The 142,368-nt window shown below is 43.9% G+C and overlaps 10 protein-coding genes and 1 pseudogene across 13 annotated transcripts; 4 read left to right on the forward strand and 7 right to left on the reverse strand.

Moving 5' to 3' along the window:
• Positions 1–1,432: 1,432 nt before the first annotated feature.
• On the reverse strand, positions 1,433–9,583 carry LOC133893564 (protein ESSENTIAL FOR POTEXVIRUS ACCUMULATION 1-like). Of its 2 annotated transcripts, none has more exons than XM_062334618.1 (10): positions 9,396–9,583; positions 8,350–8,417; positions 7,251–8,177; positions 7,046–7,166; positions 6,889–6,954; positions 5,738–6,364; positions 2,993–5,618; positions 2,283–2,446; positions 2,155–2,214; positions 1,433–2,059 (listed from the first exon to the last, which is right to left on the reverse strand). In XM_062334618.1, exons 1-10 carry the CDS (start codon positions 9,478–9,480, stop codon positions 1,689–1,691), a joined length of 5,115 nt encoding a protein of 1,704 aa, XP_062190602.1. In that variant the 5' UTR covers positions 9,481–9,583; the 3' UTR covers positions 1,433–1,688. The 2 variants fall into 2 exon arrangements, with proteins under 2 accessions (XP_062190602.1, XP_062190603.1); XM_062334619.1 differs by lacking the exon at positions 9,396–9,583 and adding an exon at positions 9,112–9,316.
• Positions 9,584–10,990: 1,407 nt separating this feature from the next.
• LOC133892280 (proline-rich receptor-like protein kinase PERK4) lies at positions 10,991–12,133 on the forward strand. The gene is made up of 4 exons (XM_062332965.1): positions 10,991–11,402; positions 11,473–11,787; positions 11,905–11,991; positions 12,099–12,133. The coding sequence occupies exons 1-4, from the start codon at positions 10,991–10,993 to the stop codon at positions 12,131–12,133; spliced, it is 849 nt and encodes a 282-aa protein (XP_062188949.1).
• A 12,270-nt stretch (positions 12,134–24,403) lies between these two features.
• Positions 24,404–25,944, reverse strand: LOC133893316 (uncharacterized). 2 transcript variants are annotated; one of them, XM_062334314.1, is made up of 3 exons: positions 25,777–25,944; positions 24,790–24,852; positions 24,404–24,654 (listed from the first exon to the last, which is right to left on the reverse strand). In XM_062334314.1, the coding sequence occupies exons 1-3, from the start codon at positions 25,882–25,884 to the stop codon at positions 24,550–24,552; spliced, it is 276 nt and encodes a 91-aa protein (XP_062190298.1). In that variant the 5' UTR covers positions 25,885–25,944; the 3' UTR covers positions 24,404–24,549. The 2 variants fall into 2 exon arrangements, with proteins under 2 accessions (XP_062190298.1, XP_062190297.1); XM_062334313.1 differs by having other exon boundaries at positions 24,740–24,852.
• Positions 25,945–27,027: 1,083 nt separating this feature from the next.
• LOC133892281 (uncharacterized) lies at positions 27,028–31,012 on the reverse strand (annotated as a pseudogene).
• A 5,421-nt stretch (positions 31,013–36,433) lies between these two features.
• LOC133892665 (succinate dehydrogenase [ubiquinone] flavoprotein subunit, mitochondrial) lies at positions 36,434–41,475 on the forward strand. Its single transcript, XM_062333561.1, has 16 exons — positions 36,434–36,639; positions 36,899–37,054; positions 37,728–37,815; positions 37,999–38,145; positions 38,222–38,362; positions 38,808–38,893; positions 38,976–39,068; positions 39,155–39,218; positions 39,374–39,517; positions 39,603–39,790; positions 39,872–40,046; positions 40,131–40,301; positions 40,474–40,543; positions 40,633–40,753; positions 40,843–40,880; positions 41,160–41,475. The coding sequence occupies exons 1-16, from the start codon at positions 36,565–36,567 to the stop codon at positions 41,260–41,262; spliced, it is 1,860 nt and encodes a 619-aa protein (XP_062189545.1). The 5' UTR covers positions 36,434–36,564; the 3' UTR covers positions 41,263–41,475.
• Positions 41,476–42,224: 749 nt separating this feature from the next.
• Positions 42,225–42,954, forward strand: LOC133892618 (protein PELPK1-like). The gene has a single exon (XM_062333499.1). It carries the CDS (start codon positions 42,299–42,301, stop codon positions 42,791–42,793), a length of 495 nt encoding a protein of 164 aa, XP_062189483.1. The 5' UTR covers positions 42,225–42,298; the 3' UTR covers positions 42,794–42,954.
• A 41-nt stretch (positions 42,955–42,995) lies between these two features.
• LOC133892617 (transcription termination factor MTERF2, chloroplastic) lies at positions 42,996–47,604 on the reverse strand. Its single transcript, XM_062333498.1, has 6 exons — positions 46,965–47,604; positions 46,284–46,689; positions 45,614–45,829; positions 45,241–45,348; positions 43,549–43,823; positions 42,996–43,440 (listed from the first exon to the last, which is right to left on the reverse strand). Exons 1-6 carry the CDS (start codon positions 47,522–47,524, stop codon positions 43,200–43,202), a joined length of 1,806 nt encoding a protein of 601 aa, XP_062189482.1. The 5' UTR covers positions 47,525–47,604; the 3' UTR covers positions 42,996–43,199.
• A 9,927-nt stretch (positions 47,605–57,531) lies between these two features.
• LOC133892282 (uncharacterized) lies at positions 57,532–64,597 on the reverse strand. The gene is made up of 5 exons (XM_062332967.1): positions 64,090–64,597; positions 62,885–63,444; positions 61,424–61,770; positions 58,345–58,943; positions 57,532–58,212 (listed from the first exon to the last, which is right to left on the reverse strand). The coding sequence occupies exons 1-5, from the start codon at positions 64,474–64,476 to the stop codon at positions 57,532–57,534; spliced, it is 2,574 nt and encodes an 857-aa protein (XP_062188951.1). The 5' UTR covers positions 64,477–64,597.
• LOC133892311 (uncharacterized) lies at positions 62,754–64,078 on the reverse strand. The gene has a single exon (XM_062332995.1). It carries the CDS (start codon positions 63,451–63,453, stop codon positions 62,845–62,847), a length of 609 nt encoding a protein of 202 aa, XP_062188979.1. The 5' UTR covers positions 63,454–64,078; the 3' UTR covers positions 62,754–62,844.
• A 13,059-nt stretch (positions 64,598–77,656) lies between the features above and the next one.
• On the reverse strand, positions 77,657–82,088 carry LOC133892573 (probable LRR receptor-like serine/threonine-protein kinase At2g16250). 2 transcript variants are annotated; one of them, XM_062333427.1, is made up of 4 exons: positions 80,384–82,088; positions 79,259–79,387; positions 78,507–78,529; positions 77,657–78,411 (listed from the first exon to the last, which is right to left on the reverse strand). In XM_062333427.1, exons 1-4 carry the CDS (start codon positions 81,940–81,942, stop codon positions 77,831–77,833), a joined length of 2,292 nt encoding a protein of 763 aa, XP_062189411.1. In that variant the 5' UTR covers positions 81,943–82,088; the 3' UTR covers positions 77,657–77,830. The 2 variants fall into 2 exon arrangements, with proteins under 2 accessions (XP_062189411.1, XP_062189412.1); XM_062333428.1 differs by lacking the exon at positions 78,507–78,529 and having other exon boundaries at positions 78,001–78,411.
• A 29,008-nt stretch (positions 82,089–111,096) lies between these two features.
• On the forward strand, positions 111,097–114,973 carry LOC133893512 (leucine-rich repeat receptor-like serine/threonine-protein kinase BAM1). Its single transcript, XM_062334539.1, has 2 exons — positions 111,097–113,801; positions 114,138–114,973. The coding sequence occupies exons 1-2, from the start codon at positions 111,215–111,217 to the stop codon at positions 114,617–114,619; spliced, it is 3,069 nt and encodes a 1,022-aa protein (XP_062190523.1). The 5' UTR covers positions 111,097–111,214; the 3' UTR covers positions 114,620–114,973.
• The last annotated feature ends 27,395 nt before the right edge of the window (positions 114,974–142,368 follow it).

The following is a 142,368-nucleotide window of genomic DNA, read 5'->3' on the forward strand; positions in this document are numbered from 1 at the left end:
TATATAATTTAAGACTGTAAATAATTTTAAAATTTTTACACATGCTTTTTAGGTGAATCTAATTTTTCACCATATAATCTAAGGCTGCAAATAATTTTAGAAATTTTACACAATCTTTTTAGGTGAATCTAATTATAAAAATACATATGTATTATGAAACACGTAAAAAAATTCAAGGATTTTTGAGCTAAAAAAATTACTGTTTTGTACAGAGAATATGGGATGAAAAACTGACATATGAACAGTACTCGGCGCAGGTACTGTTCATCCGAGCGGTAACTGCTCTCAGAGTAGGCGGTAAGAGCTTATCAGAGGTCGTGCTACGGAACGACACGGGACAGAGGGGACGGTAAGTGTCTAACTACCTTTAGAATGCGGTAGGTATCTATTTATATAAATATTTTTATCAACAGTCTATTTATTTAAATGTTAATGTTAAAAATATAAAAAAAACTCTCATTGGCTGTGCGCTGGCATCCGCTGTTGGGAGTTAGGCTGGGCACTTTGGCTAGGCCACCAAAGAAGAGGATATATAGAAAAAAAATTGTATAAAATTTTGAATGTACATTTATACTCTTATGACTCTTATTGGGCCCACTCCTGAATGAAGGGAGGATAAGTTTTCTAGTAGCACATAGAGAAGCACTCTGATATTTGATGGCAAATAAAAAAATTCTCTAGATAGGAGAGCCAACACACCGCCGCCGTCCAAACTTGAAAGTTGAAACCTGCCCGCCGCCGTCGCCTCCCCACAGCCTTCTTCTTTCTTCTCCCTTCCAGCCGTCTTCTCCATCCCAAAAATCTCACATGATCCCTAGGAGCAACTCAAGTTGTAGAGAGACCTGTGGATTTAGTAGTGCGGCGGGCGGGGCGCGACCGGCAGCGGCCGAGCTCGCGGGTCCCATTCCGCCCCAACGCTCCGCCGTCGTCGCCTACCGCCGGTGCTTCCTAGCTGCGTGGAAGGAGGTGCTATATACCACCGGCCATTGGGGCCGCCACCTGTGTCGTACGTGCCTTCCCTGTAAGCGCATGGGTTGGCTCCAGCATCCCATGCAACGCAACTCATCGGCTACTTTTCAACTCGTCTACTGAGATCCCAATCGGCAATGAGAAAAAGGCAAAAATTCTTGCAACAAAATTGCCTTGTGGTATGCTCAAGATTTTGTGTATGATATATAAGAACGCTGGTCATATCGTGCACTGCAATGTTTCTGCCCCATATTTCATCCAAGGATAAGGTACATCGTTTGTTCGAAGGTCATAGTCTTACAGCCATATATTATGCTTCAATGCCGTAAGTATAACCATGTAAACACACAACTACGCCAACCAAAGATCATTACATGAAAATACCACAACTCCGTATTTAGTATGAGCAGTTAATTCTAAATTAGTATGAACGAACTACTACAGCAACAAACAGGCCCATCTCTGTTCTTGTCAGGTAAATTTCTCTATTGAGAACAAAATCTTCTGTCTGTTACAGGAACCACATGAACGCGCATGTGAGCTCAGCTCTCAGCAAAAACAGGCCAAACAACGGCTCCATTGAGAGCACTACCTGTGGGAGACGCCAATGTCCCATGAGAGCAAAACTCTATCAAGGCCTATGTACGTACGTGAGTCAGGAGGTGATGGATGTCGCGGGGAAAAAAAAAAGAGGTATGTACACGGTGCCATCACCAGTCCTAATTGTCAACGTTCTGGATCTCACCCATCATTATACGGTTGCTCACTACGTTGAATCCCAAAACTGCTGCGCTCACCTTCTTCCCCTTCTTCCCCTTCTTCTTCCCTCCACCATCTAGCTCCATCTCCGCGCTCGTGCCTCCTTTGGCTGCAGCAGCAGGGTTTGTGCGCGCTGCACAATCACCCCGTGTACCACGCGTACTGGGAGCTTGGAATGCCATCTCAATCACCTCTGCTGACAGAAAGGCCTTGTGATTGAGGAACTTGTCAATGAACTGATGGTTGCAGTCAAGAGAACCAATGTTCTCCTGAAGGAGCATTTCTGCTTCAACAGTCGATTGCTTTATGCAGAACTCAAGGAAACTTATATCTGAAAGGGGAAAGTAAACCAGAATTAACAATAGTACATCATGAAAACAGAAGATTGACGAGTTTTAACTCAAAGAGCTAAAGACAATTCAATACCAGTTGTTCCAGTTAGCTTGACCCACTCACTCTCACACCAATCCCGGAAGTCCATTGCCTCTGCAGATTACAGTTTTTAGAATGCAAAGATAGACTTTGGAAAGGTGAGTAAAAATCCGCAACAATACCTGTCTGCTTGTTTGCAGCCTCTGCTTTCCCTTTCCCGGACTGATTGGCAGGAGGAGCAGAAGAAAGTGGTAATCTGCCTGCCTGGGACTTTTGACGATTCAATGGAGATTGATCCTTCATCATGGAACTTCGGCTCTGACTTGAAATAGTTGGAAACTCTGACCTGGTTAAGATATTGAGATAAACATAAACATCTTGAGAGAATTCTTCAGTAGAACAGAAAAATAGTTATGCAGAAAAGCTCACAAAACATAAAGGCATGATTTCTGGTCATTAACAGTCAAGCAAAGTACAAGTCGTTTACACTATACCTGATACAAAAATTATAATTCTGTAAAATTAGTCAAGTAAAATATCAGTTCTAGAATCCAATTATATGGCATTGGAGCGAAGGGGAAGAACAATAGCAAAATAAATTCCTTAACTTGAAACATATGCAAACTCTCTATTATCCAAATCCATGTATTTGCCTTTTGTCAGAAGATTGATTGAGAAATAAGAAACTCCAACAAAAATAGCTACTGGAAGGATCTTAAACATACAAGATAAGTGAGTCGACCTTTATTTTTAATTTTCATAGAGATTAGTTCAAAGTTTACTAATGTAGTGTAGAATCTTAGAATTCCATAATAAAGGGTATAATAATATCTTTTAACCAACACAAAAAAAATAATCAATTTAATTGTAAATGGCACTGCAAAGAACATACTTCTGCTTATCTCGTTTCGAGTTCTCAGAAGGGCCCCAAAACAAATCATCTTCAGCACTTGACTTCGAACGACTGGGAGTATTGGAACCAATTTGGACAGGGGCAACTGTCTTTGATGGAGATGATCCAGAAGCTTGCCAGGAAGAAGCATTCCCATGATTCTTTTGGTTGATGGACACCTTTGTTGGAGTTGGCAAGGGTGCTTGTTGCTGAACAGTACCGGCTCTCCTTTCTTGCTCTCTCTGAATATCTCTCAAAGATAAAGGTTTCTGCACCTTTGCAGAGTCATTATACCATGCTGGAGCAGGCACAGAGTTAGCCTGATCGCTCTTCCAAGGAACAAAATCTCCAAACGATGGACCACTTGGCGGAGCCGGCAATATTTCTAACTCCTGTTGTGCTTGCTTAGCTGACTTCCCCTTTTCAGTAGGCATAGAAATAGCTGATGGATCAAAGGAACCAACAGGTGATGGGGCTTTCACAGTAGAACCTTTTGTTTTTGTTGCCTTCTTTTTGCTCTTCTTGTCCTTAGCCTCAATGAAATCATTATCATCAAGAGCAGGAGCATCAGGCTGAGCAACAGCAGGTGACAGAGGAGGAAAAAATGCATCATTGGCATTACCTATGTTCTCATTATCTGCAATGCTTGACCTCACCAAAACTTCTTCTGCCAGCAAATCATGCAACCGGCTTCTCTTATCCCTTTCACCAGCACTTTCCATGCATCCCAATGATTTACTTGCACCCCCGAACTGTTGCTCAGAAGATGTTCCCATGCCACTCCAAGGAATTGAAGGTACTGAAGCTGCTGGCTTAGCATTTTCCATAGCTAATCCTCTTTGTGCACGCCGTTGTTCCTCAGCTTGAATTTCCAGCAGTGATTTAGGCCTGAGTCCCTGGGTAGGTTGTTTCCATGCACGCTGGCTTGCTGCGGTATGAGGATCAGATGATAGAGAATTAAGTTCCGATTCAGCTTTGTTAGTGTCATATTCCTCAGGTAGACCTTTGGGAGGTAAAATCTCATTTTGCACTCTGATAGGAGAACCCCAAAACAGTTCATTTGCATCATCTGGTAAATCATGCTTATTTCCACTGAGATGAGAATTATCAACCTCAGTTTCCTGCCTTGGCTGTTGGGCAGAAATTGTCTTCGACGCTCCTTTGCCACCATCTGCAGCAGCCTGTTTCTTCTTTTGCTTCTTTTTCTTTTCTGCTTTCTTTGTCTCCTGTGTATCAGTAACTTTTACTTCAGTTGCCACAGTTGTCTCAGTGTCAGCAGGGGTATTTTCCGAAGAAAGTTTCATTTCCTGGACCTGTTTAGAAATATTAGATAATACATTTTCTGACTTTGGATCCAGTGGTGGTTCATGTAAATCCTTAGCTTCATTAAAAGCACCGCCTGGGACCTTGGGAGATCCAGAATCCAAAATCTTTTCAGGCATTTCGGTTTTCACTGCTCCAGTGTCCATTTCACAAGATTTAACCTCCTCATTCCAATCTGCAAGTTTTGTCAGCATCGGGTTTACCATAGTTGCTTTCAATTGTGCATCGTCATTGGCAAAGTCATCCAGCATCTGTGGATGAGAATACTGTTCTTTTGAAAGTCCACCCACAGCAGTTTCATGGGGCACCGGCAATGTAGTAACAGAGCTTTGAGATGAACCTGCGCCATCTGTATCTCTCATATTCTTAATTGACTGACTAGGTTGTTGCCCCACCTGCATACCAAGGGAAGGCAACTTCCGATCAACTTCAATAGCCTCTTGCATTCTTTGAAGACCAAGATTCATAGAATCACCAGATGGCACAGAAATATGCTTCGATCCATAAGAATAATCAGGCTGCTGATTGGGATGTCCGTGAGGTACCAAGTGAGAAAGTGGGTGTTGTTGCTGCAACAATAGCTTCTGTTGCTGTTCAAGCTGCAGGTGCTGCTGCAGTTGTTGTTGTTGTTGTTGCTGCTGCTGCTTGAGCAATAACATCTTGTCCAACATAGAGAGTTGAGGCTGAGGTGTCAAAGGTGATTGTGATTGCAACTGTAGTTGTGACAGCAGATACTGCTGCTGAAGCATATGTAAGAGCTGTGGATCTTGAGATATCTCAGTAACTAGCTTCTCAGGTGGCAAATGAGCCAAAGCTGGTCGGTTTTGTGGTATGAAGCTGTGTGGAACACCAATACCAATGTTCTGGGAGTTCTGCAGACCTTGATGCACGTTAAGTGCCCCTTGAGTGAGGTCTACACCATGCATGTTAGCATTAAGATTTCTTGCTTCAGGGTAGTTGGACCATAGCGGTAATCCAGAATTACCAGTAGGTACTTGAGGCTTCTCCTTAGAATGCAGCATGGCAAGCAAATCAACATTCTGAGATTGCAAAGATTGGCGAGATGGATCAGCCATGGGAAGGAGCAATTTAGAATGTAGGATAGATGCTTCTGGGGCCATATCCTTGTTATGTGCTTGTGCTGATGGAATAGCATCTCCTGACCAATAGGGAACAGGGTTTTGCAAAGAATTTTGCCTCTCCAACAGACCTTTCTGCGCCAAAAGATAATTCATGCTGTTCCCACTCTCGCTTCCTTCCAAAGCAATGTTGCCAAAGCTACTACTGCCAAGTTCATTCATACCTGATTCCAAAGAAAACAGTGTCAGGCAAGGAAGTATGCATGACAGGTAGCAAAGAAGGTTAAGACAAATAAAACATGAATTGAAACAAGCACAAATAGAACTCTTGCTAATAGCAAACCTCCAGTTATAGAGATAGTGTCTGCAGAAGGATCGCGCACATTATTAGACATAAGCGACTCCAGAAAACGATTTTGAGCCTCAACTGCAGTATCTTTCCTACTTGGCCCACTGTCAAATATTCCAACACCAGCTGATCCTGCATGCATGCTACTGGAGCTGACAAACTTCCCTGTAGGTGGAGTCTCCGGAACTAGCATATCACTGGGTTTTGCAGTGGCAAACCCTGGTGGTGGCCTTGCCTTTGCTCGTAGGTGAGGCATAACATCCCCAAGCATTAAGAAAGGAGTATCAGGGGGTGCATTCACAACACGAACTAGCAAATCAATACCAAAATAACCAGCCTCAAACCAGCCAATGATGTCGGCACCAGAAAAAGGGCCTTGAACTTGACCTTGTGGATCTTTGTAGTATAAAGAGAGGCTTTCTGGATTTGGATGAGGCTGCACAGGACTGGCAACAGTTTTAGTTTCGTGATTTAGGAAGTTGGGCATTTGCTGACCAAATTCAGCAGATGGTCCAAGCCTATGTTCTCCAATAAATTGAGATCTTTGTGGAACAACATAAGCAGATGTCCCAGGCTGCAATGACTCCCCTCTGGCCGGCAAATCAGTATTCCCAGGAACACCTATTAAAGAACAATATAAGCAGCTTTTAAGGAGGGAACAACAATTTGCAAACTTCAAATTACGTCAAAACTTTGCTACAGGAAACAAAACAAAGGAGACCAGTACTGAATATATCGAAGACAAGTTTCAGCATATCTCCAAATGAATTTACAAACCATTGCATATCGTTTTGAATTATGTTTTCCTATTACATGGCATTCTCGTTTTCCTTTTATATGGAAAGGCCTTACATGTGACTCAAGCTTCTCCTAAAAACAGGAAAAATAAATTGTTTCTAAAATTTCTATAAAAATAACTACTTTGAGGTAACTGATTGTAAACCCAGACAAAGAATAGCACAGAGCCAAATATCAAATTATTGTATTTGAAAGACATGCTCAAGACATGAAGGATTCTCAAGATTATGAAAGGCTGTGTTTGACAAACAATAAACATGCGTATGGATGCAATCCTCTCTATATGATCACATAAGTATGATCAACCATGTAAGATGGAATAAACAACAGAATTGAGTAAAAGGTACCCCTGAGACTTCCAAACGTTTCTCCCTTATAATCTTCCATGCCCCCTGGCTGATCTTCTCTACCAGCTGGAGAAAGTTAGAAGAGCATTCAGTGAGAAACTATATAATATATTTAGATGTTAGTGCGTCGGAACAAAGTAAATAAACTGCTCCTAACCTAAATTTGGTTGTTTTGATGGTACCACATCAGGATTGCTTTTTCCAACAGAACCATCTTTGGAAGCCTGATGGACACCACTGTTTATGATATCTCCTTTGTCAATTGCTTTTAAGATTGCCTACAAATTCAATTCAACAGTGAGATAAGGATTTTGTAGTACCATGAAAATAAGATCCTTCTGAGAAAATAATAGCATGATTACCGCTTCTTCAGCAATAGGAGCAGATAGTGCTAAAGGTTCCAAAGCGTCTTCTTGCATGAACACAGAGACTTCCTCAAAGCAATCAACAGGAATATTAAAGTCAGTGACATCACAACTTCTGTATAAGTCAAGCAGTTTCATCCTACTATATCTGAATGCCGAGCGATCTCCTGATGCACCACCAGGTCTGTCAGAAAGTAGACCAAGATGGAATGGTCGTGAAGATCCACTACTGATCGCACTTGTACCAGATGTGAACTTTACAGGAGAGCTTGAAAAATTTGTACTTCCATTGTCTGGCTTCCCTCTACCATATCCATAAGTAGCAGATGATTTCTGTGGAGCCTGAGAGGGATAATGAGATGAATCTCCCCACCCACGGCCCATAGGATAACTAGATTTGCATGAACGAGAAATATTGTCATCCCTTTCAGTATCCTTTTCATAATTGTTTCCCTCCTTTCCATGTGCTGCATAGCGAGGGAAACCTTTGTCACGGGAAGCATCGCCCTCTTTGCCTGAATCTCCCCACCTATCACGCCAATTTTCAGACTCCTTATCGTTGGAACCCCAACGTGTACTCCACTTGTTCTCACGACGTTGGTCATAGTTGCCTTCCTTATTATTGGAATCACCCCAGCGCTCCTGTGGAGCACGACGACCATCCACAGAATACTTGGAAGAGTCATCTGACCATCTTTCCACTTTGCGTGTATCACCATGTTCCTTGTCCATCTCCCTCCAGCGGCTCCACCGATGGGTTGAATTTGGTTCCCTTTCGTCATCACGCCAGCGGTCACGACGCCCAGTTTTACCATCAAGCACAGAAGCCTTGAAAACATCTTCTTTCTTCACACTGTAGCCCAGGTCTTCACCATTCCCTGATGTCTTCAAAACATCTGAGCGGGTACCCTGTGAAATGGGATCCTGCAACAAACAAATAATCATATAAATCACCACAGCACCATAAACAAGCAAATAACTAAGACAAATATACACCTCACAAAAGCCCTATTACTGCAATCACCATGTATGATATTAATAGTACAACTTCCAGCCGCAAAAGCGTAGCTACTGTACTAGCTCCTTAAGTACTAACCTTGTTTTCTCCCACCTTCATAAGCCACTGAGGAGAAAGGGGTATTTCAGTATCCAGGCCTTGCTTCTCTGCAATAACCAAAAGCTATCGTCAATATGACAGGAAACATGATATACTATCAAAAAATGCATAAGGCTCATAACGCATTATAAACAACTTACTATTACTGAGGTAAGCTTCATCTATTCTAACTGATAGTTGCAATTTATTAAAGAAAAAAATTCTCAATAGTCAGACAAGAGAAACATGCAGGTAATCTTGAAGTATAAATCAGATGAAAGTAACTGGATCAGAGGTTTTTGCAGTGCATTATAAAGTTAAGTGTTTTTTTGCCATGATAATACCATAGATTGCTAATGTAATTCAAATAAGCTTCCAGAGCAACCTATGTAATTTCTGTGCACAAATCAAACAAATGATCAATAAAAGAATCTTCCATAGATGTAGTACCCCCACATAAAACTACATAGAATGCAACATTTCTTAAACCAACAGGGATGGGCGATTTGTTGTCAGCTACATTTTGCAGCCTAAGAATATTAACATGCACATAGCCATTGCCACAATCAGAACTTATGCATGGAGATGGCCATTCATGTGGGCACCCACAACAACAAATCAACACAAAGCAAAGATCGACACACAACAAAAATATTCCTTGCAAGTATTAACAACAAAAATCAAAATTCTATAACTGACTGTAAAGAATCCAGCAAGTCAAATCAGCCGCCCCCAAAATGAAAAACAAAAAAAAAGCCTTACCATTGCATCCAATCCACCCAAATCGAAACCGAACTCACTTAACTACCCAAGCACCACCCTTGACACATCTAAATACCAGGCGCCACCAAGCATCAGTGGTCCAAGCACAAACTGTACACCGGCGACAACAGCACGACAACCCACGGGGGCAACATCATTCAACACCGGCCCAACCTCCCCCCCCCCCCCAAACCCTAGAACCTACGGACCAACCCGAGCAGCGGGGCGGAGCTAGGGTTTCGTGCGGATCGAGAGGGGGGAGGAGGCGGGGGACGAGCGGGGACCTTTGGCGATCTGGGGCGGGGGAGGGGTGTCGACGGCGAGGCGGCGGCGGAGGTCGGCATTGGCGCGGTCAGGGGCGGCGGCCATGTGCGGCGGCGGCGAAAACCCTAGAACTGCTGGTTGGAGGTTTGGGAGCGGAGACGGGAGAGCGAGCGAGAGAGAGGATGGAAGGTGCAGCTTCCGGCCGGATAAAAATCCAGGCGTCCCTGAGGAGGCGGGTGTTTTTCGCCCAAGCCCCTCCTTCTTGTGTAAATTTCTTTTAACTAGCTAAGTGATTGTAGGTGTTGTAACAAAAACACAATCATTTACCACGATAACATCAACTACAAACTTAAAGTATGACAATATATATGTGTCATGAGAGTGACATCGAACGAATACGTCAGGAACGATGTCGTAGTTTAATTTTTGATAGGATCTGAAAAAAGAAGATTATTAGATAATTTCTCTTTTAATTTTTTTTATTTATTTTCACTAGTAAAACCGTCTTATATCCGTAGCCGGTAACGAAGTGGAAGGCTAGATGATAAGGATAAATAGTAAAAGTAAATAAATTATTTAAATTTTAAGAGATTTTATTATACGAGAAGAGAGTAAAAGAAAAGGTAACGTGTGAACGACTCATTTTTATATAATAGAGGTTTAATAGGTTAAAAAATTTCATCCTTAGTAGTAATGTTTTTTTGAGTGCGCTGATATGTTTCCATGTGTTATTTAGTTATGGGCGTCGCTAACCAATTTGTATATGTTGGAAGGTGATATTACAAATTTCTTGTACTCATTTATGGTTGAGATCATGATACATGTGAAGTGACGGTGTATATATAGGATTCTAACAATGTCCATAAAGCCACGTCCGACCAAATAGAAGTTTTTTTAATTCGATCTCCTTACCCAGTCTTCTTTGGAGGCTTTTACAGGGAATATGATCATCTTGCCTGACCAATCACGACCGGTTTTTTAGGTTACAGTAGGAAAACCCCTACTGTATTAGGAAAATCTTTATTAGGAAAAACGAGTCGCACGAGCGACGAATGCACTGTCCAAGCCAACGGCAGGGCGCTCAACCGAGGAAAGAAGAAGATGAAGAAGCCACGCCGTTGACGACGCCGATCTCCGCACGCTCGCCTTCTTCCTCCTCCTAAGGGAGGGGCGAGATCTAGCGCTGCAGCGTTAATTTGCCTTTGTTGCCCAGCTCTTACCGTGGATGCACAAGAAGGCGAGTTGCTTCTCTTCCCCCCGCATCAACTGTTTTTGTTGCTCGATCTTCTCTGAATTCCTACGACCATGCATGGAATTCGTATCTACCATTCTCCGCCGTGCGCCATGGACATAAAAATGCATTGCAAGTTTCTGGATTTGATATGCTTTCCTATTGCAACTCTTTTCTTCTTTTCTCTGATCATTTGATTCTTCAGGCAGATTTCTTACAGCAGCAAAGCAAGCGAAACCACAAGGCAAGTCGTATAGAGCAAGAAGATATTCTGATCTTCCGATCCAACACTTGTCTTCCGGTTCCTTGGCCTCGCCGACCACCACCTCGCTGCCACCGATTCCTTCATCTGCTCTTCCGCGGCCGTCCACGTCACCGGCGACTATGTCCCATGTCTCCTTGCCGTCGCCAACATCGCACGCCACAAGACGACTGTCGACGCCGACCACGCACGGTGGCAGCCATAGACCCCCTCCTCCGCACGAGCAGGGAACAGGAGGCCTCAACGTGACGCCAGTGATCGTTGCCGCTGCCATCGTGGCGGCGCTGCTCCTTGTCGTCCTCGTCGCCGCCTGCACCTGCTGCTGCAGGAGCAAGAAGAGGAAGAAGACGACGCAACAGCAGCCTCACCATGGCATGATGTTCTGCGCGGACTCCTCCGGGTTTGACAATGGCAATGGCATGCCCGCAGGGAACAGCTCGGCGTACTACTACACCAGCGGAGCGAGGCCGCAATGGCAGAACCAGGTGAGCCCGTCGTCGTCGATCAAATGGCACGCCGCGGCGGCGACGCCGGGCATGAAGGCCGCTCTCCACCGGCCCGCACAGCGGGTTACCGCCGCCCCCGCCCCCGCCGATGCCTACAGGGATCGACACGACCGTGTTCAGCTACGAGGAGCTAGCGGCGGCGACAGGCAACTTCTCGGAGGCGAACTTGCTGGGGCAGTGCGGTTTCGGGTACGTGCACCGCGGCGTGCTCCTTGGCGGGACGGAGGTGGCAGTGAAGCAGCTCAAGGCCGGGAGCGGGCAGGGCGAGCGCGAGTTCCAGGCGGAGGTGGACACCATCAGCCGCGTGCACCATTGCCACCTCGTCTCCCTCGTCGGCTACTGCATCGCCGGCGCACGGCGGCTTCTCGTCTACGAGTCCGTGCACAACCAGACCCTCGAGCACCACCTCCACGGTACGTATGCCGTCAGTGCCAACAACTCCGCGCGTGCATTCATCGAGTCACCCACCGCCAAGAACTCGACCACCATGTCAGTGCAAGACTGCTAACGGGGCTGCACCTGCATCGCAGGGAAAGGGTTGCCGGCGATGGAGTGGACGACGCGGTTGCGCATCGCGCTCGGCGCCGCTGAGGGGCTCGCCTACCTGCACGAGGACTGTAAGAGTTACCGATTCCGATGTCCATTTCAGTGACAATTCAGGAGCTGCGCCTGCGCGTGATTGTTCAGAGCTTGTCATGTGAAACTTTTTGTGTGCAATGTGAAGGCGATCCTCGGATCATCCACCGCGACATCAAGTAGGCGAACATTCTCCTGGACAACAACTTCGAGGCAATGGTAAAGCGATCTGATCGGAGCATGCACTTGGAAATTGGTGGAGGAGCTCTGTGTGTTTAGTCCTGAAAGTCGCAACGAAAATAAGCAGCTGATGAACTCTGAAACGCAGGTACTTGGCCCCAAAGTACGCGTCGAGCGGGAAGTTGACGGCAGTGGCGGATAAAAAAAATTTAAAAGGTTGTGTCTGTTATAACATGACATATAACATATCATGTGCGCTATATCACAAGTTCAATAAAATTAATATTCAAATTAAGCAAAATACAATACAATTATTTAGTTTTTTTTTGTGCTTTCGGTTTCCTAAAGAATGACAAAATATCCGTTTGAATCATTTTCCTCTTTATATTTTAGACCTACAAATCAAACTATCGGACTATAAAATGCTTTCAAAATCATGTCAATTTTCATAAAGCACCTATTCAGTAATTCAGTATGACTAACCCTTCTTTTCTATGAGGTAACGACAAACTACTGATAACAGTAGAGAGTAGAAACAACTTGTTCTGAATTTAGATTAATCTTCAATATGACTTACGAACCAAGCTGTCAGCTATTGTTGAACCACCGATCTTGCGAATTTATTGAAGTAGGGGATATTTTGGGTAGACTAATCACAAGAGAATATAAATGGGTTTTTATATAGGTTCAGACCTTCTTGAGAAAAATAATCCTACAACATGTTTTTTTATTGATTTAAGTATGTTACAAGGGTGTGTGGCTAGCCTAGATAGATCTAAACCTGGTCGGTGACTTCCTTGCTCAACTTCCGGTGTCTAAAGCCTTGTGTGACTTCCTATGGCTCTTTCCATCCTGTCCTCCGCAGGGGCCTAGGCTCCGTATATATAGGGAACGTCATACGTGCTCTGGGGTCTTCATTCTCGTTCTTGGAGATAAACTTTCCTGTTTATAGAATGTCCAGGGTACCTACAAGTAGTTTTCTTTTATCTAGGGATCCCTTTCCTAGAGATAAAGATATACTCCGAGAATTACGAAAAACCCTATAGTGTCCGGATATGGTAATTATTCAGTAGTCATTGTCAAGCCATCGCATCAGTACATAAAATGAGGCTTCGACGGATCAAGTACAAGGTCAGCAAAGGTAAGCTTTTTGTCTAATCGTGTCATCGAGTAAGACTTGGGTTCCCGATTAGGATGATACATCTATCTGGATTCTCTAATCATTTATTCGGGATTCCGAATGCCTTCAAGTTCTCAGCCTAGTCCTCAAGAAGGTGTTCCATCTGAGTAGGTTTTCTAATCGGCCCAAAAATATCACCCCGTCCTTGCAAAAGTACAAGGGAGATAAGACTCATCGTTGGCTAGGCTCGAAAATTGAACCATCGCAGCGGAATTTTTGTGTAGTGGTGAAGAGATTCTCTACCACGAGCACGACAGAGTTACCGTTCTGTCTTTTCAACTGCTCCACGTGCTCTGGAAAACCCAGCGGATAAACGGCGCGTCAATTGATTGCCTCTTTGTCCGCGCAAACCAGACGAAAAGACGCAGCCTGGACGAGCGGGTGTCGCTTGAGCGTCCGCGTTTCATAATGTGGTCGCGCCTGAAATTAATGCTCAAGAGACGAAGCGACATCATCTCTTGACTTGTTGGCCTATATAAACCCCCGGGTGCCAAAGCTCGGCTGCATCAAACCTGAGTCCGATCATGGAATTCCTCCTTTACCTGAATACACACCTTCTTCTCATGACTATTCTCCTTCTTCCCTCCCCCCCCCACCCCGAGTACTCACCCCTCACTCCACCGTCATCTCCCACCGAATTTGGTTTGGTGGTGGAGGTTATCGACATCTCCTCCGACAAGGAAGCTGAAGAGAAGGTGGCAACTCACGGCGTCCTTGTTAAAGATGGCAAGCCCCTGGCATCCCCAGTCCAAGACGAAGTGGACTGGGACCTCTTGGAGGCGGAAATAGAGGAAGAAGATGCGGTGGTTGAGGTGGAGGAAGAGGAGGCGTCTGACAGCGTCACCGTTAAAGACGGCAAGACGCTGGCCACTTCATCCTTTCCGTCCTCGTGTTATTTCGGCGAGGACAGTCAGAGAGAGTAGTCAAAGCAACGACACCAACGATGACAGTGGGGAGCCAATGCCTCTCTCAAACCTATCGTTGTCGGATATGTCGATAATCGAGTAGCATCACTGGCGAGTTTAGCAAGGGGCCAGAGCGTCGATGACCCCATCCCCTTCGTTGGCATCAATGGCTAGAGAGAGTTAGGGAAGTCTCTCCTTCCTCTTGCCATGTCGGCAAAGTCTCTCTCGCACCGAGTAGATCTTTAGTACTTCTTGTAATCCTCTTTCCCTTAGCTTATCTATAAAAGAGCTCAAATGTTTGTTAAATAAAAAATTCCTATTTCTATTACAATGCATGTGTATGACTGTGAATCCCCTCGTAAATACAAGAAAAGTTTAAACAAGTGTTCGGCCTTTGTTGCTTCCGAGTAGCTTTGGGAGTTTCAAGATATCTTATCGGGATGTTCATCGCAATTACCTTAGGTCATATTTCGAGCAGAAAATGTTTCAGCTTTCAGGCACTCGAGGACACGATAAGGTTCTCCGCGGTCCCTAAAAGATATTTCCTCCCTCCTCGTTGGACAAATGGGGTGTGCAACAAGTTTTGTGATCCTACTATACATGAAGCCCCCGATTGGTTATCAGGGATGGATTCCCAGATGAGCAGTCTAGAATCCTGAGTACACGTGTGGGCATAAAATCCCGAATAGCGGCTTATCTTAGTTTTTGAAGGCATTGGATCGAAATAGATAAAAGACATATATTGATAATACGACAACTAGTATTACAAAATATATTATAAATACTTACACATAAAGCTTACGAAGCTGGTCGATATTCCAAAAAAATTTAAGGACTTGACCATCCTCCATAGCTAACCTATACGACCCTGGTCGGTTAGACTCAACCATACTATAAGAACCTTCCCACTTTGGAGATAGCTTGTTGCTGTTCTTCAGACTCTATACGAGTCGTAAAACCAGATCTTCAGATTCGAAGGGTCTTTTACGGATGTTCTGGTCATGGTAACGCTGAAGAGCTTGCTGGCCCCGCGCTGATCTTATCAACATTTGTGTCCTTTTTTCTTTGAGAACATTGAGGTCAACATGTCTTCTCGGGATTTCATCCTTGTCGGCGTATAGTTTGACTCGTGGAGATTTGGTCTTTAGTTCACAGGGCATCATTGCATCGACCCTATAGACTAGGAAGAAAGGTGTTTCACCCGTTGCCCTGCTAGATGTCGTTTGAAGTGCCCAGAGCACATTAGGAAATTTGGAAGCCTAGGATTTAGCGTAGGCGGATAAGCGACTGAAGACGCGGGTCTTGATCACTTGAAGTATCATACCATTTGCCCGCTTGACTTATCCATTACTTTGTGGGTGAGCCACGGACACAAAGTAGATTATAGTGCCTAGTTATTCGCAATAATCAATGAACATCGCGCTGGAAAACTGAGTGACATTATCGGTGATGATCCTACTCAGGACGCTAAACTTTGTCATGACTCTCTTCATGATGAACCTCTTGGCGGCCGCCGAAGTGATTTTACCGATCGACTTAGCTTCAATCCATTTGGTGAAGGTGTCAATTACGACGAAAAGGAAGTTGAAGCCCCCAGGCACTACAGGGAAAGACCCTAGAATATCCAGCCCCAAGTCGTGAATGGCCATGACAAGGGGATCATCTATATGGCTGGAGCGTGTCGATGTACATGTCTGCTGTGAAGTTGACAGTTAGTACACTTTTTTACCAACTCGCTCGCATCATGGAGAGTCGTAGGCCACTAAAAACCTTGTCTAAATGCCTTTTTGACCAGTGTTCGGAAGGAAACGTGTGCTCCACACACCCCTCCATGGATTTCCTCAAGTAGTTCTCTACCATGCTTCTGAGAGATGCATTTCATGAGTACTCTATGAACGTCTCTTCGATAGAGAACGCCATCCACCAAGGTATATATCTTGGATCGACAGGAAATTTGCTCGGTTAGTGCATTGTCCTCAGACACAACTCGATCTTGAAGGTACTTGCGGATTGGGTCCATCCACGAAACTTCGCTTTTGAGCTAAGCCAGTAGTTCCCCCACCATGTGGTCAGGTTTCTCACATAGCTGGTAAATGGCTCTGCCACTGGAATTGTTGGCTTGCCTATCATGTCCGTCTTGGGTGCGACCGCGTCCACGCCCTCGGCGACCACCATGTCCTCTGCTGCGAGTGGCAGAATTCACTGAGGAGTTGATTGAGGTGCCGAAGTTATGTTCCAGTCTCATCTCAAACATGAGAAGGTGTGCGTAGATGTCGTCGAGGGAGAGAGGATCAGATTGAGTTGTGAGGGAAGTCACAATTGGATCGTAGTCGGTGTTGAGTCCGGTGAAGAGGTAGGACATCGTCTCATCGTCGCACAGTGGCTGACCGGCAGCAGCTAAGGCGTCCACGAGTCCTTGTACTTTGTGAAAGTAATTAGACATCATGAGCTCCATCTTCTGGATTGATGCAAGCTAGCGACAGATTTGCATGATCTTCGCTCGAGACTAATTGGCGAACATGCGCTCCAGGGCAGTCCACACCTCATGAGATGTGGAGAGGAAAAGGACTTGTGAAAGTATCTCAGGAGATAAAGATGATAACAATGCGCTGAGTACAGCTTGACCTTGAAGAACCCAGGCATGGTAGGCTGGATTTGGCTTGAGCGCGGTTCTGGCATTTTCGCCCGCGCCTTCAGTTATAGAGATCAGCCTCAAAGGGATGCTGTCAAAGCCGTTAACGAGACTAAGCAACTGCTGGCTTCTGAGGAATGGCAAGATTTGTGCCTTCCATAGCAGGTGGTTGTCGCGATTTATCTTGACAGTCACTAGATGGTCGAATGACGGAGTTGGGAGGATTCCAGTTGAAGCAGAAATGGCAGTGGAGGTTCTGAAATTGGAGTTGTCAGTGGACATGACTCAATCAAGGATAACGAGGCTCTAGTACCATGAGAGAGATCTAATATGATCCGAGAGGAGTTCAGAGTGGTAGAGAAATAATCCGCACACTCAATTGAGCGGCAGGCTCAATTCTTATATAGAAAGTTCAGTACAGAGTTTGTTTTGTCAGCTGCGCTACAGTTCCGTGTTAGTTAACAGACCCGACGATATTCCAGGCATGACTACATGATCTATTGAGCTACAATTCAGCTAGTCAAATGAATGTGTGCCCATTCTAACCGCGAATGGATAGAGTAGACTAGTATTGGTCATACTTTAACAAGAGGTGCCGCTGGAGGACCTCAACGATGGTGTGCGGCGGGGCACAACGCCTTGTTCAGCTCCAGCTCGGGGTCATGGTCAGATTACGAGTCCGGGTCGAACACGGCGCAGATGGAGCGGATCCGAAGGGCGACGCTGCCCAGCCCGGAGTACAGCACCGAGTACCCTGGTTCCATTCCAGAGTTCGGCCACCCGTCACCGGCCAGCAGCGCCGACTCCGGAGACCAGGATGATCGGCGTCGTCAAGGTCGCCGCTGAGTATGTATGATGCATGCTATAGCTGTGCTATGTGCTCGCGCGAGTGCATACAACAACGGGGTGTGTTTTCTTCTGTCGATCCCTTTTTCCGCGTGTCTCTCAAAAGTGATGACTTCCTTCTGTGTCGGCTGGCTGAATTATCAACTTTTGTTGTTACTTCAATGTATCGATAAAACAGTAGCCATTAGCACATTAGGATTCTTGCATAAACAACACGAAAATTCTACTAGGGAATTCAAACGTATGGCTTATTTGGAACGCACATTTGTATTAAGATTCGTGTTGGAAGGATAGGTGAAAAAAATTCATGAAGTAAGTGAGAGAATCAATGGATGGATGAATATCAGATAAGAGGAATGGACATCGAGATAGACCATACGTGCACAAGGACATACGGAGTTGTATTTCCCGGGCAGAAAAGCTGGTTTACATTTTCGTGCTTGTTTACGTGGTTCTATGATGAACTACAGCAACGAAGCTTACGTCTCTATAACTGAAAACTTTCCTCCTCGCAGACCAATAACTATGCTCTAACAAATCATGAGGTATCTTTCTTAACTTTGGAATTCAGATAGAACAATTCTGAGAGCTAAGTAATGTCTACGCATTCAAATAAACATGTTGAGTAACAATTGCGCAAGGTTAGGTGCCTGCAGATCTTACCATATCAAATTCAGAAGTTAAATCCCAGAAGATTTGAGATGCCCTTCTTTCCTAAAGCCAGTATAATGTGAGATGAAGCATTAGAAATTCCATAAACAACTGCCGTATTGCTCTTTGAAATAAACATCTGAGGCTTACCTTCACAATTTTTGGTGGCATTCTCCCAGACAAGAAATCTTTACGCGCTCCCTCTACAATCCAGTACGATATCTCATCCACTCCTTGAGCACCGCGCAAGGTTAGGTGCCTGCAGATCTTACCATATCAAATTCAGAAGTTAAATCCCAGAAGATTTGAGATGCCCTTCTTTCCTAAAGCCAGTATAATGTGAGATGAAGCATTAGAAATTCCATAAACAACTGCCGTATTGCTCTTTGAAATAAACATCTGAGGCTTACCTTCACAATTTTTGGTGGCATTCTCCCAGACAAGAAATCTTTACGCGCTCCCTCTACAATCCAGTACGATATCTCATCCACTCCTTGAGCACCGCTGGTCGTTCGCTTCTCAATATAACTGCAGGAAAAAAAAAGTGAATCAATTGCTTTTTTAGCTAAGATTGATTGAGTCGACTTCAATCAGAATTAAGTCAACTACTACAGTAAAATATATCCAATTACCACATTATTGCAGGGCTGAATGAATTCTTTTTAAGTAATATAGATTTAAAGTAGTAAAGAAGCACAAATAAAAGAAAAATTACCTGATTTTTATCAAGACCTTCGTCGTTTATTACAAGGATGCTGAGGCCTCTAAGAAGTACACCTGACAACAACAATGATAAGGTCAGACCCGGAATAAATAGTCACACATATGGGATCATTCAAGTTAAGATGGTGGCATGATGCCTACCCTCCTTCCATCCGAGATTCACCTCTGACTTTGCCTCGTATTTTTTCGTCCTTCGGATCACGAATGGACGGTCAGATTTCTAGTGATACAATACTCACTACAATACTGCTACAGTACTATATTCGGCAATCCGTGTGTCAAAATACGCTTTTGCGTCATGTCGCGTCGCGTCGCGCTTTACTTTTTCTTTTTCTTTTCACTTTGCCTTTTTACTTTCCCTTTTGCTTTTCGCTTTTTCATGTCTCCCCCATGGTTTGCCGGCTTGTCGAATATGCGGGCAGCCAGGCTATAAATGGCAGCGCAGCTGCTGCGTTTGGAGCTGCGAGCAGAGCAGAGCAGCAGATTAGCGCGAACGCGAGCAGTCGAGCACGAGGAGCTGCGATGCAGTAGGACAACCTTCCTTAGTAGTAAGAACTTATATTTATTAAATTGATAAAATATAGTAGGTATAATATTTGCATATTTTATTATATCGTAACAGAATCAGCTAGTTATTTGGATCATAGATTATGTATTTATATTTAGATTAGAAAATATAATTATAGCATGTAGATATTAAGTTGCTAAAATAGAGTAGGTGTAATATTTGCATATTATATGATCTCGTAATAGACGGTACTATAGTGTAATAGTAATCGTAATATTTAGATTAGAAAATGTAATTAGAGCCAGTAGAGTATTTATTTCGTTCGAATACATTGGATAAATGATATTAAGTTGATAAAATAGAGTAGGTATAATATTTGCATATTCTATGATCTCACAACAGAAGCAACTATAGTGTAACATTAATCGTAATACTTAGATTAAAAAATGTAATTATAGCAAGTATAGTATTTATTCTGTTCGAATACATTGGATAAATGATATTAAGTTGGAAAAACAGAGTAGGTACAATATTTGCATATTGTATGATCGCGCAACAAAAGCAACTATAGTATAATATTAATCGTAATATTTAGATTAGAAAATATAATTATAGCAAGTATAGTATTTATTCCGTGCTAATATATTGGCTAAAATAGAGTAGGTCTGTAACATACATCTAATTAGTTATTTGGCCATTTATGTTTGTTTAGCAGAGACGCTACGACTATCCATATTTATTATGGAGAACGTTCCGCTGTTTTGCATGGGAGACTCGTGTCCATTCAGAACTGCCAGCACGTAGAGAGTACGGTTGAGCTACCAATTGATCTAGAAGGCTTACAAACACATGTTATGAGCCTTTTGCGTCTAAACCAGCAGTCCTACAATATTATCCTGGAGGGTGTCAAGCCACGGCCTGTACCAAACAGCTCACTCATTGTCCATACGTTGTTCGATTTGAGAAGGAACAATGTATGGGTCTTGTACTCACGCAAGGCATTAGAGGAGAACTTTGAAATGGGAGTGTACGTAAATATAGTATCACGACCGGTACATGGTGAAGAGGTGGCTACCGTGGAAGGATCAGACCATAATGTGATGCATGATGAGGCGGGAGGGAATGTCAGGGAGGGCACTTCGGGTACGGATGGACCCGAAGTGGACCATGGTGAGGTAGATGTACGATGCATGGATGATGAAGCCGGTGGTAGTGGCGACGAAGAAGGTGCTGACAACGATGACCTACTCAGGCTACACAGACAACTCCACCAGGATTATCAACTCACCACGAGGACGTCATTGACTGCACAGAGCAGACGCCCACCTGGAGTGGCACTCAAGATTTTGAATGGGCTGCTGCATTGCAAGCGAGCAGCTTCACCGAGCTACTGAGCAGCCAATACCCCCAATATCCCGATGCACCAGGGGGGTTCACACTGGTACCAGGAAGCTAAAACTTCATCATTTCGGACTCCCACCGAGCACGTACTACCGGCAGGCACACTCCCGCATGACGATCCTATAGCGTGGTATATGCAGGGCCGAGTTAGCGGTTCTGGATACACATTCGGTGGAGTTCGAACACAACATGACGACGAAGATGAGGACCGAGGGCACACGTGGCAGAGGCCAGCTCAGGCAGCTGGGATGAGGGCCACATACTCGCCAGACGCTTACACTCCTGGGGATTGCTTGCGGCGTCGGTGTCGTTAATGAGCTAGTGCAATATATTGTGTACTCATCTATTTTGTGTACTCATATGTACTAAGTGGTATTCACTATATTATGTACTCATTTGTACTATGTCATACACTTTAGTGTTCAAGTAATTACATTTAATTTACATAATCTTTTTCAACTAATTAGGACACATAACTTATTTATCAGTAACTTATTAAGCATTTGTATATATCATTTTCGATATTTCATACATGTTTAATATTTATTAAATAACCAGCGATTTGTGCTTTGGTGCAGAGAAAAAAGTTGCAGGGAAATCTCAATACCTATATGACGAGAAATTCTAGTATTAGCTTGCCATGGACATATACAACGATTGATATAGCATTAACTGCCTGCTTGCAGGTTGTGCGTGGAGGGAAGGATGATCCCTTCAAAGAGAGCAACCTAATTCAAACTATGTCTAAATTGAATACAAGACCGCCATGTTCCGCGTTCACCATTCCACTTCTACATGTAACAACCGACGACCTTAGGGCCCTATTACATGAGCACCGCCGAATATACCTCAGGGTTTGCGAATTAGCCAACCATCCTTCTTTACTGGGTTTCTGTATGAGGCAACGAAGGATGGCGATGTTGCCCGACCAGTATTATCCCACATACAGGTTCGTCATTTTCTATTTGATCACCATAGTTATCTTATTGTTATTGATTCGAATACCCCTCTTCTGCTTTAGGCGTTCCCAGAAGACGCAGAGTTAATCAACAAAGAAATACCACACCTCTTGGCAATGCAAATGCTCTTCGACGGGGGTGTGCTGCCTGGTTCGCGTCGAAGACGACGAAGATCAGCGAACCCAAGGGGTACAAGAGTTGATGACAATTTGATGCCACTAATGCCTCGGCGTTCCACCAGCCACACAGGAGAAGGTTCAACTCACACTACAAGAGCACGTCCTAGTACCATGATACCTGAAGACGACGACGATGACGACGATTTCATGCCACCAATACCTCGGCGTTCCACCAGCCACACAGGAGAAGGTTCAACGAACAATACAAGAGCACGTGCTCGAATCGTGATACCTCAAGACGACGACGACGATTTTATGCCAACAATGCCTCGGCGTTCCACCAGCCATACAGGAGAAGGTTCAACGAACAATACAAGAGCACGTGCTCGAATCGTGATACCTCCGGACGACGATGACGACGATTTCATGCCACCTATGCCTCGACGTTCCACCAGCCACAGCCACACAGTACAAGGTTCAACGAACAATACAAGAGCACGTGCTCGAACCGTGATACCTCTAGACGATGACGACGACGATTTCATGGCACCAATGCCTCGACGATTTCGCTAATCTACATCATCACTTTCCATCACCATTTTAAGATGATCACTGATACAAGGGTTAATGTGGCGCATATTCGAATATACCTTGTTAAGACTGTCGGTCGCCTTAAAGACTGCTTTTTTACTCATGCATTTTGAAATGTACAGTTACATTAGCAACAAATTTTTAATTTGGTTACATAAAATACACAGCCAAATCACATGAAATGCAGAGCGAAGCTGGCACGAAGAAAACACGTATTTCGGCACATGACTTTTTCGGTGCACCGTACTCCGAAAATTCGTTTTCGGCACACCGTGCGCCGAATACATGTGCTAAATTCGTAAATACAGAAAATAGTTATCCATTTCAATAAATACGGTCACATATATTATACAAAATTGTATTTTTGCCAGGTGACCCTTGATGTTGTGGTATCATGAGCCATTTCCCCAGGAAAACAGGAACTCTCCACAGAATGGAGGTGCTACCTGGGAGGACGAGACACTTCGAAGTGGTAGACTGGGGCAGGCCGTGCAAGCTACATGACCTATATACAAGCTTTTGTATACTCCAGCGTTAGCAACAACAGCACCATACCATTGAACCGCATGGAATTACACAGGCAGGGCATTGCACGCCTTCACTGCCTAGTTCCTCATCAACCAGTAAGTAGGCAGAAGCTTACACCGAAGAAAGGTGTTAATAGGACGAGTTACACATGCCACATACAGAGTGCCTCTAGAAACCGCAGCATAGTATGACACTAACCAGTATAAATAGGCTACGAAGACAAACCGTTACAAGACGAGTTATTTCGTTTTTACATACCATAAACAGAGTGTTCAGACAGTGCACAATACATGACATGCTATATGTTTCTGCATTCTTCCTCCTGCTACTTCCCGTAACTTAGTGTTATTCCTGTGATGCAGGAGTTACATGACGTCCCATTGTTTTAAAGTCTCCATAAGACATCTGAGAGTATTAAATGTACTTCACCATTTGCAGTCTTGTTCCTGTCTCTTGTTCTCAACGCCGGCTACCGTATCTCTAGCACACATGCGAACCCATTAGGATAGTGTGTCTCCATCTGAAGGTTTTGTATTGTCTATCTCCATGTTGAAGAAACCATAAAACAAATGCAGCAAGCATTAGGAACTGTCCGCAGAATGGAGGTGCTACCTGGGAGGACGAGACACTTCGAAGTGGTAGAATGGGGCAGGGTGGAATTTTTATATTTTGACTATTTCTAATAACATATTTTACAAATAGACTTACAAGAAAATAATTTCTAAAAATAGATCATTTTATACAGTGCTATAACATTTTGCATTGTGATTGAATAGCGTGACACCGTGCTAACTACTACATATAATACTCTGCGTTGGACTTGTAAGATCATATATGATAGTTATCATAATACCAACTATCACGACACCGTGTTATATAAGAAGGGCGCCAATAGTCATGACGTTGTAAAAATGATATATTTTTGGACATTATTTTATCATGGATTCAAGTGTAGAAAAAGATTTTGAAAAGGGCCAAATTCTAAAAATTCCAGGCCGTGCAAGCTACATGACATATAGACAAGCTTTTGTATACTCCAGCGTTAGCAACAACAGCACCATACCATTAAATCGCATGGAATTGCACAGGCAGAGCGTTGCACGCCTTCACTGCCTAGATCCTCACCAACCAGCTGCATAGATATATCATGTATTAAGTAGGCAGAAGCTTACACGGAAGAAAGGTGTTAACAGGCCACATACAGAGTGCCTCTGGAAACCGCAGCATAGCACGACACTAACCAGCATAAATAGGCTACGAAGACAAGCCGTTACAAGACGAGTTATTTGGTTTTACATACCATAAACAGAGTGCACTTGCATTATCACATAACAGCAAACCACAAGCTACTGAACTAAATAATTCTTCTCACTTTCCTATCCGAAGTAGTGAACAGTGCGAAGGCCACAGCAGCGGCACCAGACCCCACCATCACACGCCTGCCGAACCTCTGATCTCTTATTGCCTTCCTGATGGTCTCTCTATCAAAAAGACAAGGCGAATGCGTGAAACTTTGGATCAATTCATTCGAGTTATATCAAAGAAGGATAACCGCAGTGCCTTTACATGTTGGCTTTAAATTCAGCTTCAAGTCTAGCTAAGTCTTCATCTATCACCTTTCCTGCATCTTTTACTGGCTTCCTAGTACCACCAACTCCAGCTCCATTGCTGTGTCCACCCTAAGATTAAGAAAATGCAGCTGAGATCGCAATGCATAAGTAAAACTAGATATTCAAGGATTGCTAATGAAGACATAATGGATGCTGATGAGAACATGGCTGCAATTGGCTAATAATGTATGGATATGACAGAATTACCCACCAGTTATATCCTGTATTTTCAGAACTGAACTTGCGGTCAGGTTTAGTTACTCTTTTACCAAATAAATGGCCATACCATGGAACTCTTTGTCATATGCACGTATTACTTTGAAGCAGAAACATTCTAAGCATACGATTGTTGACTAGAATGATCTAAACATTCGTCACACTTGTTGAAAAAGAGATGAAAACTTCCCCACAACAGCGTGTGGGCAACCATAGTAGTTATCCCAGTACCCGGGTTAAATTGAAGACCCATCTAACCAGGATCTGGACTATCTAATTGCAACAAATCAAAAGCTCCTAAACATCAAATATGTGCATAGTCAGGTCGTATTAGTTTTGCCGCACCAAAGACGGAAGCGACTCTCCTAGACCGCAAATGGAAACCAGTTTGGCATGCATATTGTTCCTAAGGAGAAGCCAAAAAGCTCATGCGAAGTGAATGTAATAGATCAGGATTGCCATTAATGACTCTGATACTTGTTCTTGAAACAATTTGAGTTGTTGATTCAGGCCAGTACGCGAACAACAATTCGTCCCTTTGCCCTCCCTGGTTGATAACTACCGCGTAAGGCTCTCGTTGTGGTCGATAATTTGATTTTGCAGCAAATGATCAGTATGTGAAATTCGCATGCAACGGAAAAACAGGGCGCCACTCATACGGAAAAGGATAGATCTGCAGCTGGTAGATTGACCGAGTGTAACCGTGCAGGTTGATGATTCGACGACAAGCATTAATCGACCGATCGATCGATCCAGAGCGGAAGACGGGGTGCTGACCTGAGAGGTGCTGGGGGTGAGGGGTCGAGATCTGCCCGACACGTGGGGGCCCGAAGCCCGCCGAAGAGCGGGGATGCCGGCCCTCCTGGCCAGGTAGCGCAGCGCCATGGCACCGATGGGTGGGATCCGGAGGAGGACGCGCGGCTAGGGTTTGGTTGGCTCGGGATTTGTTCTACGTCTCTGCCCCGCCCCGGGGATTTTCTTCTCCTTTTTATATAAAGGGGAGGCCAAGGACCAACCGAGCCGCAGCCGTCTCGGTCTGTTCTCCTCTCCTGACTCGTACAACCGTGGGCCGTCCAGCTCGGAAGAAAATTGTATAAGGGTGGGTCTTCCGCATAGACCCGTCGCTGTTTGACACGTGTCCCCGTGCGCAGCCCGTGTGAGCCCCGGCTCACGCGTGCGCTGTCCGATCGCGGCATGAAGGACGCGGATGGGGTCTCGCGCGGGTTACGTGGGAGCGGGTCTTATACAATTTCCTTCTGTTCAGCTTAGGGAAAAAAAATTCGTTAATAAAATTTATCGGAGGTCACCGATAAACATGATATATCGGAAATATCAAAAATATCGGATCAAATTCAAACGAATTTAATTTTTTAAAAAAAAATTGGCATGATTTTGCTTGAAGCTGTCCCTAATCCATCAAACATCACAATTGCATATAACAACAAATAAATGAGACAATATATCACAAGTTTATAGCACACATTAGATAGGTTCATTACGCCGAACGTAAAAATATCATACTAAATGCATGATCCCAAATATTACAAGTCCATTGGATAGCAAAATAAGAAACAACCCAAATATTACATGTTTGAAACACATATCACCAATATAGGTACCAAATGAACATCAATTCCATTGCAAAATATAGGAGTAGTGCACTTAAGAACCAACAAAATATTCAGATAAGCACAGTAAAGAGCGCCACATCCACATCTTCTCCTCGGAGGCTTGCATCACTACAAATATTTACATGTGAAATGTTTAAAATCTGATCATGAAATCAAATCAAATCACAATGCAATGCTTACATATAAACTAGTAGTAAAGGAGAGGTTCATCTAACATTTTAGAGTTGGTAGACACTCTTGAGAGTTGGTTTCTTCTTCCTAATTGATCTTGGACGGATAGGGGTTGGTTCTCTAAGCCTAGCACCTGAACCACTGCCTGCACCACCACAGGCTCCACTACCACCAGCTCCGTCACCACCTTTGCAACACATTAGATTTTCAAGAAAAAAAATACATGTTATTGACAATACATCACAATTGCTGAAACTGATTGAAACTCACCATCATCTTCATCATCAGAGCTGTTGTCCCCTGACTCGGCATAAACTGGACTACCAAGTGAAGAATCTGATTCATAGTCATCTGCAAAACCTTCTTCCTCTTCCTCTGATCGCACCTTCCCTTTCTTCTTACCACCCTTTCTGCCAAAACAAAGCTTCCTCTTAAATACAACCACCTCATGTGCCTCCATTTGTAACTCATCAATGAGAAAGTTGCTAGGTGTGCTCCAATCAAGATCATCATCATATTCGTCAAGAGTCGGTGTAGACTCACTCATGGAGTTGCACAACCACTTCATAATTGGGTTGCCTTTATCATATAAAGCAACATCCATCATCATGCTGCATGGATCAGGGCCCTCCTTTTCTTGAAGGCTTTGAAAATCAACTTCAAACTGTTGGATGCACAGCTTCAAATTATAATGCACATAAACCAACTTGTGCAGCTTCTCATAACCTAACCGATTTCTTAATTTGGTATGAACCAAAGCAAATGTACTCCAATTTCTCTCACACCCACTAAATGACATGCATTGTGAAACAATACGCTTTGCAAACTTTTGTAGTTCTTTGTACTGTCCTCCATATGAAGTCCACCAATCAGCTGCAATAAATTAAAAAATATAAGCAACAGTATTAGATGTATTAATTATATTACGCCATGGGTAAAAGTTCGATTGATTCTTTTATATAGCGTGTGATACTATATTGAAAAGTAAATAAGACACCACTTAGTAGTTCTACCAAGTTCGAAAATGAAAAGGCACATGAGAATATACACTCGGCAACTTATATCTAGAAACAGCCACCATATGCATCTAGTTGATGAACCAACAACAACCATGTCACCAACCAAACCAAAATCTAAAAGAGAAAACAGAAAGCACATAACCCTTTCTGCACTCATTTTGCCAAGTAATTACCAAAATCTAAAAGAGAAAACTGATTTGGCCAAGAAAAGTATAGTACCTGCACTCGTTTTGCCATGAAGTGCCGAGCACCGAGCCTCCGGTGATCCAAATAACCCTTTCTGTGTGCTGAAGAATGAAACAAATTGGTCAATTGCAATTGATGCCTCCGAAGGTGAGCTTGCAAGCTTCTTGAGTGCGAATGTTACAGCCAACATAGAACTTGGTTTTTGTGCAAATTTTGACATGTATAGTGCTTCAGGATCAAGTGCAGCAGCTAGAAAGGCAAAGAAATTCAGAAATATTAGAAAATTAGAATGCATGAAAAAAGAACACAAATTGAACAAATTTTCAGTTCAATCCTTAGTTTTTACCTGCAAGCATGAGTGTTTCATTGAGAAGATATCGAGTTCTCCTATTAATTACTTCATCTAACTTCTCTAAGAGATCTCATTTAGCACGCTCATCGTGCTTTAATTTACCACGTATTTCATCTTACGCACGTAACATCCTTGGAAGAAATCCAGATATAGTTCCATTCTTTTGCTGATCAGCAAAGCGAAGTACAGAGTAGATTGGTGTGACAGCTTTCAACACCAACTCCACTTTATCCCACCAGAGCCTATTTATCAAGCAATCATATGTGAATTTATGGTCCTCCTCATTTCTCTATTCACTATTTTTCCACTCACTAGATATCATCCATGACTGAAACTTATCCTGCCTGTCCCAAAAACTCTGTAAGAACATGAAAATTATGCCAAAGCTAGTAGCATTCCATCGAATCAACTCTCCGCCTATCTTCTCTCTCATCATAGCATGGAGCCTGAAAAGATAGGAAGAGATGAGTGCATATGTGGAATTGTATCGAGCGTCACATCTACAATTGTAAAAGATAAGAGAGTTACCTGTTATGGTTGTAGAAGAATCTACATATCCACTTTGCACTGTCCACTACTTCCACAACCTCATTAAAACGTGCTATGTCCTCCAACATCAAATTGATAGTATGAGCTGCACATGGCTGCCAAGTAATGTGTGAATACTCAGCAGTGAGTTGCATGCATGCTTTCTTGTAGTTGGAACCATTATCTGTCACAATCTGAACGACAAATTTCCCCCCAATCTCTTCAACAATCACCTCTCTAATACAATCATAAACAAATTCTGCATTTTGGACGCGACCAGTTGCATTCACAGACTTATGGAAGAACATACGTCCATTGCAAAATATCATGAAATTAATCATAAATAATAATACTATCCATTCTAGTTTGACTAGTTGAGCAACTTCCACTGCCACTTGCCCTACCAAAAGGCAGGGAACTGCCACTTGCCCTACTGAAAGGCGAAGAGCTACCACGTTCCAAGCCAATATCCCTCAACGATTCTCTTATTGCCATCTCAACCTGCCCCTCTTCATCAGGAGGAATATTAGCCCTTCTAGCCTTCCCATAAGCTTCCTCCATAATTACCTTTTCAACAAAGAGACGGTGCTTATTAGTATCCATCTTCTTTTGTCTCCCAGATGCCGCCACCTTCAACATTATCTCCCTAACATTACGTGGCACATTTGGGCATGGTACCACGTCCCCTTGCAATCCAGCCAGATGATTCCTTAAACGGGTTACACCTCCACTGTCCCTTGCAACAGGACAATAACCACACTTGAATCCATTAGTTTTCCACTTCTGCCCATGGTTCCATGGTTTCTCAATGGATCCTTGTAGTTCTATCCGAGTCCCTGCAATTCAAAAGAAAGAAATGAAAAATGTGTGCAAAAGAGTATATATTTGCATGTAAACAATCACTGTAAATGAAGTAAAAGAGTATAACTAAAGTACTGAAAATTCTAGCACAGGACAAGAAACGTACCACACATAGATGGATGTTTAACATAAAGAACAGGACATGAAGTTAATAATGTAATCTAAGCAAATTTCACACTGAAATCTGAACTACACATATGGATCAATGTTTGGTTTAAATTTTAATTGCATGTCATATATATTTGGATACTACCTGACACTGAACAGTAGTGAAAAGAAGAAGAAAAATAGAGGGCAGATTATTGAGTACACACATTGGGGACAAAAACATACCACATTAACACTAATCAACATACAAAAATCTGAATTTGTTGGGCAGTGTATCAATGAACACTCTGTACAAAGGGTTTACTTTTTCAACATACAAAAATCAGTATCAAGTAAGGTAATTGTGTCTGCCAGGTGCTTGGTTGATGTATAACCATTAGAATTTGAGTACTCAGTTGGTATAGCATTTATTTTCTACTGAAATGAAATCGACATGCTTGTGTCAACAAAAGCTATACCAAACTGCTGTTGTGAAGGTTGAAAAGAAAACAGCTGATGTATAAGAAATAGAACAGTTGGATTTATCGCTAAAGGTACATGATTCTGAATCAACATTAGACAGGAGTACCCGCACCTAAAAGTTTACAACCATAAGCCCAGTTTAGTTCAGAAACATGTGTGGCTACCACTTATATACTTATCCCCCCAGGCACCATCAAGGTTACAACTGCTCTTCTATATAACTTGGACAACAAATTTCAATTGAATTGATGAGGCAGAATAACTGAATAAGTTGCTGTTTCCAGTTCCAACTCTCTGTTTAGAGGGCAAACTAATGAAGCCTAGGAAACATAATTCTAGTTGCAACTTGTAAGTAAAGTCAACTCTAGCTCAAATGGATTCAATTTTCGTAGGGGATAATCACACTTACCCCCACATATCAGCTTCATTTAACCTTACTGACAAATAAAGAAAACAAGCACAAACCACAAGCTGAATGTAACCAACCATTATCGTGGCTCGCATTAATGCTCACCTGATTTAGTGACCACAATTGTAGTAGACGTCGTGGTCCTACCGCCGGCACCGCTGGACGATCCGCCGACAGCTAGCTCCTTCTCCTTCCCCTTGCCCCTGCCTTGGCGCTCCCTCTCACCCTGCGTCGCAGCCCCTCTGCCTCCAGGACCCACCGCCTCTCCCTCACTTTCCATCGCCATGGCTCAGGCCACAGGGCACTCAACCACAGGTCCACAGCCACGCGGGCGCTCGAGGTCGAGGAGGTGGCCGGCCGACCCGATGGAGATCGAGGAGGGGGCCTAGGTGATGGAGACTGGAGAGAAGGTTTGGGAGAAGGGAATGGAGGTGGGAGAGTAGCTAGAGGGCAGGGCCAGGCCGGCGGCCGCCTCTCTGATGATGACGCAGGTGTGCCACCCGACGTCCAGCGGCAGAGGCCTGCACAGCAGCACCCTCAACCGCGGCACCGCGCCATGGCGGCGGAGGTGGGCGCGCCGCGAGCCGATCTTGCGGAAGAGGTCCTCGTCATCGTCTGCGTTGGCGGGGGTGCAGGTTGGAGACGGCGGTGGCGCGAGAGCTGGGTCAGCGAAGCAGCGCTGCGGCGGCGTGTCTGCGCGAGGGGGGCCAGCCGGGCAGGTGGGAAAAAATGTGGCGATTTAGGGTAAGGGAGGGTGGGGGTGGCGATTTTTGGACGAGTCAAGGCGGTCACGCGCGGGACAGCGAATTTAGCTGAAATTTTTTAGCCGGTACACTTTTTTACCAGACCCCACCGATAAAAGCGAAATTTTGGATTTTTCGCCAAAATTTTGCCGAAATTTTTTTCCTTGGTCCAGCTTACTAGGCACTATTTTCTTCATCTCCAATGATCTATTTGTAACAGGGGATAGTCTGCTGAATCCGAGAGAATTGAATCCTAAATCACCTTTTAGTCAAATTTTGTTTGTATTAATAGTTAAAGTTTTTAAAGTTTGACTGCATATTTTCTAAAATGACATCTATTTGAGAACGAAAGTAGTATTATCAATTTATCGATGATTTATGAACCATTGATCTTACGAATACGTGAATGAAGTAGGGGATACTCCATGTAGCTGAACCGTACATCAAAACACATAGATTTATATAGGTTTAGGTCTTCCAAAGGATAATAGCCCTACGTTTTGTAGTCTTGTATTGATCTTCGAGACAGATTATAAGGAGGGAGTCTTTGCTAGTGTAGATGGGATCTAAATCTAGTCAATGGCTCCTTGCATATAGTCTCAACAAACTATCGATGTAGATCATCTACATTAACAGATTACAATGAGGGAGTCTTGGCTAGCCTAGATGAGATTTAAATCTAGTCGATGGCTCCTTGCATATAGTCTCAACAAACTGTCGATGTAGATCGCATTTACAGAAGGCCCAGGGCTTTCTGTGCACTTGAGGCTTCTGTAGGTTTGTGCCATAGGCTTGTGTCTTATCCTCCGCAGGGTCTCATGGCTCTGTATATATACGAGAGTTGCCGTGTAGTCTCTGGACTTCTCTCCAAGTAAGATTTTGTTATCCTTAAAGATAAACTTCTATGTTTATGAGATACCCTGATACTCGTGGGTAGTTTTCATACATCTAAGGATTACTTTCACAAACACAGACGTATGATATGATAATACAGGAAACCCTATGGGATCTGGATACGTATAAGATACTCATATACGGTAGTTTTATACTACCCATCGTCAAGCCCCATCAGTATGTGAAATGAGGTTTCAACGGATCAAAAACTTAGTCCAGCAAAGAGAAACATTTTGACAGATTATTTCTTCGAGTGGTAACTCAGATCCCGGATAGGATTATTCGTCTAACAGCCCTCAGGTTATCTAGTTGAGATTTTGAACACCTCTATGTACTCGCGTGAGCCCCATAGTAGATATTCCATCCTAGTAAGAATTCTGAGTCATCCGAGAAATATCATCCTAACCTTTTGAAAGGACAGGGAGAAAAGATTCTTCGCTGGCCGAGTTTGAAATTTGAACCATCGCAACGAAAATTTTGCGTAGTGGTGAAAATAATCTTTCCCTGGCAAAAGATCATGATGACGTTTGAAAACTATGCGCGTCTGGCGGGGTAGTGCACCGGTTTCCCTAGGGATCTGTTCCAACTGCTTCCGCATGCGTCAAAAGAGATTATGGGTATTTAATGTGATGAGATGTTGGCGCAGAAAATTGTGGCCCCGAGTTGCAATCGGAATTGTTATTATGCTAGTCGGAGAACTGTCAAGCACCTCTGTCCCTGTATAAAATGGAAATGAGGCAGCTCATGCGACGTATCCATCCTCTGTCATTGTCTTCCTCAAACCATCTCCTTTTTCATCTCCAGCCTTGTGGCTGCAACCATCGCCAAAACCCTAGCCATTCTCCCCCACCTTTCGGGCATCAAGGGCCGCAAGAAAGTAGAGAAACTGGAGACCTCCACTTCCGCCACCACCAAGTCTGCGATATTGGCATGGGTGGCATCAGACGTCTTAGAGGAGGTTTTGGTCCTGGATAGACTGTTTTCTTTGAGTGGTAACTCAGATCCCGGATAGGATTATTCGTCTAACCGAGTATCTGGAGCCCTCGGGTTATCTAGTTGAGATTTCGAACACCTCCAGGTACTCACGTGAACCCTAGAGTAGATATTCCATCATAGTAAGAATTTCGAGTCACCCGAGAAATATCATCCCAACCTTTTGAAAGGACGGGGAGAAAAGACTCTTCCCTGACCCTCATTGGCATCCTAGAGTCCTCCGCAATGCCTCCCCTCGAAATCACGAGAACTAGCACCGCCCGAGAGCCTCTACGCCAAGCTCAAGCCGCCGCCGCGCTCCCTCACTGTTGACAGGCTGCTTCGCCGCACCCCGACGTCGACACATGTCGCAAATGAGTTCGCCGTCGCCTTCGCGTCGTTTTCCGCCACTCGCCGGAGCTCCTCAGCCACCGTGACGATGTCTCTGCCTCTCTTCGGCCGTGCGTCGCCACCCTGACCTCGCCGTCGTCGCCTGAGTCACGGGCCGCCGTGTTAGCGTGCCACACAAGCAGATTTGTCCTATGTGGCAGCCTCGTTAGCAAACCCGAGCCCAGTCAGCGCTACATCAGCTTTTCCTTTTCCTTTTTCTTTTAATTCCCTCTGTTGTTGTCAACTGACAACATGATCTCCTTTTTCTTAGAGAAAATAATTCATAAAATCTGATAAATATGAAAGTAGGGTTTTATTAATAATAAAAATTAGGAAAAATCTTTAATAATTATGTTAATTAATTATATAGGTTTTTCCTTAATAAAATAAATGTTTTAGTATTAAAAATAATAAATAAAATTCCAAATAATGTTTTAATAATTTAGAATAATTATTTAATGTTTAAATAAAGTTTCTTTAATGTTTTGGTAAATAATTATGATAAATCATAAAATAGGGTTTTCTTTAGTAAAATAATTTTGAATAATCTATTTTAACAGGGGATCCTGTGCTAAATCCTAGAGGATTGAATCCCAAATCACCTTTTAGTCAAATTTTGTTTGTATTAATGGCCAAAGTTTCTGAAGTTTAATTGCACATATTCTAAAATGATATCTATTTGAGAACGAAGGTAGTATTATCAATTGCTACGAAACCAATATCTTATTAAAAGATATGCGAAATATGAATATATTGATACATCTTTTGTACACTAAATATGTACATAATTTGACTAATTATTGGTAAAAAAACCACAGAGTTTGACTTTTTAGAATCCTAATACGCCTATATTTTGAAATGGAGGGAGTCCATGCATGCATTTTTTGCGTTTTGGATGTTCACCAGCCCATTCATATATTGTTCAGACAGTGCACAACACATGTCACGTTATATGTTTCTGCATTCTTCCTCTGGTTACTTCCCTTAACTTAGTGGTATTCCTGTGATGCAGGCGGTAAATGGCGTCCCATTGTTTTCAGTCTCCATAAGATGTCTGCGGGTATTAACTGCACTTCACCATTCGCAGTTGTCTTCCGGTCTGTCACCATATCTCTAGCCCCCTTGGAGTATCATTCTGTGGCATCGTGCACCGCTGGAATTTTATAATTTGACCACTTTTCAAATGTATTCTACAAATAGACCTATACTAAAACTTCTCTTAAAAAATCACCATATTGTATGGTGCCATGATAATTGAAGTTATGGTTGCATAGCACGGTGCCATGCTAATTGAAGACATGCCAACTGCCACGTACAAATATGGCAGCCTACGGCGTTGAATACCATGGCACCATGGTAACAATGGTGTTAACGTCACAACGCCATCTAAATGGTCCAGTTTTAGAAGAAAATATCGCTAATAGTTCATTTATAGGAAAATGTACTAAGAAAAGGGTTAAATTTAGAAAAACAATTCACTCATACATTGCTGGGTAAATCTCGCTATATCCATTTTCTTTACAGTAATCTAGTGAATGCATGTCTAATGTTCAAGGCTTCACTTACTTTAGGTCCACTAGCGAAAGTCCAGACATCTCGAGCGTGATGATAATGTAGAAGCTAGAAGATGATCTTGGGTCTCCGTTGAGGCAGAGAAGGGGCATTCTGCATTTGCCGAGATGTTCTTGTGGTGGAGGTGACGAGTAGGAAGGTGTTGTCGATGTCGGAGGCAGAGGAAATTTGAGGATACTAATTGTTCGGTATACTGATTGTTCGGATTTAAATTTGTGGGTACTGCTTGTTCCGTGTACACTTTTTGGAGTGGATATATGCAATTTCATCCATTGAATTTAATGAAATATCATGAAATGAATCTTGGTTGTTAGATGTATTGTTAGTTGATAGATCGTGTTAGAAGGTGCCGGTTTGGCCATGAAAGGGGGACATATTTCAGCCAATGGAGTGGACACATAGTGTCTGTTGTTGCGATGGTGACGGCAGTTCCCATATGCAACTCCGTGTTGTGGCGACAATGATGGCAGTTGCCACATGCATGCTTTGTTTTGCTTGGGAGATGCCGTGTATCTGTCTATGAAGCCATCCATCCACATTCCAAAGTGTCAAGGAACCCAGCCGCCCACCTTTATCAACTTACGCATTTACTCTTCTCTTTTTGCTCAAGATGATTCCTTACTACTATTATATGCCCGCGATTTTTTTTAAGATTCCTGTATAGGATCTGCGTTCCGTTCACTGCGAAGCCTGAAGGCAAAACATAAGCTTTTTCGCTAGTAGTTACTTTTGATCTAGATCGCTATCTCTGGTCTATTTGATAGAGTTTTTTTTATCTATTTTTTTAGAAAATAATTTTTTAAGTAAATTTTATAAAGTAAGTAATTATATAGAGGAAGTAAATTAAAAGAAGTTGGTATTTTCAGTTACAACATCCAATTTATTTTAGAAAATCATTTTAAAATTAAAAACTACAGACTGTTATTTATAGATCTAAACTAATTTTATTCTTAGAAGCTGATTCGAGAGCTCTATTAAGCATACCCCTCGTTTAAGGATAGGTAGATCAGGTTCACACGTAAAGGAAATAAATGGCGAATAAAAGTAAATCCCAAAGGGAAAAAATAAACAAAGAATATAGAATTATCCAGTGGCACTACCGTAAAAGGTCCAGCAAATGCAAGGGCAAAACGGTCCCATCCAAAGCCCTACCGCCCAAGAAGAAACGACCTTCCCCCTCCGTCGTCTACTCCACCGCCGCTCTCCTCTCCTCTCCGCCCCCATCCTCCCCGTCCCCTCTTCGCACCTGCCCTGAGATCTGCTCGCGATGTGGCGCAGCTGCGTCTCGCGCGGCCTCTCCAGGGCCAAGGACTCCGCCTCCAGGCTCCTCTCCACGGCATCGGTACTCTTCGATCCCCGTCCTCGTCTCCACTCCGTTTGGTCGATTCAGTTCCTTTTTTCTTTCTTTCTATTTTTCGAGCATTTTTTGGCCGGTGATCGTGGAATCGGCGATTGGCCGTGGTCCAGATGGATTCCCCCCCCCCCCCCCCCAAGAGATTCACCTATCTTTCGAGTAATCTCGTTTGGAGTGGGATGGGATGGTTTAGTTACGAGTATGCGGTGATTGATTTCGTTTGTTTATGGAATGTGCGCGTTCTCAGTCGTCCTATACGGTGGTCGACCACACGTATGACGCGGTGGTGGTGGGGGCTGGCGGCGCGGGGCTCCGGGCGGCGATCGGGCTCTCCGAGCACGGGTTCAACACAGCATGCATCACCAAGCTCTTCCCCACGCGCTCGCACACCGTCGCGGCACAGGTAACGCTACGCCTTCTGCATAACCTACTCTGGCTGGTAGTTCAGTGAAAAATGAAATCAGAGTTGCGGTAATTGCTTTTAATTGGTTTAATTTGGAATGAAACTGATGCAATTATTCTTTGGTTGATCTTCCTCCATGATTTCTGTGAAATACCGTTCTAATTGAATGGTTAAACAAGTAAAATGTGGTTAACTGGTGCTTAACTGCTAGCTTGAGTACTAGGCTGCATCCATTTTGTTGCAAAGAGGCATGGGGCATCTGCTCTCAATTCAGCACGTCCTGAAGGAGGAAGTGTGATGTTGGGGTTTTATAATTGACAGTCAGTTAGGGGTGTAAAATATGAAGCATGAAACTTGTATAGGATAATCAAATTTGTTGTCAATATACTGTCCAGGTGTGACTACTGCTCGTATTAGTTTGCCATTGAGTTATTCTTATATTGTCTTACCTCTTGTTTGTAGTTAAGATTTTTCTTCGTCCCACTCCCCTACTTTGTATAACCCTAGTTAACATGAGCATGCAGCAGCTGCAGTTTTATTTTTCTTGGTAGGTCCAAGATGGCATGTAAGTTTATCAGCATTTAGGCATGATATATTTTTCTCTATTACTGTGCAGTATGCACTGCCATTTTATGAGCTTCATTTGTGCACTAATTTGCGATAATACATGCAGGGAGGCATAAATGCTGCTCTTGGAAACATGTCCGAAGATGATTGGAGGTGGCATATGTATGACACTGTTAAGGGAAGCGATTGGCTCGGTAAGTTACTTTATCATGAGTTTTTACCCGCATTTTTTTTATGTTTTAGTGGAAAGCACCTACAGCTTTAGCTTATAAGAGGTTTTTCTCCCTAGGAGTTAACATGGAATGACATATTCAAGCAACTATCCAAGTGTCCTATGTTTTGACCTTTTTTCAATTCTCATTCTCATCCATTTCCAGGTGACCAGGATTCTATTCAATATATGTGCAGGGAAGCACCAAAAGCTGTTATAGAGCTTGAGAACTATGGATTACCATTTTCACGAACTGAGGATGGAAAGATATACCAACGTGCCTTTGGAGGACAAAGCTTAGATTTTGGGAAAGGTCATAATTTAGTAACTTATGAAAAGCACCCTTCACTTGTCTTATTCTGCTTTCTCTAACTATGTACTATCATCAGGTGGACAGGCCTACCGATGTGCCTGTGCTGCTGACAGAACAGGACATGCTATGCTGCACACACTATATGGTCAAGCAATGAAGCACAATACTCAGTTTTTTGTGGAATATTTTGCATTAGACCTTCTCATGGACAGTGAAGGTAAGATTACCTGGCTTTTTTTTTTTGTTTACATTGTCAACTTCCTTTGTACCTTGTAGTTTTTGTAGTTTACACTGCAAGACTTAAAGGGTGAATCAGAGAAGAATGTCTTGTTACCATGAGTTTCTCTACTCCCTTTTTCCAAGCTTGGGTGCTCTTTGTTGGGCTAACAGGATTGTAGCACTTATATGTCTTAACACAGTATTGTTATGTTGGTCTCTTTTAGTCACTATGGTGTTTAATGAACTTAGGCTTGCTTATAATAATTTCTTGTGGTGGTTGAAAGCATGTAGTTAGAACTACCTGGTTACTCCTTTGTAATTGCACTTCTGTTGATAATGTAATTCACATGCCCGCATTTTCTTGCTACCTTTTGTATTGGATGACATGTGAATAAGCAGCCCATGGTTACAGTTGTGTTAATTAACTTGCAACGAAATTCCAGGCAATTGTCAGGGAGTCATTGCCTTAAACATGGAGGATGGCACCCTTCACCGTTTCCGATCTACTAATACAATTCTAGCCACAGGAGTAAGATATCCTACACATTTTTAATATATTTTTTTGTTTACGTCGACGGTAATGATGAGTTCGCTTTGCTTTATGGACACAGGGTTATGGCAGAACCTATTTCTCAGCAACCTCAGCACACACTTGTACTGGAGATGGCAATGCTATGGTCGCACGTGCTGGTTTACCTCTTCAAGTCAGTCTTCTTATGTGGTTCTGCTTTATTAGTTACTCGTCCATGTTCCTGTCCTGATTTTGCTTTCCTGATCTATGCAACTACAGGATCTTGAGTTTGTGCAGTTCCATCCTACAGGCATTTATGGTGCTGGATGCCTGATTACTGAAGGTTGTATACATTCAACCCTATCTTCCTGTGCTTACCTTAGGGAATTCATTCAATTAGAAACAAGTAGTCTATGAATGGTGTATTGGTGTTTTTCTGATCTTGGTGATGACTTTTCTTTTCCTGACAATTTCTGTGTTTTCTCATTTTCTCATCAGGTTCCCGTGGTGAAGGTGGTATCCTTAGAAACAGTGAAGGCGAGCGTTTCATGGAACGATACGCCCCTACTGCAAAAGATCTTGCTTCTCGTGATGTTGTTTCAAGGTCTATGACAATGGAAATTAGAGAGGGCCGTGGTGTTGGTATGTTCTACATCACTCGTTTCGTGTTAGGTGCCAGAACCGTGTTTTATAGTGTGGAAATTAACTTTTGGTTCGGTTACTTCAGGGCCATTGAAGGACCACATTTATTTGCATCTGAACCATCTTCCTCCTGAAGTTCTTAAGGAAAGGCTTCCTGGTATTTCTGAAACTGCTGCTATTTTTTCTGGTGTTGATGTCACCAAGGAGCCCATTCCAGTTTTGCCTACTGTACACTACAATATGGGTGGTATCCCAACAAATTATCATGGGGAGGTTTGTATTGAATTTGCTGTAAGCATGATTAGATTGTACTAGCTAATATTTTAACAGAAGTTCTATTGTTCTGCTTATTAGGTACTGCATATCAAGGGTGATAATCCAGATACTGTTGTTCCTGGCCTAATGGCGGCTGGAGAAGCAGCCTGTGCATCTGTCCATGGTGCAAATCGACTTGGTGCAAATTCACTTCTTGACATAGTTGTTTTTGGCAGAGCTTGTGCGAACAGGGTAGCTGAGATTTCTAAACCAGGCAAGTTCCTTTCTTGTATTACTAGGTAATCCATGCCTTTTTTCTTCCTGATGCACCTAATGTGCATGTTTCACTGTGTTATAGGTGAGAAGCAGAAACCTCTTGACAAAAGTGCTGGAGAACAGACCATAGCCTGGTTGGACAAGCTGAGAAATGCAAATGGGTCATTGCCAACTTCCAAGATTCGTCTCAACATGCAGCGTGTTATGCAAAATAATGCTGCTGTGTTCCGTACACAAGAAACACTTGAAGAAGGTATTGGCCGTATCCTTGCTGTGCTACAGAAATATCTGCTGGCTTCTGTCACCTGTATCCATAAATTACCAGCATGACAGAAAAAGTAAAGATAACCACTACTGGGAGCTACTATTCATGAAAATTGTTTGTCAATGTATTCTCAGTTTCTCACCGACCTTATATTTATTAGGTTGTCAGCTGATTAGCAAAGCATGGGAAAGTTTTCATGATGTGAAGCTCAGTGATCGGAGTCTCATATGGTATGTTCTTCCTCATAGGAAAGCATCAACTTATTTGGTACTCTTTCATTTATTAACCATTTTTCATCTTTTGTAATTTGTTTCCACAGGAATTCAGACTTGATAGAGACCATAGAGCTGGAGAACCTGTTGATAAATGCATGCATAACTATGTATTCAGCGGAGGCTCGGAAGGAAAGCAGAGGGGCTCATGCTCGTGAAGATTTCACGGTTTGCTGCTTCTCTTTCTTTTCCTTTTCTTCGGTTCACCACATGCTTCAATGGTATAACAGCCATCGATTTTTCCTACTTGCTTACAGACAAGAGACGATGAGCATTGGATGAAGCACTCACTGGGGTAACTATCTTACTAACATTATTCTTCTCCTGTTGGTGTGTGGTGCACTCTTTGACATGTCAGTTGTCTCAGCGATGTAGAAGCCAATGTTTACTTTAGTCAATTATAAATTGCGTTTACCTGAATGTAAAACCTTGTTGCCAACCACTGGCAACATATGGCAAAACAGCTTGGAATGTAAATTTAGCAGCTATATCTATGGTGGTATAAATGTATTATCTGTATTATACTGCTGTTCGGTAATGTTGTCCTGATTTACTAACGTTGTTCCTTATACAGGTACTGGGAGAATGAGAAGGTTCGATTGGCATACAGGCCAGTGCACATGAACACGTTGGATGATGAAGTCGAGTCATTCCCACCAAAAGCGCGTGTCTATTGATTCAGGCTTCACACATAAAAAGATCCTTTTAAGGGTGTTAATAAAGCAGGAGCTGGGCATTCCTAGCTGAGAGCGTGGCTTGAATTCCATCCTCTTTTTTCTTTAAACTATGTACTTTGTGTAATTTGCTAGAAATAAAAGGGAAACGAAACTCATGCTAATGCCTAACTGATGTTTGTGTAAATGAAATTTTGTATGCTGAACTTGATATTTTGACTTCGTGCACGTCAGATGGATTGATGGTGCAACATTGGTTTACAACGTAGCTTTGATCGGCTGATCCTTGGTTATGATCTTGTTTGTTAGGGCTTTAGCTTCAAGATCTATATAGTATTTGGAGTTTGTAGGATAAATAAAGTGATTTGAATATATGTTTCTAGTCTAAAATAAGAACAAGATGCTTATTAAAGGCTCAATTTGTTCATAGCTTTAGCTAAAAAGGATGACCAGCTTCAAGAATTTTTAGAGCTAGGGTTTTACCAAAAAGGCCCTGAAGAACTGGAACCAGTCTTCTACTCCAGTTTAGTACTGCTTTCATGGAACAGAACTTCCCAGACTTTGATACAGTTCCAGATTAGTACAGGGAGATGCCAAACAACTTTACGATGCACAATCTTTGCCTGTTTCTTGTTTCTTACCATTCGAATTCCAACTGCTGGGATTTCAGTTTATGCAGTGACATAATATTCGTCCTAAAATGTGAAAAGCTGACGATTAGGTAGATAGGACTAGTCCATAGAATAATCAGATGTCTGGCTTGCATCATGCAAAATAAGCTTAGGCAAGAGGGTGAGCTAACCGTAGAAGAAGCATGCAACAAAGCAAGCCATCTCCCATCTCACCGAACAACCATCTTGAGCTGCTTCGGAGGGTCAACAACCAATGTCAGATGGTCAGCTGATCTCTATTCGCCAATCGTGAGCTATAAATTTGCAAACCATCGTTCGTGTCTCAGCATCGCAAAGACGCAAACCAATCAATACTGCAAGTGCAAGTGCTCTCGACTCTCGAGCGTAGCTAGTAGCCGAGCTCGCCAATGGCTTCCAGCCCGAGCCTCCCCGCAGTGGCCCTTGTTGTGGCCCTCATGCTAGTCCTCGGAAGCGGCACTTGCCATGCGGCTCGCCGGCTTGCCGACGGCACGACGGCGCCGGCCGCCGCACCAGCTGCCGTCCCGGGCATCCCGGCCCAGCCGAAACCGACGTTGCCGGCGATCCCCACGCTGCCATCAATACCTGCCGTGCCCGCGGTAACCGTGCCGCCGATGCCTGCCGTGCCCGCGGTGACTCTGCCACCGATGCCTGCGGTGACCGTGCCGCTGATGCCTACCGTGCCAACGGTGCCCGCGGTGCCTACCGTGCCGAGCACCACCGCGCTGCCGCCCGTTCCGGCCGTCGTCGTGCCGGCCGTGCCCAAGGTGACGCTGCCACCAATGCCGTCGGTTCCTGGCATCCCGAAGGTGACGCTGCCGCCGATGCCTTCCATCCCCGGCGTGCCAGCAATGCCCTTCCTCGCGCCACCTCCAAAGGCCTAAGCAAGCCATGTCATGCACGTATGCATGTCTGCTTGTGTGTTCATTGTTTTGTTGTCCACGCAGATGTTGTGTTTAGTTGTGCACTGTTGTTTTTCTTTTGATGGCTGCTCCCATACTTTTGTGTAATATTTTGCGAGTTGATTTTGTCATTCTGTATGTATGCACGTAGTCACGTATATACCTATATATTGCTTTTGGTGAATGTCTATAATGTAATGTTTGTTAATCCTTGATCGATCAGAAACATAGCATCCTTAACCACGGTACAATCTAGAATACCTGTACCTTTTTCTTCTTCTCCTTCAGGACATGTACATGGCAAGGACACATGCTATGCTTGTTTTTGCAGAAATGCTACACACAAGTTTACCCGGCTTTCATCTATCTAATCAACCTCCCTGATGTTTTAACATGCTGCTGCTGCTTCTGTAACTCCTGCTTCCTTGGATGTCTCCGGAGCATCTGATGTTTCCAGAACAGCTTTTCCAGCTTCAAATCTCGCTCTCCTCTCGACAGCCTCTCGCACCCTCTGTGCAAACTCTTCGTCGGGTCCAGTCAGCATGTAGCGCAGCTTCATGTTGATCCTGTTCGCCACCAAAGTTTGGTGCCGAGGCTCTATTCTGTGCTCCAGGGAGTAACTGAAGAACCTGGGAACCATGCAGAAGCAAGGCACAAGAGTGAGCGTTGCAAGAATGACAAGCATCGACTAGGTCACCAAACTTTGTTTTAGAAGCAAACATGAGCTCCTAACTCACCGTGGAAACTCGATTAGATCTTTCAGTGGCCGCACCATAACACGCCTCAAGTACTGGTATTTTGGCCTTAGGATATCCACGTTGTATCTGAGAAGCGTTGGGAAGTCGGCAACCATTTGACCAAGCACGAAATGGTAGATGCCCAGTGACCTGAAGTACTTGACACTAACTTCTAGCTTGCGTGAAATACTACAGCCCAAGAGCTGTGGATCCAAGGCAATAACTTTTCCAATGTCCTCCTGCTTTACTCCAGCTTTCGTCAGCAGGAATATGACCTACACACGTAGTACATATGGTTGCAGAAGAAAGCACGCAATTATGCGAAATTAACAATATGAAAACAAACATCCCGCTTGAATTAACTGCGTCCCTTGTCTCTTGTTATCCACCATGACACCAGTGTTTCCAAACAAGGCACTGATGGTGAGTCGGAATGTTTAATTTCAAGTAATGCATCCTTGCTGCAAGTTGCATGTTAGGATCAAACTTTTGTATTTAACTGTAAATTGACTGCCTATATTTAGTCATCATTGTGAACTAATATTGAGAACTACTTAAGTAACTACATGCTGTATGGCCAATCATTGCGGCGACTTAAGCTCTATAACTCAAACATGGAGTTGAAAACATAATGTTGGATGATTTGGTTGTACAAGCTTCCGGTTATACAAAGTTTTAGCATTTTTTACAGAGTGGGGTTTGTGAGATTTGACTAACCATACTACTTAATAATTATTACAATGTACGTATATAGGGGTGGAAACGAGCCGAGCCGAGTCAGGCTCGGTTAGGTTAGCAAGCTAAAATAATGGCTCGACTCGGCTCGGGCTCGTTGCCGGCTCAAGCTAGCTCGGCTTAGCTCGCGAGCCAAGGTTGCAGAAAGCTAGAAGCGCGGGGCCGTGAGTCCGCTGGCAAGTGGCAGTGAGCAGAGAAGCAGCAGGATGCCAGGATGCAAGCGGAGAGGAGGCAGCGGAATGCTGAGATGCGGGCAGAGAGGCGGCGGAGAGGAGGTGGCGGGATACCGAAATGCGGCCAGAGAGGTGGCAGCGGGATGCTAAGATGCGGGGGGAGAGGCGGTCGTGGATGGAGAGGACGTGGCAGGGTGCCGGGATGCGGATGGAGAGGCGGCGGGCGAAGAGCTCTCCATAGGTTGCCGAGATGTAGACGAAGAGGCGGCAACGGGGGGAGAGGGCATGTCTGGGGACTAGGGGTTGGGGGCTAGGGCCGTCCGACCGTGCCGCCGTGGGACGTCAGGCGTGTTTGGGCTGGGTGGTGGCCAGCGGGTGAAGAGTTAAGTTTGGGGAGAGAGGACTGTGGGGCGCCAGGCGTGTCTGGGCTAGACGGTGGCTGACATGTGACTGGGCTGAGCCAGCGACCGAGACAACGAGACGCTTACGAGCTAGATCGGGCTTGGCTCATTTGGCCACCGAGCTGGGGAGGCGGCTCGGGTTCAACTCGTTTGGCCACCAAGCTGAGTCGAGCCTTTGCGAGCCCGAGCTAGCTCGCGAGCCTCGAGTTTTATTTCCAGACCCATACGTATATAGTCCCAACTGCTAGTTAATAAAGGTCCACACTTTCTGTATGCTACTTTTCTACTGAAAGTACTACGAGGAAGATATGAAACCAAACCAAAAGACTGAACTAACATTTACTGAGAACCGAAGAAAATAATAGTAAGTTATGAGAACAAACCACTGGACGTATTTTCTTGTATAGGCTATAAGTTAATACAGGAGGGAACTTCACAAGCACATTGCCGACTGCATCACTCCTCACACCAATATCCTGAAGAAATTGCACCTGAAAAAAATGATTGAAAGAGGTGAGAAGAGTCAAAAGTTCAGATTTCAGAACATTATGAGCTATAAATCCCACCTGTACATTTTGCACAAAGAAATACGTAATTATTAACTATTCCTATCTGAGCATTAAAGAAAATGTATAACAAATCATAGCATCTTCAATGAGCAGCTAAAAAAATCGCAATAACACACAAGAAAAAGAGTGTCCAAATGGTGTGAAAACATTTTTAAAAAATGCAATTGCAAAGCGACCAAGAGATTACCTTCGGTGCAATCACTGTCTCCAAATCAAGGCAGAAGATTGTAGGTTGAACCAACAACATTCGCTTCATACCATCCCGGGAAATGTTTAGGTGATACAAGTACTTCACGAGAGGCTTCCACCTTTCTTCAATACCGCAGGCCATGAGTTGTGGCTTGAAAGCCAGCAACCTCCCAAGTTCTTCAGTGCTCAAACCAAACTCTTTCAGATATTGAACCTGTGACCCAGAAGAATGCTTTGTCATCATCAACTAAAAAAATAGAAGTCAAGAACTGAAAACAATATATGAAGTAACTCAGTAACTTCATCAGAAACCTTCTGGAAGTACAAGGAAGGTTGTTCTGTTCCTCATCAGGTCACAGTAGATGGGTTATTTTTATATGGCACTCTACACCTAAGACCCATGCTTACTAGTCAGCATATTGATGCATGATATCAGAAGGGGAAAGGTACACTGTGAACTCAGTTTTGTTCACCCTCTTTCTCATAATGAACGGATGCAAATAGGTCTTAAAGTATTCTGAAGATCGAATTAACTCTTTCTCATAATGAACAGATACAAATAGGTCTTCAACTATTCTGAAGAAACAAAAAAAATGCAAAATAATCCCGCCAATGGGCAACATGCAGCAAAAAATAGCACAGAACCGAACTAAATGCACAGCAAACACCTTAATGTTCATCTCTTCCAGGCTCAAAAACCCAAGAGCTCTTGGGTAATCATAGACCATCGTGCCAAAGTCCTTCTCATCCATTCCCATATCCGTATAAAACCTCACTCGTGTCTCCAACTCATCCATGGACAGATTCAGCAGCTGTGGGCACCTGCTGACCACATACCCAATCCAATCTTTCCTCACACCGCAGCTTTCTAGATAGCCAACAACCTCTTCCAATTCTTCAAAGCTTCGGTTCAAAAAGGACTCTCCGTTTGCAAGGACACGCCCCAAAAATTCTCCTTTTACATAAATTGATCTCAGCCATTTTATCATCCTCCTCACTTTTTCCAGATCACCAGAACATGCACAAACTACTTTTGCGATTTGGGGATATGTCATCGAATTGTGCTTGAACCACCTGAAGTACGCAATATTAGTGTTTCAATGCTATTTGGTGAACTAAATAAGGCATAATGCAATACATTGTGCAGGAATATCTGCAGTTACTAACTATCATGTGATCATGTCAGTTGAATCAAATGTTTTTTAATATGCGCAGAGCAGTGTTAAAATACAAATTGGCGTTCGTATGATTTGTCATGCTCCTTGTAGTTGCATTACAGCAGTTCTTGTGCATAGTGAACAGAAATATAGCGAAGCACTAAACGAGAGAGGCAAAGCTGCAATCTTTACTTGACTAGCTCGACAAGGCCGGACTCCTGGATGTACATCCGCGCCCGCGCGTTGAAGGATTGATGTGCGAGCTCGGGGCGGTCGCGCCGCATCGCGGCGGCCTCGACGACGACGCGGTCCACGAACCGGCCCATCCGCGCCGTGAGTTTCTTGATGTATGTCAGGCCGCCGACATTGCCCCCGCTTAGCGCGGCCACGAGCACCTCGGCGGCCACCGCGCGGCGCACCTCGAGGGCGCGCCGCAGGACGGCGTCCTCCGCCTCAGCGAGGCTGCCGGCGGCAGGGTCGGCAGGCCTTGGGGAGGCGACGGAGCCCGGGAAGCGGTGCTCGCGGCGCGGCGCGAGGGAAGCCCCCTCGGCGGCGAGGAGGGCGGCGGAAGGGGGTGGAGCGGGGGGCGGGAGGACAGGGTGGGTCGCGGTGGTGGGGTTCTGGAGGCGCGAGACGGCGGTGAGGGGAGACGGGGGGCGAAGGCGGCGGCGGCGAGAGGAGGAGGGGTCTGGGGTGTGGAGCGGCGGGAGGAAGTGCAGGCGGAGGTGGGAGTGCGGGAGAGCGGCGGCCATTGGAGTGGAGTGGGAGGTGGAGCGGGGTTTAGCTCTATCCTCTTCCGCCTGCTCTACCCACGGCGAGTCAATTGTTTTTTTTTTTTTGCCACCAACCGAAAATGGTTTCGTTTATTTGTGATTCTAATTTACAATAATTAATTCATATGATTTTATATTTTATTAATATAAATGACATCATAATTAAAATATCTACCTTTTAAAACACTATATTTAGTGTCACGACACACATTGAATATGGCTGACATGAGGGAATGAATTTTTTTTAAGGAAGCGTAGAAACGAACTAGTACCTATAAATTTTTGACATTTCAAATAGCTTTTGAATCTTGATAATATATTTCAAATGGCTTCGTCTCACGATCCAGTACAAATTCACCGTCTTGCCCAAGGACAGCTAGCAGTCTAGATTACCTATCCGTCGCGATATGTGTCCGAAGGCATTCGAGGCTCTGTTGCATTACTTATGCATCGACTCGTTATTTGAAAGATCCGAAGCCAGTGACTGATCGAGAACAAGACGTGCAACCATCGGTGTAAGCACTGTGTTGGCGCTGCACTAGTAGAGCAGCATCGCTACTGCAAGCTTAAGAAAATGTGCCCACGTAAATCATTCTGTCTCAATCTCACACATTCGCCATCGCCACGTCTCACTTGGCAACCCTGCCTTAGTCATTGGGGAAAGCTAACTTCACATTAGGGTATAGATACACAGACTATCTTGATCATCGATCTCTTTTAATTGATACTCATCTATCCATTAATTCTCTTATATATTATATAATTTTTTCTGCCTATCTTTCTAACACAAATCTCAACGCAAATAAACGGTTCTGATAAGTCATACGTTTGCATGGTCTAGTGGATTTTTCTCTTCCTTGCCATTTGCTACGAGTTCTAGGTTTGGGAATATCTATCCATTAATTCTCTTATATATTATATAATTTTTTCTGCCTATCTTTCTAACACAAATCTCAACGCAAATAAACGGTTCTGATAAGTCATACGTTTGCATGGTCTAGTGGATTTTTCTCTTCCTTGCCATTTGCTACGAGTTCTAGGTTTGGGAATATTTCCTCCTCACATCATTGTTTCGATTGTGCCATACATCACTTGATTGCTTCGGTTGTGAATTGCTAGGAGGAAAGGTATTTCGTTGTTGGTGAGGGAGGATAACTGAAGAAGACGACGGCAACGATGCCATCGTCGTGGGAGGAGCTCCCGTCGGACTGGCTACAGTGAGAGGATTTCGCTGTTGCCCTTTATTTGTTTGATCCGGACTTCTATACCAGTCATGTTCTGAGGCAATGAGGCGATGACTAGGTGCTTTGCGTGGGCGTTGGTGATCCATGCTGCCTGCCAACATCAGGCGTTGGCTACGGTTATGATCGCTCCCGATAAGGATGCTGAAAACGTTGAGAGGCTTAGTCGAGCGCGTGAGGGTTTGGATCGCTTGCACTCAGAGATTTCCTTGATGATGAGTAAACCTCTGAGTACGCGTGTGGTGAAAAATTAGTTGGAGCTGGTGCCGACGGATGAGACTGCTCGGAGAAAGATACGTTCTTCTGTATGTTCTACAGGTACGACGACACCGGCAAACAATATTTCACAGGAAGATGTTGATCAGGGCGACATCAAGGGTGGCGGCCTCCATGCGGCCATGTGGGACCTTTGCCTCAACCGAGGATCTCACCAATGCACACCTTGGGCGACTGATGCTGATGCTTCCGTTGTAGGGAGTTCGTCAGAGTCCTGCAGCCTGCTCCGGCCAACTTCCAGTGCATGCAGAACTGCAATACTAGAAAATTCGAATTTCAAACGATGACACCAATTTTCCACATGGGCTGCCAATTACAGATGGGTTGTCTAGGACCACAGATTGGGCTCGACGAAACCCAGGGCTTTCTTTGATCCGATCTTGACTGTTCTGGCAGCCAAAACCTAATATGTTGGGTACCTATGCTGGCGATCGATGATCTTATGCATAGGCGCTCAGCGTGGGTGTTATGGTTGACGGTAGTGGATTTTGTGGTGGCTTCGGGAATCGGTCGTGTGGTGGCGTTGGTGGCGGTGCTACGGCTGGCAGCATTGGTGCGTGTGGCGGTGGTCCTTCTGGTAGAGGTGTTTCAGGAGATGAAGGTGGTGGTGCTGGCAACTTTCGAGGATGTGACGCAGGTCATGACAGGGGGGGGGGGAGACAGATCAAGGCCTCCCCGCTCCTTCCCCCGAGCGCGTGGACGCCATGTCGGTGGTGGCTGGACTGATATCAGAAGTGGTGGTGGTGGACGTGGAGGGGGCTATGATCAGGGTAATCAAGCTTCGCCTAAAAAACGAGCGGGGAACCAGCACCCCAATCAAGCCACTACTGCATATCAATCACATGCTCACATAGCTGCCAATCAAGGAAAGAAGCATTTCATGGAGAAGGGTGAAGGCTCGGGAGCTGACAAGGGTAAGAAGAAGATGGTGATCTGCTGCATGATTTGTGAGGAGGAGCACTTTACTCCTCAATGCATGTTGCTCTGTGCACAGAAGCCAGTGGTGATGTTATGTGGTTTTGCTAATTTGGTTTCTTTCAAATCCCGTATGATGGTTCTGCTAAACCACAAAAGAAAGAGGCGGTGTCTGCTTTCATCTGAATCAAGCAGGGTAATGTGCCTACAGAACTTGTCAAGGCAGAGTTGTCCTGTCTCATTTTGGTGAAATGGTCGTGGATGGTTCAAGAGCATGGTAAGGGTGCATATATCGTTCATTTCCCATGTCATGTTGAGTTACATCGTATGGTAGCAATAAAGGAGATCAAGACCTGTAATGGAAGTGGTGATGATTTTTGAAGAATGGGACCAGATGATTGAACCGTGTCAATATCTGCAGCATGTCTGGGTCAATGTGTTGACGTCCCTTATCAAATTAGGTCTTTCATGCTGTTATGGGCTATGGGCAACATTCTTGGTGCCACTGAAAAGCTGAACATGGGCTACCTAAAAAAGACCGGGGTTGTGAGGACGTGTGTGGCTGTGGCTAATGCTAATTAGATCCCGGAAGCTACTGATAACGTTGTAGATGATGTGATTTGTGAGATTTTCTTTAAGGTGGAGGAGGTGCTACCACTCAATAAGTCGGGAGATGATGTTGGAAATGAAGAGGGCGATAACGATGACCTTGATCATGACCACGAGACTGACAAAAAATAAGGAGATGACAATGAGTCGCAAGATCGTGACAATAAGCAAGCAAAAGGTCATGCTGATTAAGGGAGCACCTCAATTACTGCTGGGGTTGCCAATGACGGTGATGCTATGTAGGAAGCTGTGCAGAATAATTTACACCTTGCCGGTGTGGGTTTGGAGTGCAAGAATGTTGTGTCATCTCGAGAGGAAGCTTATAAGGATGCATTGATACTATCTGGTGCTGATTTGGTTTTGCAGGAGATAGATGCTTTAAACGAATTTGCCCCTGTTTAGTCGCCTCATATGGGCGCTTCCTTGGAGGATTGTACTTTCTCCTATCCACCAGCTAAGTATGGAGATGTCACTGAGCACAAGGGACATTCAGGTCATTCTTTGGGCTGTGAACACCATCATGAAGTGGTGTAACATGCCATAGATTTGGCAGTTGAGCGGTTGTTGTTCGAAGTTGTTGATAAGGTAGCAAGAGAGGAGGACGATGTCCTAGACGTCGCTGAACAGATGGACGAGAAGGATGCTGTTGCTTTGTCTATGCACTTGCCTGCTCAAGAGGCTGATGGATGGGGTTAGGCACAACTCGCGTTTTGCCAAAAGGATCTCCAGTTGGTTTGATATCAACCTTGCAGTGTCATTCTTTCCCAGGGAGGTGTGCCTCGCCGTTAGGCGTTGGACGGGTCCGAGCTATTGCTTTGGGTGTGGAGGGTGTGCTTTTATCATAGCTCTCCCAAGTGGTGCTAGTGCGTTTGGTCCTTGCAACTTTGTTGTGCAGGCCTCAGAAACTTATGTTCTCGTGTTCCAGAAAGTTTCTATCTGTCTCATCGAGTTCAAGCGGATCGTCGAGTTCTGGTTGACGGATCATCCGCTTGTATTCTCACCGGGTGACTCGCTAATAGCTCAGTGGCTTGTGTGGTCAAACGTTCGCGTGACTGGTTGAGTGTGGACTGGTCGTGCGGGTGATCCTGAGGGCTGCCAAGACCCAACACCAGAAAGCTCATTGTCTACCTAAGTTCGCTCGTACTTTAGACTAGATGTAGGGAGGCGTGTGTGGTTGCTGAACCCACCAGATTTTATCGACCGTTTTGTAATTGTAACAAGAAAAAATATCAGAAGGGCACGGTATAACATCCAACCAGTACGGAGCCTTTGATACTATATCAGAGTACCAGACATGCGAGAATGACATACATATAATTCAACCTCGAGCACCTGTTGGAGATATGACAAAAACGTGGTGTTCCGCGGATTCGAAACTTCTCGCGTTTCGAATTGTATTTGAAACCGTGTATGTAATATTGCGGACGTGCCAGTATACAGAGTATACAAGAGACAGGAGAATGTAATAATCGAAACATGTAACTTTATTCATTCATGTCGAAATCATAAAGTACAGCTTCTCTCATATACATTTTTACTCCATAACGCACACGCTATCTGACTATCTTCACGATCTGGCGATTGCTTTGTCTTGGTTCCTGTGGCCTCGTGAGGCTCTCCGGTTAATTATACCCGTCTTCGGGCTACCTCCGATTAAGTGCGCTGGCAGTCATCATACCGAGATCGTCTTCGAGTCTGCAAGGCTGTAGTCACACGCAACAAAGACCAAGCAAAGTAAGTGTTAGAAATCAAAAGCAGTAAAGAATGGGACCACAGTCTAGCATGAGCTTTTTGGACCGTTTATATATCCCGGGTCATCATCGGCCACATAGGCCTCAGAATTGTGTTTTTATGAAGAGGTGGGCTAGGAGCGCGGTACGACACGTAGCTTCGACCGAAAGCAGCAGCATGGCCACAACCGGGAGCTCCAATGCCGTGCTTGACTCACTAGCTCCTCTTTGGGCCTCGGACTTGTCTTCATCGGCCGACCAAAGGCAACGTGCCACAAAGACGAACGCTACAAAGGCGAACGCAACAAAGGCTGGGTAATAACATGTGAGCCACAAAGGCATCAGCCATAGCACCGGACATCCTTAAAAAGGATTAGGTATCTGGCAATAATTTGATACTGGGGCAGCCAAAAAAACCTCCTTTTGTATTCTTTTGTATCACATAATCACCACCAGACAGCAACCATAGCACCGATCATCCTTAAAAGGATTATCTGGCAATAACTCAATACTGGGGCAACCAAAAGAAGCCCACCCTCTGCAGTTTACAACATATGATCACCAACAAGTAGCCGGCCATAACACAGAGTTGCCAGTAAAGATATCGTGCAACCCGAGACACTGACCACAATATGAAACAGCCTGCAAAAGCCTTAGGCATCCGACAATAGCACAAGACCGACAATAGGACAATAATCATGTATACAGCAGCATCCGATAGCCATCGAGCCAACCAAGTATCTCAGGAGTAATATGTTTAACAAGTAACAACAGCAGCAGTATAAGCAGCCAGGCAACAGAGAGCAATATAAGCAGCCAACAGCAGAGGCAGGGCTTTGTTTAGCATTATGAATATCATAAGCATTTAGCCACTAACCTATATTAACCTGGCACCAAGATCAAGCACCACGGCATGCAAAGACAAAGCACACGTGGCAACCGGCCTCAGTTTTAACATCACAGGCCATCGCGGAAACTAACAGTAGGATGATAAGCACGACGACAGCTTCGCTCTTCTCCCACGGGCAATCGCAAGAGTCCACAGCGTATCGGCAACGCGTATCGGGGCCTCAGTTTTATCATCACTGGCCCGCGATAAAATTTTGAGCATAGCAGGAGCACCACAGCTCGATGGCCGGGGACAGGCGTGAGCATAACAGCAGCCGGGCCAAGGTAAGGCACAACGACGCAATAACCGGCACAAAGATGAACCCCATGGCGCGATGGCCGGGCATCACAGAGCAGCAGGGAGAGTCATGGTCGGGGCTCACCTTAGGTTGGAGACATGGCGATGACGGCGACAAATCCGCGGCGTGTCCCCGGAAGCAGAGGTGCAGCAGCAGCACAGGTTCGGCCTTTCCTCCTCGGCATAAGGTGGTTCGGCCACAGGCGGTTCAGCCAAGACAACGGCGCACAGCCGGAGCAAGGGCGACGATGATCTAAAAGTGACGGCGAGCTGGAACTAGAGCAGAACTTCCGCCTCCACAATCTCCAATCCTCTTCTTCCCGGGCACCCCCTCCCTTCCCTTTTATAGGGGGCCGAGGTCCCCATGGGAGGAGATAAAGATGCAGCGAAGAGATAAAGACCCGATCCTTCATGAATCCAACCAAATCCAAAACAAATCAGCTTCCCCGGGAGATATACACAGGAATCCGCTGAGACCCCATCCAATTTGGAAGCGAATCAGGTCGGGCTTAGAGATAGAGAAGGGAGAGTTAGTTTGGATTTGGATGGGGATGGCTCGGTTTGGGCGCGAGAGGTGGCGCGACCAGGCGCATGTAAGCCAGGAGGCTTGAGCGAGGCTGCGGGGGAAGAAGCACAGGGCCACTCGGGCGCTAGGGCGGAGGCGCGATCAGGCGCGAGGAAGCCAGGCGGCGTGAGTGAGGTGGCCGAGGAAGAAGCACAGGGCCTCTCGGGTGTTTAGGGCAGCGGCGTGGAGAAGATAAGGCAGCCGGCTGGGTCGGGCCGGCCTAGCCGGGCTGTGCGGGAAGGAGGAAAGGGACCGGGCCGGCTGAAAGACAAAAGGCCGGCTGGCCTTCTTCCTCTTTTTTTTTTCTTTTCTTTTCTTTGCTTTTTATGTATATGCATAAGTATACGGGTGATCGCGTATATGTACGGCAAAATACCATCGTACACGTGGTACTCAAAATTTTGGCGCCTATAAAAAAAAGTTCGTATATGCTAGCAATTTGCAGACAGTCGTAATCGTAAACAAGGGTCACAGTGAAACAGCTACATTCTAGCTCTTTTTGTAGACACATGCATGCGTATGATTGCAAGCAGCTTTTTTTGTCCTTTGTTGCTGATCCGTTTCTCTTTTCTCTGACAAATCGAACTTCATTCGAGCTGTGCTGGAGCTTAAGCATTTTTTAAAGTCATTGCAGCTTAAACTTTGAGCTTTCAATACTGTTCCTGTCCATGAATGGTCGCTGCCTGCAGGGCAGGGAATATATCTTTCGACTCTGTTGAAAATATAAGTTTTTCCTGGGATAACTACGAAGATAAACACAAGTATCATCTAGCTAATTGGCAATTAATTGCTCAAAAATAGGATTATGAGGGTCTAAGCATTCCTGATTTGAGAATGCTAGTAAGTATCTTTAATTTCATGTTTTTCAAGATATTATAAAAACAATGATGCTTTATGGAGGAAAATAGTACTCCCTCCGTTAAGATTTAGAGGGCGTCTTTTGTTTGGGCTCATGGACCAATGAGCTTGTTAACACCATCTCTAGACAGTGCTATGATGCATGATGCTTGCTTAGCACACTATTATGCACATATGTTCTTAATTAAACTAAGAGCAAGAACTGAGGATATATAAAACCAACTTTTCTGCTCCAATCCATTCAAAGCTCTACTCTACTACACATAGCCCTTGTTAATTTTGACATGTAACTTGTTTCTTAGCCTTGCGATAATACTATATCTCTATGCTGAACCTACAAGCAACTTATAACTCAGATTTTTAGTGAGATTATCATGCTCAAATCTGAACCAACAAGCACCTCATTCTAGTTGATCAAATAACCCTATACATGCTAGTAGTAAAACTTGCTCAAACAAACTCCTACTCATACTACTTTGCATTAACCAACGCACTCTAGTTTATCTAATCTTTTCTTGACCTCAACTTGAGGGATCACTACCAAAAAAGGGTGATCACTGTTGGTTTTGGAACCGACAGTATTTACTTGACAGAGAAAATGATAGATATCATTGCCAGATCTAGACCCAATAGTAATAGGTGTTCTGGGAGAAAAAAAAAATGAATTGAGCCAGCTCGATGTCGAGTCATCGAGCCCACCACCACGGCGCTCGCTGTCGTAGAGCTCGGGTTGCCTTAATGGACCTTGTAGGACACGCCGCCCCGCACAGACACGTCGCCACCGCCGCTCGCCCTCCTCCAGTTGTCTCTCACTTCACCAGCCCCGAGCTCACGCTCCTGCTCCTCCACCGCATGCTCACAGCCGACGGAGGAATGCCATCGCCGCCCCGCACGGACACACCGCCACCACCGCCTGCCCTCCTCCAGCCGTCTCCCACTCCACCAGCCCCGAGCTCATGCTCCTGCTCCTCCGCCCTTGTGGACGGTCTGCTGTGGTGAGCCACAGCTTATGTATCTCGGTCCCGCTCAACTCTATGATCTTGCTGCAAACACCAAAACCAACCCGAATCGAGTTAGACCAAAAGGCGCACACCAAGAACCCAACCGCTCACCGAAATAGATCAATTGATGGAAGAAACTAGAGCAGAGCGCAGAGACTCACTTTCTTTCCTCGAGGAGACTTATGAGATCTGTTTTCTCCTGAGACGGAAACAAAATTTTTTGGGGAAAAAAGTGCAACGTTAGCCACACAACACGCCATGATAGTTATCAAGAGACAGTGGTGGTGGTGGTGGATCGGGGAATTTCAAGCCTTGACCAACTGGGCGTCACCACCCTCTGGGCCATCCACCGCTGCGCACGTCGACTCGTCCTCCTCCTCGGCCAGCGTGCGCCTCCTCAGGTTGGTGATGTCACCGAGCGTCCTCCTCCTTGCTGCGGCGGTGGCACACCACCTGGTCTTTGGCATTGCCACAGGCACCTTCTTCACCAGCATCGTAGGAGGCGAGACGACCTGCTAGGGTGTGAGGATGGCCGCCTCCATGGCCTGTTGGTCGTTGGCGGCAGAGTGGTCCACAAGACAAGAAGAGAGAAAGGCGGAGAGAGGAAGAGGAGAGAGAGATGAGGGTGAGGACGCGAGGGTGAGAGAGAAAGAGAGGATAAGGTGGACGCGCATGGCCAAGCCGAGCGGACGCCAGAGCGCAAGCCAAAATCCCATTCCATAGAAACTTCGGGTTCGGGCTACGTTTCACTGCCGGTTAGTATTTAAAACTGGCAGTGATACTATCAGTGCTGATTCATATTTAAAACTGGCAATGATAATTCGTATCAGTACCGATGCTTAACGGTTTCATCATGGTTCGGGTGTGGGAGAGTAAGAACCGGCAATGATATATTTTTATTATTGGTTCTTGTATAATTAGCAGTGATGAGCCGCTATTTATAGCTGGTTCTGTAGTGGATGAAGATGCAGGAAAGAGATGATGCTTAATGATGATGAGATTTTGATGCTTTGCCCTTCTTAGTTTAATCCTTCGTCTATTCCTTGCACGCACCATGTAATTAGCCACGTGCATTTCTAATTTCTCAACTGATGCATCAAATGCAGATGATGTAATGAGAAAAGATAAGCATTTAGAGAGATGTAATGAACTCACTACTAATGCTTACGTCGATAGATTAGGCTATTGTCAGCAGCGCAGCTAGTTCAACGTGTTCACAGCATCACGCTAACGTACCGTTCTGCGTAGTAGGTATACCTAAACCGGATGAGTCACAGTTGAAACGGCAGTAAGTATTCCATAAAATTCACATCAAGTAATACTACTGCAATTTTAAGCGAAACAGTACGCAATTTTATATGACCAAGAGATCAGAAATTTCCAGGTGAAAGAGCAACTTAAGGTAAAAGAACAATATGCTAATTAGTCTCAAAAAGAAAGTTACAAGCACAAGGGAGACATAAATTGACACTTATATTTATTTCAACAAGAGAGATATTGTTCAGAAGCTAGGTGACCGGATGGCGTAGTATTGTACGTCTTCACGCCTCTTCGAGACACTAATGTTGCGTATGTTATGTCCAGTTAATTTCTTGCGCAAGAGGATCAACTAAAGATCACTATGAAGGGCCAATATAACCTTAACATCCTTGTAAAGACGTCTTTCGCTAGCATCAGCAATGGCCGGATCCCAGCCCTAACGTATAAAGGTCCCACAAGGGCATGCATTCTCTGAAATCGCCCTACACTTCTGTAGATCACGACCACCGGAGTGACCACACAGATTGCGACGGCAGTCTTGTGAGCAACCGGGGCCAGCACCGTGTACGTAGCCAACGCGAAGGCAGCAACAAGGGAAGTCAAGGAGCTTGACACGAAGAAGAGGGACCTCAGGAAGTGCTTCTGGCGGATGGGCAGGTCGACGGTGGTGATGCCGGAGTACATGAGGCCGACGGTGCCCAGCGCGGAGCAGGTGAACGCCAGCGCGTTGGCCATGACGAACGCGTCGAAGGTGTACCCCCCGGCGAGCGTCGGCGTGCCACCATTTGCGTGGTCGTCGGCGACGTAGCCTCCTGGGAGGGCGAAGGCGGCGCCGAACGTCACAGTCGCTATAAGCACCGAGCTGATGCCTAGAGTCTGCGTCGAGTTGTTCAGCTTCTCGGATTCTTTCTCCTCGTCCTCTCGTCTTGGTTGCAGGATGTACTCTTCCTCAAACTGGTCCCAGCGACGGACGCCATGGCTCGCGCTCGCACGTGTTAAAGCACGATGTATCATTTGCTTGGGGTTCTGCAAAAAAAAGAAAGGAAAAATATATAATCATGGTACTTATTACTTTCTTTTTGTCCCTTCATAGGGAGACCGAATCTATCTACCTGGAAATAATTACAAGTTGGGAGACAGGGTAAATAAATCACGTACCCATTTATATGACAACCCTGGAGGAATATCACTAAGTGACAGGTCTCGACAAGTTTGCCCATTGTTATTTGTCAAATCCATGCGCACTTGCCGGTTCCTGAACAGAGGGAAGAACGTCTCGGTATCCCCAGCCTTCACAGCTAGGTGCAGTGCAGTGTCCCCGTTGTTGTCTTGCATGTTCAGAATCCAACTCAACGATGGAGTTCGGCAGGCATGCTTCACTACACTGTATCTCTTCCTCTCCACGGCAACATGGAGGAACGTCCGCCCATTCGCGTCGCATAGACCCGCGCTGTCTGGAGACATTTCGAGGAAAGTGGAAACTGCCTTGTTCGCACCGACTGCAGCTGCAACATGTATCGGGAATGAGCCACCGGCGTCCGGCTGGTATGCTGAAGAAGGGTTGGTTTGCAGTAACAAGAGTGGGATGTCTGCCGTCGTCGATGTCGTGAAGCGAATCCAGGGGAACTTGGAATGAGGGGAGATCCGGCAGGTCCGGCCTTCTTCTTGCGATGCGGCGAAGTGAAGAGGCGTGCACCCATCATGGTCCGTTTGTTCGGTAAGGCCCTCGTTCCAACCCAATAGCATCGCTGTCATCACTGCCGCCAAATGGAACCATGCATTGTGCGTGTTATATGATATGCTATTTTACTTTTTACAGTCATTAATTGACATGCGACTTTGATCTTTGCTTCTTTTTCTCTAACTTTGCACGATTAGATTTTATAAGATCATAATATCGTACAAGTGTTTCTAATAACAAAACTGGTGATGTAGTTTCTATATATCCATCTTCATAATTTGCAACTCATTACTAGACACTACTACTGAATTAGACATAAGTAACGGTTCATCATTACCGGTTATATAAAAACCGACAGTAAAAATGTATCACTGTCAGTTCGTAACCTCTCACACCTAAATCGTGGTGAAGCCGCTAAAAACCGACACTAATAGTTCGTATCAGTGCCGGTTGTAGGATGAACCAGCACTAAAACGATCGGATCCGAAATTTTACTTCGATCGGATTTAGGCTCACTCCCGTCCAGCTCGATCGCATGCGATATTTTTTCAGTCACCAGTTCGACCACTCCACACACTCCCTCTCTCCACCTTTCCCCATCTACTCTCTCTCTCCAAGCAATTCTCCACCACCACGGCCGCGGGCGCACGGGATAAGGCGGGGAAGGGGTTCCCAGGGCTGGGGCCGACGACAAAGGGGGAGAAGGTGCGAGTGATGGTGCTGGAGACATGGTGGGCTGCTCGTCGCATCCAACCCGCAGTCAGCGGCAAGGGGAGGGGTAGATGTGCCTGCCTATGTGCCTGCCTGGTACCCCGAGGAGGTCAGCCGCTACTACGAGGTCAATTTTCAACTTGTAGATGAATGTATACCCAGCGAAAAGACCACATTTTGTGGCTTCACTGCTTAAATTATAGTTACAAATATAATGAACTTAATTCTTCGGTAGCATTAATCATATATTTGATCATTGCATCCATTCAAGTAAGGACACTATTATTCGATCCATGTGCAGGGAAAATATTACTGATAAATGAAATTTACCGGAGGTCACTAGTAAACACGATATATCACAAATATTGGATATACCGAACCAAATTTTAACAGATTCAAACAAAATTCAAATAAAATTTAAACAGAATACTGGTAAACATGATAAATTTTTCTATCGGGTCCATCCGTCCGAGATTTTTTCCCTGCCCAGGTGTATTCTCGTTAAAATCGTTTATCCCCTATTTCAATTATTAGAAACTAGACTACTTACCATTTATCCGAAATGAAAAGCAAACATATACTCACCGTCACAATAGACCAAAACCTATATTTGAGAAAACTCCTAGTAGCCCCTAATGGCAACATGCCAGGGCAGATAACTACGTGAGCTCCGCTGGAACTCACCCCTTGAGATACCATGGACCGTTTCATTGCAAGAGAAGGTTTGCATGCATAATTCTTTCCTTCGCTCCGCCACTACACAGGAGGGTCGTGCTAGCTAGGGGTGATAATCCTCCCACCAACAACCAAAAAAACCAGCTGTTGTCATTCCCCACCCATTCCGCTTCAATTTTCAACTTAAGAACGCAAAATGATTTAACTTGACTATCCATAACTGAAACTCAAAATTCCAAATTTCTACTAGAGTCAAATGAAGAAGTTCCAAAAAATACATTTGACCAAAATTACGACTAAGGAGAAAAACAGTGGAATATGATACAACATTAAGCAGTAAACTAACTGGGTAACACTTTGTACGGTAACTTTAACCTGAGAATTTGAACTATCAACGAAAGTTTAAATTGTTCATCTTGAAGAATTTAGTTCAAAATTTCTACCTTTGATCTTGGACATTTGAACATTAACATTTCCTAATTAGTGAAATTTTCTAACTCAGGATTTTGAAACTTCAACTAAAAAACTGAATTTTTAACATGAACCTAGAATTTTCAACTTGAAGATTGCAGCTTTCAACTCAAATTTAAACTCTCGACTTAATGATAGTAAAAAGGAATTCATTAACTAGTTACTAAATTTAGAAGGAATGAATACACTAATAAGTAGGTATACACCTTGGCCTCGGAGGACAACTTAACTAAATAGTTACTAAACCTAGAAGGAATGAATACACTAATAAGTAGGTATACCTTCGCCCTGGAGAACTACTTAACTAAATAGTTACTAAACCTAGAAGGAATGAATACACTAATAATGTTATATGATTAACATCAACTACTTAACTAAATACTTAACATTTTATATTACACCTTTCAACCTGAAATTTTGAACTTTCAATACAAATTTAAAACGTTTATCTTGAAGACTTCAGCTCAAATTTTCTAATTTTGATCTCGGCCATTTGAACATTAATATTTCCAAAGTAGTGAAACTTTCTAACTCAAGAATTTGAAGCTTCCACTAAAAAGACTGAATTTTTAGCATGAATTTAAAATTTTCAACTTGAAGATTGCAGCTTTCAACTCAAATTATAAACTTTCTACTTAATGTCATTATAAAGGAATCTATTAATTAGTTACTAAAATTAGAAGGAATAGATCGAGTAACAAATAGGTATACCTTTCCCCCGGAGACTTGCGGCATGTAAGGCGTTTTGCCCATTTGGTCCACCATACGAAAGGTTCCCGTCACTCATATCATGCAGTGACCTCGCAATACCAACCTCGTCCAGCAGGACGGCGAGGTACAACGGCGAAGCACCATCTCTTGGGAGGCTGGCCAATTCAGAATCCTCGGCCATTAGCCGGATGACGATATCCTCATTCCCAACGCGGACTGCCTCGTGCAACGCTGTCTCCCCGAGCTTGTTCTCCGTGCGCAACAGCTCCTTCACCAATCTCCCCGCGCCGTGGCACTTGCTGCTCTTGGCCAGATCAATCAGGTGAGAGACCATCCTGGCGTTCCCAATGTTGGAGCTGCCTCCTTCGACTTACGCGATCTCACGCGGCACTGGACGCAGCAGACAGAAACTCACGCTGCTCGGAGGACACACGCAAACACAAGAGTTGCTAGCAAGCAGTACTGTGGAGAAGCTAACACACACAGACTTACCGGCAACGAACGCCCTTTTCTTATTGTCTGTATTCACTTCCCAATTAGCCAAGCAAGTACACAGCTTATATAGCTTCACTGACATGCACACGGAGCAACAAACTGCCCGGGACTCACGCCACGCACGCATACCCGGGCTCCACTCCCTCCTCACACGTATGAAGCTAACCAACCTGAGGACTCGCTCCCAGCCGCATGCAAGAACCTGTTGGCCGAGTCTCACGCACACGCCCGCACGATCCACACACGCACAAGCCACTAACTCATGCATGTTGTGTCTCCATGATCCGCATAAGACGGCCACTTTCCTGTATGCAGCTCAGTAACTCTGCTTAATCTAATGACGACTCAATCATCGATCAGCTAGCTGCACCGCACTGCAACACACAGCTGCGGACTAACACAAACTAGCTAAAAGACCCGCATGACATACATGCTAACTACACAAGTCAAGATTAATACTAACAAATTTCCCCCTAATCTTGACTTGGATTATTTTACCATCCTAGACAAAACTTCAAAGTAACGTCGGTTCCTCATCCGCCATCGCAAGGAGCGCTTCTTCCCTCTTTGGCTTGGGACATTCCCTGGCAAAATGTCCACGGACACCGCAATTATAGCATTTACCTTTCTTTCCCATGGAGCTGCCTCCTTCGACTTACGCGATCTCACGCGGCACTGGACGCAGCAGACAGAAACTCACGCTGCTCGGAGGACACACGCAAACACAAGAGTTGCTAGCAAGCAGTACTGTGGAGAAGCTAACACACACAGACTTACCGGCAACGAACGCCCTTTTCTTATTGTCTGTATTCACTTCCCATGGACTTGTCCTTTTGCCGAGACTGCCACTCGGCCGCCGTGAGCAGGAGCTGGCCATCACTAGTCTCGCTGGCTTGAGTGCGCCGTCGAGAACGCTAGTCGAAGGCCTTCAGCCTCCCAAGTGCCTCCTCAAACGGCATCTTCTCCACGTCACAAAACTGCTCGATCCCCGCAACGACAGGGTAGAGCCGATCTGGGACGGTGTCGAGGAGCTTCTTGACCATGGCGGAGTCGTCGAGTGTTGCGCCGAGGTTGGCGTACCTCGCCGCCATGCCACTGATTTTGCCGGCGTAGTCGTCCAACGGCTCCCCCTCCTTCATGCGCAGCAAGTCGAACTCGCCTTTCAAGGTTGAAAGACGAGCGGCCTTGACGCGGTCGGCTCCGACGAACCTTGTCTTGAGGCTGTCCCAAAGCTCTTTCGCCGTCTTCTTTTGTGAGACCTGCATGAGGATGTCCTCCGGTAGCGCTTGGAGAAGTTGTGCCCTCGCCGTCTTGTCCTTCCGTGCGTCCGCCACCTCGCCTTTTGCTGGATTCACGACCTCCCAAAGGCCCTGAGCATCAAGAATGGCCTCCACCTTGATCGCCCACGCGGTGTAGTTCGTCGAGGAGAGCAGCGGGTACGCGAGCGAGACACCGCTACTTCCCCCGGCACTGTGCGGAACCATCGCCATGGAGTCGAGGTAGTAGCGCAGGATCTTGGGCATACACGGCTCTGATACCAAATGTTGGAGCTGCCTCCTTCGACTTACGCGATCTCACGCGGCACTGGACGCAGCAGACAGAAACTCACGCTGCTCGGAGGACACACGCAAACACAAGAGTTGCTAGCAAGCAGTACTGTGGAGAAGCTAACACACACAGACTTACCGGCAACGAACGCCCTTTTCTTATTGTCTGTATTCACTTCCCAATTAGCCAAGCAAGTACACAGCTTATATAGCTTCACTGACATGCACACGGAGCAACAAACTGCCCGGGACTCACGCCACGCACGCATACCCGGGCTCCACTCCCTCCTCACACGTATGAAGCTAACCAACCTGAGGACTCGCTCCCAGCCGCATGCAAGAACCTGTTGGCCGAGTCTCACGCACACGCCCGCACGATCCACACACGCACAAGCCACTAACTCATGCATGTTGTGTCTCCATGATCCGCATAAGACGGCCACTTTCCTGTATGCAGCTCAGTAACTCTGCTTAATCTAATGACGACTCAATCATCGATCAGCTAGCTGCACCGCACTGCAACACACAGCTGCGGACTAACACAAACTAGCTAAAAGACCCGCATGACATACATGCTAACTACACAAGTCAAGATTAATACTAACACCCAACCCTAGCGGCACGGTGCAGCGGCGTGTCACCGTTCCTGTTGGGCATGCCAAGGAGGTGCCCGGCCATGTCGTGGATCACCTTTGCGGCCTCCAAGAACTTGTCTCCGTCGCCACGCGCTGCTACAACGTGGAGCGCGGAGTCCCCCTCAACGACGGTGACTCCCTGAAGGAGCATTGCCGCGGAAGGTCCTAGTCCCTCAACTCGGACGACGAAATCGGGACGCGCCGCCATGCTTCCCATGTCCACAAGATCCTTTAGCCACTGGATGTCGCCGACGCGAGCAGCCATGAGCAGCCTAGGATTCATGGCGGGTGCATTTTCTGTGGTGGGTGGGTCGCAAGGTTGCCCCGTGCAAAGATGCATGGCCGCGTTGCTAGCGGCGGCCATGACCAAACAGCTTAGGATCTCTCCATTTCTGTCAGTGCACTTTCTGATTTATTAGTTGTTCGGCACGCAAAGTAAGCTTCTTGCCTATGGCAAAGATGAGCAGCGAAGTATTCCACATATAACCATGGTCTCGCTTTTTAAAGATTTTATGGTCTGATAGGCGCTATCTATATATAGCCCTATACTAGGTAGAATCTAACTTTTTAAAGATGACTGTTAGCTTGAGGCCTGAGACTTATAGAGTATGAGGAAAAGGTAAAAGTTCCTTCTTCAACTCGAAGCTATGCCGGCCCGGTTCCATTTTTCATCTTGCATGTGAAGCCGTCTAAAATATAACATGGAACTCTCCAAACCATCATAATTACCCTCTCAACCCTAGAAAAGAAGTCTTTGATGATGTGACGCTGTGAAGTGGCACCGGATATGTTTCTGCGACTGAATTCGGTGCCATCACTATAACATGCCATCAGTGACTCCTCTTGTGGCGTCTTTGGTGGACAAATCATATGCTCGAGCAAATGCTTGTGTCCTCTTGCTGCACACTTTACACAGGCGTCAGCTACAAATGCTGTGCAAAAGGAATGGTTTCAAGGCAAATTTGTCGAATGTGGTGATGCTGGAATTGCTCTCTTCCTATGATAAAATTGATGAGGTTCAGCAGGAGATATTCGCTGTTGATATTTTCACTATCTCTGGTGTAGCGAAAAATAGTTATATTAGATTATGATTATGATTTTAGTGATTAATAATAACATAGTCAATAAGACTAACATGTTTGTCAAGAATATATGTTAGTAGGTCTCATGGATGCAATACATGAAGAAGCCACTGAAGCCGGGACAAAGTTTGATTGAGTTGAAAAAAGTCCCAGAAAAAATAACTACACCGGATGGTTCGATGTTCACATAGCTGAACACACCAGAGTATTATGTCCAGAGGTATTTGACCTCACCGGAAAGTCTGGTGCCAAGTGTTTGCTAAATACCGGAGTATTTCTTAGTGACACGTGGGTAAAATGGACACAACTGTTACGCCGAATGGTTCGGTGCTACGGAAGTACAAATACCGGACAATGAACAGTGCAAAGACGAAGAAGAAATAGAAGACCCCACCGGATAGTCCGGTGACTTATTTGAACACACTAGAGAAAAAGCACCGGAGCATTGTTGACAAAGGGGAGAATGCAGTGACCTCACCGGAAGGTCCGATGCTCTGAAGATGTGTACACCGGAGCAGATTTTCCAGAGAGGGTTGCATTGGCTCGGCTGGCTGAGGATAACTCACCGGATGGTCTGGTGATGAAGTGATGTGCACTAGGAATACACCGGAGCAATTTACATAGAGAAGAAGTTGGCTCGGATGGTTAAGGTATATTCACCGGAATGTCTGGTGATGATGTTGCAATATACACCGGAGTATACGGTGTTCACAGAGGCTTGAGTGGGGTTCCAACAGTTAGTTTGTGAGAGTGTACTCACCGGACGATCCGATGTTAGTACTACTGTTCTCACCTGATCATCCGGTGTTACTAGCGTTTTAGAGCCGTTGGGTTAACGGCTAGTGCGTGAGTTTGAGGCTATAAATACCCCTCCACTCAATCATTTGAGTGTGTTGAAGTTCAGAAAAGTTCATACACACCTGAGAAGACATCCAAGCCACCAAAGTGCTTAAAATGATTATCCAAGGTGATTAAGCACAAGATTAGTGAGTGATTAGTGCTTATAGGCCTAGAGAGTGAGTTGCTAGGTGATTGGTCCCTAGAGAGTGAATCAAGGAGTGATCCAACAGTATACCTCTTGGTACGCCAGCACCTTGGAGTCTTGGTGACTCGCCGGTAAGCTTGTTGGCCCTCTGACTTGGTGTGGAGCGGCGGCAAGACGATTGTGCGGGGACACGGAGACCCTTGCCTTTGTGGCTCAAGATTCGAAGTGATCACGGTGACAAGGAACCGAAAGAGAGGCTAGTGGTGAGACCTTGCCTTGGTGGCTCATCCGGGTGGAGGCCTTGTCTTTGTGACTCGGTGGCTCAAAGGCCGTGACCGGGTGCCGACCAGAAACATATCCTTTGTGGAGCTCCAACGTGGACTAGGGGTGGCATTCATGCCATCAATACCACGGGAAAAAAATCATTGTGCCGAGTTTGCTCTCTCTACCTTATTTACGTTTTCACATTTACCTACTTGCAATTTACCTTCTTAGATAACTTGCAAGCGCTTTGATCGGTAGAGTAGACACACTAGATAAATCTAGAGCATATTTAAATAGAAATTGATATAGGTTTATCTTATGTTATTTTTGGAGCTGAAAAGTTTTAAGTGTCCTAATTCATCCCCCCCTCTTAGGACGTCACCGATCCTTTCATCTGGGGGGTGGGGGGGATGTTGCAGGCTCAGCATACAAGCAACAGGCCTTCTACACGCAGTGACGAGGATACGATGACAAAGGCGATGCGCATGGTGGCAAAGAACAGCTTGGAACAAGGTATGAACAATGCATCTTTTATTTCCTTTTCCAACAAGAAAGTTACTTCCAATATTAAGAACTTAGGTGTTGTTTTGGGTAGAGATGAAAGAGATATAAACAATTGGCTCTTTTCACGCTTTCTCACAAATAGATTAAGTTATATTATTTCTATTAAGAATATTAAGATTGATAGGTTATTTGTTACACCTAAGCAGATAAATACTAATTTTGGCAAGAAACCTAGCGGCAGATATTTAGTGCTAAATATGCACAGAGATGAGAAAGATACGGATGGGATTGATAAACACCTCAATCACATATGTCGTGATCTAACTGAGGACCTTGATGATGAGGGTTTAGATCAAATATATGATGATCTAAATGCTGTTCCAAGGAAGAAAAAGTCCAACTCTGCAAAAAAACAAGGGCAAGATAAACCGCCCCCCCCCCCCCCAAAAAAATCAAACACTCCATCAAAATTAGTTATTTAATGAAAGGTATCTTTTAGAATAGTAGAGGTCTTGAAGACTTAGCTAAACATAACTTCCTTTCGGATACTGAAAGAACAACACATAGATTTCCTTGCTATTATGGAGATAGGTAGAAGCGATTTTCATACTTATGTGGTGGCCTTGAGTACCTGTGACACATAATGTCACCAAGAGGTAGATGGTGGTATGCTAGTCGGAGTCAATTCAACAATATTTGACATTAGCTCTATTATGGAAGGCGATTTCTATACTAAGTTCCTTCTAAAGAACAAAAAGTACAGTTTCACATGGGCCTTATTAGCGGTTTATGGACCGGTCCAAGATGATCTTGTACGATGCCATTTTGGTATGCCAAAAGAGCTACACATATACATATATAAAAAAAAAGAAAAGAGAAGAAAAGAAAAGAAAAAAAAAGAGAGAAAAAAGAGAAAGCCCATCAAGCTTTGGGCCGGCCCGTCCATTCCATCTCCTCCCGTCTCCGCCAGGCCGGCCCAGCCCAGCTCCCCTCCTTATATCCGCCCCGGTCACGCCTGCCCTAGGGGCGCGGGGCTCCTGTTTCTCTTCTCCCCTCGCTCACGCCGCCTCCGCCTCTCTCTCCCCGCGCCGCCTTGCTCCTCGCGCTCGCTGGCTCGGCTGCGCCTGAGCCCGAGTCGCTCGCTTCCCCTCTCCTGCTCTCCCTTCTCCCCTCCTCCTCTCTGCTTCCCGGGCCCGAACCGAGCACTGCGCCCCGGCTGCTCTCGAGCCATACCGAGCCGTGCCACGCCGCCAGCTCCCCTTGCTTATCTCTCCCCGTTCCTATCCTTTCCCCCAAAATCCGAGTGGCCCCGATCCGTTCTTTCCGCGTGGGAACCCTAGCCGCCGGCTATATAGTTCGGGAGGGTGCTCGCGGGAAGGGGGCGGCGGATCTGAGAGAGAGAGAAGAGAGAGAGAAGAGAAAGGAGAAAAGAGAAGAGGGGAGAGGGAGAAAGCTCGCTGCTTCGATTTTTGTTTGGTCGTCGACTTTTGCTTAGTCAGGGAACCATGGCCGTCGTCCTCGTCGGTATGTCCCCACAATAGCTGCCTCCTTCCTTTCCCTCTTGCTGCCGCAAAAGTGGCCGGCTGGCGCTTCGACGCTGTGTCCGTGCAGGTGTTGGCCTATGCCAAGGTGTCGAAATTGAACTCGGCCGTTTGTCTTGTGGTGGTGAGTCCGGCCGGCTATCACGCTGCGTCCTTGAGATGATGCTGTACTGTGATGTTGTGGGATGGCAGTGTAGTGAGTTGGTGACAGCTGAATTGTTTTTTGTTGGCTTGGAAGAGATGGGCGTTCTTGTTGCTTGGTGATGAATCTGGCCGGCTGATGAGTAGCGTCCGTAGAAGAAGCTGTGATGGTGGTTGGACTGTTTTGCTATGGGGTGGTGGTCGGTCTGTTTTGCCCTATGATGGTAGCCGGTTTAATTTGGCTTTGTGGTGGCGACTGTTCTTTTTTGCTTGGTGATGGAGGCTGGTCGGCTGTGTACCGTAACCATAGAAGGTGTTGCCATGAGTATGGTCACCGGCTGGGAGCCAGAGGGCCGCCGGCACACTGGTCGGGGGTCTAGGAGCCGTCGAATGTTTGTGCCGCTGGTGTAGCGCGTGTGTGTCATTCCCGAACGGGTGTTGTGTTGTGACGCCCGGCTGTCTGATCATGGCTGTTGCTACGGATTGATTTGCATTGTGCACCCCTTTACAGCCTGAGATGGTGGGGTTTCTGCGCATGCTGTGCATCTACCTGTCCTGGTATTGGGCTTGTCTATGTAGTTGCTTATGCCGTTAACCTGTTCTCTGTTGATACTTTGTTGGATGAAATGGTTCAAAGGGCTGTTGATTGCTCTGATCTGATACTGGCATTGGCTCATCAGGTTGTTCCAGGTGTTGGTGGCTTTGGTGTGATAAGGCTTGCTGTTGCTTGCCCCCTTTGTGATGCCTTGGTGATTATCCTACGGCCTTTGTGACCTTTCATGTGTGGTTACTGCAATTCTGCTGTTGCAGCCTTATTGTTGTAGGTTTTGTGATCTAATCACATGGTAATCTGAGGTCTTTTGCTAATAGATTTATTGATAGCATGATGATCAGGACCAGTGATGATTAATAAGCTCGTGGTTTAGGAATTTGGGATTGTGTCGCGGCCAATGACGTATAGCGAGGCCTGACAGCACCTTTTTAGTTTGTTATTACCCTTCGCCTTTGTGGTGCTAGTCTTCAGGGCTCTGTTACTGTGGGATAGTGATAGAGGTCGTAGTCAGAAGTCTTAGATGCACTGGTTAGTTCGCTAGGCTCCTGTTAGGTTGTAGCTGGCGGATTGCCGTGTAGCTAGATTCTCTCTCCCTCTATCCTCGTATAGCACCTGAGGCTACGACCGATGATGAGGGGCTGCCATGTTTGAGGCCTGTGTGGTCAATGATGACCCGAGATGTATAAACAGTCCATAAAGCTCATGCTAGACTGTCTGTTCCGTCTTTTACTTTTATTGTTTAACGCTCACTTTGCTTTGTCTATGATGCGTGTGACTACAACTTTGTAGACTCAGAGACAATTTGACGACAACCAGTGCAGTGCAGTTTAATCGGAGGTTGTCCGGGAAGTCGGATGCAATTAACCGGGGGCCCTGTGAGGCCACGAGAACCAGGACGAAGTAATTGCCTAAGAAATAGTCATATAGCGTGTGTGTTTGTACATGTGTTGAGCAGATTGTAAACTATGAAACCGTACTTTATGATTTCGACATTGAATGAATGAAGTTACATGTCTCAATTATAGTTTGTCTCCTTCTTTTGTATACTTTGAGTATAATGGCACGGCCACGATACATATACGGTTATACAATAAATATGAGTTCAAACACGAAAGCCTTGTTTCGAATGAGCGCGATACATATACAGATCTAAAGTCTGCATTTCTTACAGAAATGGCTCACGTTTGTAGTGCTAAAACTCACCCAATATTAATGGGGGGGGGGGGGGATTTCAATATTATGCGAAAACCGAAGGATAAGAATAATGATAATTTTGATCCATGCTGGCCCCGTTTATTCAATGCTGTAATTGAAACAGTGAATCTATGGGAGATAGTAATGTCAGGATGCCAATATACATGGGCAAATGACCTAGATCCTCTAACCTATGAAAAACTCGATAGGATACTCATGAGTATTGAATGGGAAGCTAAATATCCGAAGGTCTCAGTTGATGCGATGGATAGGGCAAGATCGGACTATACTCATTTATTGTTTAGTACATGTGCTTCGTTCCATTATGGAAAACAACCTCCCTTCAAATTTGAATAGGGATGGTTAATCCAAGATAGTTTCTATGAGATGGTTGCTAACATTTGGCAAAGGGAACATCAGGGAAACCAATGCGATTGAAAAATGGCAAAACAAAATAAGATCCCTTAGACAATATTGAGGGGCCTTGTATCGGAGAGGGGAGGGCAGGGCCGTGCGCGGCAGTTGGATTTTGAACGTGTCATTCCTACATAAAAATTGTAAAACATGAAATTCTAATTACATGAATTATTTAATTACATGAAATTATAAATGCATAAAAATTATAAAATACATGTTATGATTTACATGCCAAATATATATTCATATTATGACATCTTAACTGAAATACATGTAAATTTCACTAAATACATGAAAAATTCTAAATAATGGTCAAGCAGATGCTGGCTCAATGTTCTCTCCCACCTCCCTCCTCAATGCTTGAAAAAATTATCCACCGAGTAATTTGATACTTGACAAAATTATCTTCTATTCTGCAAATGATGCATCATAGAGAACCTCATCCTCAAAGTTTCCATTATAGTCATTTGAAGGTAAACCAGCCAATGAGTGTCTTACTAATTCATCTACTTCTACTCTTTCATCTGGCAATCCCATTTGTCATTAATAAGTATAGTTAAAGTCAAATAAAACTTAAGTTTGACAAAAGTGATGAGGGCCAGAAATAAGAGAACCAAGTAGTTAACAATCATCAACAATAAAGCATTTTATATAGGGGTCATCAAAATGAAGATAAGTAAAGCATTTACATTTCAAATGAGGATACTTCAGCCGATAAATGCACAAAATAGTGATAAAAAATGCTGCAGTATGTTGCTTTCTGGTAGGTTCATGAAAATAACTAGCAAGTAGTACAACTAGAAGTGAATAGTAAGGTCATTCCCTTGGCATATAAGCACACAGAGAAAACAAAGTAGTAAGTTTCAAAGCCCGCGCTAGCAAATTTGCGATGTTTATGCTTCCACTGCTTACTCTATTTTTGGTGGTAGTGCCACTGATAAGGCCCTTACAAACAGTTGTTGACGATCTGTATTGTATGGAGCAAGTACAAAAGTAAAATAAAATCCAAAAGAAAATAACACTCACGTGTCCAGCTTCTAGAGCAAGTGATCACCCAGGACTGATCATACTAAAACCCTATTATTCAGTAAAGTTGTAATAAACACACATTATTGCATAAATGTATAATTTTTATAGAAAGCAACACCTTGTTGACATAAACGAACTCCGTGTCAAACCAGTTGTTGAATACCTTGAATGATTTTTAACAACAGCTCTACGATTTGAGAAAACCTGTTGTTGCAATTGTTTGTTAAAATTTTTAAATGCAGTACAAGCTAGCATAAGTATAGGATCTATAGACGTTAGTTCAAAATTAGGGGATCTAAGTGAGAAAAGCAGTATTGGCTCGAGTGTCATTCTATGCCATATTGTGACCTACTTTAAATATTTCAAAAAAAAAAACCCAACCATTTTGTGCTTTGAATCACCCATGACTTATGAGCTACCTGCTAAAACATCAAATAGATGCAAATACGCGTGTAAACTTGAAGCTCTAAAGACCAAATATACATTTTCATGCCACTTAGTTACAGGGACCTATATAGGACAAAGATGTGCCTTTGTGTATTTCATTGTTACTGGTGCTTGTTTGATTATTATCTGTTCCCTTGGAACATATTTTCACCATTTAATGATAGGACACAATGCAGTACAAACAAATAAACTGAAGCTTAAGAAGTTATCCATATCATAAATCTAACCAATTTGAGCCCTACTTAGACCTTCCATATAGCTTGTTCCAATTTGGATGAAGTCTAAAACCAACAAAAGGAAATCAGCATACAAATCAATATGAGACCGCACTATATTAACAAATGGATCACTGCTCCTCGCAGATAGTAGTAGTCCATGAAGGGGGCAACACAATCACATATCTATCAGTAATAAAATTTGAATTGGACGCTTGAAACGGGCTAAGGCATGGCATCCAACCCCACCACGAGAAGAACGCATCAAACCAACAAAACAGAGCAAAATTTAGAAGCGATTAAGCACACGCTCGTATTAGGGCTACTAGTTTCGACATTGATGGTAGAAGTCGGATAGGAATCATAGCAGGATTTTCCGGAGCTAGGGTTGCCACGAGAGTAGCCGAGCACAAGTACCGTACCACATGGGGAGAGGTTGGCCGGCTGCAGGGTGGTGCATCAGGGAGGAGCGGCGGGGAGGAGGCAGCGCGTTCGGGAGGAGGCTGCGGGGCGACACGTCGAGGAGGAGCGTCACATCAGGGAGGAGCATCGAGAAGGAGGTGACACATCGAGGAGGAGTTGGCACGTCGGGGAGGGGGCTGTGGGGTGGCACGTCGGGAGGCGGCGGTGCATTGGGAGGAGCGTCAGGGAGGAGGCGTGTCGGGGAGGAGGCTGCGGGACGGTGCATCGAGAAGGAGCGACGTGTCAGGAAGAGGAGCGGTGAGTTGGGGAGGAGAATCGGGGATGAGGCGGCGCGTCGGGGAGGACGCTGCGGGGTGATGCGTCGGGAGGAGGAGTGGCATCGGACTGAATGGAGTGAGCGAGGCCCGTGGCTAAGTGCTGGCTATATAGGTAAGGCATTAGTGCCGGTTCAAAGTACTGATCGGCACTGATACATGTATCAGTGCTTGGAATGTGCGGATCGTAGTTGACGAGTCATTAGCCAGCAGTTCCAACAGAGCATCATTGGTATCCTTATCCATCTTGTGTTTACGTAACTAATTGCCGAAATTATCTATGTGCTCTCTTGTGATCCAATCCTCCAACTTCGTTGGATTTGTGGAGCATAGCATGCTCACGTGCATATTGACATACGAGCCCACTATAACTGATTGTTGTGGAACTGGGAAATATGCTTGATTGAATGAAACACGATCTTTGATATGGATTGAAGTATGACATATCGTCCATTTCCCCTTTAGCCTCCCCTCATAGCGAGATATAAGCATATCAATCACGTTCAATTTCATGTAGTCAATGCAAAACTCAATGACCTCCTCTGTAGTCCATCCTTGGGCAATGCAATCTTCCGGGCGACCTTAGTTATGAATATTTTTCTTTAGAACCTCCATGAACTTTTCGAAATTATATATCTGATGCAAAAACATGAGGCCAAGACTCTTTATCTCACCCACAATGTGAATAATTAGATGGGGGCATTATATCAAAAAATGTTGGAAGAAAAATAGTCTCAAACTGACATATAGTATAGACCACGTCTTCTTGTAGCTTTATCAGTTTGTTCGGATCAATGACCTTTTGTGAAATTGCGTTGAAGAAGTAACACAACTTTATGATTGGGTCTCGGACCTTATCTAGTAGAATACCTCAAATTGCAACTGGAACCATCTGCGTCGACATCATGTAACAATCATGAGATTTCATACCAACTAACTTCTTATCTTTCATGTTCACTAAGCTCCTGATGTTGGAGGAGTAATCAGTCGGAACTTTAACATCACACAAGCAACCACACATGCTGATCTTCTCTTCCTTGCTTATAGTGTAGCAAGCTGTGAAAAGTTTCTTCTTGCCATTGTCTAATTATATATAATGTAGATCCTTCCCGGGGTTCATTTCTTCCAGGTCTTGTCGTGCATTTTAGTGTATCTTTTGTTTTACCAGATATATCTAGTAAGGTACCAATTAAGTTATTAAACACATTCTTCTCCACGTTCATGACGTCGATTGCATGTTGGATCATAAGATACTTTCAATAAGGTAACAACCAAAATATTGATATCTTTTTTCACATAAGAGCATGTTGCCCAGCCGGAAATTTTGTACCGCATGACCACTTTCCAAGTACAACTGTAAGTTTCTTTATCATCTTAAAATCTGTTCTCCAGTGTGAATCTTCAGAGCTTGACAAGGCTTCACTGTCCTGCTAAAAACTCTTTTATTCTTGGGAACTAAACATCAGAGGTCCGATTATTTATGAGACTGACTCATGGGGTTTTGCTGGCAGCATCCTTTGAGATGTTGAGTGGCATTAAGCCATGGCATGGAAAATCACCATATGAGATTTATCAGTTGGTCTTCCTGAAGAAGAAAAACCAATATTCCCATACAGTATACCTCCAGACATCAAAAACGTCCTTTCTGGGTGTTTTGAGTACGACTTTAGAGACTGTCCCTTAATGAAAGATATCTTGCATGTATCTTTAATTTGGGGTAAATGAGCACCTTGTCCAGATTCCTAGAATCATGTCATGCTGCTTAACTAAACTAATACAACATGTTTTTTGACTTCTTTTGTTTTACTGGCTTCGTCATGCTGCAGGATCATCATTCTCCAGTGATGTAAAAGTACTGTTAACTTTGCTATGAACTGGAGATGAATTCAGAATGGTGCATTTGCAGAAAGGAAAGAGTGTCACAGCCTGAAAAAAGAGCGTTGGATGAGTTTCCTCAACTAGGTATATGTAGCACTGATGTAGATTTACCTGAGTTCGGATGAGATCATTGATCGATAGCTGGCTTGTCAATCTACAAGTGGTTTAAACATTTTCTTACATTAGTTTTCTGATATGCAGTAGCAACTTGACAAGTGTACTATTGAAACTAAGAAGTTTCTTCAAATAGGTAAATGTAGCACTGAGGTAAATTTACCTGAATTCGGATGAGATCGTTGATTGATAGCTGGCTTGTCAATGTACAAGTGGTTTAATATTTTCTTACCTTAATTTTCTAATAGGCAATAGCAGTTGATAAGTGTAGTTAAATTTGTCAGAGATTGCAGGTTGCTTTACATATGCTCTTTAAATATATGTTGCATTACATATTTGCAGTTTTTTTGTTAGAACAGAAGGGAAGCAAGGATGAGTGAAGCATGGTCCTGTGAGTATGTCTGACTGATATTTTGCTATTGTGGCCATATTCGATGTATCACGGTAACAACTCATAAGAATTGGAATCAAAGTGCTACGAATTAATTGAAAAGACTTTTTTTTAATTATGTTTTCACATGGACCATTATTTACATGCATTTATTGTTCCGTGACAACGCATGGGAGTTTAACTAGTCGCTCTAGAAAACTTAAGATGTATGGCTCATTATAGTAAGAGAATGAGACATCATGTATTATGGAGTGGTTCTAGAATTGATGGACTAGAAGTTAATTAGCTTCGTTTGTGCATCTCCAGGAATGCCGAATGCATAAGGCTGTCTGCACCAGAACTTGTGTGTCCATGTCCATGTCCATGTGATCAAGTCTAGGAGCGGCTAAAGCTAGAGGATTCCCCACGGCGAGAACCTGGGGAGATTTGATGCACCTGTTTTCTATCTGAAACTGCTGCTTTATGAAGAAAAGAATGTAGTAAGAAACAAGCAGTCCATCTATGCCATGCATTGCTAGTTTTTGATAGATTTGAGAGCATGCTTTTAGGACTGGATTCCCGTTCAAAGGCTCGGAAGAGCCCATGAAGTCAAGCACATCTACCTCTCAAGAGGAAGCAAGGCCTTTAGCACCTTGCCTTGGGAAGGGTTCGTTGTCTAATGGTGACCAGGCACTTGCATCGAACATGTCTGGCCTTGTTACCCTGAGCTCAACGCATCCATCCCTCAGACGGGGAAGGATATCCTGACGTCTTCAATGCTGCACTAGCACATATGGCGGTAGATTTTTTTTTAATAATGAAAATACAACTTGTGGTTTCTACACCAACAAGGTGTCATAGGATGTCCAAAATACACATAGCTATTTAAAAAAAAATTAGTACTCAAATTTGTATCCAAGAAAACTCAAACTTAGATGGTCTAAACGTATACACACTCTCAACTAACTGAGCTAGCCTCAGTTCCCTGAAGACACTTGAGATGACGATCGAGGGTCACCAAAAGGACCACACAAAGCAAGCCTTGAAGATCAAGTACAACAACAAAGGCGGATGATAGATGAACTATCAGTAAAGTTTGATTAGTTAGTCAAACTGGTCACAGTTTCAGCCCAAAATGCTCCACAAGGTGGTGGCCCTTCACCTATTGTGGATTGAGGAACTAGAGGGCGCGATTTAATGGAATCACTTACCATTGTAATCAGATTATGTTGCAAAAGACACTATCTTAGTTATCAAGAGGCAAAAACGGAGTTTTGTGTAAGGGGCAGTGGTGGATCCAGCACAAATTTTAGGAGAGGCTGGCCAACCCGCGCAGATCGTCTGCGCCGCCTAGCTCTTCAATGACCCGCCAAAAATTTCAAGGAGGGGATCAAAGGGCTCCCAGGTGCACCAGCACAATAAAGGGCTCCTAGGTACGCTGGCACAATAAGTGAGTGGGGCTTGAGTCCCCTGTGTCCCTGGAAGATCCTCCACTGGTAAGGAAGACAGAGAGCAGTGTGTATATGTGGGATAAGTTGTTCACCAGGCCGTAGTTTCTGAATTCAGTAGCAAGATCTGATCTGATGTAGTACCACCATACATTTTGAGTTCACTTAATAATGATAGCACATCCTCTTAAAAAATACTTTAGTACAGGGTAATGCCGGTGGTAATGCCATAACCTATTGTCATGTGGACATTTGTAGCCGGACGAAATTTCTTTGTTAAATCTATAACTAAATAAGCTTCCAGGATTTTCTTCCTTACGGCTGTGAGTGAATAGTTGAAGTAACATGATTACATCAGTTAATTGCTTGAGACAATTATATATTGGCTAAAAGAATAAGTGATTTCAGAGGTGGTTTTGCCACCATGGCGATTTGGTGCCAATGATGTGGCACTGACTTAAGAAGAAAAGTTAAACATACTAGAATTCAACATTGAAAAGTTTTCAAATTTGACAACAAAAATTGAAAAGTTTTAGTAGATTATTCATTTTTTAACATTTCTTTGCTACTTCAAGAAATTCTGGAAACGCTATTCAAGCAAGAAAGACATTCTGGAAAAAAACTCAAACATAGAAATTTTGGTTTTTTTCCTAAAAAATACTCTTTATGCACAATTCTCATATTGGAACACCGGATCAACGCATCAGACGACAACAAATTATACACACATGCCAGTGGATATCATGTGAGAAAGAATCATCACGAACGCCTGTAAAGAATCGCAAAAAAAAAAGGTGCCCTACACAACAACGTCGTCTTCTCCCCCTACCGGCTCCGGCGCAATCTCCCGCGCAGCTCTCTTGGACGAGAACGACGCCTCTCCTCCACTCCCATACGACCTCACCGAATGTCTCTGATCCAGTGCTTGCCCTACCGACGCCGACGCCACGGTGTCCAGGCTCTGCACCCGGTTCCCCTGGAACACGGACTGCCACGAGCTGCGCGACGACGAGCTCCTCAGCCGTGAGGAGTTGGACCGAGAGGAGCCCTGCCACGCCACCCGCAGCGGGCTCTCCAGGGCTCGCAGCACGTAGCGCGCCGAGGGACGCCGCGAGGGCTTCGAGTTAAGGCACGTCTTGGCGATGATCGCCACTGCCCACACTTCCTCCAGGTGGTCCTCGTCGACGACGAGCAGGGGGTCGATGATGTTCGTGATGGTCGCCTTGTCGCCGGGGTTGATGTGGCTCAGCGTGGTCGCGAGCCACTCCGAGTCCTCTGAGGCGGCGGCTTTTGCTCCGCTGATGCCGAAGTTGCCGGTCACTAGCTCGAGCAGCACCTTGCCGAAGCAGTGGACATCGTAGGAGCATGTGGCTGGCGGGGCTGTCAGGGAAAGAAGACACGAAAACAGAGGACATTAAACTATGAAACTTCCTTTTCCATATAAAAGTAGCATGGTTATGTGAAAGATTTAGCACCTGATGTGTGCTTCTCAAGCGACCTGGCACGTGAAAACGCCACATACAGACGTCAGTCAAAAACTTCAATCTAATAGTCTATAGAATTTTTTTAGAAAATTGTAAATTTCAAGAAACTACAACTATTTTGACATATATTGCAAAAAATAACTACAACTTTTGATGCTTGTTTCAAAAACCCACAACTATTTTGACACATGTTAAAAAAAATTACAACTTTCTCACCGTAGACCCACGTGTCATCCTCTGGCAATGGGTGGGCTCACAGTTAATCCTGCTATTATATGTCATAGATGATGACAGGTGAGTACACGGTGAGAAAGTTGTAGTTTTTTGCAACATGTATCAAAATAGTTGTAGGTTTTTAAAATAAGCATCAAAAGTTGTAATTTTCTGTAATATATGTCAAAATAGTTGTAGATTTTTGAAATTTACTCTTCAGAAAAATAACAATTTTCTCCGGGAAGACAAATTTGGAGTTTACTGGACTACAAACGACAGGACAGAAGGCATTAGGTGTGTGCGCTATGAACAGTGAACTACCAAGTGCCAAACCAACACCAAGTAACCAATACATGCCAGAAAACAAGATACACATCATATTTATTCTCTATCCAAATTAACTCTGACTAAGCCCTAACGTTGACAATGTTCAAAACAAATTGCAAAACCATCTAATTGAGTCATTAATGAGAGGTTGTTCTTGTTTGAAGTTTTAATAAAGAAAAAGATAGAACAGCTAGAAATCTTACTTTGATGATCTCAAAATCCGAGAGAAGACATTCTGGCTTCCACCACTTTGCTGAGTGCATATGTCACTCATACTTCCAAGTCGCACCTCAAATTTATCATCTAGAAGGACGCTGCTTGCTTGGATATCTCTACAATTACAATAAGGAAATCAAAACATAATTAATCAAAAGTCAACACCGACATCCTAGAAAATCAAGGCATTGAGTAACATGCATCAAATTGAAGGTGTTGCTTTTAACTTCGAAAGCTTGAGGTCAACTACTGACAAAATAGCCTAATCAAAGTGATACAAGTTAGAAATAATTAATCAGACAAAACAGGCAGGAGGAACAAAAGATTACTACTTCCAGAGTTCCAGTTATGTCAAAGTACATTAGATAAAAGTTTCCTGGAATGATTGATGACATTCCCGGAACACAAAAGTAAACTGTCAAATGCAAATGCAATGCTATGATAGAGACTGAATGCAATGGTATACTTGTTCTAGACTTTAGTAAAAAGACACCGCATGGAGATCTAGAAAAATGCACAATGGATTCAGAAAGACACACATACAAGTACTACTTTTTCCAACAAGATAAATACCTGAAAATGACAAGTCATACCAAAATGTATATTTTTACATGTGTTGCTTCTAGCCAATATACAGAGATAAATCCTATTCAGTCTCTAAGCCTGAGATTTTCTTCACACTTGCAAGTGATTCATAAACACAGAAGACTCGCACATATAGAATTTCTTTTTCTTCAGCAATAGTGCCTTGATAATGTAAAATGCATTGGTGCCATCTTCAAAGCAAGAAAGCACCCCCCCCCCCCCAAGAAATTAGAAAAGTAAAGATTGTAAATTATCTCATAAGATTATATACTTTGACTTCTTGATCACTATTCCTACCTTATCTGTTGCCTTCAACATATCTTTCAACTTAATTTGCATACAAGTTTTTGTAAAATGAAGGCATATGGCTGTTCCATGGTTTTCTGAACTATGATCTAAGTGTCGGGACCAAATAAAATTAGGGCATCCAGGACCAATTTTTTTAATACTAGGTTGTACCAACCAACAGCATGTCATAAACAATAGCATGGAAAAAGTAGATGCCTGGACCATATGGAACTGAATACCTGTGAACTAATGGTGGGCTACACTCATCATGAAGGAAACACATGGCCTCAGCCACACCAGTTGCAATCTTCAGTCTAGTTATCCAATCCAACGAGGGCAAGCCATCTGCACTGTCGACAGGTTTCTTGTGCAATGCATTGGTCAGGTCCCCCTTTGGCATATACTTGTAAGCAAGGAATTCCTCATCATCCTTGGCCAAATGCCCAAGCAACGGAACAATCCTCTCGTGCGAGTACTTCGTATAGAAGTCCAATTCACGTGCCTGTTTGTTGGCACCCTTTGCACCAACCTTCTTAACAATGACATGGGAGCCATTCTCTAAGACACCATGGTAAATATCCCCTGAATGCCCGTGCTTGATGAGTTTGTCGTCACCAAAGCCCCCAGTGGCATGGACCAACTGCTCAAAGGTGAACTCACCGAAAACAGCAGACACATCCTTAGGTCCAGCATTGGCTCTTGGGGACACTGCCGCTGGTGATGACGCCACGGGATTTACACTGCTATCCCTCCTACGCACAGAGCGTGAACCTTCCTCATTTGATTCCATTCCTCTCCCTCCCCTTCTTCGTCTCCGTTTCTTCCTCGCCAAACAGAACACCAATGCAAAGAAAAACACAACCATTAAGGCTGCCGCAGCTGCAAGGACTCCAATGAGTACATTTTTGGAGATCCTTTGCTTCTTCTTCTTCTCCGGTGACGGCTGCTGCGAAGGCCAGGGCGAGGGCGCTGGAGCATCAACAAGCCTCACGCCTTTCTTCCTATAAAACTCCTCACAATCCACACGGCTGCGCTGACCCGGCACACCATAGAAGCAATTCATTGTGACAACCACTGTTCCGTCAGACCCGTTCCAAGCTCCATCGAAGTAGTTGCTCGACACGTCCACCACACGAAACCTTCCCTTGAGTGCCCCAATCGCATCACCGGCCACTCCATAAAGAGAATTCCCGGAAATGTTAAACAACGAGGCGGCTCCATCTCCGGCGACGACAGAGACGTTCGGCAGCTCGCGGGTGAAATTGTTGCGGGAGAGGTCAAGAAAGCGAAGCCCTTTGACGGAGAGCAGCGACGCCGGGACCAGGCCCGAGAGGTTGTTCCCGGAAAGGAGCAGGCTCGTCAGGTTCCCCGACGCGCCAAGGTCAGCCGGCAGCGTCCCATTGACGGCGGCGGAGCGGAGGTCGAGGACGGCGAGCGACGGCGGGAGGCCGCGGCCGAACCACGCGGGGATCTCCCCGGGGAGCGGGAACCCGGATGCGTTGAAGCGCTCGAGCGCGGTGAGGTTCCGCAGCCCGTCGACCGCGAACCGCGGCGCTTGCGCGCCGAGGCGGGTGCGGCGGAGGCCCGCGACGGTGACCGCCACGACGCGGCCGGCGCTGCAGGTGACGCCCGCCCACGCGGCGCAGGGGTCGGACCTGGCCGGCCAGTCCCGAGCCCGCAGCCCCAGCGACCCGCGCAGGCTGTACAGCCCCGCCACGTCCGTCCGCGACGCCAGCGGCTGCGGCTGCGCCACGGCCGCCGCCACCACCACCACAAGCAGCAGCAGCCGCAGGAGCATGGCAGCAGCCAAACTCGCAGCCCGCGAGACGCCTACCTGTGCGCGGGCGACGGCGCGGCCATGTGGCGGCAACGCGCGCGATGAGTTCGCGGAAATGCCTGGGCTTGGAGAGAGAGGGGGGGGGGGGGGGGGTTGACCAACCAACCAGAGCACGACGGGGAGGGCGGCAAGCGGAGAGAGAAGAGAGAAACTGGCATCACATCGTCCCGTGTGCGGGGGCGAGTAAACAATAGCGGAGGAGGAGAGGCAGCGTGTGGGGCCCGCACCCAACCGTCGCGGCTAGCTGTCACGCGGGCCCGGCTCACGGCCGCCGCCGCGGCCGCGCGTCCATGCGCCCGTGCCTGACTGGTGGGGAGGCGGCCGGCGCCGGGGTGAAAGCGGGGTCCACGTGTCAGCGCCCGACCACCCGGCGGCTCGGGTCGAGTGGAATCGGACAGACGCGATGGGAAGGAAATTCTGTAGACACTTTAAAAAGATTTTTATAAAATTTTGATTTATACTGTATTTTTTTTATCTAACGGATGTCAGTGTAATTGAGAAAAAAAGGAAAGATACGTGATATACATAATAAAAGATCTTTTTTCTAGCACATGGGCCCACGTGTCTGTGATAGAGAAGAGGCAGTGGGGCCTGGTTTTACCTGTTCGTAGGTTCATACCAAGGAATATTTGGGTCTTGGATTGGAGCTTGTCTGACTCTAAATATGTTCTTAACTGGTAGGATCTTACTGCTGCCGTGCTGCGAATCAATGGGAAAAATGATGTGGTTTAATTTTGCGCATCCGGCTAGATGTATCCAACAATGTCTTTTTCTTTTCAAATTGGAGCAGCGATGTGAACGACAAGTGTACCAATTCAGACGAGAACAATATTGCGGTGTAAGGCATACTATTATTGTCGTGACAAGGACAAATGGTGGTACGGGCTAAGATCAAGTTTGTAGCGTCATAGGGAGGACCAATGACTTATGGTGTGCGTATTATTTTCCTTGTCGTGTCTTGTTTTGTTCTTAATTGGTATGGTTTTACCGTTGAGAATTAATGGGGGAAATGATGTAGTGTTTAAGTAATGTCTTTGTCTTTTTTAAATCGGAGTGATGATGTGAATGACAAGTGTATCAATATAGACGAGAACAATATTGCAATGTAAGACATGTATTTATTGTTGTGACAAGGATAAACGGTGCTACAGGATAAGGTCAAGCACTACTAAAAAATAATTTAGTGGGATATCCTTGTATAACTGGCTGGGTATGTGAAGCTGTCTGTGTAAAGATTATTATAGACGACTCTAAATAAAAATTGTTTGTGATAATAACGAAACTCCTTTGTAGGTGATGGGACGTTTTTATTACAGATGGCTCGTATTTAGAGCCGTCTGTAATAAAATTAATATCACATACGGCTCCAAATATGAGCCATCTGTAATATTAATACAAATGCTTGTGTTTAGAGCTATCTGTAATAAAAAGAATATCACAGATAACTCCAAACACGAGCTGTCCGTAAAATTAATACAGATGGCTTCAAATATGAGTTCTTTGAGAAAATAACCGCAGAGAGGTGAGACACGTTAGTACAAATGGCTTCAAACATGAAACCGTCTGTACTATTAGAACAATACATTATTCCCTATCTCTAAATCGAAGCAAAACAGTGGCGACTGAACATGTGCAGCTTTTGGAGGGAGAGGTCAATTTTGATAAAAAAAAATTGTTAAATTTCGGTGAAAACTTGAAGATTCATTGGCATTTGTTAATCCAAGGTAAGCATTATGTTCTATTTTAATTTAGATGGTCTAGATTTTGGTTTGGAGAGCTAGCTAAATCTAGATCTAGATTTTTTCCATAATGATATAGTTTTGTTTTATTCATTAGATAATGTAGATTTGTGTTCTAATTTAGTCTTGAGAGATCAACTATATCTACATCAGACATAGAGTTTTTTTTATATGATAATCTATAATATATTAGTTGTTCTAGGTATATATGAAGCTCAATGTATAGATGAAGATTTAATTATGTGTTACTATAAATAGTTAGCTTTAATATAGTGTTGTAGATAAATTTTTAATTTTTGTATATAAACATAAAATTATCAATAACTATAGTATTTAATGACAAGTTTTGAATTAATATTTGCCCTTATTTTTAGTATTCATGTATATAATATAACAGTAATCATTAATTATTTTTGAATTAATTGTTATTTGTATGGTTTATTCATGCATGGATGCATGGTAGCTCCATTTTTTGATGAAAAACTTGGTTGCTCTCTTTTATTAGATTGATTTGATATTAATTTATTTTGTACATTGTAGCTGGATCGTGGCTGGATGTATAGTTCTCGTACGAACTAGGAGTACCTTGATGGTGTGACGGTTTTTCTGGCAGTTGCTGAGGAGGATCGATTGGAGAATGGTGACAAATTTTTTTTTTACTCTTTTCTACAGACGGTTTAAAAAAGTGTCTCACATGGGTGTTACGAACTGTCTGTACAAATAAATTTTCAGTAGTGAAGGTTGTGGCAGCTCATGGAGAACCAATGACCTATGGTGTGCGTGCTATTTTCCGTTTTCTAAATTTGCTAGAACATGATGAAATTGTAGCTGGAAATCTAGAATAGAAAGTGATATCATGAAATATCATCCATTTAAGTGTCATGATATTGGAGACGAAGATATATAAATGCTAGGGAAAACCCGAAGAGGTACTCCAGATAGACTCTAGCTTTGGCATGCACTCGCAGAAAAAAAAATCAGAGAAGGTAAGCACCTGAATTTGAGACCAGGTATGCAAGGCGCTCCACATCTCCAGCCACCAACCAAACAGTTGGTTGGTGCTCTTGGTAGAACTTGAGTATAGAAAAAACAAACACTAAGACCCCTTTTATAATATTTAAATAAAATGGAACTTTGGGGATTTTTAATCCTACATATATAGAAACGATTTCTTACTGGACCCTTTGTAACAAATGAATCTTCAGGGAATCCTTTTGAACTTCCCTTGTGGAACTAACTATTCCATTTCTTTATTTTATTTGGGGTGATTTTACTCATATCTATATCTATATCCTATAAAATACACGAGTTGTAACAAAACTAAATGATTTTCACCATCCATCCGAATTGATCAAACGGTTAACACGTAAAGATTCTTCATATTGCTCCTTCTAAAAATATATTTAATCTCACATTAATTGTCTTCTATATCTAGACATCTAATATATGTCTTTCATACATTATAAAAACACATTCAATTTCTCATTATTTATCTTTTATATCTAGGCATCTAAATTTATCTTCTATATATTGTTATATCTTAGATTGATTCAATGTGTGTGAAATTTATGTGCAGTTGCTAATTTTATTTAGTTAGCGTCTTAAGGTCTTGTGTTTTCCTACATAGCATCCGAATTGCTCTTTTTTTAAGTAACCGGCATTCTATTCCTATTTTTTTTCCTGGTTGGCATTACTAGTTGGCAATAAAGCGGTAAATATTTAATAACTCATCACCTTAACCCTCTCGGCGTCCCTCTGGGAGCGACCCGTGCCCGCACTCCTCATAAAACACATATTTTGTGAGATCGCTTGTATGGGCACGAACTAAAAGTCTGAGGTCGACTCCCATATGACCAATCGACATTTTCCATGAGCGAAGAACATAAAGACATAAAAAATAAATTTATTTATCGGGTTGCCTCCCGGCAAGCGTTTTATTTAAAGTCGTTTAGCTTGGCCTAAGTGCTCGTGTCATTACCCTGGATCCCAAGGTAGGTCAATCCCATGAAAAAGTTTTCTTCCCTCCAATCTGAGAACCCGAAAGCAAAATGTAACTGTCGAAGTCTAACCTTTTTCCTGTGCATCGGCATGTCTTACGAGAATCATCAGCAGAGGTGGCCAATGCACATGCTTAAGTTGATGAGATGCCCCAAATATATTATGCTGCGGCATTAGAGAGAGTACACCTTCTAGCATAATTCAAGTGTCGACATGGCTAAGGTTTAGTACGTAATAAATCATTGGAGCTTTCTAATGATGATATATCATAACTAGCAATAGAAGCATCCGTATCAGTAAATGAAGAATTAATTTTAAGTATAACGAGAGGAGCATAAATATCAATAAGAGGCATATTAGTTGAGTTCAGAAATTTACTATAATCATTCAAATTTAGGTCACGATGTTGGTTTTCGGATAGTCATGGTTATCGGCAAACGATATGCATGAAGATTAAGAACTATTTAGTTCTAAGTATTGCAAGTAGTTGGATTGACATTTAGAGTAGATAGATTTCTTGTTTTTCCTTTGATCATACTATTAAAAATGGTTGATGATAGTAGCTTGATTTAGTTTGGGCTAGAGAGATAGATTTGATGCACACTAGACCTAGCGCTAGGTAGCTCAAATGAAGCTTAGGAAAGCGAAGATCAAAGACATGACCAAGTTTAGAATGAAATGGACAAGCCCTGATTTTTTAGAGTTATCGTATGATATGGTGAGGCCATCGTATGCTTGGCACGGTGACACCAATTTTTTATTGACGTGAGGATAACAGCTAGTTTTTTATTGGTGACTATAAATATGATCCCCACTTGTCTTAAAGGCTCTTTTGGTTGTTTGGTAATACATTTGCATCCTTGGAGAGTCAAGAGGAAGAAAAATCACTTGGGTGATTTCAACCTCCTTAATTGCAAGATTAAGAGTATCATTGGTGCTAGGAGAGTAGTTAGTGTGCATCCAATCATCTCTTTGATTTAGATTAGGTCAAGTAAGGTTTTTAGCTTATTATTTTTGGTGATTGGCGTCACATAGATGACTTGATGGCGTTTGATCTTGAGGAGCTTCATGATGAATTAACTGTTGAAGCCCCCAAGATGAAGATGTATCAGTTTAGAGTCCATCGATCCAGAGTAGAAAAGAACTACTAAGCCAATAATTTTTTAGCTTCTCAGCACATTAAAAAGCCACAAAAGTTTATCTCAACCAGCTTCTCAGTTTGTAGTTCATTTCGTTAGAAGTCAGGTTTTTAGCTTTGCAAAAGCCAGCTCACAGCTAGACTGTTTGGTTCGTCTTCTAGTTTCTGAGAAGCAGAAACAAAAAAACCGAACCAAACAAACCCTAAGTATCCATTTCCCTTCTCTTTATCTTTGATCAACTTACTTCTAGCACTTAAATTTCGTATTTATATTCTTACAATTTGTTTTAGTATGGTTGCTTTGCTAGAATATAAATAGTATTTGATTGAGCTTCCTTGTGATTCACTAGAAACTAGTGCACATATAGTTTAGCTTAGGGTTGTTAAATTTCATTGCAATAGATCTAAGTTTAGAAAAAGTTTTAGAATCCAGCTCAATCCCTTCTTAGGCATCTTGATTACACACCGGCATGTGGGGGAGGTGCTCCATGAGAGTCCGGATCATCTCTTGCCCCCTTGCGGGGATGGCATTTTGTGCAGAGTAGGCCATGCGGCGGAATGCATTTTGGACTATGACACAGGATTTTGTGCAGCACGAGCGTTGCGCCCGGTGCGTAGGGAAGTGCTCCACCTTCGTACTGTCCGGCGAGTCCTCGCCGGCCTCCTGTTGGCTAGATTTCGAGTCGTCTCCGGCTGTTGCGGTTCCTGTCTCTTGCGGCTCCTGGACTTGCTGCCGGCGTGTTTCGACGTTGTGTTTGAGTCGTTCTTGTGCTCTTGGGTTTCACATCAATACTCTAACTTCTCTTAATAAAATATATGCACGTGCTCGAAAAAACTCATCACCTTAACTTTTGTTTTGAATATGTCCAGATAAGATAAATATATCCGGATTGTTTCTAATGCATTAATATCTTTGTCTAGTTGTGTGCTTTTGTACTGTTTAGTTACTTTACAGTATTATTACCTGATGTCAAATAAAATGTAAAAAATAGAAAAATAAATGGTCAGGGGAAGAAGATACAAGTCTATAGCTACTACCAAACGAAAACGTCATTTTCCAGAGATATTTTTTAAAGAAAAAAAAGACAAGGTCGTTTTCCAGAGAATGGCAGCGTAAGCACTCGACAATTGAACAAAACCAAAGAAACTACCACGAGATCCCATTTACACACAGCTGTCTACAGTTACGTGTATATTTTATGCATATCCTCCAGCCTGATCCGTCTACACTCTACAGTGACAAGTGATTTTACGCAACGACTTTCATATGCTAATTTAGCTGACTTTTTTTAAGGATCGAAAGTGACGCTTTGAGCGCGGGAATAGGCGTTTTAATAATTTTTTATAAAATAGATAGTGACTACTTTTAATTAGCTAACATATTTTAAACCTCGAATGAAAGCAAAATACTCAGAGAGACAAAATAAGATAGAAAGTTTCAAAATAATATGGCTTCATGATAGAATATAAACTATATGTTCCATTCAAAACTATTTCATATGTCTTTGTGGTCAAAAGCTTGCAACTTTGAAGATAAATGAAACAGAAACAAGATCACCAAGCAAGTAAACTCTTCAAGATGATGATCTAAAAGCAAAGAAATTCAAGATCACATCACATATGCATGTGTGTATGAATTTTATGTCTCTAGTATAAAAAAAATAACTTCTCAAAATGTTGAAATTTCAGCTAAAAAAAACAAAAATCAACAACAAAATACTAAGAACTTGTAAACTTGAAAGAGAAACAATAAAAAGAAACTAGAAAAACAGGAATTCAAGTATATGTAAAAATTTAAACTTCATTACTCAAAGAGATCAGCCCTATTTTTGATGGATTACAAAGATTTATCTCTCAAAACTCTCACATATTATATAGGCTAAGCACTCATCTTCCTCTCATCTAAAACTCTAGCTCAAGGCTCTCAGATGGATAGCTCAATGGGTGTACTTCCTAACCAGCCATACCCCTCTATTTATATCATAGGAAACTTTACCCTCAAGTTTCCTTGACTGTTCCTAAAATATCTCTCTTGTAGTATATTTATACCTACCACCGGATGTATTTTGGTCTATTTTTTTCTCCATCCATCGGACGACTTGTGACGCCTTCACAACTTAGCTTCACCTCGATGCAAGCTTCACGATGATGCCACGTGCACTCCATCCGTCCGTGGTTTTGTGGTCAAACCGGAAAACCGACTCGCACACTTCTTAAGGCGTGACTCATAGCTGCTTGCTTTGACCTCAAAGAAGTCTTCCAATGTTGACGCGTATCCTCCGTCTTGCGATCTTGACTGCGACAAGCCTCTCTCGCTTCCGATCCCTTGGGCCGTCTTGTCACTTACACCGACATCCCCTTCGCTTGACTTTGTCAACACGTCGCCTTCATCAACCTTCATCTATTGCCTTGCTTGACCTCCACATGTAGCATTAGGATCATCCTTGACTCTGCCCGGCCTCCTTGATCGTCCAGCACTAAGCACGTCTCTTAGCCCCGATCACCCGCCGTCGACCGCCAAGTTACATCCATCACCTGCACACCATGAGACTAGCAAACATGCATCTCCAAAAGCATATAACATCATCACATGTTAGTCAAAATAGAAATCAAGTTGAAAAAGATCAGACGTAACAAAAATGTGAACACCGGATTGTCCGGCGTTCACACCAGTGCAACACCAGACCATCCGGTGAGTACAACTCTACTGGAACCTGGTTTGCATTTCTCTCTGAAAAAATTAGTTCGGTGATAAAGAAATCCCAACACCGAACAATCCTGTAAACACCTCAACATTTGCCTCATAACTGAAAAACTCCGGTGATACTCTCTGGTATTCACACGTCTATCACCGGACCATCTGGTGAGTATATCATCACTGGAGCTTAGTTTTTCAAGCTCTCTAGAAATCTTTATCTGGTGAAGTCTCCAGTGATCACCCGTGCACACACTGGACCGGGAGGCTACCGCACCAGACTTTCACATTTGCACCTTTCTTTGAAAAAAATTAGTCCAATGCTCACTCTCATCCACACCGGACCTTTTCGGTAAATGAATTATTCTCTGCCTCTACACTGAAAAGCTCCGGTCCTCACATCTACCACACGCCGAATTATCCGGTGAGATAAAAAACTCTCACAACGGACCATCCAGTAAGTGTAATCTTCCTGCACCGAGACAGCGATACGAACTCCAATTCTTTTCAACTTTAGCTAGACAAAATCAATATTACAGTATATAACCATACATGTGCTAACCAATAAAAACTACATAAACATCAATCACTCTTTATACAAAATAAACCGAGTCACATCTTAACTTGATTTCTCACCTTTTTCTTTTTTTATATATTTTGTGGTTGCAGGTGCTGAACGGTTCCATCGACACGAGGCGCTCCCTGCTTTGTCGCCATTGGATCTGGCCGACATTTAGTTTCAAAAACAAATTTAAAAAGATGAGATTAACAACAAATTTGTAGTCTTCGTCAGGGTATAGTTGGGGTCTTGGAGATTGTTCGTTGATGATTAGCTTGTCTGCACGATGACGGCACGGGTTAGATATCCGTGAGGGAAATTGTTAACCCTGTCGCCCATCATGTGAGATGAGGCAGTAGAATTGAAGAATCTTGAGGCAGGCAGCCATTGCTGACACGTTCAACGATACATGCCAACCTTTCTTCTCCTACTATATACTTTGTTCATGATAGGGTTGGGAGAGATGGCGAGAGACATGTCACATCCATAAACATGCTATGGAAAGATGACGGTCAAAGTTGATTAGAGGAGAAATGGTTGCAGCTCTACTGCTGCTCAAAAGTTCAGTTAATTTCCATGTTGGCCCATGCATGGCGCTTATGATATGTACAGACAGGTACAAGAACTGCGTAATCAAGGCCTAACTGGTTGGTACAGATGATTGATTGATCCTAACCTGGCCAAAAGTTCAGTCAGAGCCTGAGATTGCAGTTTTGGAGCCAAGTGCTCAGACTGTCCCCCTCTCCTTTAGGATAAGGGCCAGGACCTGCAATAGACACTGTTAATGAAAGTTCAGATCGGCGAAGCCTGTCGTAGTTCCTAAAAAAAAAAAGTTTATTTCTTTTTTTTTGCGATGATGCTACGCTTCACCTACCGTTTAGAAAGAGAGTGGCAAGACTCGTGTAGAACGCTTCAGTCGGACTTCGTTCTCAATGTCATAGTAGCATTGTTCGAAGCAGACGGTTCTTTGCATGCGAATGTTGAGGAATGGGCAACCTACCAGCTGCTAAACATGCTGCGGAATCCAAGCACATTTGAAGCCCATATCACTTTGTGCGAAGTTGTATATGTTTACTGTCACTGGTGCTTGAACCCATGAAGATGAGGCCTTCTCCACACACCTGGATCTTGTATCGGCCCATTCCACATTTCCACTCCGCAACATTTTTGGGCAAGACCCGCCATGCATGAGCCATGAGCCAGCTTTGTTTGGTTCAGTCAGGACCGGCCATGATGGTCACCATCGCCGTCGTCCTGCAAAGATCCGGGAGACCGGAGAGAGGGAGGCGCGAATTCGTCGTCCCCTGAATAACCTGAGATCTGAACACTCCCTGCAAATCTCATCTGAACAACACACGGGCATGCAGCTCAGACACATGAGACATCGATCTCTACTCCCTCCCTTCCCTGGGTTAGCTCGGTCCTGATGACCGGGAGAAGACCACGACGACGACGAGGCCGTCTGTGAGCAATCGACCGTGATAACATCTTTCTGCTTCAGTCGTCCGCTGCTGAGCCACGGACATCAGGCAGTTAAGGGGTAAGGAAAACCCGACGGAGGAGCGGAAGGCCATTCGCCGCAACGAGGCCGCTGGCGCCATCGCCGACGCCGGACGGGATTGGGGAGGAAGCGCGGAGGCTAGCAGGCGCAGAAGAGGGGTCATTTTGCAAACAATAAGGTTTGCGAATCCAAATTAGGGGGGGTTTGGCAAATAGTTGGATCACGATTAGTAATCGCAATCTGTTTTAGGAGCTTAACTGCAAAATATTGGATTGTGATTATTAGTTACATCCGTTTTAGGGGGTTTTCCGTAAATATATGGACTACGATTAATAATCCTGATCAATTAAGGAGAGTTTCTGTAAAATTTATTGAGCACAGTCAATCCTAATCTTGTACCATTGGATCATAATTGAATGGTCTGGATTGAGCAACAAACCAGATGGATCAAGGATTATGACCACACCATGGGCATGGCCATGGCAGCTTCACCCAACCTGAGGCAGGGACCCTGCGATGGTGCTCACATCGCCTCCTCTATATTTCTTGGTGGCTGGCCAGAGCACCCGCCTCTTCATGTCCGCAACTAGAACCTACGGTGGTGCACAAGCTGCCTCCACACCATACTCCACCGCTAGCGACCAAAGCACCTGCGAGTCTTTTTTTTTTGGATAAAGAAAGCTTTATTATCTCTTATTGTTATAAGAGGGAGATACAACCACATAAGAGTTCGCTCCCGACATCTGCACCGTCAAGATGCACACAACCCGAAAGACAAGAACGAGCACTAAAAAACAAAATCCAAAACAAAACTCATTTGCTGGGGCAACTCAGAGCTGATAGTATTATTATGGAGGGCTCATGATCCGAAGCTTAGAACTCCATCCACATCTGCGGGAAGAGCGTTCTGATCGTCTGCTCATGTTGCATACATTTCGCTACTACCATCTCTCGAGAGTTCGTCTGTTGAAGCACACACCAAATACGAAGTCAATGTGTGTGTGTGTATAACCTGCAAATGAGGTAATTTTTTCCGCTTGTTAAAGATAATATTATTTCTGCATAGCCATAGCGACTAGCATAACGCACCCGCAGGTCTTGCCATCTCGGAACCCAGAAGAGAAGAAGATAGGATACGAGAGAGACCAAAGCTACGAGATCCAAGAGTTGTACTACAGCAAAGGGCAATGGCCTTCATGCCAGTGGCAGATCTTTGGGGGGGGGGGGTGGGAGGGGCTCAAACTCCCTAGCTGCTAGAACACAATGGAAAACAAGGGGCGGAGGAGAAGGAAGAGGAGGAGGAGGAAAAGAGAAAGAAGATGGGCAAAAGGTGGGAGAAGAAAAGAGCCACTTCATATCAGCTCTGGTCCACCACTGCTCCGTGGCAAAGACACCATGGTCGGCCGAGCGGAAACCTCTGGTTGTAGGACCGAAATAGACGGCTAGAGGAGGGGTGAATAGACGTCTTATAAATTTCTTGCAAAATAGATAGTCTACTTCTTGTTCACTTAACCCTTAAAAATGCACAAACAGAAACATAAACTTTAAAGAGACAAAGCGAGAGAGAAAGTTTCGAGGCAACATGACTCTACAGATGGAATATGAGTCATAGACTCTATTTAATACTATTTCATATGTCTTTATGCACAAAAACTTGAAACTTGAACGAAGAACAAAACAAATGACAGTCACCGGAAGAAACAACTCTCCAAGTTGATGGTCTAGAGACAAGCAGATTCAAGACATTCTCAAATACATGAGAATATAAACATTTATGCCTCTAGCAACAAGAAGAACAATTTTCCAGAGTTGAAAAATTGCAGCTCAAAGGCAAAAACGAAAATCAACAACAAAATCGAAAAAACTGACACCGAAGACAATAGAACCAAAAGCAGGAGACTAGGAGCTGAACACACGCTCATGCAAGAAAGTAAACTTCATTAAATACAAAGGCCAGCTCTATTTTTAGAAGACTACAAAGTTATTTTTCTCACAAAAGCTCTAGCATATTACAAAGATTAAGCCTATCATTTCCTCTTATCTAAAACCTATCACTAGGCTTCCAAAATGGCTAGCTTAAAACTCTCCCACAGCTCTACCACTCTATTTATAGCCATATGGAGCTTCCTTTACCCTTAAATTTTCTTGTTTCCAAAATACCCTTCACTTGTAGCGCACTCCTACCTATTATCGGGGTATTTTTGGTCCAAATTTCGCTCATTCTATCGAACGGCCATGACTTCTTCATGACTTAGCTTTACCTCGATGCAAACTTCGCGATGATACCACGTGACCCTCCAGTCCTCCTGTAGTTTTACAGCCAAACCGTGAAACCCTAGCACGCTTCTCAAAACATGACTAGCTGCCACTTGCTTTGCCTTACGCAAGCGTTCTGATGTTGGCATGTGTACTCTGTATTGCAATCTTGATCGTCGGTAAGTCTCTCTCGCTCCCGATCCCTCGACCTACCTTGTCACTTGCACCGGCATCCACTTCTCTTGACTTGATCAATACGTCGTCTTTATCCTTTTTCATCCATGCTTTACTTGACCTCCACGTGTACCAATAGAATCACCCTTGACTCTATCCAAACTCCTTGATCATCCTGCACCAAGCCTCACTTGGTCCTGATCATCTTGCCATCGATCGGCAAGATGCATTCATTACCTGCACACCATAAAACAAGCAAACATATTTCTCTCACTCCAAACCATCTCCATGTTAGCTCAAAACAAAAATCCTCAAATGAAAGCACATCTTGTAGAAATTGTGAACAGCGGATGTTCCAATGTGTTCTGCCTCTGAACACCGGACCATCTGGTGAGTCTAACTCCTTTGTGCACCGAAGAATCTCGCCTCTGCAAGAAAAAGATCTGGTGCATTGCTCTGGTGTTCACTGTCTAGTCACCGAAACATCCGGTGCCTTCATCTCTACTAGAAAACACTGTTCTAATCCCTATGCAAGAAATGGTCTGGTAGTCCGATGTTCAACCTTATACATATTGGACCTTTCGGTGAGTACCACTGCACTAGACTTCACAATTTCACCTTTTCTGCAAGAAAAGCTCTGGTGTACTCTCCGGTGCTCACACAGCTCATCACCGGACTGTCCGATGAGTACCACTCACCAGAACCTAGTTTGCATTCTTCTTCGCTTGAAATAGTTCGCTGCACACAAATAGCCAACATCGGACTATTCGATGTCCATTTTAAATTTTGCGGCCAAACTGAAAACCTCCGGTGTCAGCATCAACACCACGGCGAATAATCTGGTGAAGCCAATTTCGCAGACACCAGATAATTCAGTGAGAACAAATCACATAGGCTCGGAGAAAATTATTCTAATTCCATTATTCTTTAACTCAAATTAGTCATAAACAAGAACAAACATCAACAAACATATACTAAATCTAACACAACTCAAACATTATTAACGACTCATCATACATATCATCTAAGACCCTTATCTATTTAGTTTATCACTTGTCTGTCCCGTTGGTGACGAATTCGTCGGTGCCGCGTCAGTGGCAGGCAGAAAGGCAAGCGATGGGGGCGAATGAAGCTGCGGCGCGACGGCGTGGATGCAGCGTTCCGACTGAATCTTGCTACAACTTTTGCAGCGCTTGCTCGCACATGTTGCTGCTTATTGCTGTTTGGATTTCACAACCTACCGTTTGGAAAAAAAGTGGCAATATCAGTAGCATAATGCTTTTCGTGTAAATTGTAACCAGATCGTACAAATTGAGGTGTTAATTACCAAACAGGATCTTACTGGCACTACCAGGATACAGAATTTCCTTGAGAGGGAAACCCCGCCAAGGAAATGCACGAAACGGCCAAGGAAAATATTCATGGCGGTAAACCGTCAAGCAAACACTCTCACAAATGCGATGCCAAAGAAAATGCATTTGCTTGGTGGTTAGCAGACAAGGATATCTATTGTGACAGCATTTCTTGGCGGTGGCTGCCAAGAAATGTATTCCACGGTCAGATTTTTGGAGCTATATCTGTGGCAGTCAACCGCCAAGGAAAATTTATTTACTTGGCGGGGATGTGGACAGCCAAGTTAATATTCGTTTCTTTGGCAGCCAAAAACTCCCAAGGAAATAGAAGAACCACCAAGGAAATAAGGTGTTCCCTGGCAGCGTACCGTCAAGGATAATTCATTTTCTTGGCAGTGACAGGAACTGCCAAGTTAATTCATATTTCTGTGGCGGTCAAGAACCCCCAATGAAAAGCGAAAACTGCCAAGAAATAAGAAGCAGCCAAATTCTGCATCTCATATCGTTGGCAGTTAAACCGCCAAGGAAACTAGGAGGAACACAGTATAATTCTATTATGCAAGACACCATCGATGCATATGAATCATCCTGATGCAAATAGATACTAATTAAACATATTCTAGCACACAAATAATCATCACATTTAAGCATAAGGATCCATCGATGTCCCCCAATTAAACAACCATAAGTTCAACACAAAGTCCCATATAGATGATGTGCAATACATGTCACCTCCCAAAAGATTAGCCATCTACTTGTTCTGACCTTCAAAGTTCTAACTATTTAATACAAGTCTTGCATCGGTTCAATTTGAACAAATTTAAGAGTGCAAAAGAAGTCCAAAAGTATTCCAACATTCTCTACTTGAATTCCAGCCATGGCATCAATTGGTTTCTTCATCAACCATGTCGATCTCTTCGCTACCTAAGTCACCATCGACACCATTGCAACCGTTGTGATCATTGTGCATGTCATCGCAGTGCATGTCATTAGCAGCATTGTCAATGGTGTGCATGTCATTGTCCGAGTGAGAGACTATGTGTGATGATCCAGTTCCCTGCAAACAAAACATCTAGAATCAGCCACTAAAAAAATTATAAGAAACATATTAGATATGATCATTTAGCACAGTTGCTTTATCACTATTGGACTAGAAAGCCACTAGAAAAGTGAATGCAAATAACAAGTGAGCATGGCTATAACTTGACTGCATAAATAAATTGTTTATTTCACTAATGAACATGCAAGAGGAGCAGCAGTTTGCACTTGTTGGGCACATCGGAGGAAATATATCTATCGTATCTCCTTCAGACATCAATAAAGTGATCCATGCCAAGTTCTGAATTGAATCTTGCATTTCCGCGTAACACATTCTACCTAGAAGATTTCCTCATCAAGTAAGTCAATGCAGCGTCAAGACAAAGTACTTTCTAGAGGGAGGAAATTCTCTGCATTTGCTCATACATAACCTTCAGACATCTATAAAGTGATCCATGCCAAGTTCTGAATTTCTATATGCAAGGTTATAATGTAAAAATAACTTGCTCATTTCAGTAACAAACATACATGGTGTGAGTAGAGGAATAGGGAAAAATAAGAGATAATTTTACTGTACCAATTGTGAATGGAAAGATAACTCAGCACACCCAAGTAAACAACCATTTCTAATCACAAGAAGCCACCTGCTCACTGCTGCAATTTGTGTTGGCATTCTGCCACCAAACAACCATTTCATGTCCTCCACATACCAAAAAGAATTGACCAAAAAATATTATAGTAAATGTACTAACCTGGTGACGACGAGCATCAATATTTGCAAGACGACCTAACAGATCAGCAGGTGGTTCTTTTCCAAAATCTGCATAAAACCTCTGCAGTTGAAAAGGAACCAAATAAAGATACATGGATGACATGACCAATTAATTTGTACAAGCAAATAACTGATTATTACATGGATCAGCTCACGGTAAACACTATTTTCCTCACTGAGGATCTCATTCGTCTCCTTCAGCTGCACATTTTCTTCAATGACACATCTATAAGAAGCAGAATTTGTTGGCTTAGCATTTGTGGATTTAGCTGCTGCTAAAATGTCCGCCTTCTTCACGGCACCGTTGGCTATTGCTACACGACCATGGGGGAAGCCACCTCCGATGGAGTACAGAACTTTTCCATCTAATTCTTGTTCTGAATTTCCAGATTTTGCTCCTGCTTTATAATCATCCTGAAACAATATATGGTTTAGTAAAAGAATGAAATAGTTTCATGCCAAATTAAGCTACTCATGCAGAACATACCAAACGTTTTTTTGCTTTCGTGCTGTTGATTGGACCGCTATTTCCAGTGCTATCCACATTTTTAAGACCAGATTTCATCACAGCATATGTGTTTAAAGTGGTACCCTTCTCAGGACCAAATTTATAATCCTAAAAGACCAAAAAACCACATATTATCCTTGGAAAAACTTATTGGCGAGAAATTAGTTAAGATCATGCAAGACACAAGGATTTCATACCAAGTATTGTTGTGTCTCAGAAAATGACCGCGAACCCCCTCTGTTCTGAGCAACATCTTCAGAATTTTGCCGTGCTTCTTGAGCTCTCTTTCTCTTTATCTTGAAATCTTCAGTGGTCCAATAGCGGGAGAGGAGGGCCCAAGCATCTTGACTGCACCACTCAAGCCGAGCGGATAAGTATTCCTCTTCAGTAAGTTCTATGGTGCGTGCTCGCATGTCATCACAATCGTCTTCTTTATTTTCATGAAATAACTTGACAGAATCCAAACGAGCTTGGTACATCATATTAGAGACTCTCCTCACAAGATAATTCTCTAAATTAACCTCAGCTTCTCTCCTATCTTGTAGCCTAACTGAAAACAACCTCTGCTATTTAAGAAAAGCTTATGTTATATATGTGAAATAAAATAGTAGAATCTATAAGAAGGTTAGTTTTATTACCCAAAACTCTTGCTTTACTCGTCTGGCATATGGCACTCCACACTCATCCTTTATGCAATAATAATCATTCCATGACATTGCCGCATGTTTACCAACAACATTGCCTTCCTCATCCAAGCATGTGATAACTCCAGGGTATTCCCGTTTGAGAATAACTCCTAGCTGTGAGGTATACTTGTACTCTAACTTAGGGGTGTAAATGGTATAGGTGAATTGACTGTAACAAAGAAAATCAGCATGTCAATTTATGTTTTTAGTTGCATAATAATACTTGATGTCCACAAAATGAAAGATAACTACTTGAGGAATGCAATTGTGATTTCAGTTTGCATTTAGTTGCAGACATGATATACTTGATGTCCAAAAAATGGAAGAGAACAGCTTCATATGCTTACCTATCACCCTTAGGTTTCAGTTGGATCTTTCTACCACGAGGAGGCAATGCCAATTGTGTCCTGGACCTCTTCCCTCTCCCTCTTTTTGGTGGATCCTCTGTTGCCTGTCTAGTACCAACAACACCTGAGCTTTCAAGGGAATCATCACTGCTCCTTTGTGAGCAATTGGCAGCAATAATTCTCCTTTGTGAGCAAGTGGCAGCAGCAATGCTCCTTTGGGAATCAACCCCTTCAGAATTGCTATGTTGGGAGTTAACAGCAATACCATTGCTTCTGTTGGAGTTCACAACCCTAGCTTCAATTTGCTTCCTTGAAAGCTTCTTGTGTCGAAGCCCTTGCATCTCCTGCAATATCACAAAATGGTTAGTTCCTTGCATATTACAACAAAAAGGGACATATTCCTAGAACATGCAGCATAAGGATAGATTTTCAGCACTTGTTAGCACAAATAAAGGACATATATGAAAAACACGTAGCAGCAGAAATAAAGGACATATGTGAAGGAAACTTAGCAACAGAAATAAAAATGCATTAAACACTTGTTTTCAACATTTGATACATAGTACAACTGTTTTGTGCATTCCATACATAGAGCAACACACTAAGTACTATGAATGAGAGTCAAAAGTCATTTGGGTCATAAGATGTATGTGATGGCTGATCCTCTTCTTCATCAGTATCTTCTTCATCCGTATCTTCTTCAACTTCAGTATTCAGCTTGGACAGAAATTCCAAATCCTTAGGATTGGTTATCTCATCTGAAGCACTTGAAGCTATGTTCTCCAGCTCAATCCCTAGATCAATGACAAAAGTGCCTTGTAGTCCATCCTCTTGATAGAATGACACTTCTTGCGCTATCTCATTAGGAGGGTTTGCATCATCGTTGCTGTCATTTGGAGGAACATAGCCACGTGGAGCAACATTATATGTGACCCACCAATCCATTAGATCTGGTTTGTCTTTACATGCATAAGACAAATAATAAACCTGCTTAACTTGACTTGCCATGACGAAGGGTTCAAAAACTGAAAGCCTTGATGTATGATTAATCTCCACCAACCCCAAATTTTCTGTGCGCCTAGTTCCATTGGGTGTTGGATCAAACCAGAGACAATCAAACAATACCATCTCTAGTTGCAAACTTCCTTCCCATCTAATTTTGATGATGTCCTTAATAACACCATAATATTCAAGCTCATTGTTGTTGTCATCAATACAAGGCACACAGACACCACTATTGACTGTAGTTAATCCTAATTTTGCGCTCTCATACTTCTGCGAACGAAATCTACATCCATTCACATCACAGCACCCATAAGTGTATACTCTTCTACGAAAACCATAAGATATTTGACATAAGGCATTATCGATGCTGGACGACTTCATGCACTGCAAACAAAATAAAGTTTGATATACTAGTTATAGGTGTAATCAGAAGGCTGTTACTTTATTGTGGAAAGTTTTCAGCAACATTACTTCTTCTTTGAACCAATCAAAGAAATCAGGACCATGTTTTCCACACCTAGTCTTCCACCCATTTAACCTCAAGTCTCGGAGTTGCTCAGGTTTTGGTTTTACGCGGCTCTTCCATTGTTCCTTCTCAAATTTTCTAAGGGAACAAAAGTTAGTTAGCATAGTGCCAACAATTCATTTGGAAAATAAGTTAGAGTTTGAAAGGTGTAAAAAAATAGAGCTTGTAAACTGTATTTGTGCATACTTGAAGATTCCATCCATCTCTGGAATGTTTGCCAAAATGTACAAGAAGGCAGCCTTGTACTCTTCTCTTGATAGCTCACGGACATTACATGGGCTAGTGCAACGGCTAGGGTATTGAAAGATTTCGAGGTTGCATGAACTTTCAAAGGTAGATGCACCATCATCATATCGAGGAATCTTGTTTCTAACTGACCGAGCTTGAGGCCTAAAATGAAGATTGAGGAAATTCGTGGCCTCCTCAACTAGTTCAGCCTCAACAATACAACCCTCAACACGAGCCTTATTTCGAACTTTCTTTCTAAGCTTTTGGATTTTCCTACATGAACCAAATAAAAAGAATTGAGAAAATAATATATTATAGAAGAAACTATTGTATAGTATTTCTATTTTTTACCTTTCATATGGATAGTTCCAACGGGCTTGGACAGGGCCTCCTAGCCGAGCCTCATAAGGAAGATGAATAATAAGATGTTGCATAGGATTGAAGAACCCAGGAGGAAATATCTTCTCCATCTTGCATATTAGAACAACAATTTGTTCTTCTAGTGAGGATATGACATCCTTGCTCAACTCTTTGGCACATAACTGCCTATAAAAGAAACTGAGCTCAGCCAAGCACACCCATATGTTTTCCGGAAGGAAACCACGAAAAGCAACAGGGAGTAAGCGTTCCATGAAGATGTGGTAATCATGACTCTTCAGGCCAAAGATTTTCCTTTGCAACAAGTTAACCCCTCTCCTAATATTTGCTGCATAGCCATCGGGAAACTTGAGTTCTTGAAACCATTTAAGGATTGTTGCCTTGTCATTCTTATTAATACAAAATGGAGCTCGTGGCTTGTGCCCCTTTCCATTTTCCTTTAGCTCCAAATGTAGTGATGGGCGATCACAAATCTCAGCTAGATCTTGCCTTGCCTTAGCATTGTCTTTAGTTTTATCAGGTATGTCAAAGCATGTGTTCCATATAGCTTCAACTATATTTTTTTCATTGTGCATCACATCAATATTGTGTCGTAGCAACAATTTATGGAAGTATGGGAGCTACCAAAAGCAACTAACATGGGTCCAATTGTGCAACTTACCAAAATTTTTTGAATCACCTACAAGTGTGTTCATTTGGGCCAAAATTTCCTCACCACTTAAGTGTCTTGGAGCCTCATCAAGCACCACTGTGTTCTTTCGAAATGCATTAGCTTGAATTCTAAACTCATGGTCTCTAGGTAAGAACCGTCTATGGCAGTCAAACCAGCAAGCCTTGCGACCATTGCGGAGTTGAAATGCCTTGCTGTCACATAAGCATATTGGACATGCAAACCTACCATGGGTGCTCCATCCAGCGAAATTACCATAAGCAGGGAAATCATGGACCGACCATAGATAGGCTGCTCGCATTGTAAAGTTTTGCTTGAGTGAAGCATCCCATGTTTCGATCCCCTCCCACAATCTCATAAGTTCATCAACCAAAGGCTGCATTAGAATGTTTAGTTTCTTCCCCGGATGTTCAGGGCCTGGGACTACAAGGGCAAGAAATATGTATTCTGACTTCATAATCATGCTTGGTGGAAGATTCAGTGGAGTAACAAAAACTGGCCAACAAGAGTAAGGAGCCGCACCCAAACTGAATGGCGTAAAACCATCCGTTGCAAAAGCAAGCCTCAAATTTCTAGAGTCACTACCAAAATCTGAAAAGTCTTCATCAAATTGTTGCCATGCTTCCCCATCACACGGATGCACCATCTTCCCAAATGTGGACCGTCTATGTGACCGCATAAGCTTTGCCGTCTCCTTATGTGCATATAGCCTTTGTAGTCTATCTGTGACAGGCAGGTATCGTAATACTTTACGTGGGACTTTGATCTGACCATCCTCATAGCGAGGGGTACCACAGACATCACACTTCTCTTTGTTTTCATTGTCTTTGTAATAAAGCATGCAGTTGTTATAACATACATCAATTTTCATATACGGCATACCAAGGCCCTCTAATAATTTTTTTGCATGGTAGAAGTCCTTGGGCAACTTAGATTCAGGAGGTAAAAGCTCATGGATTAACTCCAAGTTCGCCTCAAAATGTGCAATTGACATGTTATACTGCGATTTCAAAGCTAGCAAGCGTGCTACAGCAGAAAGAGATGAGTGTGTTGTGCTATCATGAACTGATTCATCAGCACTGGCAACCATCCTATAAAAAGCTTGGGCAAAGGCTGTTGGCTCCTCATCAATTGACGGTTCATGGTCACCATATAAGTTAGCCAACATATCATCCATGCGATCAATTTCATTAAACCCCACATCATTTCCATCTTCAACATGACCACCAACATCTCTCTCACCATGTGCTGTCCATGTTCTGTAGTTATCCCTAAACCCATTTTTACACAAGTGCATCTCTATAGTATACCTTTTATGCCTCACATAATTCCGACACAAGGCACATGGACACTTAATGGTGTCACCTTCAACTAAACTAGGCATAGAGAATGCACGATCTAAGAAATGGTTGGTGTTTTCAATCCAATCATTAGAAGGAGCTTGTCCACGAGACCAACCATTGTACATCCAATCACGGCCTATCATTAGTTTGTTCTGTTTTTTACAACATGAGAAAGATAACACAAATCAGTTTCACAATTATTTGACACAAGTATCAATTGAATATCACTACGCAGGAACATATGGATACAAGTCAAAGTGACATTTCAATAATGCATAAACAAGAAGTACAAAACTCATAAAAAAAGAAGCTCATGTTTGGGATCATAATTCAGATCACATCAAAATAAACTCATACCAAACAAGGAGTACTCTCTGCTGAGTTACAACACAAGAAGCTCATGTGTAATTGGATACTTAACTAAATCACAACAACCAAATATAAACAATAAACACAGAAGCTATGATTTGTCTTCCCCTTGAAATAGCATAAATTGGTTCATATATGCATCTTACTAGCTACTCTAATCGGACTGTTCAAGGTAAAAAATTCGATCGATCTCCATAAGAATTTGGTAACTAACTATGGCTACATGGTGCATGACACTAATTTCAGCAAAGCACAAAACCTACACACTAAAATAATCCATCAGGGCTTATGTAACTCTCTAATCATATTTTTCCTTTTCTTTTGTCATGAATCTTGAGTGAACAGTTGCTTTCATATGAGAAAAATAGTTTCATGATCAAGTCCTAAGAGCGTATAAACAATATGCACCGGCACTCTGGGAGTGGCCTTACGATGTCTCACTGCGCATATACAATTACGTGTACTCTCTCATCTCTCAGAAATGAGTATAAACACTATGCACCGGGTGTCAAAGATGCAAAAAAAAATTAAGACCTAACCAACAGTTGAATTGAGCAAAACAATTTTGCTTGAAATCATCTCATTCTGATGGAACATATGGACAAGTAGCAGGAACATATGGAATCAAATAGCATTGTGAGGGGGAAATCAGATACCAAACACACTTGGACAGGATGGAGTTGGATGCAGCTTGTCCAGCACGGAGGGCTCCTCTCCTCGCTGCAGGCACTGGCGGCTCGTCTCCTCACCGACGTTGCGTGGCACGGGAAGATTCTCTCCTCACAGCACGGGCTGCTGCTCACTGCGTGCACAGGCGTCTTGTCTTGCCGCCCCTAGGCTCCAGCGACACGGGGTGCAGATGCACGGCGGCTAGGGTGCGGTGGTCGGGGTGCAGATGGAGGGCGGTGGCAGGGGTGCAGATGGTGGCCGGGTTGCAGATGGAGGGTGGCGGCCGGGGTATAGATGGAGGGCGGCGGCCGGGGTTGCAGATCGATTGAGGGCGGCGGCTGGGGTTGCAGATCGATTGAGGGCGGCGGCTGGGGTTGCAGATCAATTGAGTGCGGCGGCCGGGGTTGCAGATTAAGGGTGCCGGTCGGGGTGCAGATGGTGGTCGGGGTGCAGATGGAGGGCGGCGGCCGGAGTGCAGATGGTGGCCGGAGAGATGAGAGCAGGGGGGCGATGGAGATCGATTGTGGCCGGAGTGAAGAGCTAAGGTTGGGGACGGACGGACGGTGGGGTCTCCTTCTATTTTTTTTTCCTCTATGACCGGCGCGCAAGACCACCAATTTACCCGCGCGCTTCACTCGCGCGTACGCGGGACTTGGAAAATTTCTAGGACCGGCACATGCCGTTTATTTCTGTCTAGATCCCGCCACGAATTACTCTGATTTCTTGACGGTGCTCTCAATTTCCTTGGAGGTTCAGTGTACCCGCCAGGATAAAGATGGACTTTCCTTGGCGGGGTTATTACCCACCCAAAAAAATATATATCCTTGGCGGTATTTGTTTCAACCCCAAAGAAAATGCAATTATCTTGGCGGTGTCTGATGCCTCCCAAGGAAATTATCCACCGCCACAAATATTCCGGATCCTGGTAGTGTGGTAAACTGAGATCGATGGCCATGGATGCATGCCAGGAACTGAAGATTGCACTTGCACGGTCTCATGGCGGATATAATTGAAAGCGTGGTTTGTGCATCCAACGGGATCACCGCTGCGTACGAGACTTCGTCCGGAAGCACGCATGTCCTTGGTCGTAGTCCTCTCCCAAATCCTGCGCCTGATCTATTGTTTTATCTGTCCCCTGATCCCTGTCCTATCAAGGCTGGATCTTCAGCACACAAATTTCCTTTCTTGTCCTCTCAGGTTCTACTGCATGCAAACCCATACCAGGCAAAAAGGCCAAATAAAGACTTAACCATAGAAAAAAACTTCATAGATGAACCATGGAATTTTTCATACTGTAGCTGATAAATTGGGATCATTAGCTCTTATTTTTTTACCAGTATAAGGTTTTATACTGCATGTGGGTACCAAACATGAAATAGACTGATCACCTTGACTCTCTGTGACCAGTGCCGGTGAAACTCATGCCCTTTTTATATTAGCCACACTGCTACAGTTTTTTAAAATAAAGGAGGGTAGATCCACACTACCATCCACACCCAACTCACACTACAAATAAGTACACTTTGTACAAATGTGTACACGACCTTTACATACGATGAGATAGATTGAAATGTTTATGAGAAACATAAAATATCACTAAACACACATGTGTGCCTACAATCTACCCGGAATTTAATCTGGGAAGTAAATGCATGGTGAGCACCTGCATGGAGCGGGGCCGGAGTGTAGGCGGGCTCGGTCGCATGGCATGTACCTTAGCAATCGAGCTCGATCTCAGCCACACTGCTGCAGCTGGAAGATGGAATCTGGTTGATTCTACAGCATTTGGTTGGGTTTCTTTTTTAACTAGCACCATGGCCCATGGGCGTGCTCTGAGCCTCTGAGCTCCGAAGACCTTCATGTATCCGTCAAAGACTGCTGAATCAATATTCTGAACAGACATCTAGACTTACCCTGGAGAGAAACTGCAGTGACAGATAAGTGAAGGATTAAGATGCTTAATCATGTAGGAGTTAAGGGGCTCGGTCAGATGGGTGCACGGATCCATGTCCTTAATCATGTGTCTGCAATCGAATCGCCAACTGTGCGACCGGTTCGTACTACTGTCACGCCGTTCGGACATCACGGTCGTAATAGATCACTCACCATCAGCGACCAAACCGTGAGCTCGAGCAGGGTAGAACTTTTAACTGAACATAGTAAATCATGTCCTCGAATGGTCAGGACTCTCAAGAGTTCAGGATGGCCTAGCCAGGAAATCTTTGCCAGTAGAGATAGAGTAGCATGGTGGATAGAATCGTGCAGCTCTACCATCGATAGCAAATTACTCTATATTTATTTACCCCCAGTTTCAGGCCTGCGTGATGTCCTATGCGGCTTCCACTGAAAATAAAAATAATAATGCATGCTCTAATCCAATGCACGCACTAACCTCACTGTTTACTGTTTTTATTACACTTCTCTAGTGTGTAAACCACTGCCTAATCCATGGCCTCGTAGGTTCACCTGATTCCAAATTTTTTTTGTCTCGTATGCTCTGTCTCGCTGGCATTTGATTCATGGCCAATGCTGACAAAAATCGGAATGCTATTTGCACAACATTGTTGTCTATGAAATGCTAAAACCACACATGATTCAAGGTATCATATATAGAAAATCGAACGAAGTAGCGAAAGCCGAAGGAAATGTTTTTAAGGTTGTCGAGACAAGAAAAGAAGGAAAGATAGCTTTCTGGCAGCTGTTCACTCGGATGGGTAAGAAGGTCGCCATACAAGCTTGCGGACATACCATACGTGCATTTGTGGGATCCACACGTAAGCTTCATTTCAAAATACTTGTCGCTTTTGATTTCACTGTTTAAAGTTTGACTAATGATATTTTTTAAATTATCGAGTTAAGTGGGAATGGTGCGGTTAGATTTGCCATCTGTGGTGCTATAAGCATGTATATACACATATAACCGTTTGTATATATATTTGTTAAAAGTTGTTGGTTAACGTTCGAACTAAAAAGTTAAAAGTGATAAGTATTCGTGCTCTTGTATCATGTTCGAGCATGACGGTGAGCACGTACCAGATCATATAGGGTGTGTTTGGTTGCCTATAAAGATTTTCGTAGATCTACAACGTATATCCTAGACGAGTAGGAGCAAGCTAAACGGATGTAATAACTCTAAAAAGAAGAGTGTTTGTTTGTCTGCATAAGGGATAAAATAACCCTGTACCTACATATACAATAACCATATGAAGATGTTTGGTAGCCTACATGGGTGGATACAGTAATCCTGCATTTGAGACTAATGAAGACTCCGTTATAGCACTGTAGTAGATACAATATATCTATCAGATTAAGTTCCATAAAGAAGCTCGATTTGGACGTATCTATAGGATCAAACTTTAACCTTATAATTGCATCCACAAATGTACAGAGAAATAATATATACAAATAACCAAACGATTTCTTTGCAAAAATATATGTACGGACAGAGCTAAGATACCTCCGGTGCGGCCAACAAACACGCCCATAAGGAATGCGGATATCCTATATATCCATCCATTTCTAATCTGGTGAGCTTGTGAGTCGAGATGCAAAGGTAGCAGCAGCTGCATGCATGAGATCGAAGGCGACATGGAGCAACAACGATCTGTGACGTGCCGTCCTTTGTGCTGGAGCGTCAACGGATGACATATACGCCATGAGAAGATCACGGGCACCAAAAGAAAGTCAATGATGCATCCTGCCAGCGAATGAGGAGCATCGAGCATGCTGCTCGCTCAAGCACGGCAGCTGCAAAAGGAGACGAGTGTGAGCACTACGGCTAAAAAACGGAGAAACAATGTCGCTAGAAATGATTTGATTGCCCTTAATCTTCTGATAAAACATTTTTTTGTTTGGAAACAGGAACCCTTCTGAGTTCTAACAAAACTTGGACTCTCGTTCCTGGCTGTAACTTTTACTTGTAAGTAAAAACAAGTTGAAGCCCGCATGATTCCAATTGGAACATAAATGGAAATGTTTGGGATATATAAAGCTCGTGTCAATGATCATACATTCCTCTCAAGTCAAAGATGTTGGTGAATTTTAAAATTGAAGTAGATGTGGTTGCAGATATTTCCAAATTTCACACAAGCTGAAGTGCGTGTGCATGAACTTGGGCCGACAAAACCTGTCACGGTACAGGAATCATATAGCAGCTCCATCCACGAGAATGGACAACACTGGAATACTGGATTCAGCTGATCTCAGAATGCGCAGCAACTAGAACCCAACACACTGATAAGGATACCAATCAAAACAATTAGTTATGGTGAGCCTTCACGTTGATTAAGGGCACGAAATGACGTGTAGTTCATCTGATTCGACCGACAAATGACCTTGACAGGATCTGAGTGACTATCCATTTCAAAACAGGGCGGTGATAATTTGAATGATCGCATTTTCCTTTTGCAGGACTACACACAGGTCTTTTCATCTTCGAACTTTGCACTTTGGCATTCAAAATGACTAGGATGAATCTAGTATATTATTATTTGAGAAGAAAAAAGAGTAATTATATTTGCTCTCAAGGTTATAAAATTACCATGCTAATAAGAAAAAAATCTAGATAACTTATTATTATGAACATTTATTGGTCTAGATTAAACCAAAGAGTGCATATTAAATACGATTAATAAATAGCTAATTTGAAAACTAAAGAGTTTATATCAAATATGATTAATAAATACCTAAATTCAGAATAAAAAATTATGAAAAATTAGTGGTCCGATTTCTATACGGTTTGGGGAGCAAAATATCTAAATAAAGAGTCCGGATAAAATATATTTAATAATAATTAAAATTAGGGTTAGAATAGAAAAAATAAGGATTCATATTAAATATAGTCTAAAAAAATCAAATACCTAAATAAAGAGTCTATGTAAAATACAATTAATCAATAGCTAAAATTCATAATAAAAATAATGATTTTTTTTCAAAATTGTTACTAAGATAATAGATTAAGAAATACCATGTAACTCAAGGTTGTCACATCAAATAGGCAGTAGAGAAGGCACAACACGCATGCAAGACAAATCTATTCTGATTTTAGTTAGGCTACCCACACGTGATGCACGATTTTGATAGTTAATCAAAACGTATACGACTCGAATTAGTACGTATATACAATTCAAGTACAAAGTTTGAGGCATAAATAATATTTTTTACTTAATAAAAAACCATCTAACAAAATATTGTAGCAAGACTAGCCATGCTATTAGCGTGAGCTACCTTGCTAGTTTGGTTTTAAAACAAGTGACAGGAACGAGGAGTTTCTCATCAAGCTAATAGTAGCTTCCACATCAAACCACCGCCAACCCAAAGAATAACAAAACAAAATATCTCATGGTCAGGTGACTGAAATTCACCAAAACCTCAGTGGATTCTCCCCACCACATGATCTTACCTTGTGATTCGTGCTACCTGCTTCCCTGCTCGTCTTCCTTGTCTCCAGCATGTCTTTGTCGCCTCCCATCGTTGGATTAGGTTTGGGAGGTTAAGGGCTCAAAGTTCAACTAGACCCCCCAACTATTGAGGGAGGAAGGGGACTGTGGTGGCGCGGCAAGGCGGCATCGCTGTCCACCTAATCGGAGGAGGGTTCATGGAGATGGATTAAAACGGGGAGGAGGGCTTCATGGAGGTGGATTGGAACGAAGAGGAGGTCATCAAGACGGTGGATTTGGTGACTCGTCAGCCAAAGACAATGAAGAAGATGGACGATGGTAGGAGGTAGAGGTGTGGCAAAGGGAGAGACAACCAACAGCATAGGGGCAGGGGAGGTGGCCACGGACGGACCTTGCCCACACTCGTGTGTGGGAGGTGACACTGTAGGGGATCAATACAAATATGATAGCGTTAAGATGGATTGAGAGGGAGGCTGTATGACTGCATTTTGACATAAGTACTTATTTCACATTCACTATATGTTTTTAATGCATATGCGGGAGTATATGCATACACACACATAGAAAAGAAAATAAAAGAACGAAAAAAATAGGCCAGCCCCTTCTCTTTCTTGAGCCAGCCCAGAGTGGCCCGACCCTTTCTTCTTTCCCCTCTCATTTTCTCTCTCCATTGGCCCAAACCATCGGCCCAGAGCGGCCTAGGCTAGCTCCCACACCCCTCTCCTTAATCGGAGGTAGCCTGATGACAGGCGTAATTAACCGGCAACACTTTATGAAGCCCCGAGAACCAAGATAAAACAATCGTGATATCATTGCAATACAGTCAAATAGCGTGTGCATTTTTGGAGTAACACCTTGTAATTGAAAATATACTTTATGAATTCGACACAAATTAATAAAGTTTATAATTTCATTATACTATCCTCCCATCTCTCGTATACTCTGTATATTGATACACTTGTAAATATTACATTCAAAGTTACATACAAACACATTAGATGTGCGAGTTTCAAATCCGCGAAACAGGGGCATCACATGGTTTGGTTTTTATCAAATGGTTCACATGGTGACTGAATTCAATCCCATCGGGGAGTCACTCCTGTATTTTGGATATTCCCCTTTTGCCGGCCTTTTCAAAGTCCTTTTTTTTACTAGCCTTTCAAGTTGCCAACAACAACAAAACACATCAATCAAACATAAAAAAGAACACACCAACTCAGAAAGCAACTTTCATAAACAAAATTTACAAGAACTAACAATCCACACCTGTCCCATCTTAAATAAAGAAGGAACCCTAGAAACAAAACAACCAAAACCTTAAAACATCAGACAAGTTTTGAAAAGAAAAAGAAACACAAAATCCAACAAATGTTTGGAAATTAGCCGGTAGGAGCGATAGATTGATCTATCGAGACGATGAATGCGAAGTCACAAATAATATCAGATGCACAATGTTAGTTAACGAGCTTCAGCTAAAACTTACATCCTTAGAATATGACTACATACGCTCCTCCCTGTAATTTTAACACCAACCACTCTGGTTCCTGGTAGAACCTCCGCCGCCCCCGCAAACCTATCACTATGTCATTATACTGGTTATAATGACGACTTTTCTCTTATATTTATAAAGAGGACAGATTACATAAGTTCTACTCTAACTCTTCTATATACTGTTAATAAAACTTTAAATCTAATAAGTAACTTCATTTATACAATATTCAACACATATTTAACCGAATCGCATGCTCTTTTAGGCACTAGTAGCCTTGTAGGTGTGTGTTGTTCATACAAGAATGAGCGGCCTATTGTAAAGCTCTTGTCTTCGCACGGACACACACTCTAGTCTCCACTGTCCGACGGAGACAGAGCTAGCCAAGAAACCAATGCCAATGCACCTCCACTATCTCCTCTTCCTCCTCGCCGTCGCCGCCGCGGCCAGGGGTGACATGGGCGAAGCGGACGCGCTGCTGGCGGCGAAGGCGACGCTCGCGGACCCGGCCGGCGCGCTGGCGTCCTGGAACGCCAGCACGAGCGCGAGCCCCTGCTCGTGGACCGGCGTGGCGTGCAACGCGCGCGCCGCGGTCATCGGCCTCGACCTCTCCGGCCGCAACCTCTCCGGCGGCGTGCCCGCTGCGCTGTCCCGCCTCATCCACCTTGCGCGCCTCGACCTCGCCGCGAACGCTCTGACGGGCCCTATCCCGGCGTCGCTCGCCAGGCTCCAGTTCCTCACACACCTCAACCTCTCCAACAACGTGCTCAACGGCTCCTTCCCGGCGCCGCTCGCGCGGCTCCGCGCGCTCCGGGTGCTCGACTTGTACAACAACAACCTCACCGGCCCGCTCCCGCTCGAGGTCGTGGGGATGCCGCAGCTCAGGCACCTTCACCTCGGCGGCAATTTCTTCTCCGGCAAGATTCCGCCCGAATATGGGCGGTGGGGGAGGCTGCAGTACCTCGCCGTCTCCGGCAACGCGCTGTCCGGGAAGATTCCGCCGGAGCTGGGCAACCTGACGAGCCTCAAGGAGCTTTACATTGGCTACTTCAACAGCTATTCCGGGGGGATACCGCCGGAGCTCGGGAACATGACGGAGCTCGTTCGTCTTGACGCGGCGAACTGCGGGCTCTCCGGCGAGATTCCGCCGGAGCTTGGGAATCTTGCAAACATCGACACGCTGTTCTTGCAGGTGAACGGGCTCACCGGCGGCATCCCGCCGGAGCTGGGGCGGCTCGGGAGCCTCAGCTCGCTGGACCTGTCGAACAACGCGCTCTCCGGCGAGATTCCGGCGAGCTTCGCGGCACTCAAGAACCTCACCCTGCTTAACCTCTTCCGCAACAAGCTCAGGGGGAACATCCCCGAGCTCGTCGGCGACCTGCCCAGCCTCGAGGTGCTGCAGCTGTGGGATAACAACTTCACCGGCGGCACCCCGCGCCGCCTCGGCCGCAATGGCCGCCTCCAGGTGCTCGACCTCTCGTCGAACAGGCTCACTGGCACACTCCCTCCGGAGCTGTGCGCCGGAGGCAAGCTTGAAACGCTCATCGCTCTCGGCAACTTCCTCTTCGGCTCAATCCCGGAATCACTGGGGAAATGCGAATCACTCACACGCATCCGCCTCGGCGAGAACTACCTGAATGGCTCCATCCCGAAAGGTCTCTTCGAGCTGCCGAATCTTACGCAGGTGGAGCTGCAGGGCAACCTCCTGTCCGGCGGCTTCCCGGCGGTGGAAGGCACCTGCGCGCCAAATCTTGCGGCGATCAGTCTCTCTAATAACCAGCTCACCGGCGCGCTGCCGGTGTTCATCGGGAACTTCTCCGGGCTGCAAAAATTGCTTCTTGATCACAACGTGTTCACTGGCGTGATACCGCCGGAGATTGGGCGGCTGCAGCAGCTGTCCAAGGCTGACCTAAGCGGCAATGCGATTGACGGCGGCGTGCCACCGGAGATTGGGAAATGCCGGTTGCTCACCTACCTGGACCTCAGCCAGAACAACCTGTCTGGGGTGATACCACAGGCCATCTCCGGCATGCAGATACTCAACTATCTGAACCTGTCCCGGAACCACCTTGATGGAGAGATACCGGCAACCATTGCTGCAATGCAGAGCCTCACGGCCGTGGACTTCTCATACAACAACCTGTCTGGGCTCGTGCCGGCGACCGGGCAGTTCGGCTATTTCAATGCCACGTCCTTCGTCGGCAACCCAGGATTGTGCGGGCCGTACCTTGGACCATGCCATTCTGGTGGTGCTGGCACGGACCATGGCGCGCACACCCATGATGGCCTGTCCAATAGCTTCAAGTTGCTAATCGTCCTCGGCTTGCTTGTCTGCTCCATTGCGTTTGTTGCTATGGCAATTCTGAAGGCCTGGTCACTGAAGAAGGCTAGTGAGGCGCGTGCGTGGATGCTCACCGCCTTCCAGCGCCTCGAATTCACCTGTGACGACGTGCTCGATAGTCTGAAGGAGGAGAGCATCATTGGCAAAGGTGGAGCTGGGATTGTGTACAAGGGGACAATGCCAGATGGTGAGCATGTTGCAGTGAAGCGGCTTGCGGCTATGAGCCGTGGCTCTTCGCATGACCATGGGTTCTCTGCAGAGATACAGACTCTTGGGAGGATCCGGCACCGCTACATTGTTCGATTGCTTGGCTTCTGTTCGAACAATGAGACGAATCTTCTCGTGTATGAGTACATGCCCAATGGAAGCCTGGGGGAGCTGCTCCACGGCAATAAAGGTGGCCACCTACACTGGGACACTCGTTACAAGATTTCTGTTGAAGCTGCCAAGGGGCTCAGCTACCTGCATCATGATTGCTCACCGCCGATCCTACACCGAGATGTCAAGTCGAACAATATTCTTCTTGACTCCAATTTTGAAGCACATGTTGCTGATTTTGGACTCGCCAAGTTCTTGCAGGACTCCGGCACGTCACAGTGTATGTCAGCTATTGCTGGCTCCTACGGCTATATTGCTCCAGGTGAAAGATCTATCCTCATTATACTTTGCAAATATTTAAGACTATTCGTACGTTATTACTGTTGATATTTATCTATCTTCAGTTATTCCTGCTGTCTGCAGATGAGTTGAGAATAGTTATTAGTTTCTGATGCTTTAGCACCGTTCTTATAGCGGTGAATTAGTTTCTGATAAAACGTAGCGTTCCTATATCTGTTATTGGATTCAGATACACACTGCTGTTGTATCTAAAGTTTGTTTCTCTGGTTCAGACTAATGTGTCTTGCTATGCGAGCATAAAAGTACTTTCCTCAAATTAACTAATGCTGCACTGGATTGCCATCTTGCGGATTTACAGAGTATGCATATACCCTCAAGGTTGACGAGAAGAGCGATGTCTACAGCTTTGGCGTTGTGCTTCTTGAGCTGGTCACTGGAAAGAAGCCAGTAGGGGAGTTCGGGGATGGTGTCGACATTGTCCAGTGGGTCAAGACGACAACGGACTCGAACAAGGAGCAGGTGATCAAGATCCTGGACCCCAGGCTCTCAACTGTGCCGGTGCACGAGGTCATGCACGTTTTCTATGTCGCACTGCTTTGCGTTGAGGAGCAGAGCGTGCAGCGACCTACAATGCGTGAGGTGGTGCAGATGCTCAGTGAGCTCCCCAAGCTAACTTTGAGCCAAGGAGATGAGCTTCCCAGTGGTGCTGATGGTGCCGCATCTGAGCCTCCAGGGGCAGCTGAATCTGTCGAAGCACTGACCGATGAAAGCAACGAGCAGCAGCAGCAACAGCAACCGAGCTCACAATCTTCACCAACTCATGATCTCATCAGCATCTGAAAACTGTCAAGCTTAATTGTTATCATTCCTTTTCTTTGGTGAAATTTGGATGTTTTAATGTTTCGAGTTTAAGGTTGTGGTATTTAGTTCTCTGTGCTTAGGGTGTGAAATTTAGGTATCTAGTATTCAGCCATCTGCATTTAGGGTATGGAATGTGGGTATCTGAATAACTGAATTTGTGGTCTGATATGTATCTTGTGACATTGTTCTGTATATATCAAGCTTCCTAATCTACATGCTCCTGTTAGAATTCAGGAACTTTGTAGGGAATTATGAGCCTAAGATTCTGTAACAATCAAGTTTGTTAAGGTGTTCTGTACTTGTGTTAAGGTGAGCACCTCAGCAAGTGTTGCATTCAGATGTACTACACTTTGCCCCTCAAATCTCCTGGCAAGAGGAAAGGTGCCTTACTGCCTTTGCATCTGATGAACAGAAATGCTTTTGGATGTTGGCAGTTAATGCAAAGACCATTCCTTGCTTCACACTGTATAGGAATAGGATGCTACTCCTGATCAACTTTTGAAAAGTACCCTAGTAATATAATTGTCATTGTCCACAAATGCTTCACTGAAGACTGAAGATTATCATAGGGTAATTTCTTGCAGCAACTTGCAAGCAGTGACAGCCTATGGCTGCAGATCAGGATGAGTAGATAAGCAGCAGGGGACCAGCAGGGAAGCAAAGCTTTGAAGTGAAAGCAAGGGAAGGATTGTTCAGAGAGAGGAGTAGCTTGCTCGCATCTTGACTTGGAGATCCTTCCTAGCTTCGCTCACCCCTATCTTTTTTCTTTCTGTTACGCGGTCAAAAATTTGTGAGCTGTGAAGGATGCGCTTGGCGCCCAGTCACATGGTGGGTTGACGCCTCTTCTCTCTCTCTCTCTCTCTCTCTCTCTCTCTCTCTCTCTCTCTCTCTCTCTCTCTCTCTCCCCCCATTATTACATAGGTTGGGCCCACTTGTCATTGACACTCGCACTTGTCATTGTTACAAAGGCCGCCCTTTCTTGACAGTAACTATTAGCTTCAACAATCAACTGGAATTGCTGTTGATTCTCTTGCAAAAGAAAAAAACTTGAAGATATATCAAGTACTAGATCATGAACTTTCATCAGTTTCAAACGCATCAGATCTGCCCGGTCGCGATCACAAGGAAGCATCGCCATGTGTCGGCCTGTACTGGTCTAATCCAATCATTCAGACATATAAACCTACCAACGTGATCTTTCAAAGTCCCTCTTGTTAAGTGGGTTCTTTACATCTGTCCACTGTAGTTGCGCAATAATCATAGTCCTTTGTCATTCTGACGTTCTTGTCCTCTTACAAAGCGAGCATAGCTACCATCCTTGTGGTGTAACTTTTGCAGAGTAAATCAAACCAACCAGGCTAGCGGCCTATGTTAGTTACTATTTACCACAGTTACTCCTGGTGTCCTACTTTTCTTCGTTGATCGAGTGCAGAACTGCAGATGATGCTGCCTCCGTGCAGGGAGTGTATGAACTGAAAAGCCATTCCACCAACAGCTAGCTACTTGTGCACTTTTCAGATAAGCATCCATGCATGCATCAATCCTGGAGCAGCACTCAAATCACATCGATGTTTCATGCCTTTTGGACCAGTTTTTGATCAGCCAAGCCTTGGATGCTCACCTCCCTCCCATGGAGTGCATAGATTTTCGACTGCCCATGTTCTGGCATTTGGCAACAGGATCATAAGAAGGAAAGTTGGCGGCTGTGACCAATCCACTTGCGTGAGTAGTCAACATCACTTCATTTAGATGCTTTTCTGCTGTCCAAACTCAAAAGAAACTTTGTTAGAACAAAGCTGTCAGTGATCCTTCCAAATAATTTGGTCTTAACTGTGTTTTCGATTGACTAATCCACAATTTTGTGTCGAAAAGGAAGCCAAAAATAAACTGCAGGGTTTTTTATTTTTTTATTTTATTTTAAAAAATAAAAAAATAAACTGCAGGTTGTACCTTTTGCAGTGGATTCACACTCACGAGGTAAGGAGGCTGGTTAGTATCTCCTTTTTTTCCCTGTAAGAGATGCCCATACAAATTATGCATAGGGGACCATGAATGAATAGCACAAATTAATCACATGTAGAATTTTGATTTGAATCTTCTTTCTCTTCTCATATTTGCTTGTGGATGACAGGAAAGAAATAGTACCAGTTCTGAATCATGTATCTCAGGAAGAACTGAAGAAAGCTTTTTCAGAAGCTCCAAGCTGCAGTAATTGCATGCATGCACACTGCATGTACAGTGAGGAAAAGAAGGGCCAGTTCGCTTCTAGAACCTAGCAGAGGACTCACACAAATGTTGTGCGTATACCTGTCGTCCCAATATCTTCAGCATGACATCTGCACATCTGTAACATCAGCCTAGTAAGCGCTAAGCGGTAACACTGGAAAAATACATTTTTTATTTTCAAGTAGTTCTTTCTGGACTCATAGTGAACATGTAGCAAGAGGCAACCAAAGACTGACATGCCGATGCTGGAGACAGATCGATGTGGAAGCAATCGATTTAGATCAGAGACGCACCACCAACCTTAATTATTACTTGGTTTCAGGTGTCAAGTGCATAAATTAAAAAGGATTAAATGCAGGGAAAACTCTGAAGGAGAAAACAAGTACAAATGGAATCATGCAAGTTCTGAAGGTTACCCTCTAAGGTGCCTTTCTGAAGCAGTAATAAACTCAGCCAACAAATCATCCACTAATAGCACTCTGAAACTTTTTAATGACTTATGCAAGCCAGCAAAATTTAGCTGAAGGAACATCTAAGATAGATGATATGAAATCTGAATTGTGATGCTTGGCTGTAGTGAAATGAATTTGGTTGCAGAAAAAGGGGTCTTGTACTTCCTTGGGCTGACTTTATCACTACTCGTAATGCACGGTCCAGAGCTTTGTGGATTAGATTCCGCTTGAATCCAGTTCATACAGACTGTCTCGCAACCTTCAGACAAGGGTATTGCACAGTAACATGACTAAATGCGAGTCAAAATGTTAGGAGACTGTATTAGAAACTCAATGAATAGTCAGGATGTCAGAGTGCTCTCTAACACATTGGATCCGACCGAAATAGACCAGCCAGTCTTAAATTGGGTTCAGTTTCTCGTGGAGAGAAAATTGACAATTTTTTTCTCGAATACGCAAAATAACTATGCATCTTTGTATTAGATAGAGGAAAAAACAGACCCTTACAAGAAACCTCTCAGGTGAGGCACACAAAGACCCCCCCCCTCACACACACATAGGAAACCCACATACACTCGCACACACACAAGACACCCACACTCTAGTTATGCCAAAGCTCGGCTAAACCTTTTGCATCTACATTACACCATAAAGGGATTTCTTCTCTAATTTCACGAATGACAACCTGCGACCGAGGGGTTTGCCCATTCAAAACACAATCATTGTGGTGTTTCCACAACCACCAAGCCCCAAGGATGACAAGAGAACCGAATCCTTTCCTGCATCCTTTCTCCACTCGATGATGTGCCCAACGCCACCATTCAGAGAAAATGGTATGCTCACTGGATGGTGCAAGGTGTTGTAGGTTCACATGAGAGAAAAGTTCAAACCAAACTTCCCTCGCTAGAACACAACCAGTCAAGATATGCTGGGTTGTTTCATCTTCTTGATCACAAAGGGGGCACCAGACCGGATGAGATAGCCCTCGATGAGCCAAATGATCCAATGTCTAGCAATGATTGCGAATAGCCAGCCATAGAAAGAATTTGCACCGTAATGGTGCCCACGAATGCCACAATCGCTTCCAAGGTTCGAAAGGAACGACACCAGTAAAGAAGGCCCTATATGTCGATTTAGATGAAAATTGACCAGATGAGGTATGCTTCCAGAAGTGGATATCTTCCATATTAGGGTTCAGCACCACCTCTTCCAGAATATCCCAAAGATGCAAATAATCCATTATGACTTGGACTGAAAGTGCACCATGAATATCCTTGATCCAAGTACAGTCTAGCATGGCATGTGCCATAGTTCGCCGGTTCAAAGTTCTTTTAGGAACTGTTGCGACCAAAGCAGGAGCAAGCTCAAGTAAAGACTGGCCATGGATCCACTGGTCAGTCCAGAAGAAAGTATTTTCACCATTCCCAATCTGGATTGTGATTGAAATGGCGAACATGGCCAGCGTGTTAGCATGGAAAGAAAGTTGCAAGCTGAGCCAATGTGATGCCCGTTTTCTAGCAAACCCAGCCCAGCTCCCCCCTCTCTCTAGAGCACCAGGGCCACCTGTTAGCCCCTTCCCCTACCACACATGCTCGCTCTCACGCTGCAACCGCCACTCGCTAAACTGCCACCCACGTTCTGGCTCTACCCCACGACCACGACCCCGCAACCGCACTCCCTCCATGCCTATAAAGGCCGTAGGAAAAGGAGAAAGAGAGAGAGAGAGAGAGAGAGAGAGAGGCACGGGGATTCTCACCATGGGGTTCTCAACATTGGAGAGGGCCAGAGGACGACTAGCGACGGTGAGGTGCGGCCGATGGTCGTCGGTGCGTGCGGAAGAGGTCGTCCGGTGGCGAAAAGGTGTCGAGAAGCGCCAGGGAAGTCTCCTGGCACTCCTGCGAGTGCAAAGAGAGGTCCGGTAAGGTCAAAGATGGTCTGCCAGTGGAGAAAAGGGGCGGTGGAGCCACTCACCGGAGATAGAGAAGAACGGGCGGTGGTGGCGCTACGGCCGAGGAAACAGGGCGAAAGCGGGTGTGTGGGGTGCGGAACCTCGTCGCGGAGGTGAATGGTGGCTTATATGGGCGCGAGGGCATCGGAACGGCCGGGGCACACAGAGAAAGAATGGCTGGCGCTAATTGCCATTAAGGCATCAGTTTCCCTCATTAAATCGAGCAATCGGGAGGGGAAACAGTGGGGAAACTTTATGGAGGGTTAAAGCTTCGGATCTGGCTGTTATGAGAAGGAGAGAGGGCGTAGAGAGGCGACGAATCGGCGGCAAATGGCAGAAAAGATCGGCAACCGGAGGAGGAAGAAGGGGAGCTGATGGCTCGGCTTCGGCAGTGGCTCGGCTGGGCGACGGGCCAGGCCCAACGGAAGCGCGAGAGAAGCCAAGCCGAGGCCCATACGGGAGAGGGGAAGAGAGTCGGCCCGAAAGAGAAAAGGAGAGAGGGAGAGAAGGGTGGGGGTTGTGGGCCGGATTTAGAAAAGATACGACACAAAAGGATTTTGGAATTAGGAAAAGCCTTTTCTTTTTTTTATTTTAAACCATTTTCGTAGAGAATTTTTAAACGAGCGTCTTCTAGCGAATTTTTTTAATATTTTTCCACACATAAAAAAACCTATTGCAACTATTACATCATGAATGCATCAAATATAAATATAACCTATGACAATTTAAATTTAGAAATTAATTTCCTTCTAATTGAACAAAAATATATGATCCCTATTTAATTCTAGCAAAAATTTGAACTATTGCAAAAATTAAAAATTTAGGGCGTTACACAAGGTGGTTGCTAGAGCCGGAGAAGCACCCAGCGTGGTGCGGTGGAGGAGGTTGACAAGGGAAGAAGGAGGGGTAGGGGTAGGAGCATTGTCCAACACAGCGGAGAAGGTGTCCGCTAGGGTCGGAGTGGCACCCCACATGGTGCTATGGAGGAGGTCGAAGAGGGGAGCAGGAGGGGGAGGAGCGGAACTCATTGTTCCCTGTTGAGTTATTGAATTTCATGTCAAAAAATTGACAATTTGACACTTAAAAGGTTGGACTTCGATAATTTGCCACTCTAAAATTTAGCTTTGATAATTTGCCACCGTAAACATGAGCCCCCTTGATTTATTGTCACTATGGATAATTTTGCCTATGGTCCCACCTGTCAGCTACCTTGTTCTCTTCTTCACCTATCTCACTGATGGATCCACCCCCCGCCACGACCTCTCCTCCACCTCAAACCACTACTACTCTCCTTCATCGACGACCACCTCCTCCCACCCTCCCTGCACCACCTCCCCCTCCTCTCCTTCCCCGTCGACCACCCGCTCTGCGACCACCTCCTCATCTCCACCTTCGCCTCTTGCCTCATCATGCCCATCTCCAAGGAGGAGGAGGCCCCATCCCTCGTCGGTCTTGTCAACATTAGCGCTCAACCGCCCCAATCATGCATCCGTCCACACCGCGCACACCCTCTCCTACGACGCGTTGCATGCGCTTGATGCCGCTCTCCTGGGCCTCCTTGCCGATGCCCTCGGCCACCTCTACGCGCTTGCTGTCACCAAGCGTGCCGCAACAGGTTGGGCAGAGAGAGCGAGTAGAACCCTAGGACGACGCAAGCGATGCGCTTAGCCTCGCATCTGCCACGACACCCCTATTGCCCCTCACACCGTGGCTCCATGGATGCAGACGGGGCAAGCCGTCGGTGGTGCCGGTGCCGAGTGTGGTGCTTGACGAGTAGACGCTGGTGGAGCTCGCCTAGTCCTGTCGGGAGCTGGAGGAAGGCAATGCGCATGGGCTGCGCACCGGCGGGAGGTGGCGTGGCAGCATGGAGCAACAACTGGAGATAGAGTGCGAATGCCAGCGAGGTAGCCGACAGGTGGGACTATGAGCAAAATTGTCCACAGTGGCAGTGAATCAAGGTGGCTCATATTTACGATGGCAAATTGTCGAAGCCAAATTTTAGAGTGGCAAAATGTCAAAGCCTAACCATTTGAGTGTCAAATTGTCTATTTTCTCCCTTTTGAGTGTTCATGCTCCTGTGATGGTGTGAAGATGGTCCAAGAGGAGCAGCACATGCGATCCAAAGCTATAGAATGTCCTTAGCGACCCAGTACTAATTCAGTCATGAGCCAGCCCAGAGTTGTAATTGTGGTCTTCTGGTTAAATGCTGCTCTGGAATCTGAAATTCAGAACCAGACTTTGTGCTCCTGCAGAAAAAAAATGGAGTACAAGAATCCGGGCATGCTGTTATGCCTCTCAGCATATATGCAGAAAAATCTTCAGACAAGGGTATTTCAGAACTTGTGCTTTGGATTCTGCTTGAACCCAGTGTACACATATAGTGCTACTGTACTCCAACCTTCAGACAAGGGTATTGCACAGTGACATAAGTACATAACTGAATGCAAGTCAATATGTTAGGAGCCTGAATTAGAATAGAAACTCATTGCAAGGTCAAGGAGTTGATGCTCTGGAACACAATGATTCCAGACCGAAGTGGACCACCCATTCCTAAATTTGGTTCAGTATCGTCTCATGCAAGTTGGAAGCAAGTGCAATGTAGGTTCAGGTGTGTTTCTGACAGTGTGGAGTGGGTATCTTACTAGCGATCGTGCTCCCCTGATGGTATCAAGTGATGTTCTAGATTATGATAATGCTACTATGGTCAGGTACGAGTACTCAGCACTGCAGCTTCAGGTTTGAGCGCGAAAACTGCGCATGTCCTTTTTCGATAAAGAAGTTTTATTGATCCTTAGTGTTACATCAAGATGATATAAGTATATAAGAGTACAGTTCCGACTTCTATATAGCGCGGATGCACATGATCAAAACGAGAAAGCAAAAAGAAAGAAGCCAAAAAGACGGCCATCTAGCGGGCTATGATGGAGCTCCAATCCAAAATTTTGACTGTCATCCAAACCGGATAACAATCGTTTTGACTGCCCACTCCATAAGAATACATACCGATGCCACCATATGTTTGTGCTCCTACCGCTGCAATATAGCCTAAGGACGGAGTAATTACGTACATGTAAATATAACATGTAAAGAAGAGTTAATTTTCTTTTATTAAAAACCTGCCATTACTATTATTTTATCTTTCCAATGCTTACTAATCCCCTAAAGTCGATTACCAAATAAATTTGGAATACTTCTAGATGAGTAAAGATTGGAAATCACCTTAATAATAAACCATGCAAATCTCGCAAAACGGTAATAAAAAAGATGTACTTAATCATCCTATTTTTATGACAAAAACAATACTCTTGACTGCATTGTCATTGTCTCTTGAAAAAGTTATATTTTGTTAGAAGCACCCCTCTACTAATGTACAAAGAAAGTTCTTTATCTTTAACGGTATTTTAATCTTCCAAAGTTTCTTTTTCCTTCTTGATTATTCATTGCTAGCAGAGGCCCATTACTATTTCTTTCATGGGCCTGCTTAGAGTTGTCATTGGGATCTTCATGGTAAATGGTGCACAGGAATCTGAAATGCAAAATAAGGCCTCTTGTGCTACTGCCAAAAAAATAAAAAATAAATCAGGCATCTTGTTATATCTGTCAAAGCCCACATACACAAAGTCCTACCCCGAGGACGGGAGTTGTATTTCCATTATTTAAAAAAGAAACAAAATTTTCAACCCTATATTGATACGCCAGGTAAAAAATTTCAACCCTATTGATACGCCAGGTAAATTCAGCTACCATTGTCAGAGTAGTTTGATCTTATATATATGTAGTCAAATTTTGTCAACTTCAACAGGTTCCCACTACTTCAGAAATCTTGCAAAGAGGCTTTTTCTTTGCTCTGTCATCCACTAGATTTCCCCATTATGCACGCGAGATTTGTTAGTCTTGTCAGCTAAAAATGGCCGGGGTATATGGTTGAGAAGTTGGGATTGAACAAAGGTATGTGCAGCCGATTGCATTGACAGGCAGATTTCATACTTCTTTTTAGATACATTCCAGATCGACATGATCCAATCCCACTAGCGTTTTTACCGACGGTTAGTCATTGCACCCTCAAAAGGCATCACAACTGATCGGCGCATGTGCAAGTCCAACTTGAATTACTATCTGTCTGTTGCATGGTCTCATCGTTTCACTGAAACTTCGCTGCCGACCAAAAAAGGGTTGAAATGCTGCTCAGTGTGCTGAATGATGAACCGCATACGAACTAAGATATGCGATAGCTAGTTATTGAGGGGGGGGGGGGGGAGCAAAATTGAGTAACAGGGAAAAAATGCAAATTCTCCAAAGTTTCATGGAAATCCTGTACAAGTTTTTATTGGTTTTTCTGGCATAACTAGGAGCAGATAAGCCTTTGCATTGTCCCTTTGACCCTTCCGTTCGTTGAGCTGGATGGATGGTAACCATGAGCGTTTACTCGAGCACTAACTTCGATTAGTTGGAGCTGAATTTGCAAGGTACAGATGGACAAGTCCAGATACGTTTGGAGGCTGATTAGTCCACGGCTCCACGCTTTTTTTTGCCACATTTCAAACAACTTTAAGATTCGATGCGACACGTATCAAATTCCACTACGTGTTTTGCTGATTCTACTTGTTTCCGTTCTCAAGCAGCTAGTGAAATGGGAACTTTGAAGAGAAATACACCAGGACAAGTTCAGTTCATGGACCTATTTTTAAAAATTCTGATCAGACAGTGGGACAGTGATGCTGCTGGGTTGAAGTCTAAGCAGGATGGAAGGTCATCTGCACGGCCCTCGAGCCACATCACGCCCGCCATGGCCGAGCTACGTGTATACGCACCTACTCCATCCACTACGTAGCAGTAGACGATCGATGCATTCGGGCTTGGCTTCTGGTCGGCGCCAAGGGCCGTTCTGCAACATGGCTCCAAAAGGCAAACACTGCTACTATCTTTGATCGAGCAGCTCCCACTCCCAAGGTCGTCTCAGCAGGGTTCTGCGTCTCTCCTCCACGCGATCGATGGATCGATTTTCTGACCGAAACCGATCGATCTCACCTCTGAAAAGGCACATCCTTACAGCGAGTCCTGTTTTCTGCTCGCTGCACCACTATACAAATCATGAGGCACTAATTCACTGTCAACGATAAGCTAGCCCTACTGTTTGTATTCTATTCACTCTGCAGTCAGCCAGCGGTGCATCATATCGTTGGGCCGGTCGCTGCTGCACGCGCAACTCAGATCCTCGATCGCCGGCGGGAGGAGCGGCAGCAGCAGCAGCTCTATCTATCCGACGGGCCCTGCTGTTTGTCGCGAGAAGACCTTGCAGAGCATCTCTATGCGTGAAGTGACAGAGAAGACTGTAAGGAAATTAGCTATCAGCGGAAGCAACGGATAGTTTTACTGAGATGATGCATATGATCACAGATGACATCAGAAGCACGATATTTGTTAACGAGGTTCAGTCGAAGCCTACATCCCTAGGGCATGACTATGAGCGCTCCTCCCAATTAGCAACACCGGTCGCTTCCCGGGGTTCCCGGCAGACTCGCTGCCCCTTGCGAACCTATCGATATATCATCATGGTTACAAACAGCGACCCTCCTCTCATATTTATGAGGAGACCAGGATACAGGAGTCCTACTGGGATTCCACTATATACCACTAATACAACTCTAAGTCCTATACGTAACCAACTTCGTACAATTATTCGACACATATCCAACAAACTCTACCTTGGTGAATAATTTTCCACCTTTAAGCCGTCATGTACGAATCTTCATGTACACCGAACTTGAGTTGTCGCATTTACCGCTCAACGAGAGATGTCCGATGAGTTTTACTTAGACTCGCCGCTTTCAAGAGACTTTGCTATCTCTACAACTTCATACTCTATGAATCCACCTGCAACTGAGCACATTTCTCTTCTATCAACACAGCCTCATTGAGCGAAATCAGAGTCCTCTTTAGCCTTGACATATTGCCTGACTCTCCAAAGCACATAACTCCATTATAGATCTTAATTTTGATAGTACCTTACTCTAACAGCACGGTAGCCCGCGTCATCACATAAGTAGATACAACCAGAATCACCAGATTTCATGAAGAAAAACAGCTCCTTATTGGGTGTCACATGAAAAAACCAATTGAATCCGATATTCACGCTCCCAATTGACTGCTTCTTGATACTGAGAACTTTATTGTTGCTTTCCGAGTCACACATAGAAATTGCCACATTAGCATTACTCCATCACCTGACTGTTTAGATTACGATTCTCCGACATCTTACACCATAGCCTCCTGCAGTCCCAGATCAACCAGATTACTCCAGTTGCAAGTAAAGACATACTTCCTTCCAATTCAACCCTTGATGCATCTTCACATCCATCGATCCACACTTCAGAAAGCCATACGTACAACTCGAATCGAGCCGCACACTTGCCGATTTGGAAGCACGCAAGCCCTCTCCAATGACATCCTGCATCCTGAGCTCGCGCCACGAGTTACCACGCCAAAGAGAATAACCACCATCGGCCCTCACGCTCCTATGTCGTTGTTGCCAGTCTCTTCATCTCTGCTACCCGCGGTATGACTGGCCTGTCGCCACCAGCCTGTCCGCCCTGCATCATAGTATGTTCACCCTCCAAGTGAACTGTCCGTCAGTCATCCCTGGACTGTCTATCATGTGCCCGCAAACTGTCCGGCCACCATTGTCGAACTCTCATAAGTCGCTTTGTGCACCACGACCAAACACCATCGATAGCCCATGCTTATCACTGAGCACCATAACACCGGCCTGAGGTCTGGCCAACCGATCAACTACCTCTCCTCCTTTGCCTGTTGCAATATTCATCAGCGTTTGTGACCTCCTGTCGTACTCCAGCACCTACACACCTCGTGTCTACGACCTCTTATCGCAATCCAACACATACGCACCTCGTGCACTTACCTGTACGACACACCTTGTCACCTGTACACTGATCCATCTGACGTCTTACCAAAAATCTTAATCTCTCATTGCCGAATACCAAACTATTCACGCTCATTGTGAATTATTTGTCCGAGCCCGTCGCTAAACCCGCATGCCATCGTCGAATTTCCCTAGGCGCCCTGGACCACCGACACGCTACCTTGCCTGCTGACGTTCTCGACCACATGGTCTCACAGGCCGCCCCTACCGTGAAGGCCCATGTGCCTCTGCACCAGCTTGATCTGCCAGGACCTGCATAGCTTTCATGCTCCCGAGCCGCCTCAAACACACACGCTATCCCAAGCACCAACTTTGGTTCTCGTGCGCACATCTTGGTCCTGTGCGCCCAGGCGCCTAGCTTTTGCGCCTCCTACCGCTTCCCTCTAGGTCGCACGCCCACAGAGCCCGTCCACCTGGACCGCCCAACCAGGCTAGCCCGCACGCGGCAGACTGATTCCCTGTCTCCACCGAGCCCGCGACCTCCCGCATGTTGGTTTCCTCTTGCGCCTACGTGCACCAGCAGCCAAACCAGCCCGTGACACCGCACAGCCTCCAAAGCTCATGCCGTGTACAATTCCATGTCACAGGAGGCAGGAGTAGCACCGCCATGCACCCCACATGAAGATCCTTTTTTTAATACACCTGAGGCACACCTCAATCCCTACATCACGCCACCTACGAGTCCAATTTGGAAAGTCCCAGCCTCACGACTCGTATGTGTTTGTCTTGGACTTCGAGACCACGTACCACAGTTCTATATCAACCAAGGATTCTTCACGCACAACTACCCACGAGCGCTTGAACGCCAGCATCATACGTCTCGTCAGGCTCGCTCCTCGCGTGAACACGCCACCAGACCGCATCGATTTGTCGTCAACCCCGATTCAACTGCGCCATTCCCATCAAACATCGTACACAACCCGGTCTCCATGTCCGCATGACCCAAGTGCCCGACCAGCCTCCGCGTGCCTCTCGTTCGAGCCAAACAGAACACGTGAGCGAGCAGAACTCCGTTGCACAAGTCCAGATTGGACTCCCACGCATGCATCTACTCCCCACGGACTCCCATCCTCCAGCATGTGTGCCATCATCGGTCGTCGGGTACCTATCGGGCACGTCGAACCAGCCGCCAATGCAGACACCTCACGCCGCGCATCCTCGACTCTTCGACAATGAGATCTAGCTAGCAATCCTAGCCACTGCCGACGCTCACGTCGACCCGCCGCAACTGTTACGTGCATCACCTGTGCGCACCAGCTGCCGCCATGCTCCACCTTGCGCCGTGTCCGCCCGCACCGCCTGTGCGTTACACGACGCCTTGTAGAAGCATAATCCTCAGGCCTCTGTGTAATCTTCCATACACCGCCTCTAGATCTAATCCAACCATGACTTTGATACCACTTGTAAGGAAATTAGCCATCAACGGAAGCAACGGATGGCTCTACCGAGATGATGCACACGATCACAGACGCCACCAGAGGTACGATATTTGTTAACGAGGTTCAGTCGAAGCCTACATCTCAGAACATGACTACGGACGCTCCTTCCCAACTAGGAACACCGGCCGCTTCCCGAGGTTCCCGACAGACTCGCTGCCCCCCTGCGAACCTATCGCTATGTCGTCATGGTTATAAACAGCGGCTCTCCTATCATATTTATGAGGAGACCAGAATATAGAAGTCCTACTAAGATTCCACCATATACCACTAATATAACTCTAAGTCCTATACATAACTAACTCTATATAATTATTTAACACGAGCAGGGAACCTTGCATGCATGGTCAGTATGGACACGATGCACGGCTAGCTAGCTACGATCCGTCACGGGCATGCATGCATGTATCACGATTCCATCACAGAATGCCGGCAAAAGGTTTGCTGACGCGTACGTGGTTTTATCGACGTACTGTACGGCAGAGGGGATAGACGCTATACGCCAGCACGGTCCATGTCTAATTGTCTAGGGGCGGTACGTAGCGGCCGCCGGGCAGCCGTATGCGTTGCGGTTGCAGGCAAATTGAGGGCCGGATTGGCACAGGCACGACGCCCCAATTTTCCTATTGCCGAGGCCACGCGCACGCCGCTCTTGGCTTCTTCTTCCTTGCCGGTGCGCCCACGATCGTCACGCACGTCAATTGTCAAACTGACAATCCCGTATCGGCGAGTTGAAGATCGATTGCGCATCCAATTGAATCTCACGTATGGAATCTAGCTCTACAATCTACATTCATTGCAAACGCGCCTCGCCCTCGCTACCAGGAAACAGAAATTCACTTTATTTGGACTTTAGTTTTCGGTCTTTTTTTTTCTAGCACTTTGGACTGTGTGTCTCGATTACCCTGAGATCGGGAGTGAACTTTTGTATAGTTATATCATTATAATGTAATAATAATGTTGTGAGCTAATAAAAATTTCTTTTATCGAAAATATACCCACTACTGTTATGTTCTTGACTTTGAGGCGACGTGCACTGTCCATCCACAACATCAGAAACACCTAGTGGGAGAGGGTAGAGAATGACCATCGCTCCACCTTTTTTGCGTTTAGATTCAGAATCTTTGCACACTTCTCATCTCCAATGCTTTAGAGGCACGCGCGCGCGTTGCAAAGAAAATCCCAGCCCCGGTAGATAGACGCAGATCCATCATGAGAGATCAGTGATTGATGTGGCACTCTCTCCGGCATTGCAGCTCGCCTTTTAGACTTATCTGTGCCTGCTTTCCGGCTTTCATCCTCATGTTTGTTTCGACTTCCGAATGATAAACAAATTAACCCAGAAATGATTGTAATAGCCGGCGGCCGCCCGAACAGGAGTTGACAAATCACAAAAGGTGCTGATCATCACCATAGTGGGTTAGCTTGGAAGCTTCTCGCCGAGGTCATCATAGTGAACCAGTTAAGCACTGGCCACGAGTTTTTTATATTATTTTTTACCGTAATTTCAAAAACAACACGGAAAATCACAAAATTTCAAAAATATCACGTGTTAGCCCAACATTTAGCAAAAAATATTTTTCGCACAACGGTCAAACAGAAACACCAGAAATCACACATGACCATTGTGTGAAAAATATAATTTTCACACTACCGATAGAGAAAATATTTTCATTTTTCCGAAAATTGAAAATTGAATTTTCGCTCAACGGTAGTGCGAAAATAGGTTTTTACAATGGTTTCATGAAAATATTGTGTCGCTTTTCCATTCAGCGAAAATATCTTGTAAATGCAAAAATTAATTTAAATATTATTTTATGCATGCAAACAAAATTCCGAGTAATTTTGTCCAAGTACTTGTGTGATTGTTGAGAACATTTTTTCCTTAATTTTTCATTCGATGTAATTTATGTAGGTATTTGTTCGGTTGCCGATATTTCTTTTTTATTTGATGTAAAATTATGTGAGTAATTTATTGAGTGAAGTAACTTTGGAAGGGTGCAAAATATAATTTTTCACACAATAGTAGTTTTGAACCATAGTTATCATAAAACAAGAAATGAGGTTACATACACTGACGAATATTACATGGGATGTAGAGCTTTTCGTCGTAGCGCGAATGAACCATGACCATATAGAGATGACGGCAACAAACATTGACATATACGATATGCTAAAAACCAACCTAATAGCATACTGATGCTAAACCTAACATTCCTTATAGAATAAAAATAATCCTGATTATAGTAGATGCTCTCTACTAAGTGCACCTAGGATATTTGCCCTTCCTCAGGGTATCAGGGCCCTCCGCCTTAGCACGACAGACTCTTTCCCGCTTTCTTTCCCTCTATGCTTCGCATGCTTAAGCTGCGGTACGCTCATTGACAACCCATGCACTCCTTCTTTTGTCTCTCCTGATGTTGCTCGTATTTGCGACGTTCGTAAACTTCCTTCCTCCACTACATGTTCATGTCGACCCACTATTTCTGGTGATCATTTTGCTCCATGTCCAGCCACACCATATAGTCACAGAGAGGTGAAGGAGACTGAACAAATGAAACAAGAGGGACGATTAGTAAGACAATGCATTAAATTATGTGCAAAGTGCCCTAGGAGTGATCTATGTCACTATACCGGTGGGTACTCATACGGTCCATATCGAGACGGATCGTACTGGTAGTTGGCACATGTAAAGAAGTGTAGACCATATGTGTAGGAGATATCCTGAGACTCGTGAAGCCTATAAGAGTCATCACAGAAGCCTACAAGGATCTATGTCACTACACTGGGGGATGGAAGTTCTCAAATATTTCTTGGGTGGGCTTGGTGTAGGTGAGAAAGATATTACAGTTGAGAGAGCTGAGAAAGAAGTGATCTATCTATAGTTCAGGATAGGGTTATTTATGGTGGTTGGGGACTGGTGTATGGACTGAGCGTATGAGTGTGGTTGGGGGCTGGAGCATGTGAGTATTGTGCATAAGGACAAATGAGCAGGGATTCCTTATAAAAGCTAGAAAAGTTATAGCATTGATGCTTGACAAAAATTCCCTGTGAAATATGTTGCATGATTGATAAGGGCATGGCTCCCTCGGATACACATAAGGTGAATTCGTTTCTTATTGTTCATATTTTTTTTGTAAAGAATAGCATACTACTAAATTGTTGTATTGTTTTATTGCTTAAGAACATGGAAGAAGCACCACAAGCTCACCTTGACGTTATCACTTAAAGGCCAAGTCTACTTAGAGTCAAAGTTGAGTCTAGTCCAACTCCAAAGTCTACTCGGAGTCTCAGGATAACACGTCAGTAAAACAGACATAATTCTCGCATACGAAGTCCGATTGAGGCGATCTTGAACTTGCTGGAAAGCTTATGACGAGTCCTTTCTAATGGATCTGTGCTCGACCAAATATTCCTAATAGTTTAGTTAGAGTCAAAGGAATAAGGTGCCGTATCACCGTTTTGGACCTTGCCGGGTCATGTAATCGTGTCGGGGTCAGAGTCCAGGTTGCGTATGCCTCTCTCTATGGCTACGCAACCCTAGGTTGACTTCCTCACGCCCCCTATATATACGCAGTAGTTGTCATAATGTAGGCTTGGATTTGCTTAGATTATTATGTTTTAGACAGTTTCACCTTATATTGGTTTGTAGAACCCCAAACTCAAGCACTTCATTGGTAATCAGCAATATTCAGATTACATCTACCTGTTCTTGCTTGTGTTCTCGATTCGCTTATAGGAAAATCCTTCTTAGCGAGGTCAACCGCGTCTTGTTATGGTTGATAACCACGGAGTAGTTGTATAAAGGTTACGAGAGTTCTCGATCTATTTTGGTCGGATCCTTTGGATATTCAACATCGAAACTCCACCAAATCGACTTATCATATTACCTTCATAAGATCGGACAAACTCATATCACTTGGTATCAGAGCCTTGGTTTAGGTAATCTCAGTTATCCCCTTTGTTTCATCGTGTTCTATTACCTAGAGTTTAGAAAAATGCCCCCCCCCCCAAAAAAAAGGATTTAGATCTTAGTTTTTTCGCTGTCCAAACCACTTTGTGATCTTCGCAATTTTGTTTTCAGTTTTTGCGTTGTCGAGTTTGAGTTCATCGTCAGTGTCTTTGTTGCTTGTCAAGTCATTGTGTTCTAGTTTCTAGTGTCAAGTCTTTGCTGATTTAGTCATTGAGTATCCTGGTCTGACCTTGTTTGCTATAGGCGAGATTGTGTCTCTAGTCGAGTCGACCATCAACCCATGTTCGACCACTAGTGGCTTCAACCATCTACTTGAGTTCGACCACTAGCCGAGTCGAGCATCTACTCGGATTCGAACACCTAGGTTGGATTCGACCTTCCTTTCGGGTTCGACCACCTAGTCGGATTCGACTATACACTCGATTTCGCCTCCACAACCTAGTTGGAGTCTATCTGTTTCTGGCTGCTCTCGGATACCCCCATACAACCTTCATATCGAGCATTGTCCGACAAAGTTCGAGTAGCAACTCCTTAGCCAAACAGAGCAAGCCAAAGTTCAGAGAGAGAGGGAAGGTTTGTGACCCATATACCTCACTGGTCCTAGAGAAGGTAGTAGAGGAGCTTTGAGTTTGTGTCACATTCACACAAAAAAAGCAAGAAGCAAAGAGTGCCAAAAAAGGAAGCACAGAGTGCAAAAAAAAGAAGAAAGAAAGAGAATTCAGTCAGCACCGTGGATTTTATTCCATTATGCTTGTATCTGTTATAGTCTTCGGCTTGCTTGAGCTAGTTCTAGGAATGCGTTCGGGGTAACTGTGATGAGTACTGTAGATTTTTATTCTGCTTTGCTAATCTAATTTCAATTGTTGCTACTCCTTGCTACTTAATATTGACTGTCCAAGCTCAACCTTCTCTCTATCAGAATAGTTCTCATTTTACAACCGTCTCACTCGCACCCGATAAGATATCACGAACCAGCCACCAGTTGTGCCACCTATCATGATTTGTAAGAACACTTACAAGAGCATGACAAGACGCTTGAGAGTGTGTGATTCCACTTCATCTCCACCACCTAGTAGTCGATAGGGATACTATATTTTTGTTATCTCTTGTTTGCTACTAACCATGACAAGTGAAGCATCAGATGCGAATGTAGTAGCCAAAATTCTTATAACCAAGGAAATTAAAAAACTTTTTCTAAAGAAATTAAAGAATTTGTAAAACTATATAATCCTAAGTGTTATATATGTGTATATATTTGGTTGCTTGATTTTGTGAGCTAGTATAATATATATGTGGCATATACTCTTTATGTATAAATATACATGTGTATATACATGAGGGAAAATAGGAAAATAAATAGAAAAGCTTTTAGATTAAAACAGGCCAAAGCCCATCTCTTTCTCTCTTTCCTTCTCTAATCTCTATTTCGGCCTAGCCCAACTCAACCAATTCGGCCCAGCCCAGCCAGCCCACCGCTATCACATCTCCCCTCTCCTCTCTACTCAGGTCAACGCAACATAGCAGCAAGCCACCGCCCGTCGTGTGCGTGGACACCGTAGTCTCCGAGCCAGAGAGCAAGTGCCAACCGCCATAACGGTTTCGCCGAAGCATCTAGAAGCTCAAGCCTGAGCTGGTTTTGCGAGAGCTCGAGCTGGACTCGTGTTGGACACCTGAGTTCATCCATCGGCCACCCGAAATCCGGATAATCCGTGAGATAGAGTTAGAGACAAGCTACTATTCAAAGGAAGGAAGAATCCCAGAGTTATACATGATCTTTTGCTCAAGAGATAGAGACCCAAGCACATTTGAATGGCTAGAACCAAGTTCGGATCGCTACCTCCACCCTTTTCAAATTCCAAATCGAACTCGAGATAAGAGAGCCGCCCGCCTATATATATATATATATGCGCCCCTACACCCTCCTCAGAGCATCCATAGCTTTTTCCCACATCGCCGAGGAGAAATCGACGCCGAGAGGCCATCTCCGGCGAGCTCCGAAGCTTCAAGCCGCCCTTCGCCGTCGCTAGCCTCTCTAGAGCTTCGTCTACGCCGACGTGTGCCCTAAGTGAGTTTCCGAGCTGCCCTAATTCTTTTTCGCCGCTCGCCATCGAGTTTAGACCACCGGAGCGCCGTTCCGCCGAGATTCCGACTGTGCGTTGCCGCGAAAGTTTGGCACCACCTTCTGTTCCGTCAGAGCCGAGAGCCAGAGCGTCTAAGCCGTCGGATCTAGACTCGATGGTGAAGATTAGAGCTAGGCATACCCCTTCGAGCCATTAGATGATGACCGTCCGATCAGAGATCAACGATCGGTATTTAATGAATCCCTAATGCCATTAACGGGTCGGTGACGCTGCCGTTTGCCACGTCAGCACGCCGAATCAGTGTGCCGTGTCAGCAAATTTGCCGATGTGTCATGTCACGTCAGCGTGTTCAGCTGAGTCAGCAGCCCAATCAGCGTTTCTTTTTCTTTTTAATTGTTTTAATTGATGTGATGCTATCATCAATAGTATATATTGCGCAATAAATGGATTTTCAATGTAAAAATAGTTCCAATAATAATAATTAGGAAATTAATTTCTAAAAATGTTTAATAATGTTTATTAGGTTTATTTAATTCTATTTAATAGTTTTAAATAGTTTTATAATTCAAATAAATGCTAGAAAATTATAGAAAAATATGAGAAAGTCATACACACAAGATGAATTTATTTCTCATTGTTCATATTTTCTTCGTAAAGAATAACATACTACTAAGTTTTTGTGTTGTTTTGTTGCTTAGGAACCTGGGAGAAGTGCCACAACCTCACTTGGCCAAGTCTACTCCGAGTCCAAGTTGGGTTCTAGTCAAACTCCAAAGTATACTCGGAGTCTCAAGATAACATATCAGTAAAACAGATATAATTCTCGCTTACAAAGTCCGATTGAGATGATCTTGGACTTGCTGGAAAGCTTATGACGAGTCCTTTCTAATGGATCTATGCTCAACCAAATATTACTTATAGTTTCATTATAGACAAAGAAATAATGTGTTGAATCATCATTTTAGACCTTGTTGGGTCATGTAATTGTTCCGTGGTCGGAGTCCAGGTTGTGTACGCTTCGCTCCGTGGCTACACAACCCTCAGTTGACTTCCTCATGCCCTTCTATATATACACAGTAACTGTTGTAGTTTAAGCTTGGTTTAGCTTAGATTATTCTGTTTTAGACAGTTTCATTGTATATCGGTTTGTAGAACCCAAAACTCAAGCACTTTATTGGTAATCAGCAATATTTAAATTTTATCTACCTATTCTTTCTTATGTTCTCGATTCTCTTGTAGGAAAAACTTTCTTGGTGAGGTCAAATACGTCTTGGCACGGTTGATAACCATAAAGTAGTGGTATTGTGGTTGTGAGGGTTCTTGATCTATTCTGGTTAGAGCCTTTGGATCACCAACGTCAAAACTGCACAAATCAACATATCATATTACCTTCGGAAGATCGAGCAAACTCACATAAATGGTGTGCTCATCTCATTCTGCAAAAGTTGAGTAAGGAGTTATTGTTGCCTCTGCATGGAAGGTAGGGAATCATATGAAAGCATTGGACTTTGAGAAACCATGTTGAAATGTGCCTTGGTTTATATGTGATGAGTGATTGGCAATGTTGTTATAATGATTTGTTGATTTGTGAATTGCATAAGCATGTATATATGTTGCAATTATGATCATGGCTAACCAAATTTATAAAGAGAAATAGAGTTGACATGTTTGTCTTTAAGTCCAGAAAAATTGTATACGCTGGATGATCCGACGCTTAGGATTTTGTACACGCCGGATACTCTGGCATTCAGATGAGGTTAACACTAGGGTTTTTCATCCCAGAGGCAGAAATTGAAGTACATGCATGATGGTCTGGTGATGAGCAGCAATATACGTCAGACCATTTCTTGTAGAGAGGTTGCAAGTCGGTTTTGGTGGACTTAAACTCGTTGGATGGTTCGGCAATAAAGAGCAAAGCATTCTAGACTATCTCTTGCAGAAAGGTTGCAGAATGGTGGTCTGGTGAATGTGAACTCACCGGATGGTTCGACGATGGGATGAAGTGTACACTGGAGCATTTCTTGCAGAGATATTGTAAGATGGCAGGTCTACTGGATTGAACATGCTGGATGATCTGGCGTTGAGGAGGTGACAATGCCGGAACATCCGGTGTTCATGATTTTTTTTAAATGTGCATTGACTAAGGATTTTGATTATGGACTAATCTATAATGGAGTTGGAGATATGTATGTGCTTGTCTCATGTTGTGCAGATAGTGGATGCAACTTGGCGGCCGACGATGGGATGATTAGGGCCAAGCGGGGAGCTTGGTGCTGGATGATCTAGGATATTGGGCGGAGTCAAGGGTGGTCCTAGCTGTGCGTATGGAGATCAAGCAAAGCACGAGAAGGGGGTGAAGACAACATGTTGACAAAGTCAAGCGAAGGGAATGCCGGTGCAAGTGACACGGTGGCCTGAGGGATCGGGAGCGGGAGAGCCTTGCCAATGGTTAAGATAGCAAGACGGAGTACACATGTTAACATCAGATCGCTTTCTTAAGGTGTAAAAAGTGGCGGGAAGCCACACTTTGAGAAGCGTGCAAGGCAGTTTCGGGGTGGCCTCAAAATCGTGGAAGGATGGAGTGCATACAGCATCATCACGAAGCTTGCATCAAAGCAAAGTTAAGCCATGAAGAAGCTATGAACGTTTGATGAACGGAGTGAAAAATGGATTAAAATGTTCCGGTAGTAGGCAGGAGGCTATTGGAAGAGAGGGATATTTTAGGAACAAGAAAGCTTAAGGGCTAAGCAAACTTACTAGGCCTATAAATAGAGGGGTAGAGCTGTAGGAGAGGGGTAAGCCAGCCACTTGGTTTGTATGTTAGGGTTTTAGAGAAAAGAAGAGATGTGAGCTTAGCCTTTGTAATAGGTGAGAGTATTTTGTAAGGAAAATTCTTTGTAATCTATCGAAAAGAGGGCTGATCTTTGCAAGAAATAAAGTGTATGTTTCCTCTTATACTTTGTTTATCTCCTTCTAATTTTCCCATATTGGCTTCTAGTTTCTCTATAGCCTATAAATTGCTTTACGTAATGCTCAATTCTTTCCTTAAAATGTGACCTATGATAATTTTTATTACCTAAAATCTAACCAATTACAGTCCTAAATCTGAGATAACATAATTAATTATACAGTTATTTTTTTCTCATTAATAATAAAAAGAAATTACATATATTTAATTCTAAAGAAACTATATGTATTTAATTTGACTAACTTAGAAAATTAGATCTAATAATTCTACACATATATATTTTATTTCCTTAACCTATTATATTTTATTTCCTTAACCTAGTACTCAAAATTAAATTCTTTGTGACCTAAAACATAACATAACATTATTCTTTCTAATCTGTAATTAAATCTTACGTACTTACATATAAAACAAAACACATAAATCCTAATTTGTAATTAAATCTGTAATTAAAAACAAAATTACTAAGAATTTTTTTTACCTCCTTCTTCCTCCTCCTCCTCCCTCTTCTTCCTTCTTCCTTCTCCTTCTTCTTCCACCTTCTTCTTCCCTCTTCTTCCTCTTCTTCTCTCCCAACCGGCCTCCTCCCTCCCTCTCCCTATCGAACACCTTCTTCTCTCCCTCTTCCTCCTCCCGCATGTGCTCGGCCCTCTCTCCTCCTCGCGCGTCTCTGTCCAAGACCTAGACGGACAAACAGAGAAGACAGAGACGCAGGGCATCACGGGAATACTGTGTGCCAATTTTCGCTGGATCGTTTAGCGAAATCAAAGATCCGGTTCAGCGAAAACTATTTTTCGTGAAACGGCCCTTTGAAAACTTTTTTTATTATACGGTCCTGCAAAAACTTTTCTATTTTTGCTATATGGTCATGCGAAAATATTTTTTGCTCAACCGTGCCATGAAAACTCTATATTTCGCGCTATGGTTCTTATTTTTTTTATTTTCGCTAAACGGTCATGTGAATGTATAATATTTTTTAGAGAGATCATAGTTTCATAGAAATTGCTAGTCCATGTGTCATCTTATCCACCGTGTCGATGTCCTTAAAAATATACATTTTGAAACGGATGGAGTATGCACTAGAGCTTAACATTCGATGGGCCGGCAACATGCCTACACGGCCCTTATCGCCGGCCTCCATGTACTCTGTCCAAAAATAATTACAAAACCATATACTCTTTAATTAGTCGATATCCACTGTGTCAGCATATAAGAAGAAGCTATCCACTGTTTTCAGCATATAGGAAGAAGCTTCTCACTGAATCTTTTCTTTTACCATGTTGTTTCCAGTGGTTCGGGACACAAGGCTAAGTGGTGAGCGTATGCTTTGCTGAATCTGTCGATCGTTCAAATAAAATAGAGTTGATGCGTACGTAGAGTAATTTACTCGTGTCGCTTTCTGCATGCACGGTCGGTGGTGGAGCTAGCTAGAACGTATAGTGGCGAGCATCATGATCAACCATTCCGGGGAAGCTGATGATAGGTTTGGTGAGGAGCCAAAGCCGGCCGGGACATTCCATGCCAACCGTCCGGGGTGATTGGAATTTCGAACCTGGCCTCCTCTTTTTTGCTCCTTCTTGCACGGTGGAAATTAAAAGGCACACATGCTAGTCAAATGGTCATATTTTTTGCTCCAAGGCATCAGGCTGACCTGCGGGCCCATGCAGTCATGATACTCGATTAGTTCCACGTCCTCTCTATATATTCTTCCACTTGGTGCAAGCCATCTGAATCTCATCTCCTGGCCGTCCAGTTGGCATTGCTTTTAGGATCGATCATGGCTTTGTTGCTACTGCTAGCAACTCATCACTTGCACTTGCTAGCAACTACTAGCACTTGCCACTTTTTTTGTCATTATTTGTTTGAGAAAATGCCTACCTGCATGCTACTTGGCATGTAAACGGGGCATTTAAATAATCTCATGTAGGGATATTTAATTATTTATTATTTTTATCATGTGAATGGTAATAGATTTGTCACTATGATCTACTGCCAGTGACTCAGGTGATTCCACCTATCAGTAAGAGACCGAATTGACACACAATAAGAATAATAAATAGTTAAATAATCCCATATAAACTGTGTAAGAACAGTTGCTTCAACACACCAGAATATATGTCTGATCATGCACCTTTAGCTTGCATTTCGCGCCATCTCTTTAAACTCCGGCCATCAATCTTGTCTGCATCCATACATGCTGGGGACGGTTTGATGATTGATTGTTTATGTAGTGATTCCTGGATTCATTCATGTGGTTGGTTCCTATTGTTTTGCACCGCTTAGAAATTCGTTCTGGGGCCCTTACGAGTCAAAAAGATGTTTTGGTCATACTGTAGAGAAGTGTATAGAATTTATTCGGGATTGCTGATCAGCACGTCGATCGAATCAAAATGATTGTGCGCGCGACATGTTATAAAATAAGATGACTTCCTAATTGTTGTGGGTTATAAAATAAGATGAATTCCTAATTGCACGTCGATCCAATTGTTCGCTCAAAACTCCAAAAACTTGAGTCTTACAGGTACGCATGCAGTGCTCCTCTGAAACAATATCTCGCTATTACCTACATAGATATGTATTTTTTTTAACAAAGTAATCATTGAATGTGCATCATCTACTACAGTCCTCCAGAATTTTCCTAGTCTTTCTCGACGATTAGAATAAATTAAAGAAAATTAATTAATATAAATTACCGACGAATCGAAGTGATATCCGACAAGATGGAGCACCTAAAAGAATATTACAGAGAGGATATATACTACCATCGACTACAAATTGATAACTGTTGAGAAATGTTAGAACCCAAGTTAACCCAAAATTAAAGCATACAAAAAAGCTTATTTTGTAAAGAAAAATGTCTAAGATCTCTATTGTTGACTTTAGGTAATATTAACACTGAATGGATCACATTTGCATTGGCACAGCTTGGTGGTGAATGCTAACTCATAGCTTTCAAGTAATTCCCACTCTGCTTAATTATGTTAATTTCCACAAATAATTTGAATCCCACGGGAATAGGAAAATTTTCTCCGCATTGTAAACAGACCCTTGATGTGAGTTTGGATCGACTGTGTCCAGATAATTTCTCAAGAGAAGTAATATTATTCATTCTTATGTTAGAATGAATGAATACATTGTGTTCAGAGAATTTTCTCACAAGAGATGTAATTAATCGATTGACAAATGGAAATACAATATGTTGGATCGTGATGGACATGTACTTGTGCTCCTGGACATCTACTGTAGTATCCCTTGACTGGGGCAGTGGCCGCTTTATGCTGGGCTATATATGACATTATTTTTGACAAATATAAATATACAACTTTTATGTAGGGGAGCTTATTGGCTAAGACATTGGGCGCTTCAACAAAATGAGAAAGAAAGTGATTCATGTAATTCTTAGGGCCTGTTTGTTTCAGCTAGAGATTCTGAAAAGCAGCTTATAAAAGCTGGATTGTTAAAAGCTGGATTGTGAAAAGCTGGATTGTGAAAAGCTTTTAGACTGTAGATTCTAAAAAAATTTAATGGACAGTTTAGTAAAATGGACTTTTACAATCTATCAAAAGCTGAGGAAAACCAGCTTCTCAGATTATCACAATCCAACCAGCAGATTTTAAAAAGCTATAACCAAAAGCTGCCTGTTTGTTTCAGCTTCGGATTATAAAAGCTGAAAGCCAGAATCCGAAGCTGAAACAAACAGGGCCTTAGTCAAGCATGGGTGACAATTTAGTAATAGACTATGTGTTGCTTGAGACGTCAAACACTGTATGGCTGAGACTTCAGCCTTGAGCTGAAGTGTTGTAATAAGGGATAGGACTGCATGCATCGCAAGATGCAAAAAAGCTGAAACAGTTTTTCCAATTATTAAAAGATGACAAGCCACTTTTTACTTGGAATCATGTTGACATCTACAACACATCTCCTAAAGATTCTTGGTAAAATAAGAGAAATTATCTAACGCCAGAGTCATTTTCCATGGCAAAAACAGAAATACAAAGTCATTTTCTATGTGCGTGATACTACTATATGATTACCACTAGCTGGTGTTTCTTTGAGGATAACTTGCACGTGATATATAGCAATAGATGGCAACATCGTTCAAAGTTCGAGTGCGACCGGTAGATATTCATCTGACCTTGTCATTAATGTTTGTATCAGACTAGCTATCAGCTTTGTTCTATGGATGAGTTGCTGTCTAAGAGAAAAGCAGCAATCTTTGCACAAAGCTTGATACATATGAGAAACGAAAGCAAGAATATGACAGTTACAGGTTGGACCAGATTTTGATCGTTGTATAAACGACCTAACAATGACTATGCATTCTACAGTGTGACATCTAAATATTGAATCGATACCTGGATTCATGATTGGTCACTTCATTCACTGTCATTCTATGTCTCACTGACATGTAAGTCTAACTTTAGATTTGAGTAGCGCCATGTGGCTGAAAATTAGCTCAAAGGTGAGCCAATGTGAGACGAGGCTATGCATTTGTATCATCATCCTACTTCCACAAAATGAGTGAATTTAAAAGTGTAATGTTTCAACATGGGAATAAGTTATTACACCTTAAAGGGCTGAGAGATGACGCCCTCAACATCAAGAATCGCCTCTTGGTACACGGCGATGCCACACAACCAATGTAGCGACACCTTGCAACCTAAAATTCGTTCAAAGCCAAGTGGACGAGTGAGATGGGCCTACGCATATGTAACATTTTGCCCATGCTTTCATCATCATTTCACTTGAAATAACGTACCTTTCAAAGTGCAACATTTTTGGGCAACATGTATTATATGTTGCAAAATTCTGGATGTATTATATGTTGCAACATGTATTATATGTTGCAAAATTTTTTGGTATAAACTCATTGCAAAATTTGCGATATAGGACTATATATGCCTAACTATATGGTACATCTGCACTTCATGAAGAATTCATGAAGAATGTAGTACATATTTTCTTTGCAAGAATTGCTGCCAGTTATACTATGACACTATGAAGAATGCAGTCATTAACTAGTAGACTATAAAAATTTGCATACGATGAGATATAGTGTGAGATACACTGATATGTATAGAGTGCATCCAAATGTTTTCCATTTTATGACAACAAAACAGAACCTACAATTAAATGCGAGTAACGGTGAAAAGGAAATTGTTCAGGCTGTTTAAATTTGAATGTCGAGGATGAACCGACACTTCACAGCTCACGCGGTACAGAGGACTAACCTTGCCTCATAGTAGGAGCTCATTTACAGGTCACTACCTCAGAACAAATTATTATAGACGGTTAAACTCTATCACAGACGATTTTATTTTAGTATGTGCAAAAGTCTCTGTGTTTTCGCGCTTCTCACAGACGGGTATCACTTCATCTGTAATATAGGTATATAGGTAAACACAGATAGGTCTGATTAACTACTACGTCTGTAATATGACTGCACAACTGTTGGTTTCACAATTATCATAGGCTGATTTACTGTAAAAACCAAGTGTGTGTATATTTTCACATACGGGTATTTTCATAACTGTATGTCTCTGATATGGTTTCCGACAGGGATTATAGGAACTGCCAGTGTCTTTCTTATAGTTTGAGACGAAGTTCGTAAGTAACCGTCTATGTCATGTGACACAGACTATCTTTCAGTTCAAATTTCACAGATGAGTTATTTTAAGAACCATCTATGTGTGATATTTCAAAC

This window comes from Phragmites australis, chromosome 15, assembly GCF_958298935.1.
Source record: "Phragmites australis chromosome 15, lpPhrAust1.1, whole genome shotgun sequence".
NCBI lineage: Eukaryota > Viridiplantae > Streptophyta > Magnoliopsida > Poales > Poaceae > Phragmites > Phragmites australis.

What these genes read in the sequence shown, in the direction of transcription:
- LOC133892665 (XM_062333561.1), top strand. Translation starts at nt 36,565, where the DNA reads ATGTGGCGCAGCTGCGTCTCGCGCGGCCTCTCCAGGGCCAAGGACTCC. An exon ending in AGTGATCGGAGTCTCATATG is followed by an intron (nt 40,544 to 40,632) that starts GTATGTTCTTCC and finishes TTGTTTCCACAG; the next exon opens with GAATTCAGACTTGATAGAGA. An exon ending in ATGCTCGTGAAGATTTCACG is followed by an intron (nt 40,754 to 40,842) that starts GTTTGCTGCTTC and finishes ACTTGCTTACAG; the next exon opens with ACAAGAGACGATGAGCATTG.
- LOC133892617 (XM_062333498.1), bottom strand. Translation starts at nt 47,524, where the DNA reads ATGGCCGCCGCTCTCCCGCACTCCCACCTCCGCCTGCACTTCCTCCCG. An exon ending in AGACAGTGATTGCACCGAAG is followed by an intron (nt 45,349 to 45,613) that starts GTAATCTCTTGG and finishes CATTTTTTTCAG; the next exon opens with GTGCAATTTCTTCAGGATAT. An exon ending in ACAAGAAAATACGTCCAGTG is followed by an intron (nt 43,824 to 45,240) that starts GTTTGTTCTCAT and finishes CTACGTGTGTAG; the next exon opens with GTCATATTCCTGCTGACGAA.
- LOC133893316 (XM_062334313.1), bottom strand. Translation starts at nt 25,884, where the DNA reads ATGGCGCTGCGCTACCTGGCCAGGAGGGCCGGCATCCCCGCTCTTCGG. An exon ending in TCACCCCCAGCACCTCTCAG is followed by an intron (nt 24,853 to 25,776) that starts GTCAGCACCCCG and finishes TCTTAATCTTAG; the next exon opens with GGTGGACACAGCAATGGAGC. An exon ending in GCTGAATTTAAAGCCAACAT is followed by an intron (nt 24,655 to 24,739) that starts GTAAAGGCACTG and finishes TCTTTTTGATAG; the next exon opens with AGAGACCATCAGGAAGGCAA.
- LOC133892618 (XM_062333499.1), top strand. Translation starts at nt 42,299, where the DNA reads ATGGCTTCCAGCCCGAGCCTCCCCGCAGTGGCCCTTGTTGTGGCCCTC.
- LOC133893564 (XM_062334618.1), bottom strand. Translation starts at nt 9,480, where the DNA reads ATGGCCGCCGCCCCTGACCGCGCCAATGCCGACCTCCGCCGCCGCCTC. An exon ending in ATCAAAACAACCAAATTTAG is followed by an intron (nt 6,955 to 7,045) that starts GTTAGGAGCAGT and finishes AACTTTCTCCAG; the next exon opens with CTGGTAGAGAAGATCAGCCA. An exon ending in GGCTGCAAACAAGCAGACAG is followed by an intron (nt 2,215 to 2,282) that starts GTATTGTTGCGG and finishes TGTAATCTGCAG; the next exon opens with AGGCAATGGACTTCCGGGAT.
- LOC133892311 (XM_062332995.1), bottom strand. Translation starts at nt 63,453, where the DNA reads ATGCCCAAGATCCTGCGCTACTACCTCGACTCCATGGCGATGGTTCCG.
- LOC133892573 (XM_062333427.1), bottom strand. Translation starts at nt 81,942, where the DNA reads ATGCTCCTGCGGCTGCTGCTGCTTGTGGTGGTGGTGGCGGCGGCCGTG. An exon ending in AGCCCACCATTAGTTCACAG is followed by an intron (nt 79,388 to 80,383) that starts GTATTCAGTTCC and finishes TTGTAATTGTAG; the next exon opens with AGATATCCAAGCAAGCAGCG. An exon ending in GCTTGAGAAGCACACATCAG is followed by an intron (nt 78,412 to 78,506) that starts GTGCTAAATCTT and finishes TTTCCCTGACAG; the next exon opens with CCCCGCCAGCCACATGCTCC.
- LOC133893512 (XM_062334539.1), top strand. Translation starts at nt 111,215, where the DNA reads ATGCCAATGCACCTCCACTATCTCCTCTTCCTCCTCGCCGTCGCCGCC. An exon ending in CTACGGCTATATTGCTCCAG is followed by an intron (nt 113,802 to 114,137) that starts GTGAAAGATCTA and finishes GCGGATTTACAG; the next exon opens with AGTATGCATATACCCTCAAG.
- LOC133892282 (XM_062332967.1), bottom strand. Translation starts at nt 64,476, where the DNA reads ATGGCCGCCGCTAGCAACGCGGCCATGCATCTTTGCACGGGGCAACCT. An exon ending in CGCTGCACCGTGCCGCTAGG is followed by an intron (nt 63,445 to 64,089) that starts GTTGGGTGTTAG and finishes TGTATGCCCAAG; the next exon opens with ATCCTGCGCTACTACCTCGA. An exon ending in TGTGACGTGGAGAAGATGCC is followed by an intron (nt 61,771 to 62,884) that starts GTTTGAGGAGGC and finishes TGGGAACGCCAG; the next exon opens with GATGGTCTCTCACCTGATTG.
- LOC133892280 (XM_062332965.1), top strand. Translation starts at nt 10,991, where the DNA reads ATGTCCCATGTCTCCTTGCCGTCGCCAACATCGCACGCCACAAGACGA. An exon ending in CGCCGCGGCGGCGACGCCGG is followed by an intron (nt 11,403 to 11,472) that starts GCATGAAGGCCG and finishes CGATGCCTACAG; the next exon opens with GGATCGACACGACCGTGTTC. An exon ending in CCTCGAGCACCACCTCCACG is followed by an intron (nt 11,788 to 11,904) that starts GTACGTATGCCG and finishes CCTGCATCGCAG; the next exon opens with GGAAAGGGTTGCCGGCGATG.